Source organism: Gopherus evgoodei, chromosome 7, assembly GCF_007399415.2.
Source record: "Gopherus evgoodei ecotype Sinaloan lineage chromosome 7, rGopEvg1_v1.p, whole genome shotgun sequence".
NCBI classification, from domain to species: Eukaryota; Metazoa; Chordata; order Testudines; family Testudinidae; genus Gopherus; species Gopherus evgoodei.
The window spans coordinates 20,137,205-20,281,383 of record NC_044328.1 but is presented as its reverse complement, the minus strand read 5'-3'; the positions used below and the strand labels follow the sequence as shown (position 1 = coordinate 20,281,383).

Sequence of the window (144,179 nt, the reverse complement as noted above, 5' to 3'; positions counted from 1 at the left end):
CTGATGATGCACAAGGAGGCGGAGAGTATAATTCTTTTTGTTGGGTATGCAGGGCTAACAGGAATAAAAAGTGGCTAAAACCTTACTTTTGTCAGTAAAGTCAGAAGATCTGACTCTAAATACACAGAATACATATGCAAAACAGGCCTCTCATGGGCACCTTTATTTTTCAGAGTAGAACCACACTTTCAAGGAGTGTTTATCTGCAGAGTTTTGGTTTTGCAAAGAGGATTTTATAATGGAAATGTTCACACAACCTTAATTCTAACACTGCTAGATATACTCCAACAACAAAAGCAATTTTTGTTATATAATGTTATATCACAACTTTGTAGTAGTAGCTGAAAAATAAACCCATGATCTTTCAGCTAGTATAAGCACAGAATTACTATTAGATTCAACAGGAGTTCTAGCTAATGAGCAGCTGCAAGACTGGACACTTAACGTATGAAAACTATTCAGAAAATGACAAGTGTTCTGCTCCATCCTGCCTCCAATGATCCACTCAACTCTCAAAAGTTTATCAAGGGAAAAAGTTCACATTTTAACTATTTTTTTAGAAAAAAATGTATTATGCAAATGTAGTGCGTGTGAAAGTGCAGGACTGACAGCTTTGGAGATTCAAGTCCTTCTTCAATGTTTTAATCTGCATAACATGCACAGCAACGGCACCACCAGCAAAACAGGCTTCCCCACATTGTTCTGCCAGTGTGCCTCAACCCTGACCTGAAGGAACCACTACTAATGGTAAAATGATGATTGCCTGCAAGGGTGGAATTTGTACCAACAATGGATTTGTGATCTGACAGACCACCATGGGCATAAAACTGCCATCAGATGTAACAGTTTATGGTCAATACTAACCTGGGCTGGATATGAACAACTGATCTAGTAATTAAAGGCTCTCTGGCTTCTAATCTCCAACCTAATTTGCCATCTAGTCCTCCCAAGTATGATCTAAATGACAATTAACGGAAAGTCATTATCCCTGCAGCACTGGTTAATTTAAGTAATGTAATCAGTTCACATATTCAAACCAACTTCCTTGATTATTCATAGGGATCTGCAACACTACCTGTCCTAGAGAATTATCTCAAAATTCAACCTTAGGTTAACCAGGAGTAGACCTATTGCACAACCATCTATTACAAGAAAAGTAGTTCGGAATGGATTACTTTCTAAGGTCCAGATCATGCAAGGGGCAGAATGCTTTTTGTGAGGGAGCTGCTGGCAGGCAACCTCCATTCCCATTCACTTAAACAATTAATTTCAGTTGGAGTTGAAGGGACTCAGAACCTTGATGATCAGACTGTGAGAGTACTGAACAGACTTTCAGATTCATTATTCCAAATCATCATTTGAAGTAAACAAAAAAATGCAAAGGATCTACACCCTTTTTGGTACAGGTTACAAATAATTGCATGGCTATCGTGGAAAAAAGGTGTGATAAATGAGACAATATTTGCAATAATCTGAGTAATGATTTAGAAAACTGACTAAAGATATTAGACCTAAAGCAACGGTCTTGAATTTGAGAAAATTACTTACCCTTAATGATCTTACAAATTTTCCTAAAAATCACCATTTACCTCCAGGCATGCCACAGACAACCTGGAAACAAAGATTTAGAAATTTAGGAAACAAAATTAAAGACTGACATTTTCCTCTTTTGTTTCTACTCACTTCCCAGCTATCACCACTGACGATGCAATATGTAATTTAATTTGTGTGATAATCTATTTTCTTCACAAGGAAAATTTAGAATTTGGTTTAATATAGACAAAGATCTTCCCACATTCCCTTATTAATGTGGGGGTTGGTATTTTTAAATGACCTCTAGTTTTTGGAGGTTAAGAAGTATATCTGTTTGCTCATGGGCTTGAATTCTGCTAGAAGTGCAAAATCCTAGCCACTTCTGGGGTAATGAAAGAAGCCAGTCAAGATATTCTATACTGTCTTGCATTAAGAAAAACTCTGAGGTTTAAGGCTATCTGTATTTAAATCCAAGGAGAGATAAGACATTTAAAATTTAGTAGCACTCAGTTATATACCTGACATAGAAAAATGGCTGCAATCCTTTTTATAAGGTTGGAAGATAGGCATTAAGTGACAAAATATTAGTCAGCCCATAGATCCACGAAACCAATAAGTTCTGAAGTAGCTTCATTAAATCTATTTTTTTTTTATTTGGTGGCAGAGAAGCCAGTATTTGAGGCATAGGGCTTTTTTAGAGGATCATTGCCAGATACTTCATCTATCTGTCTATTTTCATATTTATTGTTTTACCAATCACTTTATTCATCCATCTGTTCATCTGTGTAAACCCATTTTTTTATTTTAATTTTTATTTATAGACTGACCTTAATAAACTCTCTTCAAGTACTGTGTGTTTATCACTGTCATGGATGAAAACGTTATTAATGACAGGAGGATTTAACACTAAAGATGACTGCCCTTTAAATTCCTTTTCAGCTGACTGGGCCGCAGCAACTCAGCTGGGTGGAGGTGGCTCTGATCAATAAGGTCAGAGTTCAGTCACTGTTCCCATCACTTCTATCATTCCCATCATTGCCAGCTAACGATGCCTGCAGGTGGAGTGTTGTAGTTTTCTACATTTATGAATTGCCTTGCTCCATATCAAAGGTTCTTCAGCCCTGTAGGAAAATCTGTGGACAGCTATGGATATTTATTTTGAAATATATACAAGAGAAGACAGGGTGGTCCATAAAAGAAAAGAATAAAATGTGTTGTTGTAAATATTTTTCGCTTGTAATGCAGCACTAACAATTTTGGACAAATATGTTAACTTAGTTTACAGCTGTTACTCTGAAATTCTGATTAAACATAAACAAAAGATACTCACACGCGTGACAAACTTCATACATTTTCATTCCATTTATGACAAAGGAAAGAGAACCAAAATAGCTTTTAGTACATGATCACTCATATTGTACTTTCAATCTGATCATTTAAAATAAAAGAGCTCTTTCTTAACTGCCAGAAATCCAGAATTTTAATGTCCAGAAGACTTGCTCATATACTCAGTAGGCAACAACCAATTATTAGGCTTCTGTGTCAGTTTTGGAGTACAATGGATTTCCACCCCCCACCCTCCACAGATAGGTAATTCATAATTCAAGTCTGGAAGTGACATTTATTACCTTTATTCCTGGTAATGATACTCCTGTTTAATCACCAACAAAAATATATGTGATTGTTATGCTGAAAAAAATATTGGGGGAGGTAATGTAGTAAGAGTCATTTATATTAACCTAAAAATCATACATTTATAGATTAAATCCAGGGCCACCCAGAGGGGGGAGGCAAGTGGGGCAATTTGCCCCAGGCCTCGCAGGGGCCCCCACAAGAGTTTTTTGGGGGCCCTGGAGTGGGGTCCGGGCCCCCGGAACTTATTCCGCTCCATGTCTTCAGTGGTAATTTGGCGGCGGAGGCCCCCCTCTGCCAAAGACCCCAGGTCCCCTGAATCCTCTGGGCGGCCCTGATTAAATGTGTTTCAAATTTATGATCCATAATCATCACAAGGTGGCTATAAATGCTTTATGAGTTCATTCAGTTGACATAAGGTCTAACCTTTCTTGAAAAATACATTTTTATTCTGCTGACTTAAACTAGCTTTGACAAATACTTAGTAAGATAACTCAGCTCTCACTTTTTATCTTTGCCTGGCCTAGATGCCTCTTGTGACAGAGTTTTGTCATTAAAGATGTAGCTGTGAGTATGGGAACATTCCATTCATGACTTCATTTAATCTCCCGGATCATTAGAAACCTTGGATTGCTGCCTTGGATTTTATTTTACCATTTGTGACATAAATCAATCATAAACAGAGGTAATCCAATGTTGTTGAAAATTTGTAATCCTGACAATGAAATAAGCAACAAAAGTGCAAATAATATTTTGTGACATGTAATTTTAAGTTTATTCAGGCTTTTTGTTTTTGAGACATTGTTACCTGCAGGATAGGACAATAAAATAAGGATGTACAAGAATGTGTCAAACGAAGGGCTTCCCTAAATTACACTCTGAGGCACAGATTAATACATTTAATACATTCCAGTCATGAGTGAAGTACTTACAGCAGAACAACTGCTTCTTCAGTGATATCACTCATTGGAATGAACTACAGCTAACAATGACAAGCTGGAAAAATGCCCTCACTTTTCAAACTGTACAAATGGCATTTGGACACAGTAACTCAAAACTGGACACTTCATTTCAAGTTTAAAGCTAGTGGTCCAGTCAAAAGCTATTACTCCATCTTCTTTATTTGTAGTCCATGCTTTTGTGCTCTTTAAGAATCAAATAAATACTGGTGTAATGGTTAGCAACTGCCAGTTCAACGAAAAATACTGCTAAATTCACCAATAACTCTTTTTTCTACACACACAAATTTATGGTATAAGAACTGAACCCATTCCTGTTACGAGGTCTGGATAGTTTTTTAATGTAGAGGGAGACTCACTTTAGTGATAAGAGTTTAAACCTGAACTACTTTTTCCTCGTTTCTGCATCATACATCTACTTTTTGGAAGAGTGTGAAGTAAATGATCAATACATGTAAATACATGAAGGTGCACTGAGCTGGCCCATTCTCAGCTTCACACTTCAGACAAGAGCATCTATGCTACAGCTGGTCAAACTCTTGTAGAAACTATTTTCTTCTTGACCTGCTGCTTACAAACAGGAAAGAATTGGTGGGGGAAGTAGAAATGTGTGGCACCTTAGATTCATAGATTCTAGGACTGGAAGGGACCTAGAGAGGTCATCGAGTCCCATCCCCTGCCCTCATCTAGATGCAATAAATCGATCCATGAATCGATGCCTGTACTCCACCTCGGCAGGAGGAGTAAGCAGCATCAATGGAGGAGCCACAGTAGTCAACTTGCCACCATGTGGACAGTCAGGTAAGTCGAACTAAGAAACTTCGACTTCAGCTACGCGAATAGCGTAGCTGAAGTTGCGTATCGTAGTTCGATCCTCCCCCGCCCCCAGTGTAGACCAGCCCTAAGAATCAGTTGCCACTGAAACATCAACTATGCATCCTGTTAAGGAGAGGGCTCTGCGGAAAACAATCTCTGGACTGATAGCTGCTGTGATTGTCACTCTCTTGCCAGACTTAAATTTGGTCTTTTGGGACATTTCAACAAGTGTTTTGATGCCAGACTTCTGGGCTGAAGACGCTCCCTGCCCCATCAGTGTCAAGTGCACCTCTCACAAATATCTCTATGTATTCTTCAGCTACATCTGCTGTTTTCAGTACAGACTCTTATACTCCTGATGTTACATGCAGTCCAGTGGATATGTTGATAAGCACTTCTCAATGTGATGTAATGCATTAACTCCTGATTCACAGTCAGATGAGTTCTCATATTGTTGATGACATGGCTGGTATGAGCTATAACATGCTCTTCATTCCTCTTCAGTGCAGAAGCAAGGACTTATTTGTGGACTTTGTCTTCACTACTTCTTGTTAGGCCACTTCTTTCTCTCATAGCTTTTCATATTCATTCAGGACGTGTCTTGTGAGGGTCCATCTGACAACAGCTGGCTTCTTTCTTGTCAGTCCTACAATCCCACTGCTGTCATTTGAGTCTTTGATGACAATTTTCTCTGTTTCCATGTAACTCCAAATTCCATTGAAAGAACCAGGAATCTGATACACAGCAATTTTCTCCAATTCCAAGGCATGGTGTGCTACTTCTGAGAGATTTAACATGACAAGAATGTAGATTGGTATTCATCTGGCCTAGTTGGGCCTGTCCACAGTAAAGAAGTATGGAAACATGGCACACTGTGAGTGTGCAAAGTTTCCAATCACCCTCACGCTGCATGGACATTTAGAAGTAGTGTCTGCATAATCTGGAGAAAATGATCCCAGAATTGTAATGTAGGAGTCTGGGTATACCCCCACGTCTGAAATTCGTTCAATTGTAGAAGAATGTGCTGAGCTGCAGAATCCTGAAGATCTTTAGTGACTCGATGTCTTCAGACCCAAACACCTTTTTAAGCATCAGCCAACATATGCTAGGCAAATGCTGGAACTACATGAGTACATCCTGCCTGCTCACACCATTTAACAAATAAAGTTTTAGAGTACTTGGGGCCTCAAATGCTAGTGTCATGCTAAGTAGAGCATGGCTGAATTGCTTACAAGCAAACATTTGATCTGCACTAGAAGCTGAATACACATCAGAATCAACAAGAAGGTCTAGCAATCTTGCATCTCCCCAAAATTTCTCAATACATGCAAGAAAACAGCACAGGGTTTGAAAGCCACCCAGGTAACTCACATTGGTACCATGTTCATTTGGGAGAGTCTGTTTCACTTGCTAAGCAATAGCACACAACTGCTGATCCATGGTCTGAAATGAATGCTGCTGTCCTACAGATACAGACATTTCCTTACTTTCAGCATTGTACTATAGACTGTGGCCAAAATGGAATCACCTGAGTATAAACAATATCAATATCATTTGGTATTAGTAGGACATAATGAGGTAGTAGTCTTAAGAGACACCAGGAGAGATCTTGGACATCCTTCATTTATAGGTGACAAGAATTTTTTCTTCTCAAGTATTTTTTCATGGCCAGTGGGTTCTGGACATGTTCTAAGTTTTTCAAATGCTGCACACTACATAAGAGACTCTCATTGCCTGGGGAGAGTAAATGACTTTTCTTTCCCTTGCTTCAGTGATATTTCTTGTGATGCTGGACTATCTCAGACTGTTCTTGAAATACCACTCTAGCCACTGAATGGAAGGTACTCTATCAATGGCCTCTACGCTGATGTCTATATTATCGTCTCCTTCACTGATAAGATTTCCACCAGCATGAAGTGGTACAATTCCATTTGGAAGGGGCACATCTTCCTGGAATCTGTGCATAGGAGTTACTGAATTAAAAAACTATTTTCTAGAAAATTTCAAAGGCTAGTACTGCATGCATAGAGAAGTATGAATTAAAACCTTCTACCAGACTAGATCTACATTGTATGTACAAAAGCTTACAAATGGAGAACCATTAGCTTAGGCGTTCATGCACATTTATATCTACCAACTGTGCAGTACAAACTCTGGGAGTACAATCTACTGCTACTACTGCACAACCTTCAGTGCGAGACTGTTCTGGTCAGCAAATTTCAGTTGAAAATAAAGAAACCTATTATAACTTGTGAGATACTTTGACAATTAAGAATATGCAATGCAAAAACATTTCCTTTTAGTATATGGCCAAACGTGGATATTCATCATTTTTGCCACATGCTAATCAGCTTAATCGTTTCTGAAAACAAATGCTCGTCCATGCAAAACCAATACAAATCTTTTAATACATTGTTGTTTGCCACATTAAGGTGTTGAGATTAACTTAAACTTAAACAAAAAAACCTCATAGTCATAGTCATGTTGCAGTGTTTCTGGAACGGTGTAAAAATGACGCTTATTTTGGGTACCATTATTTCACCGCGCCTACAGGCTTAGGGCACTACTTGCATTGGGGGTAACTCATGGATCTTGAAACCAGTACAACTAGAATCTACAGACAAGAAAAATGTTGGAGGTTAAGAAAAAGAAAAAGAAAGAAGATTCGCTGAATCTAACTTGCCCTCTCCAGCCTACCCAAAACTCTGTGTCTCCATTACTTCCTCTCATGTCACCTTGTATGCTTAGAAGTTTTCTATTAGTATTTGTCATTCTCTATCTGTAAATCCACCTATTCCATTAAATGTTCTGCTTCATAGGCTGCTCAGCAATTTGTGACTGCCTTTACAATTGTTAACCTGGAGCCAAACCCTGTCCACCTTAACCACATGAATTGTCCATTAACTGTAGTACAGAAAGACTCCTGAATAAGAAAGATGAGTAGGATTTGGCCCTTTATTTGTGTTGTATGAACTCATGACTTTAGCGTGAAAGCTCTTTGGCATAGGACACCATTGTAAATCACAGAGTGCCCAGAAAGCCTCTTCTGTAAGTGGTTCACAAATAGGACACCTAGAATATTTTTTGTTTTTCTGGAAGATTATTAAATTAGGTTGGTCCTTTCTATGCTAGCCAGTCAAACCATTGTTTGATGTTTAGATGGCACAGTATTTAAACCAAATCCAAATTTGTGTTTCAAACATGGAGCCTAAACCTCAAGATTGTATTCACATAAGTTGCTCCATTGACTACTACTTAACATGAGTATGGGCTTGGAGGAACTAGTCTTTTTAAAAAGCTTAGTGTACATACGGTCCAACACTCTGGCTTAGGGTTTGAACACAAATGGCTTCTGGAACTCTGGGAGACTCGTCACTGATTAGATAAGCAAATATGCTTAATGCTTAATCTGTGTTCTACTCTTACCATTAATCTTTCTATTCAAATGCATACATAAATTATACTAGGATAAAGTATCCCTCTACTCATTCTCTCTCCAAACAAGGAAATAGACCATAATGGAGTTAAAATATTCCTAAATGTTTGGAAGTCAGGATATAGTTTATATTATGCAGTCCATGTTACCTAGGTTTCCAGTATACAGATGTGAATATTCTGAGCCAAATTCAAACCTGATATAACAAGATTCATTTCCAGTACCTCAAAACTTAAGTTGTTAAATAAATTCCGAGTAGTGTAATTCAGAACAAGATGTTCTGAGGGAGCTTGTTCCTACATCCAGTTTACTATATGGTAACTGATTTCAGCCCATCAGATTCTTTTGCAACAGGTAAAGGGCTAAAGAGAATGTGGTGTTCTAATGATTTTGAAGCAGTTGTTGATCATAATAATGAAGGTCCTTCAGTGGCTTTCTTGTACTCTGAATTAATCAAAGAGATGGTTGTAAAGAAGCAGGTCAATATTCAACTATAAAAAGCTTACATTGAGGAGAATGGTTTGGAATAAGATGGACAATTAGCTTGAAATCCATTGGCGTGAATGAATTGCTTACATAAGCAGCAATGGAAAGGGCTAAGGAACATAACAAAACTTGTTGACGAGATAAATGCTCATGATTTTTTTTCTTGCTTTTCTCATTTAGTTATCTGTCCCATCAAATACGGTGCATTTCTGTACAGCAATTTCACATCACTAATATACTTACTCTCTTAAGAATTCACTCTGCCAATTTACAGCACAGTGAAGCTTCTGGCCGTTCATTGCTCCCCTGCTTTCCCCAGATGATTCTGAGGGATATGACAAGGTTATTCAGAGAGGGGAGCCAGATCAGACACCTGGCCAATGTAAGGCCAGATGGGTGGATGCCCTGAGACTTTATAAAAAGGGTTGGTTCCAGGAGACAGTCCTTTTCTCTATTTTGCTTCCTCAAGGTGCCAAGTGAAAGAAAGACCTCATGGCTTTCTTATGGCTTACATCTGGAAGGAACCTATGAGATGGCCAAGGATAGATTAGGAGATGGCCAAGGATAGATTAGGAAAGGCCAGGAACCTAATTAAGTGAGGCAATCAGGGAGCGAGGAGAGAGTAAAGAGGATGAAGAATGGAAACAGATAAAGGAGCTGAAGAAAACAATGGGAGACCTAAGGGAAGCTACTGTAAAGTACAGCCAAGAAGCAGCAAAATGGCTGCAAGGGGAGCTGGAGCAAGGGATTCTAGGTACCTGAAGAGACAGCAGTCAGTAGCAGGATCCACTAAAGGAAGCTGACTAGCAAACTAGATACCATAGGAGGAGCTGGAGGTTTGAAAGAACTGACTTGTAATTATGAGGGATACACATGAAAATTCCTGACAAAAGGTGCGTATGCAGGAGTGTTCTAGTGATAGGGAGCCACCTAAGGCACGGATAGGTTAGAATGGTGTGCAACACAATAAACCCAGAGGAAAGGTCTCCTCTACCTCTTAAAGAAGCAGCAGGAAAAAAAAGATTACTTGGCTCTTAAAGAGGCAGAGCTTCCCTTAATAAATTGACTATTTGAAATGTTGCTCAAACCGCCCACCAAACATTGCCAATATTTACAGTCTCCATGTAGCCACCATGCAGTTTTAAAGCAGTAGTAAATTTGTAGTAGTGCAAGCCAGAGATTGTAGTGGTTTTGCCTGTGCACATCAGGTGTGCGTTCTAGGGCAACTACACCAGTGGTTGAAGTCCCCAGCACAGATAAGTCTTTAGAAGCCTACCTTTCATGCATGTATTCAGAACCTGATCCTGGAACGTACTAAGTGCCCTTTAACTCCCAGTGACTACAACCCAGGAAACTACAGACCAGTTAGTTTAACTTCTGTGCCAGGGAAGATAATGGAGCAGGTAATCAAATAAATCATCTGCAAACACTTGGAAGGTGGTAAGGTGATAGGGAATAGCCAGCATGGATTTGTAAAGAACAAATTGTGTCAAACTAATCTGATAGCGTTCTTTGATAGGATAACGAGCCTTGTGGATAAGGGAGAAGCGGTGGATGTGATATACCTAGACTTTAGTAAGGCATTTGATACAGTCTTGCATGATATTCTTATAGATAAACTAGGAAAGTACTATTTAGATGGGGCTACTATAAGGTGGGTGCATAACTGGCTGGATAACCGTACTCAGAGAGTAGTTGTTAATGGTTCCCAATCCTGCTGGAAAAGTATAACAAGTGGGGTTCCGCAGGGGTCTGTTTTGGGACCGGTTCTGTTCAATATCTTCATCAACGATTTAGATGTTGGCATAGAAAGTACGCTTATTAAGTTTGCGGACGATACCAAACTGGGAGGGATTGCAACTGCTTTGGAGGACAGGGTCAAAATTCAAAATGATCTGGACAAATTGGAGAAATGGTCTGAGGTAAACAGGATGAAGTTCAATAAAGACAAATGCAAAGTGCTCCACCTAGGAAGGAACAATCAGTTTCACACATACAGAATGGGAAGAGACTGTCTAGGAAGGAGTATGGCAGAAAGAGATCTAGGGGTCATAGTAGACCACAAGCTTAATATGAGTCAACAGTGTGATACTGTTGCAAAAAAAGCAAACGTGATTCTGGGATGCATTAACAGGTGTGTTGTAAACAAGACACGAGAAGTCATTCTTCCGCTTTACCCTGCGCTGGTTAGGCCTCAACTGGAGTATTGTGTCCAGTTCTGGGCACTGCATTTCAAGAAAGATGTGGAGAAATTGGAGAGGGTCCAGAGAAGAGCAACAAGAATGATTAAAGGTCTTGAGAACATGACCTATGAAGGAAGGCTGAAGGAATTGGGTTTGTTTAGTTTGGAAAAGAGAAGACTGAGAGGGGACCTGATAGCAGTTTTCAGGTATCTAAAAGGGTGTCATCAGGAGGAGGGAGAAAACTTGTTCACCTTAGCCTCCAATGATAGAACAAGAAGCAATGGGCTTAAACTGCAGCAAGGGAGATTTAGGTTGGACATTAGGAAAAAGTTCCTAACTGTCAGGGTAGTTAAACACTGGAATAAATTGCCTAGGGAGGTTGTGGAATCTCCATCTCTGGAGATATTTAAGAGTAGGTTAGATAAATGTCTATTAGGGATGGTCTAGACAGTATTTGGTCCTGCCATGAGGGCAGGGGACTGGACTCGATGACCTCTCGAGGTCCCTTCCAGTCCTAGAGTCTATGAGCTTAATACTTGCAGGATCAGTCCCATAGAGGGAGAATAGTTGTGAATATCCCTTCATTTGGATGCCTACAGAAAGTGCTGTAATGCAGATTGTGAAAAATAAAATTTTTGCTGCAGCCACCTACTGTTGTCATTGTAACTCTTGTGAAAAACCTGAATTTATGAATGGAAAATCTATTACTGTTCATTGTCTGTGATAAAGTTTAGAATATTTTCTCTTGTGCTCCATCTTATCCATAATATTTTGCTAATTTACATTGCATAATATGATCTTCTAGTCTAAGAGACTGATCAGATTTTTCTCAGGTACAAGGCTACAGATGAGTTAGGCTAGGTATTACAGGACAGAGTACAGAGTATTGTTGACATACATCAACAGGGCACTAAAATATACTATCGATCAGAAGGGCAGGATGCTTATGTGCAATGAGTGGGAGTAGATAAAAATTAATTTTTGTGATGGTTTCTCTGCTGTGTCTTAGTGCATTAAAAAAAGTCTAAATGTCATTATGTATAAAACAATCCCATTAAGTTGCATTTTGCTATCTGAGGCCTCTGTATAATTTTTAAAAGTCTAATATCTTTAATAACCTTATTATAGAGCACAGGGTTGACACTTCTTGTTCTACTGCTGGGTGAGTCTCAGCTCCTGAACCACATAAGAGAAGCTCACAGCCGTGTTGTTTTTTTTAATCCTTTAGCCTTGTAACAAATCTATGGCTTTTTGAGAACTTCACAGATGTTACTATGCTGTGCGCCATGGCCACTTAGGACTGTATAGTGACAACGGTGATATAATTCAAATTGTCATCTTCCAAAAGCACAAGCCTTTACCACTTGAACCAAAGAAAAATCGCTTTCAGCTGTTAGCAGTAAAAGGGGGCCTCGTCAGCACACAGCTGAATAGTTCTGATTCTATACCATAGAGGGCAGTGGTAAACATATATAGCCTGTCAGTTCACTGATGACAAGATATGGGGCTGGGCTGGCAAACCAATTCTCAGCCCTCGTCCAGACTAACCCGCGGCATCGGCAGGTTAAAATCGATTGCTCGGGGATCGATATATCGCGTCTAGTCTGGACGCGGTGTATCGATCCCCGAGCGCGCTTACATCGATTCCGGAACTCCATCAACCCGAACGGAGTTCCGGAATCAACATGGAGAGCCGCGGACATCGATGCAGCGCCGTCCAGACTGGTGAGTACCTCGATTTTAGAAATTCGACTTCAGCTACGTTATTCTTGTAGCTGAAGTTGCGTATCTAAAATCGATTTTAATTCCTAGTCTGGACGTGGGGTCAGAAGACTAGTTTTTACTCAGGTGAGTAGTCTTATTGACTGAGGGATCATCACTGGGACTATGCACAGGAGTAAGGATGCACAGGATTGGCTTCGTTATGGAACTTGCTGCTTGGCACTATGAAATTTTTGCTTAATGATTTGACCTGAAAAATATTGGAAAATAAAATTAGTTAGTCTGTCTGTTGTCATATTCACATTGTAAGATCTTTTGGGGGGAGGGACTGTTTTTTGTTTTGTGTTTGTACAGTACCTAGCTCAACAGGGGTGAAAATAGGCTGGTACGGCGTACCGGTAAGAAGTGGCTGCTGGTAGCGGCCCGTACGCAGCCAATGTTGCTGTCCCTTTGCCGCCCCCCCCCATCAGCAGCCCTACTGGTAGGGACCCGGAGCCCCAGGCCCTTTTAAATCATAATTGGAGCCCTGGGCGGTATGGGCCAGGCAGCACGGATGGGCTGGCTGGGGGAGGCTGACTCCCAGCCCCATCCCTTGTGCCCAAGACCCAAGGCCCCACCTCTTCTGGGTGCCCGGAGCCAGGCCCCCATTACAGTAAGTCTTCTATGTTACTTTCATCCTGGTCCTGGTCCATGAATAGGGCTCCTAGGTGGTATGGTTATACAAATGTTATGTTTTAAAGCATCACATTTAATAGTTTAATGAAATAAGTCAGTTAATACACTCAGTATTTTATTAATGAATACATGCTGGTTCCAAAAATTGACTTTACTGGTTTTCAATGTCTGTTTCATGTAGTAAATTCTGATTTTGACTAGTTAGTACCTATTAATGGAATTGTTTTTGTCTGAAATATTTAATTAAATTAATTTTGGAAATTCTCTTCTTTAGAAAAAAAAATAAGAGCATTCTAGAAGCAGTCATAAAAACATGTCATTCCTGAGAAGTCAGAAGAACGTTAGGTTAGGAAGCATGATCATCACACTCAGATATTTATGTAGAGAATATATATTTTAGAATAAACTGGCAAAATAATTGGATTATGCATGCACAATTCAGACTTTCAGATAGCAGTGTGCTTTCTGGCTCCTGATTTCTACAGAAAAGTCAGATTTTTTTGTTCATTATTCCTTAAGAGAGCGTGCTACTTATTTACATATGAAAAGATAAGTTTATAAAAGAGCTTTCCTATTTTACTACATCTAATAGTTAATAATTTAAATCTGTAGCCATTATCATATAGATTGACACAAATGGCATATGGATCATTCAGGAGATGAGGGTTAGTTTCTTTTAAGAGAGAATTGTTTTAGTTTTTGCAGGAAATTAATCAGGGGAATGGGTTTTGTGGAGCATGTAGCAAATCTAATCTGTCCTTTGTTCAAATTTGCCTTGCTCCAATTCCTAGCAATTGTAGACAACATGCTCTTTTGTTCAGGAGCCACTTGTTACATGCATAATTAGAGACTGCAGTAGTGTGTTTAAAGAAAAACTGTTTTCCAATGTAATGTGTGATCTTGATAATAGTATTTTCATCAAAGGTAGCAATTACATTCATTAAGCTGGGACTGGCATGGCAGCAAGGAAATTAAGTGGAAGGTGAATAAAAAGCTCCCCATTTCTTTTAAAAATCTCTCTTTCTAAGTTGAAATGCACCATGTTGAGCTGTAACTGGAAAATACATACTGAATATAAAAAAATAAAGTCCTTCTTAACCTTTCTGAATAATGATCCAGAAGATATTCTAGGGATAGCTACTATAGATGCACTTTTCAAATTAAAAGGCTTTATTCTACATTAATTTCTTATGCAAGTTTTAAACGAGCTCAACATATGATTCAGGGCTTTAAAGGCTTCAGGGCTCTCTAGGATTAATTCATTGTTCTTTTCACACATTAATTAATTGTTTTGTATTCTCAAAAACTGCAAACAGCCATAAATCAACCTGTTTAGAAGAGAGACACAACCAATACCTTATTTTAAAAAAGTTACTCCTTAAGTTATCTACTTATACTTCATTATAATGTAATTTACTTTAAGGCACTGCTATAAAAGTAGACCACATATTTGATTAATTATAAATAATTGAGTATTTAAGTAGACATGAGAAATTTAGTTCTGTGAAAGGTAAGTTCTGGAGCTCTGAAAAATCTCTTTCCCAGAACTCTGCATTAAATTATACCCAGTTAATAGTTAGATTAAATGACAAACATTTTCAAACAAGTTGGTTTGTAAACTATAAAAAATAGCTTTTAAAAAAAGAAATTATTGAAAGAATGTGAATGACAGATGGAAAAATTACAAAAATATTTAGATTTTGTACACTGTTGAATGTGCAGTTAAGTGTAGGTGGATTGTCATTAATGTCTATAATGCTTTAGTTTCTGGATCCAGAGTTTATAAGCCTGATCCTTAAGTGTTACACTTTCAATAATGCTCTTAAGTGTTTTCCACTAGGTGGTAAATTTTGTAGGCTTATAATCTGACAAAATAATGCTGGAAATAGGATTTAAATTGAAATTTAACTTTTAAAAATTGTCAAGATGTAAAAATGTAGTTTTTGGGAACTTACTTAGCTGTTTACAGCAAATCCCTTCCCCTGCCCCACCCGCCACCTTACTCCCAAAGGGGGAAAAAAAAAAGGAAAAGATCTGTGACTGTAGATCCACAATAAAACAGAAAATACATACTGTAGGAACCTTACAATGTTGAAAAGTCACTCTAATCATCTAGATCAATCTAAGCCAAAGAGAAATTATTGTGAAACTTAAATTCCAACTCAGACATGAAATTCATTTGTGTGTATACTGGTAAAAGAAAGATTTCCTGAAATTTTTAAAATTAATATTTGTGTGATTTCTTGTGAGCATGATTTACATTCTAGGCTTGTATGAATGTGTACCTCTGCCCTCTACTGTACCGAATCAGATGTGCTCAGTTTGGGAAGAGCTTTCCCTCTAGTGGCTGGCTTGAAATGGGAATACAAATCTTACTGGAAAGTAGAACTGTGTGAACTATAACTAATTAACTAACGAGATCTGAATGGCTTGACTTTTCAAATTAATTTGCTTTGGCCACATTTATGCCTCTTTTGTATTTGCTTTCCACAAATATTCAAGCTAGTTTTACCAGCAAAAATGTTTATGGGAAGACGTGTGTGTGGCTGTTTGCACAAAGTAAATTTCAAAAGGTAGAATGTGAGTATTCATGCCTGAAGTGCTTAGGTTCATCATACTGAAGAGAGGGAAAAAAATGACATACCTAAGCAATATAGGTTGAATTCAGAACATTGAGGATTGAACATGAGCAGCAAATTATTAAAGGTTCCAAAGGAGAAGGAGGAGAGAAGTATCACAAAAGTCATCTAAATTCACCTGCAAATAAATTTAAGGAAATTGTGAAATTGCCATGGATATTCTATGAAAAGAAAGGATAAATTCATCCAATAAATTGTTCACTGCAAATCATTCGCTCGACTCTGACAACTAACAGAGATTCTGTTAGCTCATTTAGGAGAAGCTTATGATTTTTAAGTCAAAGATTGTGAATTGTTTTCTCAGGATGCATGAATTGTATTTCCATCCCACATGTTTATCTGAGAAGAATATCATCTGTATGTATGTGACTGCATAGTCCGATGGTACCTCAGTTACTGGGCTGAACCCCTTTAAATCCAAGAGCTCAGCCTTAATTTCTGGATGAGGACAGAGAACATTTAAAGCTAACCTGCAGTATGTGTATTACAGCACTTTGGTCTCCAACTATGAGAGAGAGAGCAGTCTTCAACCCATGTACAATGTACACTGTAATAATAATTTGATCTATGAGTGACGAAAGCAAGATGAATAGGAACAAGATCTGTATCTAGAAGGAAAGATCAGTCTCCTTGACAAACAAAGATGGAAAAGAAAAGCTACTCCAGGATACCACCACTACATGGACATTGAGAATCAACCACAGTGCAACAGGAACCTTGACTAAACCTTCATAACAAAAGCAGGTAACTTCCCCTGAGTTGAAGGTGTAGATATCAACTTCGTTCTTTCCAATTAATTTCCCCAATCCACCATCAACCTCTGTTTTATATGGATAGCGCTTCAGCAAGACCCAAACTCTGCCAGAAAGTTACAAACCCGAGCAACCACATGAATCTGTTGTGAAGTAATAGAGGAGCAGTGTAATACATAAGCGAAACGTGGATTAGGCATACTGCAACCAGATGGCATCAATAGCTCCTTTAAGCTTTGTCTACATGAGAAAAATTAGTACCCATTTTTCGCCACTAATGCAGTTGCACTGTTGCTGTCAAAACCAGAAGAAATTTCTTATTATGGCAGCCTCCTTTGTAGCCTCACATACACACTGTAGGAGAAGAGCTGCAATACTCTTTCACTTGGGGCAAAGGAACAGTCACCCACTCTAAACCTCTGGGTCATCTCAGAGAGAACAGAATGGAGCCAATCAAGAGAAATTCCTGCCAAAGTTTGTCCACGTTCACATCTCTCCATCTCACGTCTCTCTCAAAAGCAGTTGACACTTGTTTGGGCAGGTTGTATGTTGACTGATTTTATAACAGAGAAAGTTCCCTCCACTCCATTAATAAATAGGGATGGAAGGGCCTACGGTTCTGATTTGCATGAGTGAACAAAAACAAAAAAACTGATCTAAGATGCCACATTGACTTGGCATCAGTAGCCAGTATGACATTCCAAAGCAATTAATGTGAACAGACCCTCTGTTTTGTAGGGTAGAGAAGCATGGCATTCACTTTTCTATCCATAAATACCGATTTCCTGGGCAGATGGCCCTGCTTATTTGCCAGCATGGATAAGGATTTTTATTGTCATATTGCAGGTTTTCCTGTTGATGAGTTTTATCTTTTTATTGTCTCCTAGCACTAGGGAAAACCAATAATTGTTCTTTCTTCAGTGTGATCCATCAAGCCCCTTTTAGATGTTCTTGGCCTGATGTTCAAGTGCTCAGCGCATAGCAACTCCCCTTCTTTCAGTAGGAGAGTGAACCTTCGTGGTGCTCACTGGGAGCAGCTGGTGCTAAGAACCTGATAATCAAATCCCTATTTAGTTACTGTACTGTACAGTGGCTTTTCCTAAAGGGCTGAAGAGTCTAGGGCTAGCCAACATTGATTATAAAAGAGCAACACCTCGTGGGATCAGGTAGTTCCACTCTAAGAACAACAGGAAGCTGCAGTGAAGAGGGCAGGGCTGTGTTGGGTTGGGTGAGGCGAAGTGAAGTGTGGTGCTGAAACCATCAGAGGCAGAAGGCCTGGCAGTAGGCTGTGGAAAAGTTACCCTGAGGACAGAGCTCAGGACCACCATAGTAATTGCTGTTGTTTTCACTTTTGGCTTGCTGTGCTGGGAAAATGAAAAAGGAATAAAAGCCTGTCCAGAAGAGCCTGTGAGACTGTTAGTTTGGTGTGAATGTAGTAAGGGAGCCCTGAGGAGGGGAGGAATTGTTAGCAGGGCACTGCAGAGGCAACCCTGGCCATGAGGGGGCGCAGATGATCCTACAGGGGGTACTTAAAACATTTTTGAAAAAAAAAAGTCATTGGCTATTGATGATTGATTTATTTTGCACACCTAGCTCAATATTTTCTGGTCACTTTGAGATTAGATACCTGTTTAGCTAGTAGAGCACTCACATGAGGGCCAGTTTCAGAGAGACTCAACAAGTCTCCTACTAATCCATGTAAAGACTTTAAATTCAAAACCTTTATGATTTTATATTTTTTTTTTTTACAAAAGCTTCATTTAATAATGGAATGTTGCACATACGATGTTCTATTAAACTCTTTATTTTTTAACAAAAAAGTTGAGTCATTAGACTGGGTGCACATTCATACATTTTTTATAATATCTGCTATATATTAAGCAGAGCAGATCAAGTAACATGACAGGTTCCCCTACCCCTTAATCTTTTATTCTGAATACTGCCACTGGGTTGCACTGACCTAGTGGCAATTTGGCTGGTATTCGTGACATGCTTGTTACTACAGAGTTAATATATGTGGTCAGAATAGTGTTTAGCTTAGAGAAATGCTGCCTCTCATTGCTAAGACTAATATAATGGCAAGATTTTAGAGCAGCCTAATATTACATCTGTTATCAAATAGCAAAGTCCCGAGTCAGACATACAGTCACATTAAGCATTTTTATACTGTATAATTTTAGAATTGGCACATTTCTATTGAAATAGATATTCCGATTCCTTTTTCCAATCTATGCTAGCCTGAAACTTCATGTTAGCTTGGCACTGAGCTTCAAAATATTGCGTGCAGTGTTGTTTAGCCACATTAGTCCGTGGATATTAGTGAGACAGGGCGGGTGAGGTAATGTCTTTTATTAGGCCAACTTCCACTGGGGAAAGAGAGAAGCTTTCGAGCTACACAGAGGTCTGCTTCAGGTCTGGGAAAGGTACTCAGGGTTGTCTAATGCTGCTACGACGCTGTAGTGCTTAGGGCATGTCTGCACATACAGCAGAGCAGCCAGGGTCAGCCTGAGAAAAAATGCTGCCCTAGGTGAACTTATATTTTGGCGCCCAAGGCCCCTGGTCCATACAGGCTCCCCACCCCCACTTCACCCCAACCCCTGAACTCCCCCCTTTCACCCGTAACCCCTGCATCCCCATCCTGTGCTGTGTGGGGAAACTGATCTGAACTCATGGAGCAGCTGCTCACTCTCCCCCACCCCCACAGAATGCTGCTCCTCCACACACCGCTAGGGGGCTGTGAGAGGGGGAGTGAGAAGCAATGCCAGGGCTTCCTGCAACCAAGTCACTTTCCCCACTTGGTCTGCATAAGGGGAGGGCAGGAGAGCAGTAGCTCTTGATGCTCGCCTAAGCACACATACATAGCACGACATAGCATTGTGCACACAAGCACTTACGTTGGTGTAACTTATGTTCCTGGGGGGGGGAAGGGAGTGGTTTGTTCACACCCCTGAGTGACAAATTATGCCAACACCAGCTGCAGTGTAGACATAACAAACACACTACCTACGCTGACGGGAGGACTTCTCCCATCGGTGTAGGTATTCAACCTCCTCGAGGACACTGTCAATGGGAGACAGTGCTGTTTACACCAGACAGCAGGTCAGTATAACTACATATGGATTTTCCACATCCTTGAGCAACTTAGCTAAACTGACATAAGTTCTGTAGACCAGTCTCACAACTACATGCAAGATGCAACAGATTGTTTAGCATAAATAGTTAATACATATTCTAAGAGGCCATTCCAGGTAAAGTGGCCAATTAGCACCTCTGTAGTCACAGGACAAAAAACAGGGGTTAATGGGTTACAGATTGTTGTAATAAGCCATAAATCCAGTGTCTCTATTCAGTCCATGGTTTTCAAGCAAAGTTATGAATTTAAGCTCCCAGGCTTGTCTTTTGAACTCAGTGTGCAGGCTTCCTTTCAGGATGAGCACTGAAAGGTCAGATATGGAGTGATAATTTTGTAAAAATGGTTCACCCAGGGGTGATATGGTGTTTGTGTCTTATATTTCCATGTGAATGTATCTGAGTGTGCACTGATTGTCTGGTTTTCCTCCCATAGTTGTTACTGGAGCATTTAGTGCAGTGGATGAGGAATGACACATTGGGTGGGGTGTGTAGGACCCTTGGATCTTGAAAGGTGTGTTGGGGGGTAATGATTATCATAGCAGTGAAGATATGTCTACAGCTTTTGCATCTGCTGCTGTGGCAGGGTCTGGTGCTGCTTTGAGTTGGTGTCCTGGTCCGTGGGGAACTTGCTTCTGATAAACTTGGTGAGATTGGGGTGTTGTTTGAAGGGCAGAAGAGAGGATTTGGGAGTTTTCTTTCAGGCTGTGGTCCCCATCAGGTATGGGTTGTAATTGTTTAGTTATATCCCATTTAAGTTCTAGTCACCTACCACCCCACACAACTAGGTGAGTGTGGTCAGAAGGGTGTGGTATTTCTCAGCATATTTGGGTTGCCCTTTTCATGATGTGATCTACTTCTGTGGTGGAGTGTCCGTGTTTGAAGAAGGAAGTTTTAAGTATGTTAAGCTGTGTATCCCTGACACTCTCCTCAGTGCATATTCTATGGTATCCGAAAGCCTGGCTGCAGATGGTGTCTTTGGAGTGGTTACTGGATCAGGGAAGTGCGGTGATCGGGGGTGGGTGTAGGGGTGTTCTTGTATATAGTTGTCTATAGGGTTTTCATTTATGAAGCTGATCATGATATGCCAAGATGTTGATGGGGGTGTGACAGTGTTCTAGAGAAAGTTTAATGGATGGGTAGTGGTTTTTGAAGTTTTGCTGGAAATCTGAGGGAGTTTAGATAGTCCGTCCAAAGGATGAAATATCATTGATGTATCTCAGGTATACCGGGGTGGGAGTGGGGGTGTTGTGATGCATTTGTCCAGAAATTCTTCCTCAAGCTGGCCCATCAAGAGGCTGGCATATTGGGGAGCCATCCTGAGGGATGCTGGTGTGTAGGGAGGAGACATCCATTGTGGCAAAGATGGTGTTCCGAGGGAGGCTGTTAATGCTGTAGAGTTTCTGGAGGAAATCAACTTTGCCCTGGAAGAAGCTGGCCCCTTGTGTGGTGAATAGTTTTAGGATGATTTCTGTGTTTAGATATTCCTTCAGTAAGAATGCCATGGCCAGATATATGTCTGACTGGATTCCCTTGTTTGTGTATCTTGGGAAGCATGCAAAAGGTCCCTGGGGTGGGTTCATGGGGGATAAGGTTGTACAGTTTCTCTTGGAATTGTTTAGGGAAGGATTTGATATCCTTAAATTCCTGAATGTATTATGGTGTGGGGTCATCTTTGAGTTCTTTATAATAGGTGGTGTCAGAGAGTTGTCAGTTGGCCTCGTTGACATAGTCATCATGGTTGAGATCTATGATGGCACTCCCTTTCTTTGCTGTTTTGATCACTATCTGGTGGTTGGATTCCAGGGACCATATAGCTGTCCTCTCAGCAGTGGAGAGGTTGTGGTGGATGATGTTTTTTTGCTTTTTTTTCCTAAAGCAATCATGTAATGATCAAGTGTGTGGTTTCATCCACTGTGTGGTGCCCATTCAGATGGTGCTTTTTTCTTCTGACTGTTGATAGGGGGATGATAATTGTGGGTGGTGTCAATGACAGAATTCTTCTAGTTTTTCCACAATATATCAGGTTCTGTAATTGCGCAGCAATTCAATCCCTTGGAGGCACATGGGGACTACACATGAATATACCAACATGTGGTGTACATCAGCTAGTGGAATAAATGCCCCAATAACCACCACATAGGTGAAACCAGACAATTGCTACACACTCAAACTCATACAGAAAAATAAGACAAAAACACCATATTATCCCTGGGTGAACATTTTTCACAAAACAATCACTCTATATATGACCTCTGAGGCCTCATCCTCAAAGGAAATCTTCACAACACGTTCAAAAAATGAACCTGAGAGCTTAAATTCATACCTTTGCTAAAAATCATGGTCGTAATACAGCCACCATTGTAATATGTCATAAATCTAATCTGTAACTCGCCCCTTCACCTTGACTGGTTAGTTCCTCTCTGCAACAAAAGTAAACAGGACTTAGTTATTTAAATAGAATTAAGAAGTAAGCACCCTGGTGGGCTGGGCCAGTTTGTTTACCTGCTGCGTCCACAGGTTTGGCCGATCGCGGCTCCCACTGGCCGTGGTTCGCCACTCCAGGCCAATGGGGGCTGCAGGAAGCGGCACAGGCCGAGAGATGTGCTGGCCCCACCCCCATTGGCCTGGAGCAGCAAACTGTGGCCACTGGGAGCCGTGATCAGCCAAACTTGTGGACGTGGCTGGTAAAAAAACTGGCTCGGCCCGTCGGGGGACTTACCTTGGCAAGCCGCGTGCCAGAGACTGCCAACCCCTGGATTAAGGCATAAACTTGTGAAAAACTAAACAGTAAATATTCATAAATTTGTATATAATGTTTGAATGAACTATTAGAGTTAGCACTATGTTTGTCTCAATATAATCTGGAGAGTTCATGAATAGGCTTTACAATACTGGAAACAAGGTCTGTGGTTAGTCATTTACCTTTTGTAAATCCTCCACCCCAGCATGCACACACTTGCAAACTAGGCACACAATATTAATATTTCATGACATGTTAGACAAACTCAATATAGTCATAGACCTCTGCCATGCCACATCACCTTACTAAATCCAATATAAGGAATTAATCCTATGAGAGAACTACACAACTCCATCTCTGTAAAATGCTCTGCAGCTACTGTACTTAACCTGATAGATGGGGGAAATGTTACATAATACTTAAGTTATAGAACACTTGAGACTTCTCATAAGCATCTTAAAAAATACACACTTGTCCCCTTCAATTCTTACTCTTACTGACACTTGATGTATGTCTGCTTCAGTTATTCATATCTGACGAATGAAGAAACGGGATCAAAGCTGAGAACTTCTGGGTATTTGTGCTGGTTATTAAATTCAACTTTTTTTCATGAAAAGAATACCAGATTAATATAGCAAATATGCCCTGGATTTGAATAAATACATACAAACTGAAGAAATATTTTAACAGATAAAGTAAAAAAGCCATAGTTAGCTGCTGTAAAACCAGATATTCCACATCTGGAACATTATCATGAGGTGACAGGTTTAATAGCTATGATGTCAGTTGAAGTAGGACTTTAACCAAAGGACTGCAATATGAATATTTTATATGTATTTTACACTGTAACTAGAAAAACTATAACAGTCAATATCCTACCACTGAACAATGAGCTCTTCTGTACGAGCAATTTTCCTAGAAAATACATACATCAGAAAAATAAAAGTTAAGCTTTGCACTTCTACTGTATTGTCCAACTGAGAATATCAAAGCCACACTTTCTCAATGCACAATTGATTACTACAGTACATTCTCAAGCCCCTTATTCATTTAAATGTAATATTATTCAAATAATGGGGCTTCTACTTTAACTAGATTATTCCACAATCTGACAGAATTTACTGGTGTAATTTTTCATCATATCAAACCAATTTTTCCTTTTCTTAATTTCATTTCAATACTCTCTTGCGGCACCTCTTGGACAGAATTAAAAACTATCTAGGTATTTTAAACACATCCAGATCAGGTAGCTGAATGCCAGTTCTTTCTATTTGGTGATCAGACTCTACACATACTTGTAAATTGTTCAGTAATTATTTGGTCACGTTAAAGACACCATCTATATTCAGAGCAAGTTTCTTTTAAAAATTAATTACTTTGTATTTCACATCAGATTCCTTTAAGACAGTGGTTCCATTTGAAATTATTTATTTTTGTCCTTTTTGTGAAGTTCAAAAAGTCATTTTGCAGAAGCAGTACAGAATCTTGACATTTGAAGAAAAATGATTGAAAACAAGAGCACAGAACACATCATATAAAATAAGTATTTGAATATTTTTCCATGTAGATACCATACCCTAAACCTGATATCTGCCTCAGACCTTTAACAAGAATGATAATTAGTGCTAAAATCTGACCAATTTTTCTACTTGCCTCAATAAAAAAAATTACAGGTTTAATACTTCTGAGACCTTATTAAAAACGAGTTTGTAGAGACTCTAGAACAGATACAAAATATAGGTGCTATATTTGAAGAAATACAGGCACTTTTAAAAGACAACCTCCATATTTGTTTTTAATCTACGAAAGCACCGGTGCAACATTCCTGTCATTGAAATGTGATTTCAGTCCAGTTGTTGAGCTGGGTTGACTGAAGACACAAGGGGGAATTCATCAGGAGCACGGAAAGCCATTTTACAACAGCATAACAAAGCTCAAAAAGCAGCTGTAAGTCCCCTCCTCAGGACAGCATACTTCCCTGACAGGTACAAAGACAACTCTGCAACGTATCAAAGAGAGTCCCAGTTCAGGAGACGTGAGGGCCAATCCTATGCCCAGGTTATTTTGCAGTGCTAATAGCAGAGCTAATGCAGAGGCACAACTTGGGAAGTCCTGAGAGGTTTGCCCTAACCTGGACTGGGGGGTCAACTCAGTTCCCCGAAGACCCAGGCAAGAAAGCACAACCACTCAGTTGCTACACCAGAGTCTGCACTGGTGCAGCAGTTGTAATCTAACTGAAGGAAATTAAATAATTTGGCCCAATACCACACAGTCCTGTTCTTGGGAGACTAGTGTTTAGGATGGTACGTAATTTGTTACAGCAGCAAAGCTTGTAATGGCATCTTGCCAGAAACTCAATAGCTACAATTAATTTGCCACACAATTTGTTTAGATCTTTATAGATAAACACTAAATAAAATGTGTATTCTCTTGGAAAGTGCTCTGTACTTGTATAACTGCACACAGCACTTTAGACAAACATGTTTTGTGTCTCAGTGTTAATGGAAAGACTGGCACCGATTCTCTGAAATCACTACCCGATGGCTAGTTGTATTTTCAAGATGACCGCACGGATTACAGAAGGCAGATTTGATGCTGTTAGGCACATTGCAATATTCTGATTTTTCCAATCACTTTAAGCAGATCTTTACCAATATGACATACTTCCAGAGAGGCCATACAAGAGTAGCCCTCTTACACAGCCCTTGATATCTGTCCCAAGCAAGCCTTAATAGAAAATTCATTATTTTTCCTCACAAAATTTGGATCTAGACACTGAGGGCTTGCCTTCACCACCTGGTAGCTTCAGTTACTCCTGTCAACATACAAATCTCTTAGCTCAAATTCAGTGGCGCTTTAAACTTCAACTTGCTGGCCCATCACGGGAGTGTAGGTTGAAGCTGGAACACTGCTGATGCTCAGCTAGTAATACAGTGGGGATGCAGCTATAGGCTGCAGTTCACACAGTTAGCACAACTCATCAGTTGCTAAGCCAATCAATCTGTCTAGCTCAAGTGTTTCACAGTGGGATACTCTCGCTCAACGCTAGACTAACTGGAGTGGGTAAACTTGAGCTAACTGTTTGCGTAAGATAGCCCTAAAATAATACACTTCTGGTGAACTTTACCCTCAGTTTCTTTAGTTGTAGCTGGAAGTACGTCTGCAAACAACGTGAAATTTGTTTCTCTTGAAAGTCACCAAGCCACTGATCAAATGAATCTCGAAACTTCTTATTCCTTTCAGCAAAGGGACAACTGTCACCCTAATTTAAGCCTTTGTTGGAAAAGTCACTCCACTAACACAGTCACATTAAAGCTAAAGCTGCAACCACCATAAGGGAGGAATGGCGCAGGTTGAAGCACACGTCTTGTGATGATGATGCTCCAAATTCTAATCCCTACTGTGGATTCCCTTGGTTGGCCTTGGGCAAGTCACAAAAGTGACCTACAAATAACTATTATGCAAAATGGCACTCTGCTTTTTGCTTCTTTATGATGTAAACAAGCAGACTTCTGCATGATCATCAATATCAAGAATGTTAAGTCCTAGTCTTCTGTAGTGATATATCTCTTAGGACTCTCAGACTATGTATATCATGAACTCTAGTATTTTCATGGAGAAGCAATGGTTCTGAATCTTTAACAAAACATCCTTTTTTCAAAAATATTTTGTAGTTGGTGGATTAAAATAGGTAAAAACCCAAAGAATTAAAAGCAGTGATTAACATTCCTCCCTTTTAGTTGCTAAGCTTTCAGTCACTTGGGTCTTGTAGCTTAGTTTTACTGATTCCTCAGCCGCTAACGAGTCTTTTAGTGCAAGCAGATCTGTGTCTAATGTAAAAGCAGCAGACCAAAAATATATAAATATATATATAGAAGGCTGAAAAGCCTGAATTTATAAAGAAGAGAAAAGACACAAACTTTCTCTTTTGCAGAAGACCTTTAATTTCATTGAATTTCCCCATCTAAGAGCCTAACCCCCTCACAGGGAGGTCGTGAGGATTAATGTTGTCAAATGCTTGAACAGGGAAACTACTATGAGTAATAAGAAAACTATAATGCTTAACAATTAGCTTATGGCATTGTCATTTGCAGAACTACCAAGTTCTCTTAATCTGACCAATATATGGGATGGAAGACAGCTATTAGCCACCTTTCAAGATCCCCAATCCAGGGACTGCCAGGGGTCAAACTGCCAGATATAATTTAGAATAGGCTAAATGGCTCTAAGTTACCTCCACTGTAGCAGCCCCATAGGAATCGCTCACCAGACAAAGGTAGCAAGGACGGCTGAAACTTTCTAAGTCTACCCATTCTCACCACACCAAATGGCATATAGCTGGCTTTACACCAGCCAAAGATACCTCTGCCCTAGGGAATCAGCTTCCTCTTCAGACGGCTTTGTGCCCTTCTGTGCCAGTAGAGCAGGTTGAGAATTCTCTCCTGTTTGTTTACGTTGTCAATCTGTACAGTCTGAAACAACTCAATCACGTTAATCATTGCACTGTTTTAGAAGTGTTTTAGGGATAAAATTCCATGATTAGGGTGTTTTTTTTAAAAAACAAACAACACAGACACACACAATTTGGAATAAATATGTAACCCTTGATTTCACCAATGAGGCATGCTGATTCTAAATTTCAGTGTGAACAGTCACAACGTCCTTGTGGTTTTCAGTATTCTTGACCTATGCATTTTGCAATTGTACTCAGCTGGATATTTGAAGTTCCTTCATATATTGCACCTGCAAACAAACCAAAGGAAATAAAACTGAACTGAGCATATTACAGTATTTTAAATCCTTGTTCTAAAGATCCAATTAGAAGCTCTAAGACAATATAGCAAAAATTCATATTAACAACTAAGAGCAGAGCTGATATTCACATAATATTACAAATTTTTTACGTTGACTTCTTGTTGGTAGATAATATCATAGCTGACTTATTTTGGGGCTAAGAAATTTCCCTGACAGCAATTCCCACATTTCAAGTACAATTTTAAAGTATTTCCAGTTGACATCAGCCATTAACCCAGAAGTCAGTCTAAACTGTCAAAACTATCAAAGTGACTTAGTATGGAGACTTAGACCTGTAAGTGGCAAAGTATCTTTTGAAAGTGAGACGTGTATGCCTAAGTCACTTTGACACCTTCTTAACCCAAACTCTCTCCTCCCACTTGCGGTTTCAATTTTATTTTTAAGTACCTTTGATTCCTTTGCACTGAAATTTGGATGAACAGTAATATCCACACTAAAGCAGTACACACACTTTTTTTTTAAAAAAACACAGAATTAAATATGATAGACTGGCTTATATACCTAGATATGTCTGACCCTTATGAGGGTCATATCTCAGTATTTATTTGCTGAAAGGAAAATCTGACAAATTGGGTATCCAGATAATTGAAACACAAATGTGGAAACAATTCCCAAACCCCAAGTCTATATTAGATATTCATAAGCACATGCGAGCTATACAAATTTTGCAGTCTCTGTAGTATTTTTCAATTGGATAATCTTTTGTGATCCAACTCCACCCATCCCCTCAATACATTTACTAGTTGTCAGTGCTGCAAACCTAAGAAAAATTAGATTCACCAATTACCATCCCAGGACACACCTTTGCCAAGAAGTCAGTCAGTGTCGTTTGTTCCATCTAATTTCAGAAAAAGCAAAGAAATTAAAGCAGCAGTGGAGGGAAAGGAAAGAATGGAAATTTTAGCCACCTATCTTGTGCAAACTATTGTCTGAGTGTGTTTGTGCACCAATATAAGGTTCATTGGCCACTTCATCAACCTGATGACATGAAGAGTCAGAACAGTTTATTTGCATAATCTCTTCCCTCCCAGAAAGAGACTTTGGCCTAGTCTACGCTGTACTGAAAGTCAACATATCTTATTTTGACGTACCTCCCATTCTCATGGTACAGGATCGAAAGCCGCGGCTCCCCCTGTTGACTCCGCTGCCATCCACGCTTGCCCGGTGGTGTTTCCGGATCGACAGGAGCGCATTCAGAGATCGATATATCGCGTTTAGATGAGACACAATATATCGATCCCCGATAAATCGATTGCTACCCCGCCGATCCGGGCGGGTAGTCTGGACATACCCCTAAATATGCTATATTGGCAAGTGAAAAGGAAGGTGATTCTATGCCAGAGACATTTTGTGGATCTTACATGCTGGACTATCATTACGACTGGGAGAGGCATTCTTGACCAGAGATTAATTCCCCCCTACATTACCACAGCAGTAAATCCTGAGCATTTCCTTGTGGTGATTGCTAGTATTTGAAATTTTATTGAGTGAATAAATAATACTACACTCCATTCTTTAATTCTGCTGTTGAGATTTTTTTTGTATTTATTTAAGGGGGTAGTACTGTTTATCCCTGAGTTGTCCTACTTTCATCCCATCTGAAAACTGCATGTTGGAAACAAGAGAAAACTATGCCAATTTACAAAACACTCAAGTTATTAAAAAGCAGATTTAGCAAAAATATGGCTTTAAAACTAAAGCAAGTGAACTAAGCATACCAATAAAGCACATTTTGGTACCTCTGCGCTAATACTTGGCCATGCTTGCCTCTTTTTCTGAATGGCCTTCCTGCTTCTACGAGTCGGGCTGCATTCTAGGTCAGCAACCTTGCCAGCTTCCAGCTGGGTGGCCACTTGAGCTATCTGATGTTGCATTTCCCTATAATAGCAGGCCTGACGTTAGACAGAGTTTACAACACATCTAATATTCTTAAAGCATTATCCACGTGCCTAACTTCAATATGCAGCAAATGGTATTGCTTTTCAAAGATTTAAACCCTACATTCTGAATAAAATAGATTACACATGGATTAGTAAAATGTCGTCCCTTCCCACTCCTTTTGGCACTTTCAGAAGTGGTGAGACTATCTGGCCAGCAGGAGAAAGTAAAAGGTCTGGGCCCTTGAAAAATTGCACCTGCCTTTTTTCTTCCCTTCCTCCTGGATGCTCAGCTTCAGTGGCTGAGGACGGAGAGCTCCTTGGCTGATGGCTGGACAGAAGGTTGCACTATAAGGCTATTGGCTCCTGGATACTCAAGATGGACTGATAAGCTTTTGTTCCCCGCCCAACCTCATTCTGCATCCTGATCAAAACTTCCCTTCCTCACAATCGGAGAAAGAACTGGATTTGGGGTCTTGCTGTGGGCATCCACACTAACGACTTTTGGGGCTGGAAATGAAGACTTCTCTCACTGCCTGATTGATCTGAGCATTCGCTCCTGCCACCGCCTCTCCCTGCCCCACCCCCAGCCAACCTTCCTCACAGCAACACCGGGACCCAATGAGCACATTAAATTGTAAAATTTGTTACAACTTGGTAAGCTGAAGTCTAAATATTAAGTTGAAGTGAACTCAAGTGCCTAGTATTAAATAGGATATTGATACAATAAGCATCACAGAAACTTGGTGGACCAATGATAACCAATGGGACACAGTAATATCAGGATACAACTGAAGAGGAAGAAGAGTAGCTCGTGCTGGTGGGAGAGCGGCACTATATATGCAAGAAAGCATAAAGTCAAATATAAGCAAACGTACTATAGAATCTCTATAGATGGAATTCCATGAATAATAAGAGTATAGCAGTAGGAATATACTACAGACCACCTGATCCAGCTACTGATGGTGACTGTGAAATGCTCAGGGAGATTACAGAGACTACAAAAATAGAAACCCAATAACAATGGAAGATTTCAACTATTGCCCTATTGACAGGGGTACATATTGCCTCAGGACAGCATGCAAAGATAAAATTTCTAGGCACCATTAATGACTACGTGTTGGAGAAGCTAGTCTTGATTAGTCCTAAGTAGAGCAAAGGATCTGGTCCCAAGAGGTGATATGGCTGAACCATTCATGCATCTGACGAAAGTGGGTATTCACCCATGAAAGCTCATGCTCCCAAAACGTCTGTTAGTCTATAAGTGCCACAGGACTCAATGCTGCTTTTTACAGATCCAGGACTAACACGGTTACCCCTCTGATACTTGACATTCGTAATAGTGACTCTAATTCATTCCCCACCTTAAGGGGATGACTTCTTCTAATGTACTTCCAATTCTAGAATAGCAGTGAATCATGCCTCTGCTGAATGAGTACTTGCACTAGACACTTAAGAACATAAGAATGACCACACTGGGTCAGACCAATGGTCCATTTAGTCCAGTATCCTGTCAGGTTTTAACTAACATATAAAATAGATGCACAGACAGATATACCATTAGATCTGCAGATCGTGTATGCCAAATTAAGGCTTATCTGAATCTCTTTTCAATTTGCCATTCACAGACATTGAGAAGGGGAGACATTAAACAACACAAGGGCACTATAGTTATTCAATCAAATGACTCATTCTTGACATTTTCTATTATGATTACTACTCTTTTAAGTAGACAGCTTTTAATATATGTACTGATGAATACCTGAAAATCAAATATGCTTTTCCCAAACTGGAGTCTCTCCTTCACATATGAATAGTGTGGTCAAAACATCCCTGGTGCCAATCCCAACATCTGTGAATGAACAGAGAAAACAAAGATTACACTGAGGTAAACAATTTGTACATTTAATGTACCCAACGGAGGTACTAATTACAGTAATCTCTTTTCTGGGCAGATGGTGTGCCTTTTTAATTTTTCGGCATTCCAAGGAGATGAGCTTAGTTTTTCCTCTGTAAAAAGAAATATGCTGTTGTAGTATCAGGAATAATTAAACCAGAGATGACATAAATACAAAATATAATAAAACAATTCTAACCATAACCTTAATCAAGGTTTTACTACTGTTAGAATTCTTGTCCAGTGAGTCATGATAAGAGTTTGCATGAAGAATAAACCTATTCCATAACCATCCGGAGGTACAATGAAGCCCTGTAAATCAAGGCAAGACATAGCAAAAATAATATAGTAAACTTTTCTGTGAAATTCAGAGAGTCGAAGGATGGCCCCCGTATAGGATTCTGTGAAAAGCCCTAATGCTTTAGACAGGGAAAATCACTGTATACCAAACAGTGAATAAATATAAATATATATACTACCTACAGAAAACTTAATTCCAATCAAATTATTTTGCTGTTAGGAAGGTGCCAGATTGACAGCATAAAAAATTAGAGTACTTCATCTACAGAACTGGTACAGAGGAGGTGGCAGTAGCACAAGCTTCCTCACAATGTTCTGGAGCGACCACCTTTAGAGGACAGTTTTAGGAGACCTGATGTCTATTCAACCTTTAGCAGCTCACTGAAGCTACCAAAAGGGCAGCCAATTGTGATGTGGATGCCTGCTTACTAGCAACTGGAATAATAGTAACAATTAACTTCATGTAGGCTGCCCAAGAGCTATCAGACAGCAAAACTCTGAATCATCAACAATCTAGCTAGGTTGGATGAAAATTAGTGACTTAGAAACTGAAAGTATTGCAGTACAAATCTCCTGAGCCTTTGATTCCCTGAACATGCTGTCTCAAATATCTAACATGTTAGATGAACCCATTTAAATGCTTACTCCTACCTAATGATTCAAAACTGAATGTCATAGGATACAGGTACAAGTTTTTCTTTAACACCAGCTTGGACCACAAATTAAATATGAGCCAAGAATGTGATGAAGTTGCAAAAAAAGGCAAAAAAAAAAGAAGCTATTATTATGGGGTGTACTGACAGGCATGTTTTACATAAGATGTGGAAGGTAATTTTTCTGCTCTACTTGGCACTGGTGAGGCTTCAGCTGGATTATTGTGTCCAGTTTGGGCACCACATTTCAAGAAGGATAGGGATAAAGTCCAAAGGAGAGAATAAAAATTATAAAAGATTAGAAAACCTGACCTATGAGCAAAGGTTAAAAAATGGCCATTAGTCTAGAGAGAAAAAAAAAAAAAAAGACAACTGAGGAGGAACCTGAGAAGTCTTCAAATATGTCAACGGCTTTTATAAACATGATGGTGATTAGTTATTCTCCATGTCCACTGAAGCTTAATCTGCAGCAAGGGATATATGTTAGACATTAGGAAAAAAGACAGTTAAGTATTGGAATAAGTTACCAAGAGAGGTTGTGGAATCAGTCATTGGAGATTTTAAGAACTGGTTAGACAACACCTGTCAAGGATGGTCTAGGTATACTTCTGTCATGCTCAGCATGGAGGGAATGGAACTCTTTAGGTTCCTCCAGCCCTACATTTCTGTGATTTCACTGCCTTCTACTAATGCTAACAGGAGTTAAACAAGCATCAAAACAGAATATTGTAATTGGCGAAGGGATATATATATCTAAGGCCAGCTGTATCTGGCTACCACACGGCTGCCACATATCATGGTCCCCATTTACTATTTGGGGGAGAAACTGAAATCTCCTATAAAAACACACTTTAAAAACAGCATTTATGCCTGTCCCAGCTTCTGACCAGACTGGTCTGAGCAAGGATGATCAAGCAAAGAATTTCAGGTCTGGATAGAAGATTAATACTCATGAAGAAAATTTATTGCAAAGAAGATCATGAATAAAAGATCCCACAAGCCCTCATAGCTCTTCTTACAAGAGAGGGAATATTATGGAATCCATTAACAACAGTGAGACAATAGGGTGAAATAATATCTTTCAGTGGACCAACTTCTGTTGGTGGGAGAAACAAGCTTTTGAGCTACACAAAGCTCTGCTTCTGGTATGGGAAAGGTACTCAGAGCATCACAGTTAAATAAAAGGTCGAACAGTTAGTTTAGCATAAGTAGTTAGCACATATTCTAAGGGGACATTCAAGGGTGAAGTGGCCCATTAACATCCCTGTAGTCACAGGACAAAAAGGGGAGTTAGTGAGTTATAGATTGTTGTAATAAGCCATAATTCGGTGTCTTTATTAAGGTCATGATTTTTAAAGTCTTGTGAAGTTATTAATTTACTAATAAGAGTCAGATGCACAATTAAACCAATTATAATCTTAGCTGGTTTAATTCTGTATCCAGCTACAAATATAGAAGTCTCCTTTCTGCTGCTCCTAATAAGAGCAAAGAAAAAGACAGAAAATGAAACAAACAAGCAGGGCTTTGGAGTGGAGCCCAGAGCTGGAGTGCGGAGAAGTTCCGGAGCAATGGAGCGGCAGGTTTTTGCCTGGAGCTGGAGCGGAGCCGGAGCACAGCTCCAAAGCCCTGCAAACAAGAGGCACATACAACAAAAAATAGAGACTGAAAAGGAGACAGACAGAGACATGAACAGATGGTAAGAAAGCAGAATGAACAGTGATGATCCTGAAACGGAATTTCGCAAAAATACAACCCCCACACAAAAAAGACAACCAAACAAAAACACCACTTTTTCCACAGAGAATTATCTGGGCTACTAGAGTATAAAAGTGGGCTACCAGAATTGGGTAGCCAACTATTTGATCAGTTTAACTATGTTACTTTACTTTTATATGGTGCCCCAAAAGTGTGTTATTATACAGATCCTTAGAAGACAGGTCCTTGATTTAAAGCCAAGTGCCTTTCCAGTAATAAAATGGGTGGGGGAGAGTATTTTTAGAACATGAATACAAGGGGGCGGGGAAAGACTGTATACATAGGCCAGAGCTATATAGGACAGATTATAAGGGTTATGTTATTCCAGATTCCATAGATGCTTCCTCCAGAGCCACTGGAACTCAAACAACCATTTATCCTCTACTCCAGAGGTCGGCAACCTTTCAGAAGCAGTGTGCCGAGTCTTCATTTATTCACTCTAATTTAAGGTTTTGCGTGCCGGTAATACATTTTAACGTTTTTTAGACGGTCTCTCTTTGTAAGTCTATATATTATATAACTAAACTAGTGTTGTATTGTAAAATAAACAGAGTTTTCAAAATGTTTAAGAAGCTTCATTTAAAATGAAATTAAAATGCTGATCTTACGCTGCCGGCCCGCTCAGCCCGCTGCTGGTCTGGGGTTCTGTTCACCTAGGCTGTCAGCGGGCTGAGTGGGGCCTGTGGCTGGGACCCCAGCTGGCAAGGGTCCGTCAGCCAGAACCCTAGACCAGCAGTGGGCTGTGCAGGGCTGGCAGCCAGGACCCAGAGGGCTAGGGGCAGAGGGCTGGAGTCAGGGCTGGGTATGTGAGGGGGTGTAGGTGTCAGGGCAGAGGGGGTGCTGGGTATCGGTGGGGGTGCCAGAGTCAGGGCTAGGGTTGCGGGTGGGGGGGGGAATGAAGGAGTCAAGTAGAGGGCTGGGTATGTATGAGGGAGGTACAGGGCTCAGGGCAGAGGGCGTGGTGTGTGTGTGTGGGGGGGGCGGGAGGAGTTGGGGCTGGGTGACTGTCTCCCTAAAAACCCTCAACCCCGCTGCTCCTTGTCCCCTGACTACCCCCTCCTGGGACTCCTGCCCCCAACTGCCCCCCAGGACCCCACCACCTATCTAAGCCTCCCTGTTCCTTGTCCCCAGACTGGACTCTACCTCCTACCTGTCCCCCTGACTGCCCCAACCCTCATCCACACCCCCATCCCCAACCAGATCCCCGGGACTCCCATGACTATCCAACCACTCCCTGTCTCCTGACAGGACCCCCAGAACTCCCGACCCATCCAACCTCCCCCCACTCCCTGCCTGCCCCAACCCCTTTCCACACCCCTGCCTCCTGACAGGACCCTCAGAACTCCCAACTCATCCAACCTCCCCCCACTCCCTGCCTGCCCCAACCCCTTTCCACACCCCTGCCTCCTGACAGGACCCTCAGAACTCCCAACTCATCCAACCCCCCCAGCTCCTTGTCCCCTGACCAGCCCCTTCAGAGACCCCCCCCACCCTAACTTCCCCCCCCCAGGACCCTCCTTGCTCCCGGTCCCCTGACTGCCCTGACCCTATTCACCCCCTGCCCCCTCACAAACCCCGGGACTCCCATGCCCTAACCACCCCCCCGGGATCCCACTCCCCCATCCAACCCACCCTGCTCCCTGTCCCCTAACTGCCCCCACCCCTGGGCACCTTACCATGAGGCTCCACACAGTGCTAGATATGCTGCTCCGTGGGAGCACACAGCCCTGCCCCTCCGGTTGAGTGGGAGCATGTCTGCCTCCCCGCGGGAGCGTGCAGCCCCAACCCCCAGAGCGCTGCATGTGGCGGCAGGGCTCCAGGGGAAGGGATAAGGTGGGGGAGGGGCCGGCAGCTTGCTGCGCTCGGCCCCGCGTTCCGGCTAGGGAGCGCGGACCCCGCGGATTGCCGTGCCGGGAGAGTGGGGCCATTTGCTCACCCCATGCGCACGGCTATGCTTCTGCTCCCTGCCCCCGCGGGGGAAGTGGAGGGCAGAGGACAGTGCGCAGGGCTGGGCAGGATTTTTAGTGGCATGCTGGAGTCCCAGCAGGCTCCAGCGTGCCATTAAAAATTGGCTCGTGTGCCATCTTTGGCATGCTTGCCATAGGTTGCCAACCCCTGCTCTACTCACTCTTAAAATTCTGGAGGAACGCAGTACAAAATAAAATAAAAATAGAGAAAGAGTAGAAGAAAATATAGTTGTTGTATATTTTTAATTAGCTTCAGTACATGCTACTAGATTCCACTGCACTGTTGTATATCTGAAGACAAACAAATTATCACATGTAACATCACATATAACTATTTCACATTAAAATTATTTGAAACTGTTTTTATAGCAACAACCAGTATTATAAGACATTCATTACCTTCTAAACTATTACTGCTGCAAAATTAAACTCAATTCTACAGGGTTTTTAGAATTGCTGTTCTTTATTCAGCACATTTTCTTCATTTGAAGGTGCCAAAAACCAAGTATTAGCTTAGAAATAACAAATACCTATCATAACTTTTAATTAGGTTACAACAGTAACTTGCAGTAATTAGATTAAGACCTTGACAGTATACTGTACTGCCAGAAGAGCCTATGTTATTTATATCTATGAGAACAATAGGAGCCAGTGCTCTAGATTTTTTTAAGGACATACCTGATAAAGTTTTATCACAGATAATCTTTAAAAATGACGGAAAAGCCAACCCTATTTAGTATCATGCTACATTACCATGTGGAAAGCATGCATTTAGGCATGACCTATTACTCCTGGTCTGTCTGCCAGCAGTTGGAAAAGGAATAAGGAAGAATGACAGCCTCTAAAATGATAGCGACAGACGCATCACCTCTACTTGCATAATAAAAATAATGTTTTTGCATTAATTAGATTTCCCTTTAAAAACATAGGTTGAATGATAAAAAACAGCCACAAAACCAAATCAACTTTTATAGGGCTGGACTCTGTTCCCAATTAAATCAATTAGAATTTCAGGATCTGAACCAAGGCTCATAACAAAACAACACATACTTTAAATAATCCAGAAATTCTATTGACATTTTGGTCTAAATGCCCTAACGTACATTTTTTAAGTACATCACAACAAACTTAGCAGACTTCCATTAGAACATACTAATTTTTTCCGGGGCCTTTTTCATGATTAAGATAAAAAGCTAATATCAAATGTCATTTGCTAAGTATGCAATCAATATTGTAAGCACTAAATATTACTCTTTATTCTTACACTATTAATATGATATGCAGTATTTTTCAAATAGCTGAATTTGATTTTTGAAAAATTAATGCACATGATGGTAGATATGCACTGTTGTTGTAGCCATGTTGGTCCCAGGATATTAGAGAGACAAGGTGGGTGAGGTAATATCTTTTATTGGACCAACTTCTGTTGGTGAGAGAGAGTTAGGTCAATGCCAGGCAGCTGATGTCAATCTAACTATGCAAGTGTTCCCACTAAAAGTTTGCTCCCACCAATGTAATTGCCCTGCTGTGCCAGCTTAATAACTTCACTTCCATGAGAGGCATAGAGTTAATGTTAATGTAGTTAGGTCAACACAGTGTCAGTGTAGATGCTACATTGCTTAGAGTGATTGCTACTGGCTTTCAGAAGCTGTTCCATGATGTACCCACTGACACAAGCTTTCCTGGTGAGAACGCTCACTGTCGACACAAGGAGCATAGTGTGGACACACCAAAGTGATTTAATTACTGCGGCAGCTGTATGCCGATATAACTTAGATCAACATAATTCTGTAGTGTACACATGCCCAGAGAGACAAGTTTTTGAGCTACACAGAACTCTTCTGGTCTGGGAATGGAACTCAATGTCATAGCTAAATACAATATGGAACAGACAGTTAAATAGTTAGCACATATTCTAATAGGTTATTCAAGGTAACGCGGCCAATTAATGCCCTTGTAGTCATAGGACAAAAAGGAGGGGCAGTGGGTTACGGATTGTTGTAATAAGCGATAAATCCAGTGTCTTCATTAAGACTGCAATTTTTAGTGTCTAGCAAAGTTATTAATTTAAGTTCTTAGGCTTGTCTTTTGAATGTGTTGTGCAGGTTTCCTTTAAGGATAAGGACTGAACAGCCAGTTATAGAGTGATTGTTTTGTGAAAAGTTTTTGCCCACAGATGATATGGCGTTTTTGCCTCTTATTTTCCTGTGTGAGTTCATTCGAGAGCATAGTGATTGTCTGGTTTCAAAGCTGATATTGGGTCATTGAGTGCACTGAATGACGTACACCGCATGTTGGGATAGGCATGTATAGGACCAATGGATCTAGAAAGGTACATTAATCATTATAGCAGTGGAGATATGTCTGCAGGTTTTGCATCTGTTGTTCTGGCAGGGTCTGATGCTGCTTTGATTTGGTGTGTCCTGATCTGTGAGGAGCGTGTCTCTGATGATGCACATGAAGAGGTTGTCGGGAGGTGGGGTGGGGGTGGTGTTGTTTGAAGGTTGGAAGAAGGGACTCAGGAAAGATATCTTTCAGGATGAAATGGTACGTTAGAATATAGAATCACAGGACTGGAAGGAACCTCGAGAGGTCATCTCATGGCAGGACCAAGTATTATTTAGACCATTCCTCACAGATGTTTGTCTAATCTGCTCTTAAAAATCTCCAGTGATGGAGATTCCACAACCTCCCTGGGCAACTTATTCCAGTGCTTAACCACCTGACAGTTAGGAAGTTTTTCCTAACGTCCAACCTAAAGCTCCCTTGCTGAAATGTCCTATCCTCAGAGGTTAAGAACAACAATTCTCTTCCCTCCTCCTTGTAACAACCTTTTATGTACTTGAAAACTGCTTGATATCCTGTCAAAGAAAGCTATCAGGTTGGTTTGACAGGATTTGTTCTTGACAAATCCATGCTGTTACTTATCTTATTATTTTCTAGATGTTTAAAAATTGAGTGCATAATTATTTGCTCCATTATCTTTCCGGGTACAGAAGTTAAGGTGACTGGTCTGTAATTCCCCAGGTTGTCCTTATTCACCTTTTTACAGCTGGAAAAATATAGTGCCATTTTCCAGTCTTCTGGAATCTCTCTCGTTTTCCATGACTTTTCAAAGAAAATTGCTAATGGCTCAGATATCTCCTCAATCAGCTCCTTGAGTATTCTAGGATGCACTTCATCAGGCCCTAGTGACTTGAAGACATCTAATTTGTCTAAGTAACTTGTTCTTTTCCTATTTAGTCTCTGATCCTACCTCATATTCACTGACATTCACTATGTTAGATGTTCAATCACCACCAACCTTCTTGATGAAAACCAAAACAAAGAAGTCATGAAACACCTCTGCCATTACCACATTTTCTGTTATTATTTCCTCCCGCCCCCCACACCGAGTAACGGGCTGACTCTGTTCTTGGTCTTCCTCTTGCTTCTAATGTATTTGTAGAATATTCTCTTGTTACCCTTTATGTCTCTAGCTAGTTTGATCTCTTTTTGTGCCTTGGCCTTTCTAATTTTGTCCCTACATACTTGTTTATATTCATCCTTTGCAATTCGGCCTAATTTCCACTTTTTGTAGGACTTTTTAAGCCAGGGTGGTCTCTTGCCATACTTCCTATCTTTCCTATGCAGTGGGATAGTTCGCTCTTGTACCTCTTTGAAAAACTGCCACCCGTCTTCAGTTGTTTTTCCCCTTAGACTTACTTCCCATGGGATCTTACCTACCAATTCCCTGAGTTAGCTAAAGTCTGCCTCTTGAAATCTATTGTTTTTATTTTGCTGTTCTCCCTCCTACCATCCCTTAGAATCACGAACTCCATCATTTCATGATCACTTTCACCCAAGCTGCCTTCCTCTTTCAAATTTTCAACCAGTTCCTCCCTATTTGTCAAAATCATATCTAGAGCAGTCCTTCGTCCAGGAACAGCATCCCGTGGTCAAGGAAGCTGAGGCCCTCCTGATGACACCATCTTTGCAGCCAGGTGTTCACCACTAGGATGCATCTGTCTTTGCCTGGGCCTCTACCCTTGACCAGAAGGATCGAAGAGACCACCACCTGCGTTCCCAATTCCTTCACCTTTACTCCCAGAGCCCTGTAGTCACTTCTGATCTGCTGAGGGTCATACCTCACAGTATCATTAGTGCCCACATGGACGAATAGCATGGGGTAGTAGTCAGAGGGCCGGATGATCCTCGACAATCCCTCCATAATGTCTCAGATACGAGCCCCTGGCAGGTAGCATACCTCCTGGAACACTATGTCAGGGCGACAGATGAGTGCCTCAGAAGAGGGTCCCCAATCACCACTACCCTATGTTTCCTCCTGGGAGCGGTGGCTGCGATCCTCCCAGCCTTGGGGTACATGGCTGCTCCTCCTCCCTCTTTGGGGGTAATTCATCACTCATTGCCAGGGCAGCATACTGGTTCTCCATCATCACGGTGGGTGGATTGGGAGCAGGGGTGGAGCACAGCCTGCTGCCAGAAGCAACCAGTGGGTGGGTTGGGAGCAGAGGTGGAGCACAGCCTGCTGCCAGAAGCAACCAGCAGCCACTGTCCTCCCTGTGACAGAGCCATATTCTCCCCCGTGGTGGTGTGACAGCAGTCCTCTGTAGCTGGATAGATTCCTCATCCTTGGATGTCTCCATATGAATACTTTCAAAGAATTCCTCATGGGCATGGATGCTCCTCAGCCTAGCCACCTCCTCCTGTAGCTCTCCCACCTGCTTCCTGAGAGATTCCACCAGCAGGCATCTTTCACACTGGATGCGCTAACTACTTATGGTCAATTACCTGTTTGATCTTGTATTTAGCTGTGACACTCTGAGTACCTTTCCCAGACCTGAAGATGATCTCTATGTAGCTTGAAAGCTTGTCTCTCACCTACAGAAGTTGGTCCTATAAAAGGTATTATCTCACCCACTTTGTCTCTCTAATGATGATGACATTTTAGATATATTTGAAAATTAATAAATTAATCATTGGAGATTAACTACTGTTTGATGTTCTCAAAATAGACTATTACAATGAAAACAGTATTGCTTTTAATAATACAAAATTCTATGTATAATCAGTATAATGTATACTCCTACACCAAACATTATTTCATCTTACATAAAAGAAGAGTGACATCTAGTGGCAACACAGATTCTCTTCATAAGGTATTTTTTTAATTTTCTGTTACCAGACTCTTTCTTATAACATCTTAAAGGTTTCAATCCAAATTCAGACTACAGAATTATCACATTAAATATTAAACAATGCTACTCACCTGTGCAGCAATTCCTATTCTGCCCACATTTAGTATTCCAATTGCGTACTTATAGCCTTCTCCAAGCTGTCCCAGGATATTGGTCTTAGGAACCTAAAGAATAAAACCACTCAATTATTCTTCTTTTCTGTTCTGTAACTGCTAGTACCGCTCACAGCTGAATCAGTATACATGTTTTATTTAACATGTCTCATAACTGAAGGCAGCAATATAAAAAGGGCACCTGATTCCCATAATACTTTTGGAGAAACCTCCCCAACACACACAGGACTATAAGGACAACAGACAAAATTATTCAGACCATTAATGAAAATTTGTATCATTGAGATGCCAAGTGAGTAATCCAAGTCCCTTAAGTCCTGATTTTCAGGTATGCTGGGCAGCCATAGCTACCCCCAAAAATTCAGCATCTGTGAAAATCAAGTCCTTAACAAGTCTTCTTTCCTAATCCTGTATCATACTCAAGATGTGTGCAAGTTACACTTAACAAGGCTACTAAATTTCTGCTGAAACCTGTAGGACACTTACTGTACCTTAACATTTTCAAATGTTACTGGGCACGTAGAAGTCGCTCTGATTCCCAGTTTATCTTCCTTTTTCCCTACATGTAGGCCTTCTGTGCCACGATCTACTATGAAGCATGTTATTCCCTTGTATCCCTAAGCAATGGATAAAAAACAAAGAACTGACTTTTAAGATAAAACCAAATGGGCTTTGAATATTTGATTTCTATATTACAACGTAAACCTGTTAAATACTATATTAATATACAAAATGTAGAACCATCATCTATTTTATTTTCCCCAGCTATATCTTTTGGAATTGCAATAATTTAACAAAGGTCAAGTCATCCCTTTCTGTAGAAAAAATAACAGAGAGAAAACCACATTTAGAACAGTCTGAGTGGCTCTCTTAGCCATATCAACCATATGGTGAGGAGGAGAGCTTCAAATAAAGGGGGAAGGATAGGGTCTGTAATACCTATATAGAATGCAAAGCAGTTAGACCTCATGCAACTGAAGTTCCTCCTCTGTGCTCCTTTGAGCTCACTTTACCCGACAGCAAATCCCGTTTTTGCGCTGTGCTCCCACTGGCTCTCCTACTGAAGCCGTTAACTTCTACTCTGTGAGGTGGAAGAATTAGCATTGCTCTCTGAAGCATCACACCATCTTATTATGTAAATCTGTGGCCTTTCCCATGAAATCATGCTATTCAGAGTGGCTGTTTCCTGTGCTTCACCCCATGAAGTACCATCAATTTCCATTGATATCAGAGGGACCAGGGCAGTTTAGCACCTTCACAAGCATTAACAGTACGGCATTCATGTGGTGAGGCTGCAGACAATCATTATGTATATGACAGATGGGGATGTACATGGCGTTAGGTACCATTCTCTTGCCCATTTCCACAGACAATTTTCTCCTTCGATGCTGTAAAATAGAGTCTTACTCCTGGGGAAACTCTGTGCCACTGCGTATATGCAGAATTCATGTCCAGTGCAGAAATTTTTTTTTCTGTACAGAAAATACGTTCTGCCCAAGAAGTCCTGCAGTTCCACCTTCTGCCCAGCAGAAGCCACTGTGATGCCAGAACATACAGCAGCGGCTTACCAGCAGTAACACCCTGCAGCCTGCTGCGTTCATCACAGCACCCTGCCTGCGGAGCCAGGTTCGGAGGCATGGGCGGAGGACAGACAGAGTGGGGCACAGAGGGAGCCTGCTCTGGGGTCATGGACTGGGGTTTAGAAGGGCTAGTGGGGGGGAGGCAGACTAGGGCGGGGGCTCAGGAGCTAGTGGGGTGACAGCATTGAGCTGGGGCTGAATGGGAAGAGGTGCAGGGCTACAAGGGCATGGGGGTAAAGTGCCTGACTGAATGGGAGAGGCTGGGGTAAGCCAGGGCCTGCAGGCTAGAGGCTCCCCAACTCCCTATTCGTCCCCTGAAAAACTGTTCCATACTTCTGCCACTCACACCCAACAATCCTCCAGGTTCACTCTCAGGCTCCTTCCCTCTCCCTCAGCTCCTCCATTAGCCCTAACTCCCCCAAGACTTTCCACTACTTCCGAGGGATGCAGGAAATATGTTTCTGTATTATAGTTTAAATGAATTACTCAAAGTTCTGTATTAATTTGCCTAGTAAGGAATCTATCTGTCAAAAAAAATAATTCTGAATTTTTTTTGTCTATATTATTACAGATGTATTTGCTGACAGTTATTTTGAAATAAATTACCAAAATAATTGAAAGTGGTGTGATTATATTGTGTTATTTTGACATATAAAATATGCAGAATTTTAAAATATCATGCACAGAATGTTTAATTTTTTGGTGCAGAGTTCCCCGAAGACTAAATAGCGGGGAGCATCTAGTCGAATATTAACTTGAAGTCTAAGTTAATAAATATATTCTTCCATAATGGTTTAATGTTTACTTGTTTATGTTAATTTAAAAATGTAAATAATTTAAAGGTTTCTTTCACAGAAACGTGATTAAGAATAGCTGTTGTCTACTGTCACATAGTGCTTATTTAATATTAATCAATGATCAAAAATTAATATTCAAGACTGTAAAAGAGAAAAAATGTGTAACGAGGTTCTTGAGTCTTTTCAGTGTTCATTTGTAAATGGCATTCCTGCAACATCATTGAAAGATATTTCCCAGTTTCTATAGTTATTTTCTATTTCATACTATGCAACACCGCTTAATTTGTGTCATTCTCCAATCCCCGAGTTTCATTTACATGTTTTTCATACTGATAAAATCCACTACAAGAAGTCTGAAGTATTGAATTTGATAATTTATCAATTTATTATTATTGATGGCTCTTACTAGGACGTCTGCTATTTTATGTAATTTCTAAATCTGGTTAAACATGTATTTCCTACCACAGAAGTTACCTTAAATACTTGAACCCAACATAATCAGAGTTACCTAGAAAACAAAAAAAGTTAATATGCCTTTTTTAGTATAACACCTAAAGCATCGAGGTGAGTCACAAGACTTATTATACGTGAAGATGACAGTAGTGCTAATAATTAAGGTTTTCAGACACATCCCATTAGAAGACCATCTTTTCAATTGCTTATAACAGCTTTGCCAAACTTTAACTGTTCAGGCTAAAATTTTCCATGCTGGCTGTTAAGCTCATGGGGGAGGAGAGAGCAGTGGAATTTCAGAAAACATGTTTCAGCAATTTTCAAGATTAGGAAAAATATATTTCCCCCCTTCATTGAGAATCTCTGAAGCCTCCAGGCTCTTGTGCAGGGATTTCAAATTTAGCATGGCAGCAGCTTTTCTTGTCCCCATGAAAATCTGCCCCAATTAAAAGCTTTTGAAAGATCTCAGTTCACACATGATCAGTACAGATGTGTTAGTTTGGAACCTAAATTCTTTAAAGATTCCACCCCCACTGAGGATGCTTCATTCCCAGATTGTACTTGCTCCTCCCATCTGCCAGATGCTGCTGTGACAGTGGACACAGAGAAGGAGAGCAGGAAAAACATCTCTTTTGTGCTCTCAGTGCTTGTCCTGCTGCGGCCCAGGCAGTGTGGAGATGGAGAAATCAGCCTGGCTGGAATGCAGTAGAATGAGAAATCAGGCTCGAAGTGGGGGTGAAGGGGAAGACTGGGAGTGAAAAATAATGGGACTGTCTAGCAAAGAGAGTGGGATCAGTGGGAAACAGACTGAGATTGCACTAAGAGCCTGGGGAAACTGGAGCAGAGAGGTATTGTGGAGACTGAGACGGTAAGGAGCCTAGGAGAGAGTGATGGGAGAGACTGGAAGGTGGAGGGAAGACTCGGACTCAGACAAGGAGACCAGAGGGAAAAGATTTAGATTTCATTTCTTTCTTTATCCCACACACATCCTCAGGTACACAGATCATCCACCCAGTTTCCACCATTTATTTAGATCTTGTGCTGCTCTGTTCAGGCTTCTGAGTCACGTTGATGGATTTAGCTTCTTTCTCTACTGCTCTGCATCATGTTTCTCTAGGTCACCCTTTTTTCCCATCTTCCCAGGTGGTGTCCACGTTATTGTTTGACGTGGAAGTCATGGTGGTGGTATCATTAATAGTGTGTCCTAAATATGTCCATCACTGTCTTCTTACCATGTTTATGCTTTAGGTTGGTTTGCTCTATATAGAATTTCTGATGTTGCAAGCAACTTTTTTCAATGGACTTTGAAGATCTTCCACAGGCATTTACTTTGGAATGAGCTGATCTTACAATTTCTGTTATAGATTTCCATGACTCTGGTCCATAAAGGAGGACAGACATGATGCCAGTGTTAAAAATTCATATTTTTGTATGAGTGCCAATCATACTACTTTTTCAAATCTTTTCAAGTTTGTGCAGCTGTTTTTGATATTTGTTGCTTGACATGTAGCATGGTGTCACTATCACTGCACATCTGACTCCTTAAACAAGTAAAATTACTTCTTCCTAGTGTTTCTAAGTCTACTCTAAAGGTTGCTTTTGCATCACCAGTAGCCATATATGTTGTCCTCCCCTTGTTTATCAACAAACCAACGTGTTTTGCTGTGTCTGCCAAAAGCTAGATTTTTTTTTCTATTAAATGAGGTGTCAAACTAAGCAGGACAATGCCATCAGCAAAAACAAGCTCACCCAACTGTGCTTTATCCACTTGATTGGCTAGGCAAAAAGACTGGAATTGGATTAGGAACTTGGGGAGCGGCGTGGAGACTGGGATTGATTAGGCAAGGAAACAGATTGGGACAAGGAGCCTGCGGAAAGGCCGAGACTGGTATATGGAGTTGGAAGCGGGAAGAGACAGGACTATCAGAGAGACAGTCTATCTGGAGGGGACAAAGGCAGAATGGATCAGGTCTTGTGGATACAGAAAGAGGGACAGAACAGTTTGATCACTTAGAGCATACACCCAAAATAACCTAGAAATGAACTTAAAATTCCTCTGCTGTCAGCAACTATTTGTGAAACACAATGGCAAAGTGTTTCTCTCATCCACCTCTAATGGCTAGTCCCCATAAAGGTGGACAAGCTCTGACTGCTATCAGTTACCAGTTAGCTCAAGCAGGTCTATGGAGAGGATCTAAAGGTTCTAACCCTGTGGATGACGCACACAGAGGTCAGTATAATTCCATATGAGGGAATTTCTATTTTTCAGCAACCTTGATATATTTTTTGTATATAATTTCCTAGTTTTTTTTTAACAAGCAATCAAAAGTTAGGATAAACCCAAATTAAGATTGCCTGTTAATACTATTTTTTCTACAGCACACATCTAACTTTTTCAGTATGCAGAATGGACGTGACATGGGATAAATCAGGACTGTGCAGTGGAAGAGAGTGGTCTGTAGGATACCTGCTTCATTTGTTGCAGAAGCTGGAAGGTGTGTAGTGAATGCAGGGGGTTGCAAGAAGAGAAAGTGTGGTCTCACAGTTAAGGCAGTTGACCACTATTCTGGAGAACTGATTTCTAACCCTAATCACAGAGTTTCTATGTGATGCAAGGAAAATCACAACCTAAACTTTTCACAAATGTCCACTAAGTTGTGTGTTCCTCATTTTATGAATGTCAAAATAACACCTCCAGAGATGAGCACTCACAGCTGCTACTGATATTACTGGAAACTGTGTTTTGAACATTTAAAGGGCTATATAAAATACCAAGTAATCTGAAAAAATCAGGTCCTATGTGACTCAAATTGGGGCACCCAAAATTAGTGGACACGTTTGACCATAATCACTCTGGGCTTCAGTTCCCCCATCTATAAAATGGGTGTAATACTACTACCTCACAGCACAGTGGAATTTGGAGAATAAATTAGTTAACAGTAGTGAAGCACTCAGTTGCTACAGTATCATAGAAATGTCCAAGAGAAAATTAATTTTGTATTCAGATCAGAGTTTTAAAAGTATGCAGTAAATAAGGCATGTGGTAATATACATGGATTGCATGAGCAACCTTAATCCTGGAATTTGCTAAATTTTTGGCTACCTCACTTTGCAACCTTAATATTCTCTTAACATAATTTCTGGTTGCAATATTTATAAGCTTTGTGTAAAATACAGGCTATTTACATGATACATACAGGCTATATACATGATATTTCAGTGTATAATTCTTTATTGGACTATTCTCACATAGCACATATGTAATTCCCATTTACAGGAATGGCAGGAGGATGAATAGATTCCACGTTTAGCTGAAATTATATTTAGTGTTCATGCGAGACTCATCCCACTCATTAACTATTGCACTTCACTTTATAGTTTGAAATTGTCTGTTTGTTGACACAGAAATAGATTGTTTCCTGAATTAATAACTTGCCTCTAAATTTCAGTGTTCATGAGGGAGATTAATAATAGACTTAGCTGAACTTCAGTGTATCTAATATTATGGAACTTTTTCTTAATTTAAGTTGTCTAAGAAAGAAAGAAAGAAAAAGAAAGAAAGATCGATAGATCGATCTGGACTGGAAATGACATGATTTTCAACTGAAAAGTCAGCTCTTCACTGATGGAACTAAAAAACTCTTTTGATCAGTTGAAACTTAAATTTAAATAATAATGTCTTATAAATATTTTCAAATTAGGCTTTTTTTTTTTTAAAATGGGACACCACAAAACAATTCTAATAAATAAACAAAACACCAATGCTAATTATTAAGTTCTGCAGCTGCTCAGTTTTCACCTTTCAGTTGCACCATCTTTTTTAATTAACTGGTGGAAAAGTTTTTACATTTTTAACTATGCAGTTTAGGATATTTTGTCTTTACCTTACTTATACCTAAACTAATAAATGAAAAAACATGGCATGTCTCTTTTCAAATGTGCTTTGGCATATGGGCGTGTTTTAATATTGTACTAACTTTTCCTTTCCATTGCATATAGGCCTAGTTCTATTGCACTTTTAATCACAGTATCCTGCCAATACCAAAACATTAAAAGATACAACAGAAGTGCCATTAAGATTCAGAATGTCTATTCTTTGATGACACAAGATATGTCAATATTTCCTGGGTCCCTCATTTGGGCACTTGTTTTCCCAGGTGTGTGAAGAAATTTCTTAATACACTCACCAGGTTCTCCATTTTTGTCATACAGATGATTCAGGGAAAATATGACTAATTTTTAAAAATCAATTTTTAGTGGGAGCAAGATGCAAAGAATTTACACCACATTACATCAGTATTATCATATTATCAAGAGCCACAGGAAATAGCCATAACTGTTCCTTAGCAACTTACCAAAGAAGGATTTGCATTTGCCATCACGAAAAACACTCCTGCCTGTTCTGCAAAGCTTATCCACATCTTTGAGCCATTGATAACATAATAGTCTTCCTTCTTATCAGCACGAGTCTTCAAAGCAAATGCATCACTGCCAGATCCAGCCTCTGAAAGGCAGAAACTGCCCGTCTATCAATTGAAGGGAAAACTACATGAAAGGTTTTATTTAAAATATATGCACTGCATACAACATTAATATAAGACTTGAAAGGAAAATAAGTATAAAGTTGTTAAATATTTCAACCATTCTTAACCTATATATTGTGGGTAGTATCAGTTAGATTTATAAGTGTGAAGATAGGGTTGTCTAGAGGTTAGAGCTAGGGAGAACGAAGTCATGACTTCTTCAACATCTTCCCTGCTCTCTCAAACTTAATCATGGTGTAACCACTCTGTGCCTCAGTTAGCCAACCAGCAGTCTGGGCCCAATACTTCATATACTTCCTTCTTATCTCATAAGGTTTTGTGAGGATTAATATTGGTATAGTACTGATCCTTGGATAAAAGCATGTCCTCTGGAATGGTGGCCGAAGCATGAAGGGGCATATGAATGTTCAGCATATCTGGCACGTAAATACCTTGCAACACCGGCTACAAAAGTGCCATGCGAACGCCTGTTTTCACTTTCAGGTGACATTGTAACTAAGAAGCAGTCAGCAGTATCTCCCGGAAATGTAAACAAACCTGTCTGTCTTAGCAAGTGGCTGAACAAGAAGTAGGACTGAGTAGACTTGTAGGCTCTAAAGTTTTACAATGTTTTGTTTTTGAGTGCAGTTATATAACAACAATAAAATAGACATTTGTAAGTTACACTTTCACAATAAAGAGATTGCACTACAGCTCTTGTATGAAGTGAATTGAAAAATACTATTTCTTTTGTTTATCATTTTTACTTTGCAAATATTTGTAATAAAAATACTATAAAGTGAGAACTGTACATTTTGTATTCTGTGTTATAAATGAAATCAATATATTTGAAAATGTAGAAAAACATCCAAAATATGTAATAAATTTCAATTGGTATTCTATTGTTTAACAGTGCTGTTAACCAGGATTAATTTTTTTAATCGCCGTTAATTTTTTTTAGTTAATCGGTGAGTTAACTGCGATTAATCAACAGCCCTAGTACTAAGTAACTGTATTTCAGGGTATGACCTACCAAGCTGTTTTAGTGGTTCTGCAGGAATGCTGTGTTCTGCCAAAAAGAAAAAAAGCCCAGTGTGGGGCAACTGTTCTGGGACATCAGTTAAGGAGACAGGACAGATTACAGACTGATACCAGTTTCTGTAACTCACGCTGAGTAGTTCCTTACAATTTGTCCTGCTGAAATCTACGGCTAACAGAGTAAGATACTAAATGCAAGTGCAGATTATAGAATCTAGGTCCTAAGCACTAGAACATTTATGAAATACTTGTGAAAGACTTACATATACCTGAAAAAGTCTAATATTTTAAATACTTTTTTCTAACAAACAAGTGGAAAAATCTCAAATTTCTGCCTGACGTCTTGATGTTAGAAAACTGTCAAACTGACCTCAATGTGTTGCCACAACCCAATCTTACATGAGCTGTGCTTAGATTTAATTTTGATACTCCTGACTTGCAGCAACAACATGGGTATGCACCACAACTCACTACATTCGCAAAGACACTTATCTGGGCTCCTACTATTCTATAGAACTACAGTATTGCTTTCTGCATATTTCAGTGTATTACTGAGTGATTACAGGGATACATATCTCATAAGTACACTGCTTTTAAGTTCTTCTGCACAGCAAGTCAAGATTCTTATCAAACTCTGTTTAGGAGTCCTAATAAAAAATATATTTAGGAGTATTCATGAGGATTCCATATAAAACAACCTTTTTTGCTCTGCTGATGCTAATGTATCCATAATAATCATTCCTTTCCACCAGTGGCAAACACTGTGCCTCTTTTTTTTTTTTTTTTTTAAACTTGTTTATTGTTAAGTTCACATTAAGGAAGAGTACAAATTGCTGAAAGACAGGTGGCAGCCTAATGAATACGGTGAAAAGCTCCTGGAAAAGTTTGGTGTAGGAGAAACTACTAAACATGCAATCCTCTATTTTTTTTTTTACATATCTGTAACCCAAATTGAAGCCCATGGGACTAGTGTTCATAGGCACTTCAGAATCAGCCCCAAATTACTGAAAAACGTGCAACAGACTTCTCATTTTTCCCCTTCACCCCCCAGATGAAGGGGATATATCTGTGTACATGGAATGACAGATTTCAGTTCTTAAATAGCATTCCAATGTTTGCATCTGAAGACATTGCCTTAGAATGCAATGCATAATTTAAATTCCCTAAAGGGACACTAACATTATGAAATCATATAAAATTTTATGTAATTTAGTAAAGGACATACTTAACTCACCAAATCTTTAGCCAGTCTGGGCAAATAAGTTCTCTTTTGTTCTTCTGTTCCATATGTAATAAACAATTTATTAGTAATAGTGTTCTGGAGTTCACACAGAAGAGCTACAGCTGGGTCAACCTTGGCTAATTCCTCTACCACCAGTATGGTAGAAAAAAATGAAGATCCAGTTCCTCCATACTCTGGTCCAAGCTCAATACTCAATAGCTAAAAGGAAGAGAATGTAAATACAACTGTTCTGGAGAGATTATAACAGACAGTAATTTAGGATGACAAGATTTTCGAATATTTTCACTACTGGAAAAAAAATTACTTTCAGGAAATAAGCAATTAAAATACTTTTGTGCAAATCAGAGAATGTAAAATCTCTTCAGATGTCTCTGCAATGTCTACAATAAATTAACAAGCTGATAATCACTGCATAGGCGTCAAGATAGGGTTATTGACTCATACAAAAAAACAAAATACAGAGCTATCAACACATATGCGATTCATCACCATGACCACTCTGATCTTGTTTTGTTAAAATTTAAATGTCAGAATGAAACACAACATTTAAACTTTTCTAACTGTAATTTCTCACTAAACATCAATTTAGGGTTGAAAACAGAAGACTAACATCCATTCAAACTACTTAATCTAAAAGAAAAAAAGTTGCACAACTGGCAGTAACATTTAATAATAATGTAACTCTTGAATTAAAATAATAAAATATGCAGACCCCTTGTTCAAATAGTCCTTGCAGTACAGATGCATCCATTTCCGCATTTGCATCCATTGTTTTTACCAAAGGTGCAATTCGGTCTTGAGCAAATTTTTTCACTATAATGAAGAAAAAGAAAGGACGTAAGTATTCTAGATAATTTTTTAAATAATATCTGAGTCGGCGATTTAGTATTTATAGCAAGGTATATGTAACCCAGTGCAGGGAGATCCCACAGATATGCAACACCCTAACCCAGTGGTGTCCCAGGAAGGAAGATCAAATGTTCCAGAGAGCAATATGGGTGTTTGGGATTAATTCCCAGCAAGAGGTTTAATAGTTTTAGCTAGATGCAAGCCCCTGTGCTGACATAAGTGGGCACTACCTTTTTATTGCTCAGACCCTTTTTAAATTTCTGCGAGTTCTTATGCGAGAGCACTTTGCTGACCAGAAGTCAGGTCAGAAACCCCTGGAGACATAAGAGCTCTCCTGTTTAGTTTGTCTGCTATTCATATTAGGGTTTATTTTGTTTTGTTTGTTTTTAAAAAGAGTTTACAGATTTAAAAATGATTTCAGTGAATGTGGCCAGATACCTTCCTGGTGTGTATCATTTTGGTTGAACAATAATCCTGTAAATGATAAACTGGAAGAAGTTTTTTTGCTTAATCTAGTTCTTCTCATAGACTCTAGGACTGGAAGGGACCTCGAGAGGTCATCGAGTCCAGTCCCCTGCCCTCATGGCAGGACCAAATACTGTCTAGACCATCCCTGATAGACATTTATCTAACCTACTCTTAAATATCTCCAGCGATGGAGATTCCACAACTTCCCTAGGCAATCTATTCCAGTGTTTAACTACCCTGACAGTTAGGAACTTTTTCCTAATGTCCAACCTAAATCTCCCTTGTTGCAGTTTAAGCCCATTGCTTCTTGTTCTATCATTGGAGGCTAAGGTGAACAAGTTTTCTCCCTCCTCCTGATGACACCCTTTTAGATACCTGAAAACTGCTATCAGGTCCCCTCTCAGTCTTCTCTTTTCCAAACTAAACAAACCCAATTCCTTCAGCCTTCCTTCATAGGTCATGTTCTCAAGACCTTTAATCATTCTTGTTGCTCTTCTCTGGACCCTCTCCAATTTCTCCACATCTTTCTTGAAATGCGGTGCCCAGAACTGGACACAATACTCCAGTTGAGGCCTAACCAGCGCAGAGTAAAGCGGAAGAATGACTTCTCGTGTCTTGTTTACAACACACCTGTTAATGCATCCCAGAATCACGTTTGCTTTTTTTGCAACAGTATCACACTGTTGACTCATATTAAGCTTGTGGTCTACTATGACCCCTAGATCTCTTTCTGCCATACTTCTGTTTACTCTCTCTACCTGATCAGGCCATGGCCCAGTTACAACTACTTTGAACCAATTCCTAGTGGATAGTTATCCATATCACAACTTGGGGGCAACTTTTGCTCTGCCCACAAGCCCCAAACAACCATTGCCCCTATTTCTGTCCCCCTTTGAAAACAAGCTCCAATGACTCCATAATGATCCCTGCACTGCTCCCGTATGCTCTGCCTAGTCCTCAATCTGTGGGGCCACTGCTTAGCCCTGCCATTCCATAGGAAGAGGGGCTGTCAAGGGAGAATCAGGTTGTTCTGGACAGAGAGATTGGGGAATAAGATGATCATGGACAGTTAAGGGACTAACATGCATCCAGTGCCCTCTGCGGCCAAGGAGACTATTTCCAAGGAGCCAGTGGCAGCTGAGAGGAAAAACTAGGATTTGGAACAAGAGGGTAATGAGAAATCATTTTAGAACCACCCCAAAAAAGCAAACCAAACAAACAAATCCCAAGGCCCACTGCCCAAAAACCTAATGTAAAGTTCAGATTGCTCAGTGGTGCCTTGTGACTTTCCAGGATGTTGAGTTCACTATGCTCAGTCCTCCGAAAATTATGAAATATAGAGTCAAGGTACAAATAATATCTGCAATGCAACTTTAATGCTGCCCCAACACACTAACACAACATATAATAGTTATCTTGTTCCTTGATAATCATAACAAGCCATGAAGTTTGAGAATGAATTTGGTGACTCAGACTCTTACCCAGGGTGGGCAAACTTTTTGGCCTGAGGGCCACATCGGGTTTCAGAAATTGTAGGGAGGGCCGGTTAGGGGATGGGCCATGACCCAGCCCGCCCGCCCCTGGGATGCCTGCCCCATCCAACAACCCCTGTTCCCTGACAGCCCCCGGAACTCCATCCAACCCCCACACTCATTCTTGACTCCCCCCTCCCCTTCACCTCTCGAGACCCCTGCCCCATCCAACCATCCCTTCTCCCTGTCCCCTGACTACCCCGGAACCCCGGCCCCTGACTGGCCCCCTCACCTCATCCAACCCCCGCTCCTTTCTGACTGCCACCTGGGATCCCTGCCCCCATTCAACCCCCATACTCTGCCCCCTATCCACACCCCCACCCCCTGACCACTCCCCTGCTCTCTATCCAATCTCTTCCTCCCTGCCCCACTTACCACATTGCCTGGAGCATTGGTGGCTGGCAGCACAACAGCTGCGCCGCCCAGCTGGAGCCAGCAACGCCGTCACCACCGCTCAGCACAGAGCATTGCAGCAGCGAAGGAGCGAGCTGAGGCTGTGGGGGAGGGGGAACAGTAGGGGAGGAGACAGGGGTAGCCTCCCACGGCAGGAACTCAAGGGCTGGGCAGGAGGGTACTGCGGGCCGTAGTTTGCCCACCTCTGCTCTTACAGGATCCTTTGTAAGGGCTTGATGCAAGATGTCAAATCTGAAGAGCATCACTTTCCTTACAATATTCAAAAGCACGGTCAGGTGTTAGAGCCTGAACCCCACATAACTTCCAGAGTCGTAGCTTGGTCTCATCTCTATTGATCTTTATTCCTGCAGTGTGCCGTATATACATACTAGTACTCTACCCTTACAGATGTCTACACTACAACTGGGAGGTGTGATTTCCAACATGGGTAGACAGACTCACATTAGCTTTGCTTGAACTAGCATGCTAAAAATAGCAGAGCAGAAACTGTGGCAAAGGCCAGTCATTTGAGTCACTTATGACCTAAACAGAATTTGAAATCAAGTTTTCACATAAACTTGGATCAACACACTGGTCTCAAAATTTAGCTATGAATAAGGAACAAAAAGCAATATTTTACAAATATTTAACACTGAATTTTTCATGACATCTAGTCATAAATGGCTCTATTTTAAGAGTTTCAACAGCAAGTTACCCATTTCTTTCATCATTATTTCTTCTTCTGTAAGTGTGTCAAGGGGAGCACACACTACCCCCTCATTGGATAGGTTTGCCATAGCTTCTGATTTGGATGATTTAAAGACACTAGGAGGAGTCTTCCAAGAAGCCAAGTAGATTGGCATGTTTCTTCTTAGCTGTTGACAAATAATAATAAAGAAAGTTATAAAAACTAATTTTGATGCACAGAAAACATTGTTCAAGTATTTATAAACAGGAATATACATTTTTACCCACTGTTTTTATTCTCTATTCAGTAACTGAAAAGGAAATACAATTACATACAATTCATTATTTTCAATGCTACTAATTTCAAGTTTATGAGCAGTTGGAGCAAAGGAGCTCGACTAATTTAATTTCCTTTCAACCTGTGTCTATCAAGCCTAAAAAATACTTTCTTCCCCTGTCAGTTTTCTATACCTCGCTAAATATACTATTATTTTGATGATTCAAAAATATTAATGTTTTTAAAACGAGAATAGTTTTGAGAATTGCAGCTATCAGATAGAATCCGTTTTCAGTACTTCTAATATTAGAAGCTTCCTGGAATATTCACATTAATAGCTGTACATTTTTATAGATTTTATCTCCATTCAAAACATAATTGTATTAAATTCTAATAAGTTTCTTTACATTAATAGTCCTATTCACTATTTTCATGCGTCTTCGCCTTGAGACCAATCAACTAGTAATGCTAGCAACTACATGGACTGTTGTACAAATACTCTATTTTTATTAAAGCTTGAATATATTTTTATTTTTGTTCTTGTTTCTAAGTGTTCTGCAGTCCCAGCATCCAAATCATTCAGCTACGATGCATATTATATTATTAAACATGTGGCTAAAATAATTTTAGACCTTATGGCACAACTGTGATATCATAGAGAAACTTGTCAAAATAAACTGTAAATATTTTATAAATTTAAGAGTGAGTATGCATTTCAGAGAAGATGCAATGATATAAAAACATGTTTCTATTTAATTATTTTAAATCCCAGAGTTGGTGTAACGAAAATGACAATCAGCAGCAGACTGCCAACTGGTAATAAGCCTTAACTAACTGATTATTTTTAAACATCAAAAAGCAATACAGCACAAAGAGCTGAAATTGGGAAATTCACAGTTAAGGTTCTGCAGACATTCTTATCTTTCAGAGTGGTAGCCATGTTAGCCTGTATCAGCAAAAACACCAAGGAGTCCTTGTGGCACCTTAGAGACTAATAAATGTATTTGGGCATAAGCTTTTGTGGGCTAAAACACACTTCACCAGATGTATGGAGTGGAAAATACAGTAGGCAGGTATAAATACACAGTACATGAAAAGATGGGAGTTGCCTTACCAAGCGGGGGTCAGTGCTAACAAGCCAATTCAATTAAGGTGGAAGTGGGCTATTCTCAACAGTAGAATACCAAGGGAGGAAAAATCACTTTTGTAATGGTAATGAGGCCAATGTAATCAGGGTGGCCCATTTCAAACAGTTGACAAGAAGTTGTGAGTCTCAGCAGGAGGCAGTGGTGATCTAGCTGCTGAAGGGTAGGGGAGGTACACCGAGTTCTTTTTTATACAATGGAGTGGTGCATTTGAAATAATGTCTGTGGAATGTAAGTGGCAAAATTTGACATTAACAGCCAGTTAAATGTTAACAGATAGCTGAAGCAAAGAATGGGTTGCGCATACAGCTTCTATCATGGCTCGGAGGTAGTTTGTAGGTTTACATTTACAGTATAGTAGTCAAAGGATTACAGTCCATGTAGAAAGTGTGCATAAGATATGGTATTTTGACAGCATCATAGATGGATGCAAAGAAATTGTTGGTGGGTAAGTAGAGGACAGGAGATAATTACAGCATAAATTAGTTAAGGCTATTTGGAGAAATAGCATTAGCATTCATAGATTTTTTTTAAAAATAGCTGCAACATTCTAATAATGTTTCTTTTGGAAACAACAGATATTAGGCCATGTCTACATCTAAAATTTTGCAGTGCTGGTTGTTACAGCTGTATTAGTACAGCTGTATAGGGCCAGCGCTGCAGAGTGGCCACACTTACAGCAACCAGCGCTGCAAGTGGTGTTAGATGTGGCCACACTGCAGCGCTGTTGGGCGGCTTCAAGGGGGGTTCGGGGAACGCGAGAGCAAACCAGGAAAGGAGACCAGCTTCGCCGCGGTTTGCTCTCGCGTTCCCCGAACCACCCTGCAAACCGCAGGGAAGGAGACCTGCTTGCTCGGGGTTCGGGGAACGCGAGAGCAAGCCGGGGAAGGAGACCAGCTTGATTACCAGAGGCTTCCTCAGGTATGCTGGGATACCTGCTTATTCCACGGAGGTCAAGAAAAGCGCTGGTAAGTGTCTATACTTGATTACCAGCGCTGGATCACCAGCGCTGGATCCTCTACACCCGAGACAAAACGGGAGTACGGCCAGCGCTGCAAACAGGGAGTTGCAGTGCTGGTGGTGCCCTGCAGATGTGTACACCTCCTAAGTTGCAGCGCTGTAACTCCCTCACCAGCGCTGCAACTTTCTGATGTAGACAAGCCCTTAGTTTCAAATGTTGGAGTTATTAAACTCTGAAGAATGTTTGAGAATGCCTATAACATATAAATATTTCTTTACTTATTAACGTTCCTATGGAATACTAGATTAACGATAGCATGCTACATGTGTTCCAGGCTCGCTTTATCAGCAGGATTGAAAGTTAAACTGTTTAACCATTACTGAAGCTAGGGTGACCAGGTGTCCAGTTTTCGACCAGAACACTGGGTTGAAAAGCGACCCTGGAGGCTCTGGTTAGCACCGCCAACGGGCCATTAAAAGTCCAGTTGGCAGTGCTACAGAGCCAAGGCAGGCTAGTCCTCACCTGTCCTAGGGCACCACACTGCACCCCGGAAGCAGCCAGTAGGTCCGGTTCTTAGATGGTGGGGCCACGGGGCTCTGCGCACTGCCCCCACCCCAAACACCGACTCTGGCTGGGTCCCAGCAAGTGGAAGTGGAAGTGGAAGGGGGTGGTGCCTGCCGACGAGAGCAGCACACATCACAGAGCCTGCTGCCCCAGCCTAGGAGCTGGACCTGCTAGCCACTTCTGGGGCACAACACAGTGCCCCAGGATTATACAGGGCTTTGGAGCGGAGCCCGGAGCAGTGGAGCTGCAGGATTTTGCCTGGAGCTGGAGCGGAGCCGGAGCACAGCTCCAAAGTCCTACCAGGATAGGCAGGCAACCTGCCTTAGCCCCACTGATCAAGAGTCACCTGAGATAAGCCCAACCCCCTTCCCCAGCCCCGAACCCCCTCCTTCACACCAAACCCACCATCCCCAACCCCAGTCCAGAGCCCACACCCCTCCTGCACCCCAGAGCCCCCTCCCACACCTTGAACCCCTCATCCCAGCCCCATCGCAGAGCCCTCACCCCCCCCCCCCGCACCCAAACCCCTCATCCCTGGCCCCAGCCCAGAGCCATCACCCCTCCCACAGCCCAACCCCCGAAAGGTGAGAACCCTACTCCGGGCGCGGACAGGCTCGGGGTAGAGGGGCGTGGCCCCCGCACCCCGAAGCGCCTCCTTGGTGAAGGGGGCTCCCGGCCCCCGAGGAGAGCGGGGCAGAGGCAGCCCGACCCCTTCAGGCTCACGACTCACCTTCGCGCAGCTCCGCCACAGCGCCGCTGCCGCCATGTTCGCTGCCGCTGCGGCTGCCGACTCCCCTTCGCCCGCGGCGAACCCGGCAAGTCTCCCCGCGGCTCAGCCTCGCGGCAGCCACTGTCAAACCGCGCGGACTGCGCCTGCGCGGAGCGTTCACGGCCCGGAGGGCGCGCTAGTCTCGCGAGGTGAGAGGAACGCGGCGGGCGGGGCTACTACTACGGGAGACACTCACAACAAACATGGCGGCTGCGGTGGGTGTTGGGAGCGGTGGGGTGACGGGGAGGTGAGTGATGCTCCCGCCCCGTAGCTCAGGAGCCGGGCTATGGGGGTGGGTGAGAGCCGCCCAGTGCCCTCATCCCCCAGGGGCCGCCGTCGCCTGTGACTAGCCCCCTTGTCTTGTCCACCCAGGGCCGAGGCCCTGTCGTCGGGGAGCAGGAGGCTGCAGTGGGGCTGGGGCCCAGGGCGGAAGCAGTGACACCTCCCCGCCCTGCAGAGGTGGACCCTGGGGGGCAGTGGGTCTTCTCTTCTCCCTCCAGGTGAGTGGGGGACTTCCCTTGCCCTCTGTCCGCCTCCGAGGCGAGTGGGGGGATGTCTGCCTGGCCCCAGGCGGATGAGGGTGCCACTCGCTCCCAGACTTAAGGAGGGATGCCCAGGAGGGTTTCTCCCTTCTCTAGAAGTGGGGTGGCCGTTTCCTTCTCTTGCACCGCTCCACACGGGAGACAGATGGCAAGGGCGGATGGCCGGCAGATGCACCTGGCGCACTTCCAAACGTGGTGTTCTAATTTTTAACAAAACTTAAACAGACACAAACCAGGGGTATTGAATATGGGATGGGTGTGAGAGAACAGTCTTGGGAAAGTGCTTTCTCTGGCATGGAGTTCATAGCACACTCTTGGGAATGGATATACATCTGCTATAAATCCTCTTTTCTTTAAATCAGGGCAGTTTGCTTAACAGAATTCTGCAGTGGTAGTGTTGTTTTCCTCCCATGTTTGGCTCCTACCAGGCAATTGGTGTTGGAAGCAGTGCTCTGAATGGGGGGTGGAGAGTCTGGTTCTTGGCCTTTGTATGAAGACTCATTTGTGTCATAGACTTTGACGAGTACCAGATGGGAGCTCTTTCAAAAGTTGTTAGTAACTTTTTATGAGGAATTAACTCGCTGGTCATGAAACTGTTTAAAACCTTGAGCATTATGGTACCAGGGAATGGAATTAATTTAAACACCATGGTCAGACCACTAAATCATGTCTTCTGTTTTTCCCCAGTTCCACTTTTCAGTATTCATTTATCTGTGAGAGTTTGTCAAACTGAAATGTTATTGTATAAATTACCACATGAATCAATTTTCCCCTTGAAGTAAAGAGTATCGCTACAGACTCTTTGGTGAAAATATAGTTATTGATTCCTGTTGAACCATCCCAAAACTCAATTTTCTAATATTCATTGTTGAATGGTTTAGTTTAGTGGTGCGCAAGCTTTTCCAGTCACAGCCCTGCCTTACCATTCACAGAATTTGTCATCTCCCTCCTCCAATACTTGTGATCTGAAACTATTTTTCATGCCAGAAGGTGGAGGGGAAAAACAAAGATGACTGTTCATTCATTTGGTTTAATGTTATAGCATCTGACTCACTTGAGAGGTCCCAGGCGCTCAATTGTTATTTTATATGTTGCCGGTTTATGTCTTAATATCAATTATTAATCATTAAATGAGTTTTAAAATTAGAGAATCAAAATTAATTTTAAAGGCATCGTAGGCCTACTGTAGTTATGAAACCTAAATTGTTGAAAATAAGCCAGCCTGTGCTTTTATTTTATTTTTTTTTTTAAAGGGTGAAAGGCTGAAGTTTCTTTGCACACACACCCATCTCTTCCCCTCATCCTTCCGAACCTCTAGCACCCCCTAGTTTGTGCGCCATTGATTTAATCCCTGTATTTGACATGCTTTAAAGTTATAACTTGGTGAGATGGCCTCTGGAATCTAAAGCCTCCCGCTCTTCCCCCCCCACCCTTATTTTTAAATGCATGAGCTGGTATCTTTGTCTTACTGCAGGAGTCATCATCAAATGGAACACAAGTTAACTTAAACCTAGAGGAAGCTGATGACATCTGAAAGAGGGTAGGCAAAATTGATGTGTAAAGGTGTGCTCAGAGTTAACTTACTGTGCTTAGAAGAGAGAATAGTGGACCATATTCAGCACTGCCATAAAAGGGCACCATTCCTTGGAAGCCAATAGAATGGCACTGTTGTATTAATTTAGATGGAATAAATGATCTAAAGGTGGTGACATAACCCAGTCATTGTCTAATATTAAACAGAGTTATGCAAGGCCTGGAGCTTGGTAGATTTCAGCCTGCTTAGGACCATGGCAAACACATCATTAAAGATCTTTTTAACCTTTTATTCAAAGATACAGAAAAGAATGAAAAATAATTAAAACCTTTGAAATGCAAAGTATTAAATAAGGCTTTCATTGTAACAGTATTTTTTTGTTCCCTTTCCCTTAAGGAGAGTGTTTTTAAAATCTAGTGTCTTAGATAGTATCAAAAGAGGGTAATAACTGTCCTTTTGGGGAAAAGAGAAGTAGTTAGTTGAGATAGGCAGGAGATGGTGTTGCTGCTGTTTTTTTTTTTTAAGTCCAGTCTTAGAAGGAAAAGCCCTCTTGTTTGACAGTCTCTTACATGGTATCAAATATGGTAATAACTATCATCCCAGGTGATGTTTGCGATTCAGTTGGAGATGGTAGGGGTGGCGATGTCATCTGGGCTCCTCTCTCTGGCCTGTTCTGGTCAAGACACTTCTCAGGATCAGGATGATAAAGGCTGAGGGTCTCAGGAAACTGGGGTTTGGCAACCATGATATTGACACTTGCTCCAGTTGCTTCTATCTCTTCTCTCCATATGTCCTTTTTGTTTTCATACTTTCCCCACAAAATCTTTCTCTTAAGGACCCAAAAAAGGAATGGCCCATCCCCTCGTTATTTTGTCCACCAATACGGCCTAATATTCGACATACCAATCTTGGCTTATTAATGTCTGGCTCCACAGCTTCCGTTTTTAGCAAGTTTAATTTTAACAGTCCTTGAGTCATATCAACTTGGCCTTTTTATTTAGACTAATTCAGTTATTCTGTCTTCCATGTGGACTTTTATCCATCAACCATTGTTGTTACAGATTACCGTAACATTTTATTAATTTATACATACTTGTTAACATTGAGCTCACATTTTGGGTAAATTTGTAGGCCCAGTTGTCACAACAGCACCTACTTACTCCAGGGCTGAATTTCAGCTGCTGTATCAGATTCCAAAAATAGCAAATAAAGCCTATTTAAGAAACCTCAACTGGTTAACCCCATTCCAAGAACTATTTAGACACAATTGATAATAATCAATGCGATGAACAAGGAAATAAATAACCCATTGGGAATGTTGGCTTGTGTGAGCAAGGGAGAAAAGAAAATGGAGAAATCATGTTTAACGAATGAAAAAAGAAAGGAAACCCCTTTGACTTATTTGCAAAGCAGGGGTACCTGGGGATCTGCCTATCAATTTGGTTTTATTGTGGTTTTACCTTCAGGTGGTTTTAGTGTGACAGTTATAATAATAATAATAATTGGAGGTATACCAATCTCCTAGAACTGGAAGGGACCTTGAAAGGTCTTCGAGTCCAGCCCCCTGCCTTCACTAGCGAGACCAATTTTTGCCCCAGATCCCTAAGTGGCCCCCTCAAGGATTGAACTCACAACCCTGGGTTTAGCAGGCCAATGAAAGTATAATTGTTATACAGTTTGGATTACTAGAAATGTCTTGATTTTGTTTCTCACTGTAGACTTGTGGGACTTTACATATTTTATTAAAATTCTCTCTGTATGTATGGGGGATATACTACCAGAGTGGTTTCCTGCCTATGTATTTCAGCAGTTGGGGGTGGAGCCTACTACTGAGTCCTGAACTGGTGGGTTTTGTTCAAACACTTCTGTTCTCTAGGAAGCACTTCCAGAACGGATTTTCAATTTGTATTTTAATAGAAATTTTCTTAGTACAGTTGCCCTCAAGGACCACAGTTTACATACCACTGTATTGGTATAGGAGACACTCCCTATTCTAGGAGCTTAGCGTGTTGACACTGAAAAGTTTCCAGCTGTTAACTAGACGAGTAGCAAGTGACTTTACTGTTGATCCCAGTTTGATACACCAGTTCAGTACCATGTTGCACTCATACTATATTATTTAATACAAAGCATTATTGTGAAAGAGAGGTTCATATAGACATCTCTCTAAAGATAGTCTGCAGAAAACCAGTATTCCTGTAATTAGTGGTATGTGCTGAATTAGGCCTCTTAGGTGACTTTAACAAGTTATTTAACCTGGTGTTAGTGAAGCACATTGAAAATGCAAAGCACTATGTAAGTGACTAGTAGTGATCTGGAGTTTGGTACTGGACACTTGCAGATCATCTAATGAAACTCTGGTCACTCTAAAATGAAAGGATTTGCCAATTGAAAATGTAGATGTTAATGATTTCTGTGATCATTTGCAGCAATTGAAATGTCTGATTGAAAGTGTCCCCTATTCAGACTGAATCTTATCTTCCATCTTAAACTCATTGCAAGTCAAAGTTGTAGGAAAGTCTGGTCATTTACAATGGTGATATTGGAAAAGAGTGACAAATGGTGATTTTTTTTATTATTGAAAGGTAATGCAGTCTAACAAAACCCTATGTCTTATACAAAATATTAAACTCAAATTCTGTGGCTGGGAGCACAGAATTATGCAGCACTGCCCCTGCAAGCCTTCTTCCCATAACTACTAATCAACACTATTACAGAGTGTGTTTTCCAGGTGCCTGTCCTACAGAAAAGTGGTTCTCCAGTTCTGTGGATCACTACTAGTTGTCTGCAGAATGAAATATTTGAGAGCTCCATACAGCTTGATGGATGAGGAGTGGCTGGGGTCCATGAAAGGATCTCCTCCTGGAAATGTAGTTCATGTAATGAAATAATTGAACTACTGCTATGAATTTTATTTGTTGCAGGAGAGCCTCTCTTCTGAAGGTTAAGCAAGAAGCCAAAAAAGATTTGATTAAGAAATCAGAAAACATAAGTTTGACAGACTAATTTTTTTATTTATCTTTTGTTCCAGGGAAAGTGGGGCAGCTGTGCTCCCTTGCTTTCTGTCTGACCTACTGGGAGTACAGGTTGGAGTATGTTTGCTACTTAGCAGGAAACTGAAATTCAGGTACAATTCACGTAGACCTTCAAAAAACAAAAACACAGGGAAAAACTAAAGAACTTAGCTAAAAATAGCTGGAGAAATCTCCTGCTGTGTTCTTGTGTCTGGCTGCAGCTCTGATTTTCCTGTCGTGATATGCATCATTCAGCTCTGTTTCCTACTGGAATAATCAATAAAATGGTAGCCTCATTGCCGAGCTACTCACTTCATAACAGCAAAGATTTTTCCAGTCTTTTCAAGTAGTTTTACATATAGACTTTTAATTTCTAAATATACATTAAATGAACTTTTTAGTCATCTAACGCAGTAGAATAATCAGTTCTCTTTAGTCTCACAAAACCACTAACGTAGGTAGGTTTTTTATGTCCAATTTACAGATGAGTAGATTGGTAGAGTCACTTACTTCAATTCATATTGTTGGTAAGAGGCATGAGCTTTACAATTGGATGTGAACTGGGTTTTTTTACCAAAAAAAAAAGTAAAATGTTTCCAAGTTATTTGAAACTTTGAGAAAGTGATGGTACTATAATCATATCAGTACCACTTTGAAATCTCAGAGATTTTAAGATTAAATGTTGTTTTGTAATTAACTCTTTTTAATGAGTTAGTTCCTGCTATAATTTATACGATTTTATAACACTAACAGAAAATATGCATCAAAAATGCATTGCATTGAACACCGAATTTGACACTTGAAAACTTGGAATTTCTCATTCTCTGAAATCTGTTCCCCTCAGTTGCTGATTTGAAACTTGAATAAATGAAAATATAACTTTCCTTACCAGATAGTAATTAACATTCTTGACAATCTTGAATGTACTGTGATGCATAGGTATGGTTCAGTATTTGATGAACCATAACTGTGCATGTGCCTAACTTTAAGTTTGTGAGCAATATTAGTTCTGAACATAAAATTCTAAGTTACAGAACAATTACAGTATAAAATTGTCTCTTCTTTACAATAAACTTGCTTCCATGCTAAGATTTCAAATCTCAGCATTTAAGAAATAAATCTGGAATTTCAAAAAATGTTCTCGTTGAATCTAAACCTTTCTACAGATTATTTAATAAATATTTCCAAACTGACTGAAGGTTAGATTGAATTTTATTCTCATGTCCGCATAGTCAACTAAACTTTGACTTTTATTAATCCTTTTATTAAAATTTAAGTAGTATTTATAATACTGTTGGTGTGAACCATCTTCCCAACTGTGACTATCTGAAATCTTTAAATAGCATTGAGCTGCTGTAAAGATTTCAACAATATTCTTATGATTGTCTGTTCATGTGTATTTTACTTTTTACCATATGCATTTTATTTAACAAGACTATAGAGATGTAATCCTTGATTTACAGTGGTTTCTGTAAATGTGAATTCTTTTGTTTCAAATTCAGTGAAATGTGCTCTGATTCTGATTGATTTTTCTAGGCACACATTATTGTAAACTCAAAGTGTGAATATGGGTGAAAAGAAACCAGAGCCTCTGGACTTCGTAAAAGATTTTCAAGAATATCTTACTCAACAGACACACCATGTAAATATGATTTCTGGATCTGTTAGTGGGGACAATGAAGCAGATGCCCTTCAGGGAGGTAGGCTCTCTTCAGTGCTGTCAATTATTCTAGTGTTTTGGGGGGATGACTGTGCTGATGTTTGCATTTGAACGTGCTTATTATGAAGGCTACTATACTAGTCGGTAAGCTGTAGAACCTTTGGGGGGAAGTCTTCTAAAAAACATCTTTTTCATCAAAACTTATTTCTCATTAGTTTATTTGTGTGTGGGGGCTAGGGGATTAAGGAGCTAACAAGTTTGGACTAGTGTCACTGTAACAAAGCAACAACCCAGTGATTCTCAGTCAGAATCTCTACTGCATTTACTGTTTATAGCTGGGGCAGATGGTGATCAGAATGGACTAGATCATCCTTCTGTTGAAGTTTCACTGGATGAAAACTCAGGAATGTTAGTGGATGGGTTTGAAAGGACATTTGATGGAAAGCTGAAGTGTCGATATTGCAACTATGCCAGCAAAGGAACAGCACGGCTCATAGAGCATATCAGAATTCACACAGGTATGAAGGATTCTACAGGTACTTTGCTGTGGGGCAGTGTTTCAGTACCTTTGTGTTCTATGCTCAGTGTATATGGAACTAACTCATAAGCTTTGCAGATGTGTGCATGTATCTTCAAGCAGTGTCATAGTGATGACTGCTTACAATTGAGGAAAGTTAAGTCTGTGGGGTTTTTTAAAGATTTTTTTAAGTTTTTAAAAGATGAGGTACTGTATTTTCATAATACTTGTTTAGGCCCCGATCCTATAAGCACTTATGTATATGCTTAGCTTTCCTATCATGAGTTGTTGCATTGATTTCAATGGAACTAGGCCTGATGGTAAAGTTTTAGCACATGCGTAAATGTTGGCAGGATTTTGAATCTTAGAGAATAGCTCTTTTTATTGTGAGGGTCTCAATCACAAACTAACTATAAACCAAGAAACTGAGTAAATATTATGCTTACACTAGCACCTGATATTATATTTTATTACTAGGAAATAAGGTTGAAATATCTGCCTGTAGGCCAATTACACAAGAAAAGCACAGTGGCTAAAATTATAATGAAGGCATTTTTGAACACTAAAGATCAGTTAGTAAACTGAAAAAATCCATTCTCCAAAAAGTACAAGTTATAATAGAGCCCCAACATGCAACATTTCATAGTGGAACCTCCCCTAACTCTTATTTTAAAGCTGTTTAATTACCTTTCAGGGGTGGTATTCCAGTACTCAATGTCCCATCCTGTTTTTATATGATTGTTTGCTTAATCTTGGTATAAATTATATGCTTATTACAGAGATACCAGGTCCCAGTTGGTGGACACGTGCCAACCTCTGAAAAGATAGTACAAAAGTACCTTGCATCAAGGGCTGCCACTGCTTTTTCTTTTGCTTCTCTTCTGGAGCTGGTGGTGTAGGCAGGTCTGGCTAGAAGAAAGAATCACAATTGAGTGTCTCAAGCTATGATACTAAGCAATAAGATGCCTGTCATTGGAAAGTTTCCCAGTTTTTCTATATTAGGATCTACCAGTCCTGCTTGAGCAAATACTGGTTTGAGCTCTGGCAGAAAACTAACTAAATATCCCCTGAGAGAAACATGAACATAAAAAGTCTCATCTTGGAGGGTTTGACAGCTCAGCAGCAGATGCATGCATCCTACAATCTTGTATCAATGCGAGATTAATGGTAGATGCCTGCAGACATGTAACTCCTTTTGGAAGTCAGTTCGTGAACCTGCTATGTGACAGTGGAAACTTCTTTAGAGAGAAAGTTAAGGCTGTTCTCCCCAGTGCCAAGGAGAGAGGTCACACTTGTTACACCGTGAAGTCTGTTATACCCTTTTGTAGAAGAATTAATGGAACCGCATCTGCCTGGAAGCTAGTCTATAATTCTAGTTATGAAGTTAACGATATCAGTACCATCAGCAGGGCATTAAGCCTCTTTACCAGCATAAATCTGGAGTTTTAATTCCTAGAACACAAAGCACTAAAACTTTTGGGCTTTTAAAACGTTCTGGATCAAATGAAAGTTTTCCTCTAAACAATTCTGAAGGACCTCTCTGTCTTAAAGGAAGATCATAGGTACCGACTGTACTGTTATGAATGTGTTTCCTGTAATCATGTTTGAAAAATTGTTGTTCAAACACTTTAAATGCATTAGTGAGGATAGAGCCTAAATGATATCTGGTATTCTTCCACAGCTCAGGTGGCATCATTAAAAAGCCAAAACCTGTATTCAGGAGGCTGAAGATAGAACCTCCCCAGACAGTGTAACCAGTGTAGTTCCACTCCATGATGCTGGGAGCTGGATGTTAGGGGTGTCTTGAGAATTGCATCTCCACGACACAGCACTTAGTTCTACAGGGGCATAGTTTTAGTTTTTTGTTTTTTTTTAATTAACCAGAGGGTCCTAAAAACTTGTCCTTATTTTCTTAAATTTGAAAGCCATCTGTGTGTCTGCAAAAAGGCAGACTGATAACACTGCAAACCTCTGAAGCATAGTTATTCATAAAACAAATAAAGCTATGGCAGGTAACTGAACAAGCTTTGCCATGCTGTCTTGCCTATATACATCAAACCTATTTTGGACAAAGCACCTCTAGAAGTGTGTGAGTATTATTCAGACTACATACCATTCATATCTTGGCACCATTCCAGCAAGGGTCTCAGTGCCAATTGTAGTAATGGTGGCTTTTCTAATGGTCACGCTTGCCTACTGAAAACACTTATGACATCTTGCAACCTTGCATTAGCAATGAGTTGGACTGGATTTAAACTGTTGATTAAAAAGTGAAATGCTCTATTCAATTAGTAGCCCCCACAACCATTCACACTCTTTCACGTTCTGTTAGGCCGCTTTGTGCATATATACATAAATTGTTACACTATAATTTTCTCTTTCAGGTGAAAAGCCACACAGATGCCATCTATGTCCATTTGCATCAGCTTATGAACGTCATCTGGAAGCGCACATGCGATCACATACTGGTGAAAAACCATATAAATGCGAATTGTGTTCCTTCCGCTGCAGTGACAGAAGTAACCTGTCTCATCATCGTAGACGCAAGCATAAAATGGTACCTATAAAAGGTACTAGGTCTTCCCTAAGCAGCAAGAAAATGTGGGGGGTTTTGCAGAAGAAGACCAGCAATCTGGGATACAGCAGAAGATCATTAATTAATCTGAGTCCGCCTTCCATGGTGGTTCAGAAACCAGACTACCTTAATGATTTCACCCATGAAATCCCAAATATTCAAACTGAAGCATATGAAAGCATGACAAAAACAACACAGACCGGTGGCCTGCCGAGAGATCCACAAGACCTTAAGATAGACAATCCATTAAATCAGCTATCAACATTAGCAGGACAGTTGTCTAGCTTGCCACCTGAAAACCAAAACCCAGCGTCTCCTGATGTTGTACCATGCCAAGATGAAAAGCCTTTTATAATTCAGCAGCCTGCTGCACCAGCAGTAGTTTCATCTGTGTCAACAAATATTCCTCAAAGTTCATCTCCTACTAGCCCAGACCCTCGGCCCCCACACAGTCAAAGGAACTACAGTCCAGTGGCAGGTCCAAGCAGTGATCGCAGCGTCCATACTAGTACTCCTAGCATAAGTAACAGTCAGCCAAGTACTCCAGCTCCAACCCTTCCAGTTCAGGATCCTCAGCTTCTGCATCACTGCCAGCACTGTGACATGTATTTTGCAGACAATATCCTTTATACTATTCACATGGGATGTCATGGGTTTGAAAATCCATTTCAGTGCAACATATGTGGGTGCAAATGTAAAAATAAGTATGACTTTGCTTGCCATTTTGCAAGAGGTCAACATAACCAGCATTGACAGAAAACATACTTTCATTTAGTTTTTTTTAACATGTTTCATACTTGCTGAAGGAGACCGTGCTCATCCCCCAACAAGAAGTCCAACAAACAACTTGACAATGGAGGCAAAATTCTTTCCATGTTGTCATATAATATGCCAGGGATGTTTGAGTCATGGAGGTGGTAGTTTTTATGTTACTGTTTAAAATAAAGTTATGAGGATTGGCATGCAGTAACATGTTTTATGTTTCTTACATTTAAGTTATTTGCACATAAGATCCAGAAAAACATTCTACAAATGCCAATCCAGATTGTGTCCTTAAACATAGGTTGCAATTCATCAGACTAGGTATTAAACAAGATAAGAGGTCTTGGTACCTAAAATATAGTAAAAGTTGTTAATACAGTAAAATGTGTGGTTCATATGAAAACCATATTTCTGCTTATAAACTAACTGCTTACCAAACTGGATAAAATCTTTGCTGTGAGTTAAAGAATAAACTTTCATGCATACAAACAATTTGAATTTAAAATTTGTCAGTTTCATCTGATCAAGTTATCAAACTTCTAGTGATTTCTGAAGTCTTTTTATGCTAGGCCTTTAATCTTTTTCTTTAAAAAAACTAGACCAGTTTTATAGCGATGAAAAAAACTAGAAGGTACCTTTAAAAATATATATATATAGACACACACTATGAATGAGGCTTTGGTAAAAGATGTTAAATGAGAAATAGAAAATAGACAGCTTTGCATGAGGACAGTTCATTTTAAAAACTGTCAAGACATTCCCACTTAAAGGTTATTAAATACATAAATTGAAAACTAGAGGCCATATTTTAATTATTTTTAAAAATAAGAAAATCAGTGTATTTTAATTGTCTTGCTAGGTTGCCTATATGTTTGAAAGTTACACATTCTAGTCTATATAAACTGCAGCTAACGTGGAATTCTCTTTGTTCCTGGTCTACCAGAGCCTGGGTTTTTTAACCTTCTGGACCTGTTTGAAAGGTCATCTTTTTTTTCCCTCCACTGTTTGTGGGGAAAGATAGGCAGAGGAATATTGGTGGCTACAATGTAGAGCTGTGATTAATACTGTGACTGGCAAATACTGTCTGAAGATGTGCATGCTGGCCACTGTATGGGTTAACTATTTTTTTATATTTTAAATCTTGATCATTGTAAAAGCACCTAGGCTAATGGATGGGCACTTTAATAAAAACCTGAATAAAACATCCTAGCAATGTTCCATGAAAGCGCTCGGTATTACAACACCTGAATTTGTCATCTTTCAGAAAAGTGAATAACTTAACTTTCTCTGTATTTTGCAATTCACCTTGACTTTATTTCATTTTGTACTTGTTGCAAGATGAGGGTTGTTTTTTTTAAACTACACAAGCAAACATGGACATACAAGATAAGAGTGAATGTTTTGTGGGCAATAGGTACAAGATTTACTTCCTTAACATGTTGGGGGATTCATCTGAATGTCAGATGTAGGGGTCTATCCAAAAACTTCTGTTGTCCTGGAGCAAGATCCAAAAATCTATTGAAGTAAACTGAAAGACTCTTGGTTACTTCAGTGGCCTTTGGATCAGGCCCTTGGAGAAAGAAGAGTTGTAGTATTGGGAGTTTTTCTTTCACTCCATTATTGAATCAGAAATTTAGAACTTGAGTGCATGGCTCTACAAAGACTATTTTTCATCATTATCTACACAATTCATTGGCTGTTGTATGTAACTTGTGGTGTCTGAGTGTAGTATTTATGATTGCAGAAGTTAGAGATAGAAAAAGTCTATTAGGCCATATAATTTACCCCCTGCCACTAGTTAATATCAGAGATGAAACTTCATGGCTATGGGCTTGATCCAAATCCATTGACTTCAGTGGGCTTTTATATAAGGCCCTTAATAACTTTCTGCATAAATAAACTCAAGAATATTTGGAGAATGTATTTGTTTAGCTACTGCACATTTTAATGTAATAAAAATTAACTAGTCTTATTAGAATTCCTTTTTTTAAACTTACACTTTGCAAACAGAACAATTCTACACTTACACCATACGTGTGCATAAACTGAGACCTAGACATCTGAAATCATACACTTCAATATTTTCATTTTGAGGATTGCACTACAGTTCATTCAGCATTTAATCTAGTTGATTGTTGCTCTTGTACAGGTTGTGTAAACTGAGTTTTGTACAAACAATGTATAGAAGAAATACATTCTGAATAGGTCATTTTATTGGTCAGATATCTGCATACTTTATGGTTCAGTCTCACATCAATTGAAGCATGAGTATTGTATTTATACCAAAATGCAATTGGTACTGTTAAAGACTTTTAGAAAAGCTAGTAGTTGTTTGACTAGCCACAAAGGAAAACATTTGATACTATGCTATACCAAATAACCTAAACTAGTGGTTTTTCTTGAGGCTTTCAGAACTTTGGGGAAGCCATTGAATCTGTTTAGTTTTTAACTAGATATTCTCAGTTGGAATTGTACTAGCATTTATCATCCATTAGGCTGAATATTGGGTAGTAGAAGTTGCACATCCCAACCGCCTGCTGATTGAAAATATACAAACAATTGGTGTGTGCGCCCACTCCCTTTGAAGTCAGTGGCAAAACTATCACTCCAAATCCTACAGAATTTTTAGAGGTTTTTTAACCTTCCCTTCATTATTCTTGTTCTGATGCTTAGGCCTAGAGTTTGCATTAGTAGTCCCTGTAACCATTCAGTACTTCAGTCAACACGTATATAGAAAACATGCCTTGGAATTCTAGCAAAATGGTTCCCAACCTGGTCCATGGGCCACAATGAGGGAGAGCCAGGACACCCATAGAAGTAGCTAAAAATAAGAGGAAGTCTGCTTAGCCCAATTGCAAAGAGGGCCTTCATTGGAAGATGGCCCATATGACAATAAATAGTGGGGGATTAATAAAAAGTAGTACGAAGTTTTGAAGACTTATGGACCCTGCATACCATATTTTGATGCTATTGGATAATGGTAAATTGTTTACTCTTCAGCAATGTACCCAAGGAAATTAAAAAGAAGAGAATTCAAGCTTTAACTCTTAAAAATGTGTAACAGTTATAGCCAGATACTGCTTGTCTCATGCAAGTAGCCCCACTGACTGCAATGGAAATACTCAGCAGGATTTGGCATTCAAGCCCTGCTCCTACAACTGGGTCTGTGGGGTAGATCCCATTAACTTCACTGGTGCTCCAGGCAGACACAATTTCAGGATTGGGACCTTAGGTTGCTTAAAAATAAAAAGCATATTACTGTGTTTTCTGTTGTGCCAAATAGTTATTTGATTACACTTCCTTCCTTCCGACTACTAAGTATGTTTGGAAGGTGCATTTTCAGTTTTATTATTAAAATTGTAGTTTTTCATAATTTTGTACTAAAATTGTATATATTGTAATATTTACTAGAATTTAAAATAAAGAGCACAATTAGTATTGCAGAGCTGTTTATGGTTGTGATCCTGCAAACTTTTATTCTCACAAGTAGACCTTGTTCTTACAAAGTCAATAGGAAATACTTGTCAGTAAGGATTTGTAGGATCAGGCCCTAGATTAGTAAAATTATTTCATAGTGAGTTCTAAATGTGCTAATCTGCACTAATTTTAAAAACATCCTTCTAACATTTTATAAGGAGCTGTTTAGCTTTTAATTTGTATTAACAAGGACAGTTCAGGATATGAGTTGAAACTTTTCCACAGCTTAAGTTCTGTATTTGGAAACCATTAGCTTTGTGTTACTTTGTTTTTATTGGTATAGAATATTTTATAGATCTGTTGAACAATTTTTAACAAGCACTATTTATCGTACTCTTAATACAGACGTCCGATTCTGAGGATTTTCTGTTCAGCAGTCAGTCAAATATTGGATTGAATATGTTGGCAGGAGATTAATGATCTCAGTTAATATTTAAAATAAACTGTGAAGCAACTAATGGAATAAGTTGATTTTTGCAAATGCAATGTTTTGCTTCAGATGACTTTTGCATAACATTTTATTTGTATTTTAACATACAGCTCTCCGTTCTGGAAAATACATGTTCTGACATTGTTTCATAGCAGAATTTGAGCTACGCTGGACATGCTTTTGTTATGGATTTTTTTTCCTTGATAAAGGGAATGTCACTGGCAAGCTTCCCATCAGTTTTAAGTTTCTGTGAAAATACATAGCCAACAGATGTTCTGTTGCAGAAAAAACAATTCCCTCCTGAGGCATTTTTCACCAAGGAATCTTAGCATATGTGCTTCTAGTTCCTGCTTTGTTAATAATGTGTATTTCAATGTAAAGAGCATATTTTGTATGCAAAAGATGAGACTTGAGTTAGTTGTAAAACAAGTTTTATCGTGTAGTGATGCTGTTTTTGGAAAACAAAGTTTTAATTCTGAAATAACTTGAATATATCTAGTGTAGTTCATGTTGTGGAGTTTTGTTTTGTAAAATATGAATAAAACACTTTCTAATGATGTTTAATTTATTAATCCTTTTTGAAAACGATGTAGGTCTTAACTGCTACTCAGATGCATAGTCTTTACTCATGCAAGCAATTCCATCAACTTAAGTGAGGACTAGTTGCCACAGTGTGCAGGATTAGGCCCTGCAAAGCTCATTGAACTTATTAGAAAGACTCCAATGGGCTTTAGATCCCATCCAAACTGGAAGCTTTGTGTTTACTATAGCTACTATCAAATAAGTACTGAATTAATTAACGTAATACCAAAGTCTGCCCTAAGAAATTAAATGAATACACCCAGCTAAACATTGTTTTAGGATTGAAAGGAGGAGATTTAATGAAGCTGAGTGATTCTTGCAACTTGAGTTGCAAGAGCGTGTAAGGCAGAGCGGGACTATCATAGCCAATCTCCAGCTGCAGTATTCAGCAGAACTAATTCAATAGCAGAAAAATGTTGGCAAACTAGTGAAAATTGAAGTAAAACACAAATGATTAAAGGGATGGAAGAAGTGATAGACTGACGTAATAAATGTAAAAGAACGGAGGTCTAGCGTAGCCATATTACTAAATGGAATGAAGGGAGAAACAGCTGTATACAAGTATCTGAAGAGGGCAAAGACGTACTTAGAAGTAATAAGGAACAGTACTGGGTGAACACACATGATGCAGCCCCAGCAAAGGAAGTGAAGGAGTACTTGTTGCTTAGACCATTTAAAAAAAACTGCATAAAACAGAAAAATGTCCTGTATCGTCAGGGTTAAGGTAATTCTTTTCATTTGTGTCCATCGCTAATGTTAATGAGCTACTCATTCAGTTCTTGAACAAAAACGATTATAGCATGACGAGTGAATTAGACCAGGATTGGTAACAGGAAAGGAGGGAAGAACCCCCTCTCATTGCTAAGAATGAGCGGTGCGTGCTGACTCCTGTAATATTAAGTTTCAGAGGGAGCAGTGTTCAGTCTAAGTCAGTATTCCTGAGGTGGTCTGGGCGTAAAGAACAAAAAGAGGAAGCTTCCAGGTGGGGCACAAACCACACACTGTAAAAGTGCATTGCCCTTGTGACAGGCATGATAAACGACTTTTCAAGGAGTTAACGCACTTGGAACTTGTTTCTATTATTCTTTAACTCAAAAGATCACCTACTTCAGTATGTGGCAAGTGGGTGGGGAAAAATGAGTTTGATAAGATAGGCCAATGTTTGGATGACTTGCCTACAATAAGATGATGCTATTCAATTTAAGGGTCCAAATATTAAGAGTCTTGACCAGTTCACTTACATTTTTAATTATAAAGCCTTATTAAAGCAAAATAAATGCAATGTTAATGCAAATATAAACAAGTCAGGAAATGCAAAAAAGTTAATACCACTGAGAATCTTAACTCGGGCCAAGTCTACACTATAAACTTACATTGGTATAACTACATCACTCGGGTGTGAAAAATCCATACCCCTGAGAGATGCAGTTATACTGATCTAACCCCCGGTGTAGACAGCACTATGTGGCCACTACACTATGTGGCCACTGATCTAACCCCCGGTGTAGACAGCACTATATGGCCACTGGCCAAGGACAAGCTTTATTAAAGTGCTGCAGTGGTGCAGGTTTTTAAGGGTAGACCTGCCCTCAGAGAGAGAAGGTCTCAACAGACTTGCTGCTTTTATGCCTCATTCCAACAATTTGTAACCTACTAACCCTTCTTCGTCCTCTGATACAGAAGTGTTAATTTTAAGTGGTTTCTTGCAACGTGTTAACCCCTTATGCTTAATCTGTCCCACTTTGTATTTAGTTGTGACACTCTGGTTACCTTTTCCAAATCTGAAGAAGAGATCTGATCTACTAACAGAAGTTGGTCCAATAAAAGATATTACCTCACTCACCTTGTCTCTCATATCCTGGGCCCAATACAACACTGCAAACAATCAACTTTCACAACACAGCATATTCAGATTAATGTTTAACAGTCTGACTAGTAAGCAAAAATGTTACTAAACACTGCCTTAACATTTGCATTACGTGGCTTCCTTAAAATTGTATGTTGTAGTTTAATTTGTTTTGCATTTTGCTTTTTAGTTTATAGAATTTAGTTTTTGATAGATTTGGGCAATTGTTTGCCCAAATCTAGTTTCTTTGCAATCACTCGCTAATTACACATTTATTTGGCAGTAACCGTGGCTCTATGGAGTTGCATAACTTCAGAAGGAAATTTATGGTGTCTTCACTAAACTGTTGCTGCAGCTATATGGCTGTAGTGCTTCAGTGTAGACATTACCTATGCTGACAGGAAGGGTTTTCCCATGGCATAGGTCATCCACCTCTCCGAGAGATGGTAGCTAGTTTGGTGGAAGAAGTCTTCCATTGACCTAGCATTGTCTTCACCAGGGGTTAGGTTGACATAGCTATGTCTTGTGGGGTGTGTGTGTGAATTTTTCACACCCCTGGTAGACGCAGCTATGGCAATGTAAGTTCCCAGCGCTTAGTAACTCTGTGTGCATATTATCTGCCCAAATCCCTTTTTTAATGGCTCATAAGTAGGGCTATAATTTTGACATGGACATTTTTAATAGCCATTTTCCCTGCTGTGAAATCTTTGTCAGGGAAAGCGGAGGAGGGGGGTATAGAATCATAGGACTGGAATGGACCTTGAGAGGTCATCTAGTCCAGTCCCCTGCACTCATCTCAGGACTAAGTATTATCTAGACCATCCCTGACAGGCGTTTGTCCAGCCTACTCTTAAAAATCTTCAATGATGGAGATTCCGCAGTCTCCCTAGGCAATTTATTCCAATGCTCAACCACTCTGACAGGAAGTTTTTCCTGATGTCCATCCTAAACCTCCTTTGCTGCAGTTTAAGCCCATTGCTTCTTGTCCTATCCTCAGAGGTTAAGAAGAATAATTTTTCTCCCTCCTCCTTTTAACAATCTTTTATGTACTTGAAAACGTATGTGCCCTTTGTCTTCTCTTCTCCAGACCAAACAAATCCAATTTTTTTCAATCTTCCCTCATAGGTCATGTTTTCTACATCTTTAATCATTTAAGTTGCTGCTCTCTGGACTTTCACCAATTTGTCCAGATCTTTTTTGAAATGTGGTGCCCAGAACTGGACACAATATTCCAGCTGAGGTCTAATCAGCGCGGAGCAGAGCAGAAGAATTACTTCTCATGTCTTGCTTATAACATTCCTACTAATACATCCCAGAATGATGGTAGCTTTTTTTGCAATAGTGTTACACTGTTGACTCATATTTATCTTGTGGTCCACTATGACCCCCAGATCCCCTTCTGTAGTACTCCTTCCTAAGCAGTGATTTCCCATTTTGTGTGTGTGCAACTGATTGTTCCTTCCTAAAAGGAGTACTTTGCATTTGTCCTTATTGAATTTCATTCTATTTACTTCTTACCATTTCTCCAGTTTGTCCAGATCGTTTTGAATTATAATCTTATCTCCAAAATACTTGCAACCCTTCCAGATTGGTATTGTCTGCAAACTTTATAAGTATGCTCTCTATGACATTATCTACATCATTAATGAAGATATTGAACAGAACCGGACCCAGAACTGATCTCTGCAGGACCCCACTCTTTATGCCCTTCCAGCATGACTGTGAAACACTGATAATCATAGGGGTATGCAGTGTTTGAGAACGAGCTCACCTGGCAGTACTGTTTCTTGTCCCCTGAGGTTGGCCCTGGCTCCCTGCTCTGGGCATTATGACCTAGCACATGAGGTCACAGCACCACTCAGGTTAGCCTGTATGCTCCTCCTGTGGTGGAAATGGAGGGGGCTGAGGACCAATTTGGATTTGCATTGCAACATGGCACAGAAGATTGCAACACTACAAATTTGTCTCCCGCTTCTCAATCTCCATCTACAGAGGGGTGGGCATAGCAAACCTGAATGGTGGTGTGGCATTAGGCACAACCCTACTGGGTTTGGGAGTATTTTACTGACTTTATTAAAATTCACAGTTTTTGTGACCACCTTGATGTCTGCAACAAAATTGTAGCTTTACTCAGATCTTCATATTTAAGAGATTTACATGATTATTCCTATTATCTAGATTATTCCTAAAACCTAGCCATATTTAATGATTTAGCATTTGGACTAATGCATGTGAAAAACCCTCAATTTTTTATAAAAGCATGAGTAGTATATAAATTACTCACTTAGGTAACTAAAAAGCTGCTGAATGACTTTACTTCATCCTTTCTGAGGATCTTTTGTACTCAAACAGAGCATGGAATGTTTCAACTGCAAAGCAAACTAAATGAGAACATTGCAGGCAGATGAAAACAGGACATTATAATGGAAGTCAGTATACAGCCTTAACTATGGCATTTACAATGGTGCCTACCTTAATAACTGCCTAGAACTAAGCTACTCTGCCCTAGTTCTGTTTGAGTGATTTTTATATAGGAAAATAGTTGCCCAGAAATGAATCCTTCCAAAGCTTTTAAGCCCTTAATATTCAATTTATATATTCTTTTGTTAGAATAGGCAATATACTTTTACTGGGGAAAAGGCCACTTCTTTCGTAACACTTAACACCAGCAATGCTATATGTTCAAGTCTATGATGGCAATCCAATTGACTGCTTCAGGACTTATCAGGACATGATTACTTGGAATACTGTTTGATTTACAAGATGTTCCATAGTTTCAAATCTGTTTCCGCAGTCACAAATTGGATTGTCTCTCAGAACCCTTTATGGAGGAGGTATGTGCATCTGCCCTATGATGTGCAGATATGGTTTAAAGTGGACCATAGTTTCCATGGGAGGGAAAAGCCACTAGGTTCCTTGGTTGGGTCCTTGAGGAGTTGTTTGTTCAGGAAGTTGCCTTCCCTCCACCTTGTTCACTATTGAAAACTCCAAGTGTTCAAGCTCTTGTACTGCAAGTCCAAAAGGTTTAATAGGTTTGACTGGCAATTTAGGTCTTCATGTCTTGGGAGATCCTTTTTCCTTTGAATATGAAGGGACTTGAAGAATTTTCATGCTGCAACAACAAATTTAGGGTGGATCGATGTGTGCTAGTATGAGAAGCCAGAGTCATTTTTGATTTTACTGTGTCCAGGACTAGCCACATAGCAGTGTTAAGTTGAGAATCAGTGAGTGATGTGTGGGAGAGGTGTGTCCAGACAGGTGAGTCCAGACAGGTGAGCAGTATTTTGTGATAAACAAGGGCCAGTGAAGAGGACCATAAAGTTTTTGCATCTGTTGTCCAGGTCATTCCTGCCAGGTTCTGGATGAGGTTTACACACATCTTTATTTTGTTGTGGATATTTTTCATGTGTGAGGCTTTCGTCTAATGTCACCCCAAGATATTTCAGGGTGGGATTGTGTCTTACCTGCTGACTACAGAAGTCCATGTACAGTTTCACCCTAGCTTTTTGATTGTTTAAATTAAATGCTGACAACAGTCTTGGTGGGGTTTGGTTTTAGCTGCTAGTGTAAGAAATATGGTTTTAAAGTCCATGGTTAGGATTTGTTCTATGGTAAGTAAATCCTGTGCTAGGCAAATTTCCATTAAGATGGTCAAAGGAAGTCACTGGTATAGATTTTAAACAGGATCAATGTTAGGCCACTTTGTAATTATATGGAACTCATACTTAAATACTAGCACCATGCTTTTATTGTGGGGTGAAAAGGATTTAGGATACAGGTGGTTTCCTCAGCACATGCCAGTAAGAATCAATATTGCCTTTTGTACATGCTAACCACTATTGAAAGATCCAGAATAGTTCTATTAATATGCTTGTTCACTTTCTTTTACTTCTTACCAATAAAAGGAGGAATGAACTAGTAGTGAACCTCAAGCTGAGACTTAACTGTACTAAACATCTATATTGTTATGCTGAGGGTTATGCTGTTGGGTGTAACAGCCACTCTTCATTCAGGATAAATGTAAAAAGCAATGAAGTTCCTTTATGGAACAGACTAGGACCCACTGCCCAAAACACAGGCCACCTGCAAGGTTGGAGCAGGAATTGAGTCATGTGGTCTCGGGGGGGTTGTCCTTTGGGGTCTGAATGTAAATGCAGGGAACCGAATATTATTTGCTGCAGCTGTGTGAGAGAGAGAGAGAAGGCAGCCCAGAAAAGCACTTGTAGCATGACCCTGAGAAAAAGCTGAGAGCTTCTGAGTAGAGTGCTGGCTGGAAAGTGGCTTGGCACTGTGAGCAAAGAAAATGTCTCCAGCTGATGGATTCCTACTATGTTCAGGGAAACAGGATTTCATGTATATTTGTAAATAAATGGGATTGGCATCAAACAGGTGGCCCCATTGTCAATTTCTCCTCCTAACAGAAACAACCCACAAGACCCCAAATAGTGGCTAACTAGTCAGGTCAATAGGGGTTCATGGGTGTCAGGTGGGATATGTTTATCATGTACCAATGGAAGGTGATTCAGAAAGTAAGTACTAATATGGCAGAGTGTGTGTAAAACTAGTGACAAACTATCTTGAGCAGGTTGAGAGTCACAAGAGTTAAACATTCAAAAGCACATACATCTAAGATTCTAAGTCCCATTGACTTTCACTGGGATTTACGCTTCTAAATAATGGGTGCTTTTGAAATTTGTATCCAATGTCAAAGTCAGTGCTTCCCACACTCAAACACAAATCAATTGTTGCCTTTACTGAATGTTTTTAAGAAGAAAAGCTAATGAAGTATCTTCCTGAAAAAGAAAATAGAATTACATACTATTAGGGACATCTAGTCATGGCTACTAAAAGATTGTAGAATATACTACAAGTAATAATGTTTTCTAATGTCTAGTTCTGTTCTGAATGTCTAAAGCAGTGGTCCTCAACACAGTGCCCGCAGGCACCATGGTGCCTGCCGGGGCATTTATGTGCACCCGCCTAGTGCCCAGCAGGGGAGAGAAGCCACAGCCCCACGCCTGCCGGGGACAGAGAACTCTGGGGCTGCGGGTGCTGGTGTTCTCTGTCCTCGCAGCTTCTCTCTGGATTCATATATTATGTAATATTAAATACAATGTTTTTTTGTATTATTTAATGTACAAATAGAAAATAAGCCTTGAAAAGTTGTTGGCGCCCGCCACACACTTCTGAAAACATGAATGGGCTACTGGCCACAGAAAGGCTGGGGACCACTGGTCTAAAGAGATGGTATTTCCAGCATTTCCTTGATCAGTCCATTTCACCATTAGTGAATGTTCTCTGTTGTTCTACCTACATTTTCCTTTCTTTAATTTCATCCCCCGTCTCCTAAACATTGTTTTTCTTCGTTTATATTCACACTTTTTCAGTAGACTAGCTGTTGATGAGTAAGTCATAGCTGCCCACTGGTTAGCCTTTCCTCTAGCTCCCTCTTCTATACCTCTAGCTCTCTCTTTCTGTCTTGTTCCATGCTGCACCTTATGCATAGCCCAGCCACTTGGCTACTGTGCGACAGACCAGACCTTTCCTTAAAACTCACTACTTCCAAAGTTTATCACCACTCATCCGCCACCAAAAGATATTTCGTTCATTTACAAAGATGGTTAGGGAAATTTAACACCAAAATAATCAGAGAAGCCATCTTTTAGCTATTGCTTCCTATAGTGAAACTGCCCCAAATCACCTTTTTTAAGCCTTTCTAACTCAATGCACCTTCAAGCATTCATTACAAGTCACTGAGGGACGGCATTAAAAGTTGAAACATTTAGTATTTATTCTCCAAAAACCAGTATCAATTCTTTTGAGTCTTACACTATTTAAAAAGTATTTAATCAGACAACACAGCTATACCCCAAATGATCTGTCTAAGGAATTTTGTAGTGTATTCATCACCGAGATACCATGCCATTCATTGTTCTCTTTTACCCTTTGTGGCATATATGCCATTCGGAATCTGTAGATGGAGTAACTCTTTCTCTAATATTGCAGTCTTATGAGATCAGATGGAATTACATGAACTTGCTTTTTCATAAGTGGATGACATGAAAGGACACATCGAATTTGCTGGTGGTTGAGCCAGACAACATGAGTACCTCATGACTGCCTGAATTAGAATTTATTTAACTTGCTTTTACTGAAATCACACTCTCCTAGCAAAGACAGAATTGAAATAGTGCACTAGATTTGGAACTCTCTTCTTATCACGAACATGCCCTTGCCCCTATTGTATGAGTATGAGATAGCTGTATCAAAGTAAACAGTGCATTATGTCGAGGCACCTCTTCAGCCTATTGCTTATTATGATTTTTATAGTCTTGGCACAAATTGCAGCAACCAGCTCCAAACCTTTTTTTCCCTCCAAATATTATTGGGCTTCAGAAAAAGCACTGCTTAAGATATAAGCCCAAAATTAAGTCAATGGTTCCATAAGGAAACTGTGAGGAGGAAATGCAAGCTGACATTTTCATGTCAGTGTGAAAAAGCATGTTTCATAGTAACATCAATTTTTTCTGCTAATGTGCAATGTACTTAAAGAACTAGCTGAAGCAATCTTGCAACAGTAAGCAATAATCATTGAGAACTCATAGAGGATGGCTGAGGTCATGGAAGATAGGTGAGGTCTCAGAGGATTGCAGATGGGCAAACATAGTAGCTATATTTAAAAAGGGGAACAAAGAGGACCTGGGAAATTATAGATCAGTCAGCCAAAGGCCATGTCTAGACTATCACTTATGCTGGCAAAATGTATGTCGCTTAGGAGAGTGAAAAAAACATCCCCCCGGGGTGATACAAGTTTTGTCGGCATAAGTGGTAGTGTGCACAGGACTATGTCGGCAGGAGAAGCTCTCCTGCTAACTAAGCTACCACCGCTTATGAGGTGGTTTTATTATGTTGATGGGAAAGCTCTCTCCCATTAGCGTACGGCAGTGGTGGGCAACCTGCAGCCCGCACGCAGCCCTTCAGGGTAATCCACTGATGGACACTGACGGCAGTTCACCATTCCCATTAATGACTTGGAGAGTAGCACGGAGAGTATGCCTATAAACTTTATGGATGACACCAAGCTGGAAGGGATTGCAAGTATGTTAGATGAAAGGATTAGAATGGACAACAACCTTTATAAATTGGAGAATTGGTCTGAAATCAACAAGTTGAAATTCAATAAAGACAAGTGCAAAGTACTGCATTCAGAAAGGAAAAATCAAATGCACAGCTACAAAATGGGAGATAACTGGCTAGATGGTGGGACTGCAGAAAAAGATCTGTGGGTTATAATGGATTACAAATTGAATATGAGTCAACAATGTGGAAACAACTGTCAATATCATTCTGGGGTGTATTAACAGGAGTGTTTTAATGCATGGGAGGTAATTGTCCTGCTCTGCTTGACACTGGTGAGGCCTTAGCTGGAGTATCATGTCCAGTTCTGGGCACCAGAGTTTAAGGAAGATATCGATAAATTGGAAAGTTCAGAGGAGACAAAACAAAAATGATAAAAGGTTTAAAAAACCTGACCAGTGAGGAAAGGCTTAAAGAACTGGGTATATTTAGCTTTGAAAAAAGAAGACAGAGAGGGAACATGATAACTAGAGTGACCAGACAGCAAGTGTAAAAAAGTCAGGACAAGGGGGAAGGGGGTAATAGGATCCTACATAAGAAAAAGACCCAAAAATCGGGACTGTCCCTATAAGATCAGGACATCTGGTCACTCTAATTATAAAGGTTTTTATAAAGAAGATGGTGATGAACTGTTCTCCATGGGTATGTCTACACTGCAATGTAAACTCATGGCTTGAGCCGGGGCTCAAATCTACAGCCCGGCACCTATACTGCAATTGCACTAATCCAGGACTCAGGGTCCCAGGACCCTGCAAGGCTCGAGAGTCCAAGCTCAAATTAAGCTGGGACACAAGATCCGAGCCGTATTGCTCTGCAATTTAAACTCAGCCCCTTTTGACTCTGGTCCCAGGAGGCAACCAGAAGAATCCCACAATTCCACTGGATAATTTCCTTAGTCCCCTCTATCCCAACCATCTGCAATCCACTCTTGAAAACAGAAGCCATGTCCGCACCCCTTTGCAAATGGCAGCAGATCAGGTTAGTGTTAACACATTCTCTTTTGATCACTGATCTGCAAGCATCCTATCAGAGAGCCTCCTGGTTTTGCAGTGGGAAGCAAACAGAACATACCTTTTGCAAAGCGAGCTGCTTCCTGGTAACGTACAGGGAAGGCAGTAAAGTTTTCTCACAGTGCACGCTGGTCCTAGGGCTAGAGTGACCACAGTTTGGGGGAAAAAAGGGGGCACTAGGGACTCTGGGCTATGGTTATTTTAAATTTCGGTGTGCACACTGCTGCAGTGTGGATGCCAGAGCGTTAGGTTTGAGCATGGGTTAGAAAAGTCTTAACAGGTATAAAATACAATGTAGAGGCTCAAGCCCAGGGTTCCTTAACATGGGTCAGCTGACTTTAGTCCCACTAACCCCTGCTTACATTGTAAAGGTATCCTAAATCCCCAGAAGGTAGAACAGGAGTAATCAACTTAACCTGCAGCAAGGAAGATTTAGGTTAGACATTAACCTAATGTCTATAAAAATAACTAAGCACTGAAATAGGAGAGGTTGTGGAATCCTTGTGATTGGAGGTTTTTAAGAACAGGCTAGCCAAACACCTGTCAAGGACAGTCTACATTTAGTTGGTTCTAGTCCATTCTCCCCCGCTCTGAGGTAGATGACCTCTCAAGGTCCCTTCTAGCTCTACGTTTCTATGCAACCATAAAAAATGACATGCCAGGGACACTCCTTACACCGGATATAATTTGTTCATACGGCCTGGGAAAGATCTATTTCCCCAAATCTAACCAAACTTCCATGTTGTATCCCTTCATACTGTTACTGATGTAGAGAGATGCCAATTTCCACACCCCTCAGAGTGCTCCCCTCAGACTTTCTGCAGCCTCTTGACCTAGCACAGACTCCCAGCAGCTCTTCCTGCCTTCTTCCCCCTACCCAAAAACAGTCTCCTTGATAACTCTCTTCCAAATGCTAAAACTTGCACTTGGTAGTAATTAAATTCGTCTCACATGTTGGCTGATTTGATTGTCTTTTAAATATTCAAAACACTATTAGGCTGTGGATGCTCACAGACCACTGCTTATCATGTTGACCAATATTGTCTCAGTTTACATGTACTCCCCTCTCTGTCTAGAGCCATCTGTTGTCTCTTGTACTTGGACTTTAAACTGTATACGTCATGGATTGTCTTTTTGTTCTATTCTTGTGCAATGGCATTCTGGTCCATGATTAGGGACCATAGATTAATAAATAATAAGATGCAGATGATATTAACTAGTTCTCATAACATCCCTGTGCAACACGTGTGGGAATATTTTTATTTCCATTTTACAGGGGAAACTGAGGCCATATAGCAAGTCAGAGGTAACAGTCGATCAACACTCAAGAGAACTCAACTCCCAACCTGGTGCTTATTCCTCTAGACCACACTACCATCATATTTCAGGACTAGTGGTACCTTCTTAAAAACAAAAATGCAATGGTAGTAAACTTTAAGCAGAGGAAGCAGCTGTTCCCCCCAAATTATCTAGATCTTTATTACAGAAGCATGATATTATACAAGAAAGAAAAAGAATTATGTCAAACTCACCAGACTCCTGCTCTGAAATGCTTGTGATATCCAGTTCGCATTTGTGTGTTTGATTGCTGGCTTGATGTGCTGTTGCATATCAATACAAACAAGGAATTGGAGCATTTTTGGCTTGCATATTGTTCAAGAAGATTAATCAGAACCAAATCAAAGGCAACACCTGTGTACGGTGTCAAATAGACCAGAATTGTGTGTTTTCCCTAGGGAGCTACCTCCTGTAATTTTAGTTATGCCTTCCGTAGTTAGAATCAAAATGGTTCCCTTAGGGTTACAGCTGTTTGTCTCACCCAGATTTAAAGGACCAGTTACCAGAAGAGAATGCTGGGAAGCCTCTGGAGAGTTCAGCAATGACCAGCCAATCACAGGGGGGCCAGACTCGCCCCAGCCTTTTTGGCCAAATCAGGGCCTCAATCCAATGCCGTAGCTGGAATCAAAGGTCTGATTTCAATTTATGATTACTCCAGTCTGTTCAGTTTCAATTTGTCTGTTGCCAGTTGATCTGGAGGGTGAAATTCGGGCCTCAGTGAAATCAACAGAGTTTTGTAATAAAGCTTTGAGCAAAATTTTGTAACTAACAAACTTAAATTGAATAGAGTGGAGCCAGATGAACATAGGCTGAAATTAGACACTTGACAGCACTGTGTGGCTACACTGCAATGTAAGCCCAGGGTTAGTGGGACCTAAATCAGCTTACCCACGTAAGGGAACCCTGGGCTTAAGCATCTACATTGTTTTTTAACCCTACATGAAGACTTTGCTGACCCATGCTTGAACCTGGGGTTCTGTCATCCACCCTGCAGCATGCAGACTCTAGTCAGACTAACCATATCCCCAAATCCTTAGCACCATGCCACGCCCCAAAATATGGCCATTCTAGCCCTAGGAGCATGGTGCACCGCAGGAAAACTTTACTGCCCACCTTGCATTTGACAGGAAGTTTGAACAGCTCACCAACACAGCCTGCCAAGCAGTCATTTTGGTCTGTGCGTTCCCAGCTCCTGGGGCCAGCAATGTGAAATAAGCATCTTTTGATGAACTACTCTTGTTTGTGCTTCCACTCCTGTGTCAGGAAACTGGCAAAGCATCCACAAGGCGCTGGTGGACATTTTGGCAGCAATTTCTGTAAAGTCTCTGATGGATTTCCTAATGGAGCTGCAGGAGGAGGAGGAGGAGGCAGAAGAGAGAGGAGTACTCTGCTATTGCAGACTCACAGTGGCAGATGCTGCTCAATATAATTGGCAAAGCGACTGATCCTCCTACGTAGACTGCCACATCTGGTGCAGGGCCATAAGCAGACTGGTGGGACCAGATTGTCATGCAGACCTGGGATGACCAGCAGAGTCCAGAACTTTTGCATAAAGCAAGCCACATTTCTGGAGCTTTGTGAGAAGCTTACCCCCACCTTCTAGCATAAAACGACACCCTTGCGATAACTGTCTGGAAGCTGGTTTCCCCCAGACTGCTACAGGTCTGTTGCCAACCAGTTTTGGGTAGGAAAGTTGACTGTGTGTAAATTGGTGGTAGCAATCAGGCATGTGGTTAACCTCAGGGTGGCAGACATTACAGATATTCCGGAGGTAAATGCTGGCTTCGAGAGAATGGGGTTTCCTAACTGGGCTGGGCCCGCTGATGGGATTCATAGTTTGCCTTCCTCAAGAGCACGAGTGCATAAACCACCAAGGGTACTACTTCATTGTTATGCAGGTACTTGTGGACTACAATATGAATGTCAACGTGGGCTGTACTGGAAAAGTCCTTGATGCCCGAGTTTTTTGCTGCTCGGGAATCTACATTCAGCATCAATAGGCTGGGACACTATTCCCATCCAATGACATTGACATAAATGGTGTTACTGTCCCCACTGTTATTCTGGGGGACCCTGCATCCCCTCTTTTGCTTTGGCAAGGGAAGGTTTAACTACACTCAACAGGTGTAGAATGTGGCTGAATGTGCTTTTGGCAGACAAAATCATGTTAGACGTGTCTACAGACCCATTTGGATGCCAGTGTCATCAATGCGCTCTGCATTACTGTGGCTTGCTGCACTCTTCATAACCTTTGTGAAGCCAGAGGTGAGCCATTCCCCCTGCATGGACCTCTGAGAATAGCCTTGTTAATCGCAGTTACAGACGTGCAAAGACAATGGTAAGTTTAAAATTATAACCTTTTTTCTATTTTATAATAACTTCATAAGTAATTGCCATATGGGGGGAGGTGGAGAATGGGTGTGTTTAGCATCCTTGCTGCAAAAGGCTTTTTCTGTCATTTCAGGCCTTTCACATTTTGGAAGACAACTGTTCTTGGCAAAGGAAGATTTTATTCCAGGCTGCTGGAGGAAAGCCTGCAGTGTATACAGCTGAAGTATTCAAACATACAGTAACTGAACAGCACATTTGTGAGTGGAATGGACTAGTCAGCTACACAGGGGGGCTTGGAAAATATGCTCTTCCCTACAATGTGACTATCTGGAGTTCCTGCTTCAGGAAAAGTTTGCAGCTGTGAGTTACCAGGATTGGGTCAGAATCCCTGAGGGAATTAACATGATGCTGCATCAGCTCACACATGGCTTATCTTGTTTTGCTGCATCAAACACGCTAACATCTATGGCTTTCCTCCACCCGCACCCAGCTTAGTTCAGGGAAAAAACTGACACCCCATTCATACTTTGGGGACATAATTCAGACTGCATGGAGTACCGTTAATTGAAATGGACTAGATTTGGAGATAGAATACTGTTTCCCAAACACATGCACACTCAGTCCACTGTTTACAAGACACTCCATAGACCCAGGAGAAGTGATCACAGAGTGGCAAATTTATTATTATTGAAAGGAAAACAAGAATGACCCTAGCAAACTGTGACTTTACAGTTAAAATAATCTTTACAGCTGTCTATGAATGTCTGAAATTCCAAGTCACCATTTTGAACTCAGTGTTGAAGGGGAGGGGTAGGAAAAGGGGGAACGCCAAGGGGCTGGGATACAATCCATCATTAGAGGTCACATGCTGGTAGCTGGGGCTTATAATTTTTGCATTGCTATTCAGAGCAGAAATCCCTCCCACGACTTTAATAATAAACTGTAAATTTGAGTCAGACACTTACCAGGCTCTGGGGCAGCCTCGGTCTCCACTGGCTTTGCTGAAGACTCGGCAGCAGGCTGTTCCAGGGGTGGGGAAATCAAACAGCTCTTCTGAATAGGGACCAAGAATTTGCTGTTGATCGTGATCCACAGCCTGCTCTGACTGGTTTCAATAAAAGTCACCTTATGCTTCTCACTGGGATCCTGCTGCTGGTTCCCATCAGTCCTCATGTCAACAGGGCACCATTCCAGCTGACCAGGTGGTCATGAAGCACAGTTGGCTCCATGCTGGGCGCAGTGCCTAGTATCCAGTAAAAGTCATCATAAAATGAGCTTGCTGTTGGCCCACTGGTGAGTTGCCCAAGGTGCGGTTCTTAACCCTGGTCTTCCGGTACGTTCTCTTCAGCCTCTTAATACACTGCCCTGCACTGATCACTGTCTTGTAAAGCTGCCAGCTTTTTAGCTATTTGCTGGTACAGGTGGTCATTTCTGACACTTTTGCTGAAGTCACCTCCCAGGAGAGTGCTCTAACCACTCGGGTGGGTCAATCTCTCCTGTTGAAGATCTTCCATTTTGTATAGATAATTATTTGGGGAACCAGAAAAAGACACAGACTCTGTAGCCTGGTAGTAGGCTGACCAGATACCAAGTGTGAAAAATTGGGACGGGGGTGGGGGGTAATAGGAGCCCATATAAAAAAAAGCCCCAAATATCGGGACTGTCCCTATAAAATTGGGACATCTGATCACCCTACCTGGTAGTTAGGGCATTTACCTGGGATGTAGAAAAATCAGGTTCAAATTCCTGCTCCAAAAGCATAAGGATTAGAACTAAAAGTCTCCCAGCTGCCAGTTGTGTGCTCTAACTGCAGCCGAAGTTTTTTTTTCCTATTACTGTTCTAATACAAGTGGATAAGCAGCATAGTGCTAGAGAAAACTTATACTAGCATAAGCAGCAGGAAAACTTTTAGTTACAGAACCTGAATCTTGCTGGGCTTAGTATTAAACATTTTATTGCCTTTATTATCAGTTACCTAAAGTAGCCCAATACTGTCTGTTTTTCAGGGAGCGAGAGAATACCATTTTTGTCTCCACACAGTGCAAATGTCAAGTCTAGAAGATGCATTGCTGCAGGTTTGATTTGATCTCTGTTGCCAAATATTGCAGAGTAGATCATGCAAATGTGATACACATTAACTGTGTGTTGCTTAGAAAGAAACAACCAGCAGGTGCAATCAGTTCTCCACATTACTATACAAACAGCAGCTGTGGAAGAGAAAAGTCAAAGGATACAACAAAGATACCCTAATACAATCTCTTTATTAATATTACCTAGCACTTTACATATTAAATAGCCTCACGCAGACATTAACCAGTTAATGTAATACTGTTTGTACTGACTAATAAATAAGACAATTTATAATTTCTTACAGATTCTATGATTCACTCTATTGTTATGCAGGATGACAACATGTGATTCCCTGACTGTCCCAATAGGAATGATGACTTTATTAATGTAGGAGGAGGTTAATTACTGAGAGCAAACAACATTTGAGACCAGAGCTTTTCTACTTATGTACATCATTGTTGCCTAGCTATAAATACTTTGGAAGAACAAAGGATTGGGAGGAAGATTTGAGAATTCTTTGCTTCTATTATTTGTTCTATGGGAAAAGGGAAAATGACATTGGAAAAAAAAAGGAAAACTGGGGAATCTGAGATCGGAAAGGAACAGAGAGATGGATACATGGGAAATCTAAGAAATACAGAAGCAAGGACGAAGAACATTATGGATGGAGGAGCCAGAGAAGGAGTTCAAAGATTTGCACCAAAGATGTTTTACGAGACACCGATTAGGGTGACTACAGCTCCAAAATCTCTTTAATCTTCAAACCTCATTTCTTCCTATTGTCGGCCTGGTCTTAAAAATGAAACACCTGAGTTGTTTTTTTTTGTTTGTCTGTTTGATAGCATTGTGACAGAAATGAAATTATAAATTAACATTAACCTCCATACATGGCAGCTGTGGCTTCCTCAGATATCTTTAGCCATCCTGCTGAATAAGTTATCACATTTTTGGCATTCCTTGCACTCAAAACACAGTGTGCTCATTTAAAAAAAAACAACCTTCTTCACTACATTGTCTGTTGCTTGTTGGAATGAAGTAATGACATTTGTAATAAATTCACTGCTTGGCAGACAAAACTGATTTTTTTGATGATTCTCTTGTCGTAAATCTTCCAAGAACTCTGCTTTAAGCTTATTAAGTTCTTCTGCCAGAATCTTCATCTCATTTGGAAGTACATTTTTATCTAAAAGAAAAGAAAACTATAGTTTTATCTTCAGATGTCTGCTAAATTTCAAAGACCTAGGGCCAGATCCTGCAAACACTTAACTTCAGTGCGATCCCTCATGAGAGTAAAGTTTCACATGAGTTTTACTTGCAGGATCCTAGGGTCTAATCTTATACAATTTCAGTGTACGAGTATTTCACAGTTTCAGCCTTATGTTAGTCACCAGTTGAGCTATATACTCCTGGAGAATAACTATTAGAATGTGACATTCATACCTCTCACATCCTTCATTGTTTGAGAGACAATTCGTCTGAAAGCCTGATCAGCTTGGTGGAGAATACTAGCTGCACAAATGGCTCTGTCTGTTTCCTATCCAAGACCAAAAGAAAGTTCTATTTAAGAGTAGAAATGCATTCAAAAATGTAAGTATAACGATTTTGAAGTATTCATTATTCAGAGGCAGACTACAGCATTTAGCCACAGCTTTGTGTTGGGAGCAGCATGGAGTTGCCCCATGGCATTACCTCATGGAGTGTCTCCGTTGTATGGGGGAAAGCAATCTGTACCACCCCTTTTTTGGGTGGCAGCAGACAATTTCCCTCCCAATGCAGTCAGTCAGTTCTGGGAGGCATTATCTTAATTACTGTGAACATATTCAAAGCTTGCTAGAATACACTCCAGATGACTTAATTAAGAATTTGTAGCACAGTCACTATTTTTCATAAAAAAAAGAACTCATTACGTACATAGTCTTTTTTCCTCTGGGCTTTTGCAAGCAAGAACCGTGGAAGGAATTTCTCATTTTCAGACATTAAGGTGAACAGAGCACAACTAGAAAGGCACAATTAATTATTTCAATATAGTCTACAGAAGGGCATTTGTTTAAAGACAATTAGTACTACCTTTTGTTCGGTATTTTCCTCAGTTTGTTTCACTGGATTTTCCAAAGCAGTAACCAACAAATTAATCACCTGAAAACTAAAAAACAATGTTACTCTTATTTTGTAAAATCAACATACAATATAATGGTACAAACCTCTCCCCCCCCAAACAGCTGATTCTCAGTTAAGGTTGCAAAGTAAATAATAGAAACCTTATGCAAGGTAAGAGGACAAGAAGAACATTACAACAACAAATACACAATACACATTATGGAAACTATCACAACTATCACTTAAAGTAAATTACATAAATATACTATTACTCTCACAGTTCCAAAATTCAGTTAATGACAGTACTGACAACTGAAAACTCACCATACTCATTCCTAACAACAGTCTTAACTCTGGTCAAAAATACTCAAACTTTTTCAAAATACACACAATGAATTAAATCATTTGCAAGGGTAAAGACGTTTTCACATATTAAACTGTATAAATCAGGTTTTGATATTTAAAGTTGTATGTCAGCTTTTGACATTTTATTTGATAAGTTTTCTGAAATAAATAATTTATGATTAGTTGAGATATCTTTGTTCTTTACATCTATGTAAATGATCCTATACAAGAGATCATATTTAAACCTATATGTATTTAAAGTTTCAAGTGTTTAACTTTATTTGACTTCAGTGAAACTTCTCACATGGATAAATTTATTCACATGCATAAGTGTTGGCAAGGTCAGCCACAAATCTGTACCATAATTAGGGTCCTACCAAATTCACGGCCATGAAAAATGCGTCACGGACCATGAAATCTGGTCTCCCCACCATGAAATCTGGTCTTTTGTGTGCTTTTATCCTACACGATACAGATTTCACAGGGGAGACCTGCATTTCTCAAATTGGACGTCCTGACCCAATAGGGAGTTGCAGGGAGGTCACAGGGCCGCAGTATTGCCACCCTTACTTCTGCACTGCCTTGAGCTGGGCAGCTGGAGAGTGGCAGCTGTTGGCTGGGTGCCCAGCTCTGAAGGCAGTGCCCCGCCAGCAGCAGCACAGAAGTAAGGGTGGCCATGGGCAGCCGGTCACCCAGCCATTGGGGGTGGCTAGCCCTCAGCCCCTCCCCTTGTGCCTGAGCCTCCTGTCCTCCCCCTTCTTACCGGTCCCCTCCCGAGCAGGTGCCCAGAACACCCCCACCATGGCCCCCGGCATCCGTGCCCCGGATGGCGCAGCTGCAGTGCCCCCAGCTCCAGGCACCTAGGTGGGTAGGGTGGCCCCAGCGCCAGCTGCCCCGAGTCCCTGCGGGAAGTAGGCAGGCCAGCCCCAGCAAGCCAAGGCCAAGGCAGAGTGCAGGGAGGAAATCTGGAGGCAGAGCAACACCAGGCTGTTTTGGGAGGTACAGCCTCCCCCTGCCTATGATACCCGCCGCCCATGTGGGTGGCAATACCCTACCATGCCACGCTTACTTCTGTGCTGGAAGTAGCTTTTCCTTCAGAGTTGGGGTCCCAGCCAGCAACTGCCACTCCCCAGCTGCCCGTCTCTGAAGGCAGCCCCTCCAGCAGCAGCAGTGCAGAAGTAAAGGTAGCAGTACCGCAATCCCCCCTTCTATAACATTGCGACCCTCTCGAAACTCCTTTTTGGGTCAGGATCCCTACAATTACAACACCATGACATTTCAGATTTAAATAGCTGAAATCATGAAATTTATGATTTTTTAAATCCTAAGACCGTGAAATTGACCAAAATGGACTGTGAAGTTGGTAGGGCTCTAACCATAATAAGAAGTTATGTAATTTTGGTTATGATGATCATTGCTTCTCATCCCCAATAAAGAGACTCAAACCCTGTTTAAACTGAAAATCTCAACCTGACCTCAACTATGGAGTCATCAATGTCTTCCCAGATCATTGTGGAAAAAAAATATCTTAAAGAATTGTGATTTGGGAAAATTAATAAGAATCAATGAACATAAATAATTTTGTAAGGATACCTTCTTATTCCTTTCACTTTTGTTTGTAACACTATCCTCACTGTAGAACTCTGCAGAGAACTACAATTGTTTTTAAAATATTAACATCTAGCTGTGCTCTTAATAAAGGTGTGTTAACATCTTCATTAGAAAGCTGTTTTCCCAAGAATACAAACAAAAACTTGGTTTAAGAAGACTGTGCAGAAGCATTTTTTGCATACATGTGCAGAACCTTATTAAAAATAGGCTCTAGCATCCTCCTAAGTCTGCTGCAGAAATTGGCTCAGGCTCTCAAGTTTTAAAATATTTTCTGTGTTCAATATGCATTTATATCAATTCCCTGGTTTCCAGAAATAGCTCTAGAGTGTGTACAACATACTGCACATATTCCGTCTCCATGAAAGCAAAGTATATAAAGGAGAACTTTAATATAACAACATACTTATCTTCTGAAGTGCATTCAACACTTTTCAGAATTAGGCTATTTTGTTCCCATGTGTTTTTCTCAGGATTTGGTACTTCTGTTTTTCTTGCCATTAGACATATGGTCTCATCAGGTAACGGCTGACTTCTCAGACAATTCCTCTGTAAGCAGGACTCAAGTGGACAGTCTAAAAATAACTGGCAGAAGCCCAATGAATCTAAAAGAATTTCACAAAATGTTTGCTTTGAAGAAAATAGTAATTTTAAACTGCTAAACTAATACTTTCTGAAAACTATGTGTGTGAGAAATAGAGAAATTTTACATAAACTAGACTCACTCACTCACAAGTTGCCTGTAATGCAGTCAGAGAAGCTATCATATATACTCATTCATAAACCGAATAGTTTTGGTAAAAAAGTGACTGGAGGTCAGCTTATAAACGGATCTACACCAAAATTTGATGATTTTAAACTCTATGGAATCATTGAATTGAATATCTAATACATTGTTGTTTTGTTAACAGCAAATGTCAGGGCTAGCAAAACTAATGCTGTTTAAACCTATTGATTTAAAACAAAAAAAGTAGTAAAATAAAAAATACAAATTAATGTTTTATAAAACCGGGGGGAAAGAATTTTCAGCACAGTACAGAAATTTAAAGCATTCCTTTCCTGTACCTGGAGCATCTGCAGGCATGGAATCCCTCAGCTCCCTGTGGCCAGGGTTCGCCATTCCCAGCCAATGGGAGCTGCAGGAATGGCAAGCCACTTCCTGCAGCTCCCATTGGCTGGGAACAGCAAACCGCAGACACTGGGAACTGAGGAGCTCTCTGCCTGTGAACGTTCCAGGTAAACAAAACATCTAAGCCCACTAAAGGCTTACCCTAACGGACGAGGAGTCAAAGTTTGCCAACTCCTAAAATATAGGGTTGGCTTATGAAAGGATCATACAGTTTTTGCTATTTTTACCTAACCATCTTGGGGTGGGGGGTTGGCTTATAAACGAATGGGCTAATGAACGAGTATATACAGTAGTTAGAGCCTGGGCTTTATTTTTAAATATTTTAGCCATTTAGAATGTATTTAACAATTAAAGAACTTCCAAAACAGACTAAGCAGCTAAAGTTAACTGAATCTGCAGAATAATTATTTTGCTATAAAACATGAAATTGATGCATGTAAAGGGAAAAAAATTACATTTGCGAGCTAGCTGGTATACTTCATATCTCATGCTTTGATAATAAAAGTTGTCATCCAAAACAAAATACAATGGTCTGGAAGTGATTGTATTTATTAAGTAATGACAAGATTTGGCATCATGTATTTCTGAAGAGATTAATCCTTGTTCTTTGAAACAGGAAACAAAACTTTTCCATGTTGCTTCAGTTCTGTTTGTTGGAGCACACAAATGATCTCCATTAATAAGAGCCTGTAAGAAGTGTTCAAGGTACACTAACAGTTCATGTCGGTACAATTTCCAGCGAGACAGCTATGAAAAAAAAACAAAATATTTCACATTTAATATTAATGTTTAATTTAACAAATACTAACTCCCTCCCCCTATGCTTCCCATGTTCCTTCCTGTTCTTCCTTATGACTGTTCTTGTGACTCCTTTTTTCTTCAGCTTTCCACTTTCTTTCATGCTGCCTACGACCCACACCATAGCCTTCCAATTCCATATAAGCCTAGCTAACTTTCCTCCCTCATGCCCACCTTTGTGGCAAAGGCCCTGATTCAGCACAGCACTTGAGCACGTGTTTAGCATCAGGCATATGCTAACGTGTGTTTTCTTAATAATGATTTAAGCATGTGCTTAACTGTTCTGCTAAATCAGTGCCCAAAGGTTGATCACCTCACACATTTTCATGTCTTTGTGCTTGAACTGTATGCAGTGTCAGGTATTATGTCTATTTCAGTTTGGATACAAGCTCTTCAGCCAGGTAACTTGGGACCATATCTACTTGTATGGCAACATTCTCATGTACTTAAAGGAAGGAGACCTCTTGTTGCTGTCTTTAATTCACTCATATTTAGATATGGCAGTAGATTTAACACTGGCTCATACCTCAATATTTAGACCCGGGAGTGAAGTTAGGCTAGAATTTTGACACTACCTCTGTCTTTGCTCTTGTGTTTAGGAAATAAACATTTGGCTAAAATGAGAGCTGCTGGGCAGGGACAATTGTGGTACCTCTGTGACTAAAGTATTTGATTATTGCTCCCTCCCATAGCAGTTGGGGTACGGACGTACTCTGCAGAGAAATGCAGAAAGAGAGGCAAAACAGAATGGAAATGCAAGAAATGGGTCAGAAGGGAAGAGCTGAAGGAGGAGACGGTAACAGGCTGTTGCCTGTCCTGAGTGCTCACAATGTCCTTTGATTTTAATATAAATTGCATATGCTTAGCCTCTTTCAAGATTTGGCCTTGCTGGGGGAGAGTAGCACCACTTTTTAAAGCTCTGCCCTTGGGTCACATTCCCCCTCAGCTGTGAGAGGGCTCTGTGGTCAGCACAGGACGGGAACAGAAACAATGGCCTGGTGTGTGTGTTACCCATGTTGAGCTATCAGAGATACCAGAGGTATCAGGAAGAGCACGTGGCCCTCTGAGGAAGAAGAAGGGAAGTGCCCACAATGTGACACTTGTAGGTTGAAAATAAAACTGCCTTAAGCACTACAGAAGCAGTGCCTGGGATACAGTCTGCATTGGCTGAGAGGGAGGCAGCCTTGCCTTCAGCACTGGGGAGGGGCAGTGACAGGGATACAGCTGCCAAGGGAGGGAGGAGAGGGGACAGCCCTGCCCTCAGCACTGGGGAGGGGCAGTGACAGGGATACAGCTGCCATGGGGGGAGGAGATAGCCCTGCCCTCAGCACTGGGGAGAGGTACTGACAGGGATACAGCTGCCATGGGGGGAAGGGGATAGCCCTGCTCTCAGCACTGAGAAGGGGCAGTGACAGGGATACAGCTGCCAAGGGAGGGAGAGGGGAGGGGACAGCCCTGCCTTCAGCACTGGGGAGGGGCAGTGACAGGGATACAGCTGCCATGGGGGGGGGGGGACAGCCCTGCCGTCAGCACTGGGGAGGGGCGGTGACAGGGATACAGCTGCCATGGAGGGAAGGGACAGGCCTGCCCTCAGCACTGGGGAGGGGCAGTGCCCGGGATACAGCTGCCATGGAGGGAGGGGACAGCCCTGCCCTCAGCACTGGGGAGGGGCAGTGCCCAGGATACAGCTGCCATAGGGGGAGGGGACAGCCCTGCCCTCAGCATGGGGTAGGGCCAGGGCCGGTGCAAGGATGTTTTGAGCCCTAGGCGAAACTTCCACCTTGCACCCCCCACGCACCTGCCCTGAGGCGCCCCCCCCGCCACAGCAATTCCCCCTCCCACCCTGAGGCACCCCCCTCCCTGCCCCAGCTCACCCCTGCCCTGACTCCTCCCCGAGCACGCTGTGGCCGCTTCCCTTCTCTCACCTCCCAAGCTTGCAGCAGGGGTGATCTGGGGTGGGGAGTTCCCCTGCGTGCCCCCCCCTAACTTGCTGCAGGCGGCCCTCCCCACGCTCCCCTGCCCCAAATCCCTCCTTAAATGCTGGCAGCGACTGGGGCGGGCAAGGATCTGGCCGTCGAGGTTGCTGCAGAAGAAAATGGCACCCCCCCCCCCCCGAAATGGCAGTGCCCTGGGCGATCGCCTAGGTCGCCTAAAGAGTTGCACCGGCGCTGGGTGGGGAGCTGTGACAGGGATACAGCTGCCACGGGCGGAGCAAAGGGAGCGCACACCCAGCCCGAAGAGCGGGGGGCGGTCAGTTTCCCGCTGTCGGTGCAGCTGGCCAATAAAGCGGCGGGTGTCTATCTATGCTAACCAATAGGAAGCGGAAAATCTGTACTGACCAATGGCTGTTGTGCTACGAGCCCCGCTTCTGTCCCTGGTTGGCTGAAGGCCTCCTGCGGAATGAGGTCATCGTAGGTCAGTAGGGCACAGTCCCAGCCAAGGCCCTCGCGCCGCCGTAGGATGTGGTGCAGTGCGCGCGCCAGCGTGGATTTACCTGCCGCCGGCAGCCCGCACATGACGCACACGCCCAGCCGCCGGAACCCGGCAGTTTCCATCGTGTCGGGAGGCGAAGACTCGGAGGAGCGCGGCTCCGGGCACCCGCGTACAGCAGACATGGCGCCCCTTGCGCGTGCCGTTGTCAGCGCCTGGCGCTCCGCCTTTTGAAAAACACGCATGTGCGCTCGCAACCCTCTTGCCTAGATGCGCGTGCGCAGTGTTGTCAGTTTCGTGTCCCGTGTGCGGAGGCCGGGCCCATCGTTATTCCCGTGTAGACGCTCCGGAGGCTGCTGCGCCCTGTGCGCGGGCAGGCGCTGGGACTGTGCGGGGTTCTCCGACTGGGCCCCGTTCATAGCCGCGAGGGAAGAACGGCGGTGAAACGCCCCCGCCTGAGGGGGAGCCCGGGGGTATCGTTCCCTTCTGCCCGGCGCGGGAGGGGTGGGCCAGCCTCGCATTGTGGGTTGCCCCGTCTCCCAGCACTGGCTGCTGTTGGATTTTTCATCCGTATGATGCCCTACTTTCACAGCTCACAGTGCTTTGGGGCTTGGCTACACTTGTCTGTTGGCACACGTTAAAGCAGCCCTGGGTGCCCTAGGTCACTATCCATCCACACTGGCAAGGCACACAGAGCACGCTGATTCCAGGGTTAAACCGCTCCTGGCACTCCACTTCAGTAAGAAGATTAATGCTTGGTGCACATTGGCTGAAACGCCCAGGTGTCAGTGTGAATTAAGGGGTTGCATTACTCTGATCAGCCTCCAGAAATGTCCCATAATCCCCTTAAATCAAGAGGCCACTCTCATCATTGTTTTGGAATCTCTGCAGGCATGCTGATATGCCCTTTGAAAGCTATGTTTTTGACAGCTGGCTGCTTATATGCTCTGAGACAAAGCAACCATTACAGTGGAATGCTGTGTGAGAGAGAGGTGGGGGGACTAGGGGGTTTGTTGCTGTCTGAACTTACAAGACAGAATGCTGACATGCTCTCAGCCCCCCAAAAAGCCCACTCTCTCTCCCCCCACATACAACACACTCCCTGTCATGCTCCACCCCACTCCCCTCATTTGAAAAGCACGTTGCAGCCACTTGCATGCTAGGATAGCTACCACAATGCACTGCTCTCTGTGGCTGTTCCAAGAGCTGCTAATGTGGCCGTGCCAGTGCTCTTGCAGCTATCAGCGTGCACAGATTGCAGCGCTTTCCCTACTGCGCTCTACGAATGCTGGTTTAACTCAAAGCGCTCTACATCTGCAAGTGTAGCCATGCCCTTAGAAATACTAATTCTCAGAACACCCTGGTGAAACTGTTATGATAAGCCAAAGGGGGTTGAAACCAAGTACTGAGAGAGCCACATTGCAGATTAACCTTTGTAGTCTCCCTGAAGTGACTGAGGCTACTTATTGGACTGAGAGCGGGTTTTGCCTTACCTGACATGGATCCCGACCTGCAAGCTTAGCTGTGTTGATGGAGAGCTGCACAGATATGGAGTGCCACCTGTGTAGGTGAAACTGTGTGGAGATAGGGGACTGTGTTAGTCAGGTCAGCTTGCAGGATCTGGGCCCTTGGTTAAGACCCCAAAATGTCTGCAGAGCCAAAATTAAAACTGACCAGACCTGATTCGCCCTCCTGTGCTTAGTCCAATTGACTCACTATGCAGCCTCTACAGATGCATATAATGTTACTATGTCTACAAAATACCAAGCACAATATTTTCACTGATGGTATTTTTGTAAGCAGTGAAATGATTGTCCATATGTTTTTAAAACTTGAGATCTAGTCAGTCTCCAAAAAAATGAGTTAAATGTCTTCAGGTGTTCTCTAGTTTACATTATAACTTGACTGAGGTTAACATAAGAATGGCCATATTGGGTCGGACCAAAGATTCATTCAGCCCAGCATCCTGTCTTCTGACAATGGCCAATGCCAGGTGCCCCAGAGGGAATGAACAGAACAGGTAATCATCAAGAGATCCATTCCCAGTTTCTGGCAAACAGAGCTAGGGATACCATCCCTGCCCATCCTGGCCAATAGCCATTGATGGATCGATCCTCCACGAATTTATCTACTTCTTTTTTGAACCCTGTTATAACCATGGCCTTCACAACATCTTCTGGCAAGGAGTTCCACAGGTTGACTTTGTTGTATGAAGAAATACTTCCTTTTGTTTTAAACCTGCTGCCTATTAATTTCATTTGGTGACCCTTAGTTTGTGTGTTATGAGAAAGAGTAAATAACACTTCCTTATTTACTTTCTCCACACCAGTCATAATTTTATAGACCTTTATCATATCCCCCTTTAGTCTCTTTTCCAAGCTGAAAAGTCCCAGTCTTATTAATCTCTCCTCAAATGGGAGCCATTCCATACCCCTAATCATTTTTGTTGCCCTTTTGTGAACCTTTTTCAATTCCAATATATCTTTTTTGAGATGGGGCACGCAGTATTCAAGAAGTGGGCATACCATGGATTTATATAGAGGCAATATGATATTTTCTATCTTATTACCTATCCCTTAACGATTCCAAACATTCTGTTTGCCTTTTTGACTGCTGCAGCACATTGAGTGGATGTTTTCAGAGAACTATTCACAATGACTCCTAAGATCTTTCTTGAGTGGTAACAGCTACTTTAGACCCCATCATTTTATATGTATAGTTGGGATTATGTTTTCCAATGTGCATTACTTTGCATTTATCAGCACTGAATTTCATCTGCCATTTTGTAGCCCTGTCACCCAGTTTTGGGAGATCCTTTTATAGTTCTTTGCAGTCTGCCTGGGACTTAACTATCTCGAGTAGTTTCCGTCCTTTCCTTATTAGGACATAGGGAATCTCCTAAATTGAGTGGGTTAAGACCAAAGTCATTTATTGCATTTGTTAATTACTGCAGGTAGATGGCAGTAGTGGTCACCTTACTGCACCTTTTTCTTAACCACTTCAGTAAAAAAATAATTTTTGTGAAATATTATTATACATCTTGGAGACATATTTTCAAACAAATGCTCTCTTAAATAAATTATCTTCCCATTAATTCATTTTCCAGAAGCTGTTGCAATCAGAATATATTTGCCCATTTAAAAAAACATACCTACATATACTCAGAAAATGATAGATATGTAAATATTTTTCCTTTTTAATGTTACATGTTTCACAAGTATTGATTTACAATAATCAAGCACTTAAAATAAGATGATGTAGAGAAAAATTCTTCTGTCGGTACTACAGACAGTATCTTGAACAATACATTTGTAGTCTTTGGGTAAAGGATTTTGGTTTGAGCCCATATATAGTGATTTTATACATGCAAAATGTGCATCCTTACGTACTTTGACAGAAAAACTACACTTTCACAGAACTTTAATACTTTTAAAACAAAACCAGGAACAAACATTTCCTTCTGTGATTTTAAAAGTGTACTTCTATTTTACTTCATACACTATTTTATTAAAGTACATGGATAATAGGATACATTTTTATTTATGTTTAATATGGGAGTGACTGAAATTCTAAGAGATACATTCTGACTCTATGCAGAGGGAATTGCTTGAGTCAATTCCCTTAACAAGGTGAGAATAACAAAATGCTTCTTGAAACACTGGATAGTATTTCCTTAATAAATTAGATGTGTGAATGCTATTACAACCAATATAGGTATAAACGATGATTTTTTATCCAGACTTAGTTTGAAATAAATTTCAATGCTAGTTTTCAGTAAACATTTTTTTCCCTCTCAGAAGTACCAGTGCAAATGATTTACTGATTCCTGATGTATATGCTACTAGAGTACAAAATTGACATCAACTTTTATATTTCTTACATTCAAAAAATAAAGGTACTATTAAATATGCTAACATTAACAACTTGTGCTAAGATGTTGCCAGCATGTAGTACTATTATTATTAAAACAATAAACAATAGGTTAACAAAGGGCACATATTTAATATAACTAAAAATAATACTTGCCTTCCACAGACTAAGAAATTACAAATGGAAGAGACTTATTAGGTCATCTAATCCATCTCCTTGTCAGTGCTGAGTTTTGTTTTTCTACTGTATATTTTCTGTTTCATTGTCTGGTTCAATTGTAAAATGGCAATAGAGGGGTTTCCACTGTTCCTTTGGGACTATTCCATAATGTAATAGATTTTAGGATGTTAGTTTATGCCCCCAGGATTCACACATGAAGCTGGCCCACCAATCATAGATCTCACCATTCTGTGTGAAAGGGTGTCTTTGCTATAGTGCTCACTTCTCTAGGGAGGGGTGAGTGAGCACAGAAAGCAGATCAGGTAGCCATGAGACCCATGTTGGGAGGGGGAAGGGATCAGAGAAATGTACATTGTTTCCCCACCAGCCTTATTGGAAATTCCTCTGAGAAGAACAGAACAAACAGTTCTTACCGAGTTTTCCTTCACCTCAGGTGTCTCACACAGACTCAGGAGGGAGGGATATGGCCCACAACTGAGAAATCTTCCTGATATTCAGCCTGAAGTGTCCTTTGGTTAATTTTATTTTATCATTCCTATCACTTTGAATCACCTTAAACATTTTCTCTTTTTCAACTGTGTGTTCACCCTGGATATATGTAATAGATTCCCCATGCCCTCATTCATTAGTTGTCCGTTTTGCCAAACTCTGAAATTTTAAAGTTGTTTTCTTTTAAATGAATACTCCTTGCTGATAGTATCACATTTAGAATTACAAGACCATAATCTTTTCATTTCAGAGCTGAAAGTATTCCTAGAAATCTCATATTGTAATTACCAGTAAACATTTAATATGTAGTTAAGCAGCTAGTCATTTCCCTGATATGTATTGTAAATAAGGTAGTACTCAAGGCTATGTATAATAAAGTAAAAATTTTTGCTGAGGCTACATTCATTATTTATACTCAGATTAATTTTTAAAGAGATTCCTTCATTATATTCTCTTCATCAGAATTCTTTTATTTGTAATAGTTGAGTTTAAATGTAATATTGCTAATAAGTTGTCACCACTGCTCCAGCAGTGTAAAAGGGCTGAAGTGGCATAAAACAGCCCTAAAAGCCTTGGTTCTGGAGGCACTCAGAAGACAGCCGTAATGCTGCCTCCCAAGGATCTCTTCACACACTCTAGCATAAGAGAGTGATGAGGTAGGGCTCCAGCACAGTGGTCCTGCAGAGATGCCAGGCAGTGCTGCTTCCCACCAGACAGCCCAGTGAGGTTGTCATAATTTAGGCCTCCAAAGCTGCCTGAGTTACATAAGAGCCTCAGAGAAACCTAGGATTAGGAAGGTGAGTGAAATTCATCTTAAACTCCCCTCTCCCTGGCTGCTAGTTTTGTGCTGTGCCTCAAAAAAGTCTAGGTTGTGGAAGAAATGATTATTTGTATATATTGTAGGTTGCAGGCCAACAAGAGTTGGGCTCTTATGTCTTCTAATAAAAAAGGCCTGGGAGGAGCTGAGTACCTGTAACTTCCACTGAAGTTGAATGGTAGGTGTTCATCACCCCTCAGTATCATGCCTTTTCCGATGAAACAGTCTATTATGTTTCAAAGGTAGTTCTGACTCTTAGGACTGCAAGATTGACACTTTCATATAATAAAGAAAAAATTAACAATTCTAAAATACTTCATTAATTTACCTTTTCCACATTTTTTTCCAGTTTACTCAAGGAATTTGTGAAGACTCCTAAAAATGGCTTTCAGACAACAGGTCTAGGTGGGACAGGTGGTCGTTGACGAGATCTTGAAGGAGCTGCAGGAAAGTGACTTTGTACTGGCTGCCTAAAGAGTGAAAAATACTTTTAGTGCATGTTGATACCATATTTCAGGAGCTGACAAAGATCATTAGTATCAGGAAATCTACCTAGCCACGTTATTTCTCAAGTGCCTGTTACAAAAGTGTTCAATCTCTCGTTTTAAAATATTTTGAATGTTAGTAATTATTTACTATTAATATTATAGTAGCACTTACAGGCTTTGTGTGATCGCAGCCCCATTGTGCTAGACACTGCACACACACATAATAAGAGACAGCCTATGTCCCAAAAAGCCTACCATCTAAATAGAAAAGACCAACAAAATATAAGAGTGGCTATATAGGCACACAGAAATACTTCAGATCTAAGGTCTTTGATTGCATCTTGGTTTCTGAAGTACTAAGTCCACTTTGTCTGCTATAAGTGATAATCCATCCAAAAGGTTGGAGTATCTTGAGCTTAGATATGGAACCAATCCTTTTAACTTCAGTGGAAGCAGGCCCCACATTCTAGTTATTAACATTTGCTTTTCTGGAATTGTGTGTCCTTTCAGGACCAACTTTCTACTGGAAATTTCAGAAAATGTGATGGTACATTTTTCTCCACAATGATGCCGCCATGTACAGTCTCATTCCGAAGAGGTTGTCAATGGCAGCATTTGTGACTGATAGAAGGCTGAACATGCAACAATATTTCATAATTCTCTACTGCAGAAACCAGTAAAAAGCAATTAGCACCAATGAAGGTATTAATATACTGATACAGTAAAGATGGAAGAGGAACAGTTTTTTGAGAGGTTTTTAAACAGTACTGCTTCAGCATTCCCACCCCAATCAGTATTACCTCAAATACTTTTTAAAAAGCAGTTGCTCCTTTTTTTTCTCAAGAACTCTATTTATTTTTGCACGACTAGTCTGAATGCTGAGGTAGCTGCATATGATTTCATCTTTCATAAGGCTAATATCACCTACCACAATTATCAGTCTGCAGCATTTAGTTTGGTTTGTAAGGCATTTAAACAAATTACAACTTGCAAGGGAATTTGTACATCCACATGCACTTAGTGTTGAGCAAACAATTCCCACAATTACAGAAAACTCTGGTTGACAATTCTTTGATGACATCCTCAAGGACTGCTATAACACAATAAGGTATTAAGAAATAAGTATCAGTAACAGAAATGTTCTGTAACTACCCAAACTGCTAAAGAATGCGTTGATGTGATGAGTCAGTCATTTAAGACCACTCAGAGAAGGAGGCTGATGGAAATACCAGCAGGATGGCCCAGGTAGCTGGGCTGGGCACATACCAGATGCACTTCCCACTTTCATTCCCACTTTCATTCCAGGGCACAGAAAAGTTCAGCTGGCACAACCTCTGCAGCATGCACTTACGTGTCCCCTTTCCCCTGTGAGGATCCTTGAGTCAGGGGATCTTCTGAACACTCCAGTCTGTATTTTGCTATGCAGGAAGTGTCATGTTCCTGTACTAGATATGGACTGACTACAGAGCTTGCTAATACATACCAGATACATTCATCACGAGATCCTTTAATGCTCTGACAAGTATTTAAATAAGATCTTTTATGAACAGTGCCGCCTAGCAGTGGAACAGTATAATACGGTTTAGTGTTCCATTATAGGAAGATCACAGGGAGCTGCATGTGGCACAGTCCAGGAGATGCACATTCCTTATATGGTCCCATGTCATCAGCCCCCCACCTTGCATAACAGAAACATTGATGCTGTTATCTATGCATCCTTGGCAGCAGGCTGGATTTGCTTCTTAATGAAGAAAAATGTCTCACTAATATCAGGACCATCTTAATAGTATTGTGTGACTTCAGAATGATGACAAGAAAAGATTTTTGAAAACTTCTCTGCAAATATATAAACACTGTAAATATTGCCTATTTTACAATGTACAAAACACTGTACAAAAGACACTAGAGAAAAGAGCTAAGAGTGTGCCGGATTTACTAGCCACTTTATGCCCTTTGTTTGCGATGATAATGCAATGAACACATTTTTTTTAAATACAGTAAAATATTTTAAAATTACAAACCTTGGAGCAGGAAAATGCGATATTGTAAAAATTCCAGAATTTGTTGCTGCAGGCTGAAAAAGAGAGCAACAAGAATGAAATAAAAATAAGTTACAAAAAGCCCCATTAACCCTAGACATATCTTTGAAAAAAAAGATGTGGCTAATTATTAATAAATACATAAAATTATAAATATACTATTGTAGATCTTTAACTGAGAACACTATACACATTTGTCAAAAATAGCAGAATACTTGTCAATACCATTTTTTGACAAAATGCCTCAAAAATTATGCCAAATCCTTTTCAGATTTAAGAGTTTAGGATTTAATAATACTTTGAATTTATGTAGAAGTATCTAAGGATATCAAAGCAGTTTGCAAATAATTTATCAAACCTCACTGGTGAGGTAGGAAAGCATTATCATCACTATTATACAGATGAGACAACTGAGGCCCAGGCTCTCACACAAAGATTGTGGCACTGCTGGGAATAGGAGCCAGATCTACTGTGCTTCAGCTCCAAAACTTTATTTCTCCTCTACAAACTATTCTTTTATGACTGAGTGTGTAGCAATTGCCATTAGAAAATAGCAGTCTGCAATTTTCATGCTAATCTACAGGGAAAATATGTCGGGGCCAGGTTATCTGCTCATCCCCAAGGCACTTTGAAAAAATTATAATTTCAGAAAGGGCAGTGGAAGAATGTATGGGAAATGAAAAGCCTTTGTGTGAGAAGTATGAGGAGTAGGGCCTGTGCATGACCACAGGACTGGGAGCCAGGAAATCTGCGTTTTATTCTGACATCAACCCCAGATTTCTTGAGTGATGCTGGGCAAATTACTTAACCCGCTCCATGGCTCAGTTTCTCTATTTGTAAAATGGGACTACATTTACTTAAATAGTGCACTGGAGCGTAATGAGAAGTAATAAGTTAACATTTGCAAAGCTCTATAAACAATTTACTATTAAATGGTGAGAGAACTAAACATGGAAAAAGGGAAGAGAAATTAGAATGAGAGAAAAGAGAAAAAGCAAGAATAAAGAAAAAAATAGAAAGGGATGTGGGGAAAACGCTGAAGACAGCAGACACAAAACTTAAAGGCATTAGGGGCAAGTCCTCAACATCACAACTGTAAAACAACACAAACATTTCAAAATGACACCAGCTGATTTTTTTTTAAATGGATAGTGTGCCAGGGAGATGGGAAGGAGAAAACAAAACCGTATGTTCCAAACATGCTTTCCTATTAATTTAGTTTATTTTTAAAGAGGATTCTTTAGCAAGGTCACACTTCTACTATTTTGCTTTATTCCCTAATTTTAAAATCCATCAAAAAGTTTCAGAGTTTTTTTTTTCCATTTTCTCTGCAAATTCTTCATATTCTCTTAGAATTTCTTATTTATTTTTGCCATAAATGGACCTATGGGCTGGCTTGGCAATTGCTGTATGTGGCTCACAGTTTAGGTCCAACATTATTTGGGCTAGCAAAGAACTCTTCAGACTGATGTTCAGTTCCTGTGGGAAGGAAGCACCTCTAGTCAGTACTAAGAGCACTGCTGAGTGTTTCCCAGCTTCCCTTTGCTGAAAGGAGGATGATGAGGCCAGTGAGTGGTAGAATCTCTCACCCTAACCCAAACAAAAATAAAATAGGCCTAAATCCTCTCTAAAATAGTATAAATCCCTTCAAATGCCATGTGATATTCGCACGTCTCAAATCTATTATATCATAAAGTTATACCATACAGAAGTCTAAAAATGCATCATGATTTCTAAAGTATTGTAACTTAGTAATCAGTGAAATTTATTCAACAGGAGACAGTATGATCTAACATTGTCTTACCTGATTATTTATAGCGTTATTCTGGTTTGGTCCGTTATTTTGCTTTGGTTGCTGTGTATTGTTGTCCCTAGAATAAAATTCACATAATCAGAAAAATTACTATAAATCTAGCTTAATTACATTTAAGCAGCAGTGTGGCCCACTGGCTAGGGCACTGGTCAGGGGTTTGCAGACCAGGGTTCTTTGTCTGGTTCTATCACTGTATGGCTTTGGACAAGTCATTTACTTCTCTGTGTCTCTATTTCCCCTACCCCCCTTTATCTGAATTGTCTATTTTGACTGTAAAATCTTCAGGGCAGGGATTATCTCCTGGTATATGTTTATACAAAGCTTAATACCACAGGCGCCTCCAGGTGCTACTTAATACAAATATGACAATAAATGAATACAATATATATTAGAAAAGAATACTGAGAAGTGAGTAGAGGAAAGGAACTGGACAGTTTAATTAAAACAAAAAGGTTCCTGTATAGCCATAAACTTTGCTGCCTGAGAGAAACACAAATGCATCAGGAGGCAAAATGTGTGGAACTACATGAGCATAATTTAGGGCAACTTCTGGCCCAGTGTTTTTCTTTTCTTTTTAATCTTTATTTTGGAGATACAGAATTTATAAGTGTGGATTTTCATATATCTATCACAATTTTAGGGTTTTAGGGTTTTCTGCATAATTTGTTTCCCACAGAAAAGGATTAATTTAAAAAAAAGAACGTTCCAATACTGCACCTGATAATGTGTCTGCCTGCACAGTGATTTAAATGGTGCCCTGCACATGCACAGGATGTGGTTAGACTGTGTATTCTGACAACTATTTCCTACTGTTGATAATACCAGGGTAATTCCACTGGTGGTAAAAGTGGTGGGAGCCCTAGTACAGACAAAGCCTCCAGAGGGGTCGGCTTTATAATACTTGGTGACATTAAGACCTGCTCTGAGTAGCATTAGAACATGATATATCAAGTGATGAAATACCCTATTGTGACAAGAATGACATTGGTTGTGAAGAAAATAAATTTTTGATACCTGTATCGTCTTCTACTTTTCCGGCAAAACCTTCTCTTTATTGCATCTCTCTTGATAACTGCTATCACGATTGCAATCAACACTGGAAGCACAAGCAGGAAAAACACAAGCAAGCCATCTCTAAGTGATGTATCTAGGGAAAAGAAATGCAAACAGCATGAGCTAATCATCTTATTTTACTTTATTAGGCAAACATTTTGCTGCTATATGAACCTCCTTGCTGCGAATGCTAAAACCTTTAAGTAATCACAGATAAAATTCTGATCAGTGTACACACATTAGTAGCTCCAATGAAGTCAAGGTAACTAATAGTATAAATCAGACAAGCAGGATTTGGCCCCAAGATCAGAGGTTGCTTGTTTTTTTTTTTTTAAGAGATGAAAGTAACAAGCTAACTTTTAAAAAAAGAACAGGAGTACTTGTGGCACCTTAGAGACTAACAAATTTATTTGAGCGTAAGTTTTCGTGGACTACAGCCCACTTCATCAGATGCATAACTTTTCTGTCTTTTTCCATAATGTCTATTTTTTCAAGATCCCTGAAACTGACAAACACACTTTCACTTAAAAAAAAAATTATTTGCCTGCACATCCCTAATTTTCATTATTTCTGTGATTCAACATATTTTCTTCAACACACTGACAAATCAATAGTAGGTTGTTTTTCTTTTCAAAATAAGAATTCAATAACAGATAAAAGGTTTTTTTTATAAAGTTATGGATCAATTAGTTTTTTATAAAATAATGTGTAACATGTTCTATGGTATGTATAAAAAGAAAGCAGGATTTGGCCTATTCTGCTTATCAGGATTTCCTAAATTTACATAGATGGGTGGATCAAATCCTGAACACTTTATTCACAAGCATGAGCCTACCAATTCTTTAAGTGAATAAGGAGCACAGGGTTCAGCCCACAGCTGTAATCAACCTGAACTTTTGTGATGTAAACAGATTTGTATTTATTTTTGTTATAATACATTTATTTTTGTGCTTTTATAAAAATAATGATTTCTAAATAATTATAATTTTTTAAGAAAAAAATATCAGATTTGTTTTGTAGTACAAGCTTACACAATATAAATGTTGGGCCAGATAGTGGGCAGGACTAAATCCCACCATGTCTCTTTAATATCCTGGCACTGGCACAGCTATAACGACACTGTATATAACTCTCTTTAAGTCAGTGGAGTTAAGCCAGCAGAGGATTTTGTCCATCCTCTGGGGTCCTGGTTCATGGCTGGGGCTCTTATGTGCTACCATAATATAAATAAAAATGAGATAAAAGTAAGTAGTAGTTTATTTTATCAGACATTACAGTCAAACTGAAAGAGCTTCAGCATCCTACCTATATGAGTTGGACCACTGTCAATACTGCCACCATAACCTGATTTATCACAAAAAGGAGGAGCCCATCCAGGATTGCAGTGACAATTCCCGTTGTTGTTACACACCTGTAGCCACACAAGATACCACAATTAAATAACTGTTTGTAGCACTGAAATGTAGTTTTTGCATTTATATTACTTAATTCTCCATATTCCATCTGAGAGATGGGAAAAAAAAAGGGTTCCATTCAGAATTGTTAACCAAGGGCCTTATCCAAAGTGCACTGCAGTCAATAAAAGGACTCCCATTGACTTCAACTGGCTTTGGAACAGGGCCCAAATCCCATGCTTGAAGGGACATCAAATTCCAATTCAAAATGAATTTCTTTACAATTGTCACTGATAACACCATATATTATTTAAATGAAAGACTTATAAAATTGAATAAGATCTTGTGTCTATGGTAGTTGCACTCTTCTTTAAAGACTCCTTTTTTATCAGACATATGAAGTGTTTTATTAGGAAGCCACCTCAGGCTACAGCCTTCAAACCTTTCTGAGTTAGTGGTATGTAAATAGTACTAGCATGTACCCAGAAAAGTTTGGAACATTACATTTATGGTCAACCCCAGAGTGAGGCTTGGTTGTAGTATAAGAAGCTGAACCTCCTCAGGGTTATTCCTTGAGAGTACAATGATTCTCACAGATAATCCAACTGAAGTCAATGAGACTCCAAGTTGTTGCAAGGGACTGTGCTAATAGATCGCTTTATAGAATTGCAGCCTAAACGTGTACATCCATTTAGAACAAATCAGATTTGCCAAATGAACAAATCATATTTAGAGTTGTACATGAAGAATTGTGTGTGAACACAGAGAGTGGTGGATAGCTGAAGGAGGGATCTTGGCACAACCATTTTTCCCCTCCACTGGCATTCCCATACATTGTGAGTGATATTGTTGGCTCCTGTGGCAGCAAACCTCTACAGCAATTAGCCCCTTTTCTCATTTGTCTTGCACAGAACATTGTTTTGAAGGAGAGCTTCTGGGTTTTACTATATTTGGATCCTGGTCTGATTTTTCACACAGGAATATTACATAATTCATTATATTTTCCTCTGCAGAGGATACATTGCTTTCAAAATTGGACAGCTCATCTAGTAATGTAATGGGATCTACTTTGCCTATTTCATATTAAATGTACTATCCACATTAGTGATGAATGGTTTACAGTGCATTGGTAACATGAACTATAGATAAAAAAATGAATTTGACTTTTAGTACAGATTTAGAAAAAACAAAGCATATGTTTCATTATTTATTTAGATCTACTGAACCTATCAATAATCTCTAGAAGCCTAATGTAATAAATATAATATACTTACAGCATGATCATTACACTTCTGCATTACATCGCAGTTGTAACCAAGCTCACTTGCATTAACACATTTAAAGTCTACACAGGCCTGAAAAATATTAAATATCTATTTTAAAAGAGTACTTCAACTACCCTAATATTTTTATAAACATAAAATAATATATATAAAAACAGTAATACTGCAAAATGTAAGTGGTGAGAAACAGGACTGTCTAAAAACACTAGATTCTTCAGAACTCTGGTTTAATTTATCACACTTTTTCATGCACTAGGATATACTTTGATGCAAATGAAATCAGAATATGAATAACTATTTCTTTTAAAGCTTTGTTAAACCAAACAGCAGGCTTTATGGAATAGAGCTAATAAATACTACTTCTCTGTGTGCATGTATCTATAAATTAACATTGAGTATTATTTATTGTATCAATATATAGACACACACATGCACACACATATATACAAAACACACAAAAACTATGTAGAACATTACTTGAGCTGCAAAATTAAGCACTCAAAAAATTAGGAAATGCCAGGTTTATAGTTGCTCACACAGCCCTATTTCTGCTCCTTTTGTCCCTCCAGGGAACTGACTGAGATCAGTTTGCTGTGAAAAAAATAGTATGTGATCACGTCATTAAAGTTTGTATCATATATGCACAAGGGGACTGAATTAAGGTTGTGTGAAGAACCATAGATCTGGAGTCTCCTAACTTTTGAGTGTTTGACTTGGCAATCTTACCAATGTTCCTTTAATGCAGATTTTGTATATAATTTTGTATGTAATTTCCTTTTTTAAAGAACAAGATCAAATAAATTCTACATCGTTCAACGACAGCAAACTCCCATCAACAGGGTGAACCTTGAATGTTAAGTGCCACAACTTGTATCAACAGCATATGCTGGCAACAGCAGAAGGCTGTTTTCCTGGAAAGGACATGGGTTGCTGGGTCTAGGGGTGATGAGGAAGTGAGCTGGCTCTCTAATAGAAAAAGCTGTTCCAACAGTAACTCTGTCTTCCCAATGCAATATGTGTTCCTGCTGCTTTGGTGGTGGCCTGAGCCCTAGGGGAGGGATAGTTCAGTGGTTTGAGCATTGGCCTGCTAAACCGAGGGTTGTGAGTTCAATCCTTGAGGGGGCCACTTAGGGATCTGGGGCAAAACTGGTCCTGCTAGTGAAGGCAGGGGGCTGGACTTGATGACCTTTCAAGGTCCCTTCCAGTTCTAGGAGATTGGTATATCTCCAATTATTACCTTACATCTGAAGTTTTACTGATTTTGTCATGCTGCCAAAATTTTCTTGCGGAGCACAAGTGAGAGAAGGGAAATGGCAGTTTTTAACAATTTACATGTCAGTTAAATCTGAATGGAATTTCATGAGACAAAGAAAAGGCACTTCCTGTAAGTCTGAGGGGATTCTCCCTGATGAATATCTAAGGTTATACACACAGACACTCTTTATGAGACAAGTATTTTGAGTGTCAGGAGCCCAAGTCGTTATGAGGAAAATTAAAATGTGGCTTAATGCTTTTGAAAGCTAAGGGTCTTATAGTAAGATGTATTAAAAAGAGAACTTTTCATTAAGTGTCATGCATTCTGCAATAACTGCTGTGATCTACCTTACCTTTCCTTTTCCACAAGCAGTTCCCTTTTGAACTTGAGCAGGATCAGGGATATCTGACCCTAGGTCAAAGTCAGAAGTCACACATGAAACACCATCTTGATTGCTGACAACACTAGAAGCAGGAAGATTTTCAAGACTGACAGATATACACTGAAGTTTGCCACACAGACTATGTCTGTAATAAATGAATAAAATACAAATATAAGATAACAGGGAGAAAACAGACTCAATATAAAATTATTATTTATTAATAAATTCACACAGTTTACACTATGAGCCAATAATTTTCTCTTGATGGAAATCTCATATTCTAAGAAAGCTTTCCCTTCTCTTTCTCTGTGTATGCGTGTGTGTATCATTTTATATATATTGAAGACTGCCTAGTCTATGCTTTTGGCACAGTGTAATTTTGTGTGTGTGTATACAAGGTATTTCCACATTTGAGGGAAAAGAGGAAACATTTCTCTTGCAGGTTGTTTAAAAAGAAATGGCATCTGACAGAAGCTGCTCAAAATCCTGGGATATGAGAAGTAATCCCAATGTTGATGGATTAGTGGAGAGAGTCCTGTTGATCAAGAGGATTAATGGTGCCTGATAAATGTATTCAGCATATGGCTCTGCAATTTATCAGATGGATATCACTATAATACAGCGGGCGCCAGACGAAGGACCGTGGCGGCAGTCGAGCATCCGCCAAAATGCCGCCGAATTTCAGTGGCGACACCTCTCGATGAGGCCGCTTGTTGGCGGCAAGCGGCATCATCGAGAGGCGTCGCCACCGAAATGCTGCCGAATTTCAGTGGCATTTTGACAGATGCTTGACTGCCGGCCAGGACGCAGGAGCATAGTGCCCGTGGGCACTGCGTTGGGGACTGCTGCCATAATATATGTGTTTGTCTATGGGTATATAAACACACATGCCCCTGCTAGAGGTGAGGCCGGTAGCACTGCCTATTAAGATTGCCTGACACTTCTCATTATAAGACCTGTTTTCAGGTGCTTATAACTTTGCCAAACTTTAACCATTTGGGCTGAAATTTTGCATGCTGGATGTTGCCTCAGTTGAAATTTTTGGAAAAATTCTTACAAAAGGGTTAAGCCATTTCCAAGAATGAGGTTAGGGGGAAATATATTGTTTTGTCTGTGTTAAAAAAACTGTGTCAAGCTTTTATTTGAACACTTTTAGCAGCCCCATGCTTTGTAGCAGGAACTTGAAATTTGGCAGGGGAATGGCCTTTCTGACAGGGATGTGCCTTTTGCCTTCCGTGTGAAAATCTGCCCAAATTTGGCCAAGTTATAAGCCTTTGAAAAACAAATTACAATTCCCATATTCTCAGTTCTATAGTGATGAGAGACCCAGAAAAGCTCTTGGGGAGATTAATATGTTTGTTTTCAGAACGGGGTCATACCACAGGTTATAAACTATATAATGCAGTGTAGTGCATAACTTTGGCCTTCCTATGAGGTTTTTTATTTTTTTACAAGGAATGGTCTGATGCAGGTCATCTATTTTAAAAATACCTGTGATGATGGGCCAGACTCTCTCTTGTGCCAAGATAGGCTGTTTATGGCTACCTGATTCTGTGGCCTGAACTGCCCCATATTCCATCTAAGTTAGAGGACCATAGGCTGATCTAGGGACCACATTCCATCTGAGAATTAGTGACGCACAGCCTGATACATCCCCTCCCTCCCTCTATGCTGTGCTGGGAGTGTGGCTGATGCAGGAACTAGGTGGATCAGTTTTCTGCCATTTGAAAGCTCCTTTCCATTAAGAGACCTATCAGCTGGCCAAGTACTGACCGATTATAGCTCCTTTCCACGGCCTAAGCAGCACAAAACGGCTGATTCAGAGGTGAGAATCTGGTTCAGTTTCTTAAAAAGAACATTTAAAGAAAGTTGAGTTTTACACATATTGTTTAAATTGGTTTTTAGAAATTGTTTTAATAAACAACTTAAAACAGACGAATAAAAAATGAAGATTAATGTAGGTAAACTCAGGTAGGCCAAAGAAATGAAGCATGTAAGCATTATCTGTATAATATATACTCTACATTATGGTACTGTTTATATGAATAAATGATAGAAGGAAAGATTAGATTCAATTTATACCTGCTTGTCACTTACTCAATGGGACATTTATTGTACGTTCCACCTGCCATTCCACAGTTTCCAAATCTATCTCCCTTTATGTTGGCTGCTTCAAAACAAATATCAGGTGCTTTTCTTGCTCCTAAAAGAACAATATCAATTTTTTAACAACTAATATATCTAATAAAAACAAATAATCCACAATGGCTATTTAAATCCTAGTTACAGGACAGAGCATATGAGTGAATTTTTCCTATTAATTAGAATTCTGTTACACAAATACCTTTTCCGTAGATGGATTCACACTGTGAATCGAAATTCTGGCAAACCCCACTATAGCAATATTCTTTCATGTTGTTGCATGGGTAGCCATTCATGATATATACATCATCTGGGCAGTATGGGTATGTCCCATTGCAGTATTCAGGTAGATCACAGAAATTCATTTTTGGTCTACATTCTACTCCTGCCACTTTAAACTATAAATGGAACAGAAAGTTACTCGGTTTTAGTTTGCAATAGTAGAAATTCTAACACAAAGATATACAATGATTATATAGTAGGTTCAGAAAGAAAATATGCTTGTAAATTTGAGAAAGATAAACATAGTTCTTCAGATCAATAGACAGAGCACGTATGCCACTCCTGTGAGCTTTTTGTGGCATGTTGATACAGTTGATGAACTTGATCCTGCACAGCACTGGTTCACAGTATGGCATTTATACACATCAGATAAAAAGTCCTGAGCAGAGAGGAGATGCATGGAAACTCGATCCTGCAGTAAAGAGAGCACTACTACATGACATCTAATTACTTCTGCCTAAAAAGTAGAAGTCAGGTCAGAGCTAACACTTCATTTGTAAGCTGAAGATCACACATAAGGCCATGAATCCTCAGACCAAGATTCTTTGTTCACTCACTGACCCTACTTTAATTTACACTCCTGAGTATGGTTTTAATAATGTATGTACAGGTGTCTAAAGATGCTGTGATAGATCCATTTCTAGAAATTAAAAAAAAATATCCACTACTAATTAGTACCAATTGTTTTAAGTTAAGAACATAAAATAACAAAAAGGGCTCCTCCAGCCTACCTTGCAATTTTCACAGCACAGCCCTTCAGCACACTGTGATCCAGACTTAAGTTTGCAGGTTGCAGCATCACAGCAAGGATTAGCACACTCCTGTAGCAAAGGTATGAATTAGGGACACAGGGTTTTTACTTTTCTCTATAGTCAGGGGTTTCTGAAGTACACAATCAGATTAAAATTGCCCAGAAGCCAAATGTATTGAGTCTCTTTCAGTATCTGAAGTTTAGAGTTCTCTGTCCTACTGGAAGGCAGCACGCAGTTTGGCTATGTATCAGAAACTAGAGAGAAACTTTATTTTTGATTGACTATTTGCATAGGGATAAGAGCAGGTAAAGCAACAACTGCTTTTCTAAATAGAACAGGGTCCTAAAGAAGCAGAACTCCACAGGTTTCTATTAACAGTTCGGAGCACTCAATATATTTTATTTCAAAGTTAAGAGTACAATATAGAAATGATTTGTTTTTAGGCTCTTTTTTTTTTTGGTGTCAGAAAAAACCTTCAATTGAACATGGGTTTTCCTCACCACTGGTATTTGCTAGCATATATTCTAAGTAGTACCAATCACAGGCACCGACCTCATTTCCCTGGGGGTGCTCAACCTCCGCTCCACCTCGGGTCCTGCCCTCACTCCACCCCTTCCCCCAAAGAACTTCTTTGTACAAAATAGGTTGAGATTGAAGCCTGGATGCCCCAATTAATTGAAATACTATACCTGGGGTTTGCCACAATCACATTCTTCATTCTTATCCATCATGTTATTGCCACAGACAGGTTCTGTGAAAATATCACTTGGTTTTGGAGCATTTTTAAGACAGTTTCCTCCACCATTCAAAATGAGATTCTCAAAATCATTGGCACTACAAGTGCTGAAATTCTTGGATGCACTAGAAAGCATAATATTGCATTTGTTTGGCATACACATTTTTCCTAGTAAAGATCAATTTATTTCAAGCCATTTAATAACAAAGTTCTATACACTGCTTGTGTAATAGTAGAAGATCATTTTTTAGATCTATATATTGCATTTAAGGAAAGATATTTCTAGGATTTAAAAGATACTGCCAGAGTTTTAGTCTTTCATATATTCATAGATTTTAAGACCAGAAGGAATTATTAGATCATATATTCTGACCTCCTGTATAACACAGGCCATTGACTTTCATCCATTTACCCCTGTATTTAACCCAAAGTGTTTGACTACAGCAGAGGTGGGCAAACCTTTTGGCCCAAGGTATGGAAATTGTATGGCGGGCCAGGAATGCTCATGAAATTGGGGTTGGGATGCAGGAGGGGATGAGGGCTTTGGCTGGGGGTGCGGGCTCTGAGGTGGGACCAGAAATGAGGAGTTGAGGGTGCAGGAGAGGGCTCCAGTCTGAGGCAGGGAGTCGGGGTACTGGGTTGAATGAGGTCCCTGGCTGAAGGTGTGGGCTCTGGCGTGGGGCTGGGGATGAGGGATTTTGGGTTGTCGGAGGGTGCTCCTGGCTTTGACCAAGAAGTTCAGAGGGTGGGAGGAGGATCAGCGCTGGGGCAGGGAATTGGGGCACAGGGGAGGGAGATGAGGGCTCTGGCTGGGGGTGTGGGCTCTGGGGTGGGGCCAGAAATGAGGAGTTCAGGGTGCAGGAGGGGGTTCTGGGCTGGGGTTGGGGTACAGGAGGGTTGGGGAGCTCCAGCTGCGGGTGCAGGCTCTGGGGTGAGGCTGAGGATGAGGGGTTTGGGGTGCAGGAGGGTGCTCCGGGCTGGGATTTAGTGGTTCAGAGGGCTGGAGGGGAATCAGGGCTGGGGCAGGAGGTTGGGGCATGGGAGGGGCTCAGGGATGCAGGCACTGGGCAGCACTTACCTCAAGCAGCTCCCAGAAGCAATGGCATATCCCCGCTATGCAGGGGTGAAAGTAAAATACAGCTCTTACCAGTACGGGTCCCACCCTGCCCCTGCCCCTGCCCCTCCCCCCGCTCCGCCCCGGAAGGCTGGGCCTCAGACGGAAGGGGGGAGGCAGGGTGGAAGTAAGTTACATTTCTTACCCGTACAGTCCAAACACAAGCAACTCACCTCTCCTACATACTTCATGGATCCCTCCTGTTGCATGACTTAGATATAGAAATTAAAGCTACTATTACCAGTACTGTCTGTAATAAAACTTTACTATTGGAATAAGCCTGAAAAACTGGGGGAAGAATTTTATGTCTCCTGCTCTGTTTTACCTGCATTCTGCCATATATTTCATATTATAGGAGTTTTGGATGATGACCCAGCACGTTGTTCATTTTAAGAACACTTTCACTGCAAATTTGACAAAATGCAAAGAAGGTACCAACGTGAGATTTCTAAAGATAGCCAGGGCCGGCGCTTCCATTTAGGCGACTTAGGCGGTCACCAAGGGCGCCAGGATTTGGGGGGGCGGTATTTTGCCGCTCTTGGTGGCAATTCGGCAGCAGGTGGTCCTTACGTGCTCCAGGTCTTCGGTGGCAATTCTGAGGTGGGTCCTTCACTCGCTCCGGGACCCACCGCTGAAGTGCCCCGAAGACCGGGAGCGCGGAAGGACCCCCACCTAGGGCGCCAAAAACCTTGGCGCCGCTCCTGAAGATAGCTACAGCACTCGACCCAAGATTTAAGAATCTGAAGTGCCTTCCAAAATCTGAGAGGGATGAAGTGTGGAGCATGCTTTCAGAAGTCTTAAAAGAGCAAAATTCTTATATGGAAACTACAGAACCCAAACCACCAAAAAAGAAAATCAGTCTTCTGCTGGTGGCAGCTGACTTAGATGATAAAAATGAACATGTGTTGGTCTGCACTGCTTTAGATCGTTATCGAGCAGAACCCATCATCAGCATGAATGTCTGTCCTCTGAAATGGTGGCTGAAGCATCAAGGTACATATGAATCTTTAGTGCATCTGGCATGTAAATATCTTGCAACATGGGCTCCAACAGTGCCACAGGCACTGCCTGTTCTCACTTTCAGGTGACATTGTAAACAAAAAACAGGCAGCATTATCATCGGCAAATGTAAACAAACTTATTTGTCTGAGCAATTGGCTGAACAAGAAGTAGGACTGAGTGGACTTTTAGGCTCTAAAGTTTTACATTGTTTTATTTTTGAATACAGGTTTTTTTTGTACATAATTCTACATTTGTAAGTTCAACTTTCATGATAAAGAGATTGCACTACAGTACTTTTATTAGGTGAATTGAAAAGTACTATTTGTTTTGTTTTTTACAGTGCAAATATTTGTAATAAAAATAAATATAAAGTGAGCACTGTATACTTTGTATTTTGTGTTGTAATTGAAATCAATATATTTCAAAATGTAGAAAATATTCAAAAATATCTAAATAAATAGTATTCTATTATTAACAGAGTGATTAATTGCATGATTGTGATTAATTTTTGTAATTGCATAATTAATTGTGATTAATTTTTTTAAGCGCTTGACAGTCCTAAATATAAATGATGTTTAGTTTAGAGGAAGTTCTTTTCCATGTAAATTCTATGATTTCCATCTCTAATTTCTTATTTCGAGTGGGGTTTTTTGAGGGTTTATTGCTGGCCCAAAACATTTATTCCAGGCTGAAACTCTGCATTCAAAGTTTAACTGTGGCACTATATATAAATTATTTCTAACTATAACAGTGATGGGTTCCTTGATCCTGCATAGAGGTTTTCTGCAGAGATACTATGATGTCACAGACTGAACCCTGAATAAACAAGCATTTATTTTTGCTAAGTCACTCTGATGTCAGATCAGGCGAGTCCTATTAGCCCCAAACCTAATCCTCAGAACTGCCAACTTGGTAATACAATGTAGGTAGAGATGTACATTTTATTTAAATTAACTGTAAATGTAAGTCTTAGGAAAAGGAAGTCTGGACCAGATCCAGTGTGTGAATACTATTGATAGGGGCTGGGTGGAAACAGCACAGTAACATCAATCAGCTAAGTCCCATTAACTTTTTAACCCTCTAGGCTTAAGTTCTCCATACAAAGCCCATTTACTAAGGTTCTCTGAGGTTAATAGGAATTTTACACTGCTGAATAAATCTAATACACATATGTAATATTAAAAATAAAGTAATAATATTTAGGCTCTTACTTATTTATACTGTACATAATGTAGGATGTGGGGCACCTTCCATCATCATGTTTCATACCAAGATTATGCCCCAGCTCATGTGCAACTACTGTGGCATGACGTAGCACATTACCATTAAGCTAGTAAAGAGAAGCAATGTTGAAATTAATATGAAAATAAAACCTGAAAATCACAAGAAGACAAGGCAATGATCCTACCTACTGATTTATTTAAGCTATATATCTCTAATGTGTGATGATAGTGTCTAGTATCACAAGGAGAAAGCATTAATAGCAAATCAGTATTATTCTTTATCTATATATCAGTTTAGGACCAGATTTTGCCATTCTTCCTCATGCTGAATAGTATTTTATTCCATCGGTAGTTCCACTGATTTCAATGGGGTTCCTCACAAAGTAAAGTACTATTAATTATAAGTAAGGCTAGCAGAATCTGGCCCTTATACTGTGTCTGCTGCTGTGGTATCTAATATTATAAGGACAAACCTCCACATCCTAAGTAAGGTGATATTAGGCCTCCCATAGGATTAAGGGAAGGCAAAGGCAGCTTAACGCGAATTTTTACCCCACTCTCTCCAAAGTGAACTGAGTGGAATTCTTGTGCATCTAAGAATCAGGGCTACAGTGTACTGTGCAACTGAGTATGAAGAGTCAAACCCACATGTGGGTCCCGTGCTAATATTCCCATCAAGAACATACAAAAAGCTGTCCATTTTGAGTTTATTAACTTACAGTTATGGGGATGTGCTTTTCTAGCCAACTTTGGGCTAAATAAATTTAAAAATATGGCCAAAATATAGCTTGAGACTTATCCGAATGAGGTGGACTGATAAATGAAGGAGAGGGACGTGGCAAAAGGAATTATAATGTCATCCTCAAAAACTTTTTGTCTTTTCCTAGGAAGCCTAACAGAACAACCCACACCAAACCAAACCTCTTAGCCCTTGATGACTTGGCTGAATAAGTCAGGGAGGTGTCTAGGTTTTTTTATTGACTAGATTTGTACATTAATAATTGAGATGAAGTACTGTACTTACAGTGCTAATGGACCCTCCATGGACTTGAGAACAGACTGTACTTACAAAAGCCATTCCGACTGTCCCACCATATGCATTTCTCCCTCTGCAACATAACAACAGAACATGCGCACTGTTTTGAGAATGGGGCTGAAAGTCCATTGTTTTCTAGTGAAAAAATATTGATGGCTCTGCCCCGAAGAAATACTATAATGAGTCAAATCTTGGCCTCACTGATATCAGTGGGAAATTTCTCACTTTCCCAAAGGATTGGATATGGCTCTTTGATCAGTGTGACTACACCAGCTGTATGACATAACTCTTGAAAGGTATACATATGCTGTGTTACTGTTTTTGAGTGAAGAATAAGATTAAGAATAAAGATTTAATTACACAAATAATTTCTTCTTGGGCTACAATTATAGTCAAAGCTTTAAATTAGCAGTAGTTCAGTTTCTATTATTTATTTCATTTGCATACATAAGCAATATTACAATCTGATTTATAGTATGAGGCAAGTTTTTCTAATGGACCAAAACTTACATTATGAGGTGGCTAACATCATTTCTTGATCGCTTAAGAAGATATTTTTCTCTCCAAGAAACAAATCTATTTAGTACATCTCCAGCTGAACCATCCATTACATTTATGTGATTTTTATCTGACCAGATTTCTAGCCCAGTCAAAACAATCTGGATGTTCAATGCACCATACATCTGAAAATACACACTGGTGATTACTTTACATATATGTAAATCAAATTTAATTGAATTCTGAAAAAATTACATCATCATTACCAGTTCAGTATTATGTTGACTGGAACAATGCAAGTGTAAGAAAGTTTATTTCATTTAAATAATTAGTTCACATTACAAACTCGGCCAGATCCTCCCGCTTTTATTCAGTCAAAACCTACACTATCATTTATGCGGGGGGGAGGGATGTTACTGAATAAAGATTACAAGCCTGAAGATCTTCTATGTCTATTAGGATTCCTAGCCATATTCTTTAGGTGCAAGAGCCCTATGAGTAAGGCATCAGAGGGCCAACACTCAGGGGGAGGGGCACCATTTCATTCATTATCTTGGCTGGTTATCCTGAGGACAGCCTAGGAATGATTTCATCTCTCTAGTGGACTGTCGGGGACTTATGGAAATTGCTTAAGGCGGTGGAATGGGAAACTCCACAGGCAGCAAAGAGGCTAGATCTTCTGACAGCAACTGGGGATTTTGAGGGTAAACTTTGGCTAGTACAGAGTGGACTATATGCAATGGAAAGATCCCCATTGTCTTCAGTGGGAGCTGGATCAAGCCTTTAGTTAGATATCAATACTTCTTGCCTACATTGATTATTCCTGTGTAGAACAAAGGAGCAGTATGTACCTCCATATACCATGTTGGAGAGGAGGACTAGCCTTCCTAATGCCGATGAAATATTTGATATTTTTCTTAAAAACATGTACAGGAATGTTCAATCTTTCAGAAATACAGTAGTGTACAAACATTTTGAGGTAAAGTTTTTTAAAAAAACACTAGTAAAAGTCTTGTGCTCTTATCCATGATTTTAGCCCTGTTTTTCATCAGTTATTGCATGAGTCTAATGACAATGATTCACACGTATTCAGAAACCCTATGTTATTTTGCTAAATTTTCAAAGGTACCTCAACTTGGTGTCTGAAATTACATGTATACTTTTGCAAACACATTCTTGGGCTCATGTTTTTGTGTGTACAAAGCTTGGATGTGTAAAACTTCACATTAAAAACTCATGCAAAAATGCACAGTATAATTTTAGAGGTGGGTTTTGAAAATCTACAGCATTACGGGTATGATCCTCACCCCTGTTTCGTCCCCTTTATGCCATGGAAAAGGTCCAGAGCACCATAATGTGGCTATAAAAGCCTTATATCCAGCTGAGGAAAAACTGCCCTAAGCCTGCTCTCATACATCCTGGTACAGGAATCTGTCATAGTTGCCAGAGATTCCAGGTATCCCTGCAGCCCACAAGGCAGGACTGGGAGGGCTGTCTAAGTTATGCCCCTGGAGCAGCCTAAGATTGAGAGTGTGCAAAGGTGGCTTAAAACCACCTTATCCCCCATCCCCTGGGCTGTGAGTTCTGTGGTGCGCTTATCAGAGTCTTGTCTAGATATCAGTTATATGTCTGTATATTCATTATATTTTTCAATTAGAATACAAACACAGACTACACTAGTTGTACATTACTATTTGTATTTCTTCTGTGAAATAAGATAAAGAGGAGACTACTGAATATCCATATGACTGAAATGACCTACCCCATCAACATAATTAGTCAGCTCAATTGTTTCCTTTTGCACAGCTGCAGGATCAGAATTCTTCTGCAAATACTGTAAAATTCAATATAAGGATGTCAGAGAAAAATTAAATAATTTAATAAAATGTGTTTAATACTAGAGAAACACATTACCCTGTTGTTATCAACAACCATAAATAGCTCCACATAGCTTGTCTGTGGCAGCACAGCTCGTTTTTTCTGCAAGTTAGAAAATGCAAGAAGTTAATATTTTAATTATCGTTAAGTCAAGATTTATATTACTATTTGTTACCATGTTATTGTATATATTTACAAGGCATGGTATGTTGGTTTGGCCTCAAGTTTGTTTCCTTTTTGAACTTTACATGGCAGCTTAAAGATCTACAGCTCAATACTTCAGTGGCAGACAGGCTCTCAGAAGTGGGGGCTTTATGGCATCTTTACATCCACTACCCCTCCAATCCTGTTGCTTTGCCCTCTCAAACAGCTTAGAACAGTTTCTGGGCTGCTTTAAGTTGCACTTGACTGCAACAGTCTCCATGTTGCCATTTCTCTATATGAGGATTTCCAAAGCCCAGTAGTGTTCCAGCCGTTCTCAGGGCCCTGAAATGGGGTAAACAAAGAGCTGGCTAGATACACCACCTGGAATGCTCCTACACCAGGGTAAACCCAAGAAGTAAGTTAAGATGGTTTTATGGCCCCTTCTGGCCACTGAAGCAGCCTCAAAAGAGTTGTATTGGATCCAAGGATCTAAACATTTCTGAAGAGAAAAACACAAATATATTTACCCTAAAAAGCTTTTCCCTGCTGAAAGTACTGTGTAAAACATTTGTATATCTGAGAGAATTCTTCACACTCTTCTCCTGGTGCAGATTATCATTCAGCACACCACACAGAAAAGGATCTTGCTGAACATGTTCTAACGGATAAAATAGGTGCTCAAAGGTAGCTGATATGTTAACTGGCTCCATTCCATACTGTTTGCCACCAATGTGAAGGATTCCTCTACAACAATAAAGGTATGAGAAATTATCTAGTAGAATTTCCTCTCACTTGTCAAAGTATAACTTAGATGAGTAAACTACAGCTGACTATTTCACTACTAAGAAATGTACACTGTTACCTTTTTTAAAAAATATATAAACAACTTTCATAACAGGCAAAGGGGAAGTTGCCCCTAAAAGTAAGTGTCAGGAACAGCTGAGAATTCTCAATTAATAAAGCTGCAGGATGACTATGGAGTTGCTCTAAAAAAACTATTCTGGATCTCTGCTAGACAAGTCCTTCATTCCTCTTCTACCCACTTATGCCCTAATTCCTGCAAGTTGTCATACTGGGGTCATGCACAGAGTAAGGGTTTTGTGCAGCACGTACTCATTGCACAATGCATCATGCCCAACCTCTGCCCTGCCCACCCCTATGGAGCTGAACTACTCTAGCTCTGCTGTACAAAGTCCATTTATAGCTGGGAGGAGAAGGAAGTTGTATTTAGTCATGTGTGTTCAGGAAGACAACAGAATTGCCTCCCGACTAATGTTAGCCTACTAATCCCTATGGCAGCTAAATATAGCGACTATATATTTTTTTACATGTTAAGGTTTGTATCCAGGCTGAGACTATAGCCAGTATGTACCCATACACTATAGCAGTACCACTCTGAAAATACTATATTGTTCTCCAGAATCTTAGCTTTCATTTAAAATAAGTCTCTGTCTGTTATGGTTGCAAAGAAAGTGAACTGAGTGTAATTAATGCAGAGATGTGCATGTGAGTCTGCAGACAGCCTGCAACAATCTCTTTGTTGCATTTATTTTAGTGACATGTTAACTCAGATACCCAGCGATAATGTAAATGTCAACATTGTTAGCTATTTCATTCCTCATTTAAGAAAGGAGAGAGGGAAGGTCACAGAACTACACAATTTACTTTGATGTCTTATTTTGGTGCTGCAAGTGGGTAATATTGTGTGATCTCCATCACTTATTCCCCACCACAAAAGAAGCCAAGCCCAAAGACCCTACTAGAGCCTATAGGTATATTCAAGCCAGACCAACAGGGAGCTAAGCTCACGGAAGTCGTGGAACCCAGGGAACACTCATGACCATATTTTGAATATCTGCACACAGACTCTGGCAAGAGGTGTCTCATTTTGTCAATTCACCACCTTTTATTCTCCAATCTGACCTGTCTAACAAACATAAACATTATTTTAATTTACTGTAACAGAGTTACTCTGCGGGTTTTGGAAGCGTGCTTCTAAATGCAAACTTATCAATATCGCTGCTATTATTTGTAGGATGATTATAGTGTGCTACAATCTTATGCTATACGGAAACATTAGATAGTGATGCACAGCAGTTATTTATTTATTTATTGTTTATATTGTGGCAGTGCACAGGGCTCCAAGAAGGGCATCTCTGTGCTTGGTCCCTACCCTATATATTGAAAAACAGTCCCTGCCCCCCAAAAATTACAACCTAAGTAAACTATGCTTTTGTTTTGTGAGAATTTTACCTTTAGTAACATATTAACTTCAGGTTACTCAAACGTTGCCCAGGTGAGGGCTGCACTAGGAATTTGTCTCTCTTTTGTTTGCATGATGGAGCGGGTTGCAGTCAACAAAGAGATGGGGCCCTATGGGGATTACATGTTCCAACATGCTGTGCTCCATCTAGATCCACCAGGCTGCTTAGCACAAGATGCAGTATTGCATATTGGGACATCTAGGTGGAATTTTCAAAAGCACTCAATGTTAACCTAACTCTACTACCATTTACCACTGAATTCAACGGGAAGGAAATTACATCAGTGCTCAGCATTTTGAAAATCTATACCCTTGTCCCTGAAAAGCAGCATTACAAAATTGTATAGGTAGCACTTTGGCCAGTCCTGGATTCATTCATTCTTATGGAAAAAAAATTGAGATTCTGAACACCAATACATTTTCCTGGTATATCAGTCAATGATACATAGAAAAGTGAAAAGTAATACCTAAGGCCATCACATGTACTAAGAGCAAGCACAGAATCAGCAACTCCTTCAACAACTCCACGATAATAACAGTGTGTCTGAAACACAATGAAACCACATAATTACCGGTAATTACATAACATTATTTTTTTTATTCAGGTGAAAGACTCAGACTACTCATTTGCACAATATTTTATTTATTAGGGCCAGATTTTGCCAGCTTTACTCAGAACTCTACAAGTTGTCTCAAATTTTCTTCCACGGGATTACTCTTGGAGTAAAACACTACTCACTATTTGTAAGTGTAAGTCAAAGCAGACTTTGACCCTTCACTGATAAAAAATTGGTAAAATAATTGGTAAAAAAAATTTCCCCTCCTTTACAAGTGAGGGAAAAATTCTAATTTAACCCATTCCCAACCTCTGACAAACCACATGGATCTATTTTGTCCATCCTGTTCTTTGGCAGGTAAACGCTGCTTTTAAAGCCTGAATTGTTCAGGAAGCACATTTAAGTACATGCTTAAGTTCTACTGAAGTCTCATGAATAAAGTTGATTACATACTTAAATGCCTTCCTGAACAGGAATAAATGTTGGTATATGCCTAAGCGTTTTTCTGAATCAGGGCCTCAAAACTGGGTAACTTTGCACCTTGATTCAAAAATCTATGTTACACAATGGCTATATAATCAACTAACCTAATTTCCGTTTTTCGTAAGCTTCCAGAGCATCCTCCTTATACATTCATATATTTCTGAAAACGGGTTATTGCAGACACCATGTCATCATAAATAGCAATAGGTTAAACAAACTCAGAGTTTATAGCACGGCAGCCTTACATTTTATACCCATCGGTAACAATGACATAAAAATACCACACATTAAAGGAGGAGTGCTTAAGAAGGCCTAAAACACAATCCAACGCAACCTTCTATTATTCTCTAGTTGGTCTTTAAGTGCCTTATTTATTGTTGTGAACTAAGCAATTGTTATTCCTATATCAGGGAAGATACAAACACAACCAGAATTAATGTTGTGTATAAGTATTTTTGTTTAAAAACGTATTTATATGTATATGCATCCTTGTGGACAGCCTTTGGTGTCACAAAGCTTGGCTCCCCTGTGCTAAAGAAACAGTCTGACACAAAAATTGAACCTTAATAAGCACAGTACCTTGATTTTTGAATGGGTAGCCTCCAATTTCCCATTTTTGCTGTATGTATATAGTACAAAATCTTCACTAACAAGCTTTCTGAAAACAAAAATAAACTGCTGCTCTTTTAAGAGTCTATGACAAAACATACATCAAGTATCATATTCAGCAATACATTCTGAGTGTAGCACTTTGATGATAAATTTGCTGTTAAATACTGTTGAAGGACATAGAGTGTAAAATAGGATGCTTTTAAAAAAATCAACTGCATCATTTTGAGAATAATTTACTTTTAAAATATTTTTTACCAAAAACATCCATAAATGCATTGTTTTTTAACTTGATGCATTCTTTCAGTTATTGGACAAGTGGCTGGCCTATAAACTTTTGGGGATGGATAACAACAAAATTAGACAAATTTCTCCACAATAATTAACAAAAATAGGTAGCAGAAATCTAATTTTGCACTGATTTATTTTTCAGTGAGAGCTTTTTCTTCTGTAATAAATCTCTATTAACAGCATGCTTTTTGGCATACTGTTTCTTATATACAGTGGTCCGAAGTGAAAATTTCATCAGAATTTTAAAAACATTAACTACAGTAACATTTTCACATTTTATTTTATCCATTTTCAAGCCAGCTCCTTTATACAGTATTTATTGCCACCTCACTTTCATTACATACTAACATTTTAGACTCCTTATTCCAAACAATCTTCAATACAAAAATAGTAGTCTCTGTTAAATAAAATATAAAATTGAAATGTGTCCTAGAATACTGCACAACCTACTTATTTTTCTTTAGCTTTAGGATGTATGTTCCATTTGCAGTTTGAATGGAATAAGAGCGATTATCATCTGAATGGTCCTGAAAATAAAACAAAAAATATCCCTTAGTTAAGCAGTTACCTACCTGATCATAAATTCATATTTTCTCTAATCAAAAAAGGCACTACTACGACTCTTGTTCAACGTTTTAGGTATACAACAAATTTACAAAGAGAGAGATTCTGAAAACCTCATGCTTTGTATATTCCACAGTGATGGTGGCATTCCCTGCATTACTTTTTATTATATGCAGAGGCGTTGTAGTCGTGTTGGTTCCAAGATTTTACAGAGACAAGGTGGATGAAGTAATATATTTTATTGGACCAATTTCTGTTGGTGAGAGAGATAAGCTTACAAAGAGCTGCTCTTCAGGTCAGGGAAATATTAAAGGACACTCTGAGTTGGTCCAATGAAAGATATTACACCCACCTTATCGCTATTTTTTTATTGACATTTTACATTCTATGCAGCTAGGAAAACTTAATGGAAAAGTCACAGCAGAAAATGAACAACCAGTGGAAGGATTAAAATACTCTGCTACTAGAGACTTTTATGGAAATGTGACATTATAAACTTATGCTAATAGGAGAGCAGAAAATAACCATTAGCAGTGGTAAATCCAGACTAGCCGTCTAGGGTTTAATGCTCTCAAAAACAGATGCGCCTTACTAATGTATAAAGGTAAAATAATGGAAAAATTAAAGCTAGGCCAAAGCCCAGCCAAATTCTGTTCTCTGAGCAGTGACGAGCCAGCATAACTGTTGTCTGTCACCTCCTGTGGGATGCAACATTAGTGCAATTACGGAGCTGCACTCCAGCTATTCTTGACAAACCAAGCATATTTACAGCAGCCTCTGGCTGCTCTGACCTGTATCATAAACCAAACTAACTCCTGAATGAGCCCATAATCCAAGGAGTGCAAAGATAGCTCAAAGCCTACACTTTACGCTGAGCAGAGCTTGTCTGGACCCATGAATCAGGGCCTCCGTAATAAAATTATGATGCCAGGCTGGTGATGGGATGCACTGTTGCATCTTTCATTACAACATCTCCTTCCACACACCTAGAAAGAGAATAACTTTCATCTTATTTCAAACACGGGACACTAAGCATACTACTAAAGCTTTTGGCATAAAACTTACAATAAGATTTTTGAAAATGATTTTTATGGGATGATAAATGGAGAATGTGCAGCACTTAAAAGAATGGAGTAGCTTATCATAATGAGCTGATACAGAGTGATTATTTTTGTGATTACCAATTAGAAATTCCAATGCTTAGTCATTAATGGTGGGCTTTTCAAAAGCGCTCAGCATTGGCCTATCTCTACTGTCATGGAAGAAAACTGGAGTGTTCCTGCTGACCTCAATGGGAGCAAATTTAGGCTATCACCCAGCACTTTTGAAAATCCCCATCCAAAAGAGCTGTATTTTAATAGTTATGCTGTAAAAAGTGTAGGAAAGCACCAAGGGGAGGCAAATGTGGAAGATTATATCTTCCTTTGTAAAATCAGCATCTGTATTCTTCTCAGATGACTATCCTTCTTAAAATAAAAAAACCCTTAAAAATAATTCATTAATGTTTAACACTGGGTTATTGCTTGTAGTGTCAATACAGTCCATGTGTACTGATGTTGAAATGTATCTTGCTACCTTAGATGTTTCATTTAAAACTTTCATTACAAAAGAAGGGAGAAAATGTGTAGGGAGATTCATTGTGTAAAGTAAAAACAAAGTCTTTGAAGCCCAACCATAATGTAATGCCTTGTGGCACTCCTTATGCAAATCATCATTGCCCAATAAACAATATTAAAATTCAGATTCTACAGGTCAGTTCCCTGAAAGATGACTAAATCTGACCCATTATACAGTGGCAACCACACTCTAACTTGGAGGCAAATATTATCTCAAATATCCATTAACAGGGAATTTAGTGTCAAATTTATCACCCCTTACTCACTCAATTAGCCCCACAGAATTAAATGGGACTACTTGTGCAATCCAAGCATGATCGGGCTCTTGTTTACAGTGAAAGGCACTAGGATGACTGAAGTCCTCTGTTTAGCTGAAGAACAGGCACAGCATGGACAATGTCAGTTTAAACTTCCCTATACTATCTAATTTGACCTAGAGGAAACATCTGGCAGTTTTCCGTGTTCACTCAGATTTTTGTCTCTGCTAAGATTCCCAGCAAAAGTAGCAATCAGGATGAACTGAACTAGAGATTTGTGTGATGTGGACTGAGAACACCATCTCATGCCTGTTTTGAAGCCAATTCTGAGAGCACAATAATTCACCCACAAACATGAAACCTGCTGAAAGATATCAGAAGAGATTACTTACTATTCTACAAAGTAGGTTGTATTCTTTTATATATACTGTAGTGCAATATTAATAGTAACAAATAATTCAGAAAAAATATCAGATACAGAAACAAACCTCATGTAAATATGTGTGGCGTCTCTCCCTGCCTGTCAAACTTCGAGGGGTAATTATTTCAAATGTTGTAAATCTAGATGTCTGATGAGAGGATGCACCTAAAAATAAGATGTAAAATCTCTAAAGAAATAGAAAGGGTAAATAATACACAAACTCTGTATGTTCATAATGGTCACCACTGAAAATCAGTTTAATCAGAGGCAGCTAAGTGCAGGAAGAGAAAGGATGGTCTCATCTTTAAGTTAGTTGAATGCTATAGTAAAATAGATTCTATCCCTGTCTGAGCCAGAATTCCAATGTTATGCTGGGCAAGTCATGTAAAAATTTTCACAGGTGGCCAATGTGTTCCTCATTTTTTGGGTACCCAGCTTAAGGCTCATAGGGTCTGATTTGCAGAAGTGCTGAGTGCCCAAAACTGCATCTGAAGTCAATAAGGGTATGTCTATACTGAAATTAAAACCCCCCAGCTGGGCCATGTCAGTAGACTTGGGCTTGTGGGGCTAGGGCTAAGGGGCTGTTTAACTGTAATGTAGACATTCAGGCTTAGGTCCCAGAGCCCAGGCGCCAGCCCAAGCCCGAACGTCTACACTGCAATTAAAAAGCCCCCTAGCTAGACCCCTGCAAGCCCGAGTCAGCTGACACAGGCCACCTATAGGTTTTTAATTGCAGTGTAGACATACCCTAAGAGCTCTGCTCTGGATATAATAAAGTGCTATAGCATGCTAAATACTCTGAAAAATTAAGTCCTCAAATTAAGTACCCAAAATTTGTTGACATTTTAGACAATTTTGGCTTTAATCTCTCTGCCACAGTTCCCCCACGTGTAAACTATCCCCTCAGTTCATAGGAGTGGTACAAAAATAAATTCATTAATGTTTGAAAAGATTTAAAATACTACTATGATAAGACCACAGAAGAGCCCATGAGGAAATTCATTATTCTGTACTCAGTACAGGGTTTGGATGGTGTGCAGTAAATAACGTATGGTGCCACAAATTAAATGACCAGGATTAAAAAAACCTAGATAACCACCGATTTGCTGAATAAGGCTGGAATCTTATGGAAAAAATGTGATGATGTAATTAAAAACTGGATCATAACGCCTACAAAAAAGGTAAGGTTGTACAGGTGACATTAATTCTGGCATTTTCTAACTTTTGAGTGCTTGATTTTGCAACCTTAATAATGTTCTTTTAATGTAGCATGGTGTGATTTTTTTTTTGTTTTCCCTTCTGTAACTTCCTATGTTTGCAGGAAACTTAAAAACTAAAAAGAGAAATTTCATCATGTAGAGCTGCACTCACCCCAACATGGGTCATCTGCAGAGTTGGTGTCTTTAGATCCCCAGCAAAGTTATCTACAACTTAAGCTAACAGAGTAATTGGTAGAAGTAGAAGGCAGTTATCTTCTATGTGGACCAACCACGAGGGTGGCTGGAGACACACACTTTGCCTGTTTCACAGTGATTTGCTAGACAGCAAAGAAATGCAGAGACTCAGCAATAATGGAGTCACTTTGAAGTTCACAGGGAAGTGTGTCGGGTAATTACAGATCCCTTTGCCCCATCTCTTCACCTCACCACACCTCCCTGCCCCTTTTTTACTCCTATCCCCAACTCCCCAGCTCCTGTCCTGTCCTCTCCCTTGCTGATATCCCCTTGGCTTCTGTCCATCTTCCTCTTCAACTCCTACCCCGTCTCTATCCACAGTTCCTTCCCATCTGCCCCCACACTTTGTGTCTGCCCCTCTTTCTATATCTCTTCCTGATTTTCAGATCCCCTTTGGTCCTGCTTCTATTCTCCCTCCCTACCAAACGTCCTGCCACATTCCCACTAATGTACATCTTTTCCCCAACCCTGTTCCTTACCTATCTGCATCACACACATGGCTCAGGCATGGCAATAAGGCAACACTGAGAGAACACAAGACACGGTGTCCCTGCTCAGTTCCTGTGCATGGTGACACAACACCCACTGTAGCAAGAAGGGGCAATTTCAGGGGATGGCGCATGGGTAGTCCACTCAGCACATAGGAGCTGTGAAGGGATGGAGCATGCTCAGAGCAGACTGAATCTTCACAGAAGTTATCTGCCCAACTCTAGCATGTGAAAACAGATTTTTCAGAGACTTATAATTTGGCCAAATTTGGGCAGAGTTTCACAAGAATGGCAAGGACACATCCCTGATACCAACGGAACCCCTTGCCAAATTTCAAGTCCCTCCTCCAGTGCATGGAGGCATTAGAGCTTCTCAGAGAAATGGAAGAATTTTGTAATGTTGGAAACACAATCCATTTCAACCTAGCCTCCTTCGCAGAAATGGCATGGAAAATTTCAGTCCAAATGGTTTAAGTTTGGCAAAGTTATATGCAAGTGAAAACAGGGTCTTACAATAGAAACAAACAGCTATTGAAATCACTACTTTGCCACCTATAATAAATGACTTTGCCTTTTTATTTTCATTTGGTACAGTATCAAAACAGAAGATAGTTTATGAAATAGCTCAGGCAGTGGTTCTCAAACTTTTGTATTGGCGATCCCTTTCTCACAACAAACCGCCAAGTGTGACCACGCTTAGAAATTAAAAACCCTTTAAAAATATTTAACACTATTATAAAGGCTGAAGGCAAAGCGGGGCTTGGGGGTGAAGGCTGACAGCTGACAACTCCCATGTAATAACCTCATGACCCCAGTTTGAGAATCCCAATAGCAGGACATGAATGCCAGATGTATCTTTTCTTTTTGCAACTCTATTGACTTTTTCCTTTCAGTCAAGCAATTACAATCACTTTTGCTTTATGTTTCTAAGCTGAATTTGTGTATTCCTTTTTTAGGTATTAACAGGTCTCTGTGATTACTCAAGTGGCCAGCAACTCTGGTCAGGCAGCTAAACCTTACAATACTTCTTAGTTGAGTATGCCTTAACACTTTCATTTGAGGTTTCAACATCTCAATCAGATATCAGGTTTCACTATCTGAATATGAATGCTGATGATATACTTTTTCTTAACAGACTGACCATTTTATTAATCATTTTTCGTATTTCATCTAAAAGTACATTTGGTTGTACACTCACTTAAAGCCTTTTTTATAAAACTTTATTATTTCAAAGTAAATATGTAAGATATACACAGCATTAAAGTGACTTCTTTTTTTCACTATTGGTATCAATGGCTAACTAGCTAGTGGTTTTTAACTTGAGAATCATTTCAGCATATCTATCATGAACTTCTGCTTACATACAAACAATCTGTGTCTACCAGATATTATTTTATTTCTCAGAGCTAGGCAGAAAATTATGCCTGGACATAATATACATACAATTAAATTCATAGATAAAATCCACATTTTATATTACTCTCCTTATGCCTCTGGGGTACACATCATGCTAGGTATTTGCCTGGCTGCCACACTCTATCCAAGAAGGAGTAGCAATACAGTGTTACGGAGTACATACAATTTCTAAAGTTGCTTGGTAAAATCTGGCAGATAGGTGTAAAATACTACTAGTGAAAATATTTTGATAGTGGAAAGATAGGAGAAAATGTGGGAAAGTAGTAAACAATTATTTTTAAATAATGGTTCCCTTTCACCCCGATTTTAGTATCTGGAGTCTAATTGTAACATGGAAGTAGAATAGAAACTCACTCAACTCCAACTGGGAGAACCATTGTGAATTAACAAATTTGGATAATGTGTACACAAAACACAGGATGAGATTAACATATCACAAAATAGATATTGTTTATTTGACAAGTGTAATTCAGTTTTAATATTTTAGTACAATATTCATAGAACCATGTGGAAATATGCAGATGAAGAGCATTATATAAATGCTAAAATTATTATTTTATTTATTCTATAGTATACTGTATTTCATAAACAGTATGATATCAGACTACGGCTCTTTGCTACTAAACCTTTGCTAAGAAAATTTGGTTTGCAAATTATGGGTATGAATTAGCAAAGTGCAAGTTAATAAAGTTGTCCTTTATTTCAGTGACTTCCTAGCTTTTAAACATCCATTGGAAAAAAGGAAAATAAGGAGCATCACGTATCTTTCAATTTAGGGCTCAATCTGGAAAATTTTAGGTATTTTGTTAATTTTATTTTGCATGTAAATTGCAGAGGTGGCTGGGAGCCCTGGGGTTGGAGGGCAATTTAAAGGGGGTGATTTAAAGGGCCCGGGACTCTAGCTGCTGCTACCACAGCAGAGCCTTGGGCCCTTTAAATTGCCGATGGAGCCCCAGGGCTCCAGCAGCAGGGCCTGGGGCTCTGGCTGCCACTACCCTCCAGGGCCCTTTAAATCATCCTGGAGCCCTGCTGCTGGAGTCCTGGGGTAGCGGCGGCAGGGTTTCGATGGCTATTTAAAGGGGCCCGGGTGGTAGAGGCAGCAGGAGCCCCGAACCCTTTAAATTGCCACCTGAGCCCCGCAGCTGCTACCCCAGGGCTCTGGCAGCGGGGCTCTGGCAGCAATTTAAAGGGCTTTGGGCTCCAGCCCTTCAAATTGCTGCCTCAGGAAGCCAGTCCACCCCAGTATGGTGCACCAGCTCTTGCCAGCAAGGGTGGCAGGTTTGTAGAAATTTTGGTGGTGCCCAGAACCTGCCCCTGCCCAAACTCTGCCCCCCTCAAACTCCACCCCCACCTGCCCCAGGCTCTGGGAGGGAGTTTTGGCAGGGAAGGAGGTCTGGGGCGCAGACCCTGGGCTGGAGAAGGGGACTGGGGTGCAGGAGGGGTGCAGGGTGCAGGCTCTGGGAGGGAGTTTGGGGATGGGAGGGTGTGGAGGGAGGGGGGGCAGGTTCTGGGAGGGAGTTTGGGGATAAGAGGGGGTGTGGAGGGAGGGGGTGCAGGGGTGAGGGCTGTGGGGTGAGGCTGGGAGTAGATTTGGGGTGTGGCTTGGGATGAAGGGTTTGGGGTGTGGGAGGGGACTCAGGGCTGAGGCAGAGGGTTAGGGTGCATGGGGATGAGGGCTGGGGCTGGAGATATGGGGTTTTGAGTGTTGGAAAGGCTTAGGGCTAGGACAGAGGTTTGGGGCGGGAGGGATGAAGGCTCTGGCTGGGGGTGTGGGCTCTAGGGCGGGGCAGGGCTGGGGATGAGTTTGAGGTGCAGGCAGGCTGCCCTGGGACTGGAGCCAGAGAGAAGGACTCCCCCAGACCTCTCCTTGCTGGCAGTAGCGAGCTCTGGGGTAGGGATCCCCTTCTTCCCCCCCTCCCCAGCAGCACACTCACCCCTCCCCCACTGTCACTGCACGTGCTCTTAGGGCCCCTCTCAGGTTCAGGAATCCCCCTCTCCTCCCCTGTGGTGGGTGCCGTTCTGTGGGGGGGGCTGCCATCACATGTGCGCCTCCTCCCCTGCTGCTGCCCCTCACTGTAGCCTCACTGGGTTGTCCCTTGTGGGGCAAGAGCAGTGACTGCAGGCAGGGGGGCAGCTGTACTGGTGGAGGGTCCCACTGGAAAATGAAACGGTCCGAGGGGGAAGGGCAGCCTGCCCTAGCAGTAATGGAGGGGGACACTAGGACCTGTGGTGGCAGTTAATGCAGTCAGGGAGCATGGAGCTGCAGGGGACGGGGAGAGAAATGCTGTGTTCCAGGATCCAGGAAGGTGCATGGAGGCAGGGGCACACTCAGAGGAGGCGCGGAGAGGCCAGCAGGTGGGGCTGGGGGGAGACCCGGCCCCAAAAAATTTGTGAAGCCAGGCCTCCAGACCCTCAATATTGCTGGAGCCAGGAGGAGGAGTCAGAGAGGGAGAGAATGCTCCATTTTCTTGCTGGTAGCTACTGCACCTTTTCTTACCGGTCCTCGGTACTGGCTTACTTTCAACTCTGATTTTTATCCACTTTTAACAGATGAGAGACCTGAGGCACAGATGAACTAAGTGTCTTTCCGGAACCCACAGAGGACATTGAGTCAGGGTCAGAATATGGTTTAGAACTCCAGAGATCGAAGGTCATAATTTTATGCTAATACCATACCTGTAAAAATACTGAATACTGAAATGTCCAGTAACAAAGCTAATTTTCTACGTATTGAATAAAATCCTGCCCTCACCTAACCCATAAGCATCCCCATTAAGTGTCAATAAAATAGAATTTTCTTATAGTCTGTTTATGTGAAAGTATGGCACTAGAGTGGAAACACATCTCATTTATCCAATTAGCTTTACAATGCTGTACAATAAGAGATATAATACATCACCAAATTAATTTTTAAAACAAAGTTCTACTAATTTATACCTTGATACTAGAAGGGGAGGGAAGTACAAAAAATTACTGTAATTGAATCACAAATATACAGCTGGATAAGTAATGGTCCATACACACTATTATTTTGTTGAATCCTAAATGAAAATGAAAAAGACATTAAAAAATGAGAAGTACAACAAAAATACACAACGGTTTTCAGGGAGAATCCCCTCATATCACAGAAGATCTGAAATTTTTTATCCATTGTTCATCACAGACGATGGCTACAGTTATTCCAACTGTCACAACAAATACTTTCTACAGAGCCTAGCACGATGAGGCCCTGGCTTCTAAGCACTACCATAATACAATATCATACTACAAGTGAAATCAAGTAACGTAAACCTGGCTATTGGAATTAATTGCATTATTAAGCTGACTAGGATCATTACAGTCAAAATTCCAGTCTGTTCAGGTAGTAAAATAGAAAAGACTGCTTGTTATATATGCTGGCCAATGAAGCAGAAATAGAACACACCATACTTACACACTTGTCACACTGAAAAAAAGATACATCTACAGACCTCATCCTGCAGTCAATATTTCTCTGGGACTTGTATAAGAATTTTGCTCGAATAAAGAGTTCTGAATCATGACTTATGTGCACAAGCATAACTTGCAGCAACTTTCTCACTGAATATTAAAACTGAAACTTACCTGCTGTAGGAACTGGCTTTCCAATAAATATTAGTCCAAAACCAAACAAAAGTAAGCTGCATTTTAACATGATTATTTTTCTCTGAGCAAACAGTTCACCTGCTAAGATGTTCAGAAACACTGCTGTACTTTAGATGGTGCTCTTATCAGCAGTTTCCCTTAAGTGAAAGAACTAGAAAAACTAGAATCTTTTGTTGTCAAGGCAAACAATAGATAGCGTCGAAAAAATATTTCAGGTATGTTAGCAAACACTCCCAAGGAAGAAGGAAGTAAAATTTCTCACATTGTGCTTTTTCAAAAACTGGCTAGACAACTTACAACAAACCCAGTATAACATGATCGTAAATGCTGACTGCAGAAAGCCAGCTGACTGACCCCATCGTAAGGATGACAAGACAAAACTGATTTATTCTAAAACCCTTTGAGATCAAAGATCAGCAACCATATACTCTCAAATGCTAGACGGGAAAACAAAGCATCATATAAGCTAGGTTACTGAGTTCATATGAACCTGCTCAACAAAAATGCAGCTTAAAATGCACCAGAATTACTCAGGTTCAGTTGTAATTGTTCTTTGTTTTGCACTTTAGGAGCTTTTATTTCAGAAAAATGTTTGAAAATATTGTCCCTATGAACACACAGAAAAAGACGGTTACTCACCTTTGTAACTGGTGTTCTTCGAGATGTGTTGGTTATATCCATTCCAGGTAGGTGTGCGCGCCGCGCGTGCACGTTTGCTGGAAACTTTTTTACCCTAGCAACTCCAGTGGGCCAGCAGGTCGCCCCCTAGAGTGGCGCCACTATGGCACTTGATATATACCCCTGCCGGCCCGCCCGCTCCTCGGTTCCTTCTTGCCGGCTACTCCGACAGTGGGGAAGGAGGGTGGGTGTGGAATGGATATGAGCAACACATCTCGAAGAACACCAGTTACAAAGGTGAGTAACAGTCTTTTCTTCTTCGAGTGATTGTTCATATCCATTCCAGGTAGGTGAATCCCAAGCCTTACCTAGGTGGTGGGGTCGGAGTGAGAAGTCGCGGCATGGAGCACTGCAGAGCCAAAGGCCGCATCATCTCTGGACTGCTGGACCAGGGCGTAATTGGAAGCGAATGTGTGGACCGATGACCAAGTTACCGCCCTACAAATGTCTTGGATCGGCATGCAGGCAAGGAAAGCCAGCGATGACGCCTGTGCCCTGGTGGAGTGTGCAGTCACACGGCCCGCAGGAACGTGGGCCAGATCATAACAGGTCCTGATACAGGAGGTAACCCAGGAAGATATCCTCTGCGAGGAAATCGGTAGTCCCTTGACCCGGTCCGCTACCGCCACGAATAGCTGGGGGGACTTGCGGAACAGTTTGGTCCTGTCCACATAAAACGCTAGCGCCCGACGGACATCTAGCGAGCGGAGTTGTTGCTCCCTGCGGGACGAATGGGGCTTTGGGAAAAAGACGGGGAGGAAGATCTCCTGGTTAATGTGAAAAGCTGAGACCACCTTGGGTAGAAAGGCAGGGTGTGGTGTGACCTGCACCTTGTCTTTATGGAAGACTGTATACGAGGGATCTACTGTGAGGGCCCGTAGTTCCGACACCCGTCTAGCTGAGGTGATGGCCACTAGGAAGGCGGTCTTCCATGAGAGGTAGAGCAGGGAGCAAGTCGCTAACGGCTCAAATGCAGGGCCCATGAGCCGAGTTAGGACCAGGTTGAGATCCCATGAAGGGGCAGGAGGACGGATCTGTGGATAGAGACGTTCCAGCCCCTTCAGAAATCTCGCCACCATAGGGTGGGAGAAGACGGAACGTCCGTCCCCTCTGGGATGAAACGTGGAGATAGCCGCTAAGTGAACATGAAGGGACGATAACGCCAGACCCTGGGCCTTGAGGGACCAGATGTAGTCCAGAATAGTGGTGATGGAAACCTCCGTAGGGAGAAAACCTTTCTCCAAACACCAACAGGAGAAACGCTTCCACTTAGCCGAGTAAGTAGGCCTGGTGGAAGGCTTCCTACTGCCCAGGAGAACCTCCCGAACTGGGGTAGAACAGTGTAACTCGGGGCCGGTCAACCATGCAGGAGCCATGCCGTAAGGTGCAGAGACCGAAGGTCCGGGTGACAGAGCCTGCCGTGGTCCTGGGTGATCAGGTCCAGATGAAGGGGCAGGGCAACTGGGTTGGCTACTGAGAGGTCCAGCAACATGGGGTACCAATGTTGCCTGGCCCACGCTGGAGCTATCAGAATCACGCAAACTCTGTCCCTGCGCACCTTGAGGAGGACCTGTGTACCAGCGGAAAGGGAGGGAACGCGTAAAACAGATGGGTCGTCCATGGGATAAGGAAGGCATCCGCTATTGACCCGGGCTCCCGACCCTGAAAGGAGCAGAATGTCTGACATTTCCTGTTCTCCTTGGATGCGAAGAGATCCATCCGGGGACGACCCCACCTCTGGAAGAGAGGGCGACGTCCGGGTGGAGGGACCACTCGTGTGAGCAGAAGGACCTGCTCAGTCGATCTGCTAGAGTGTTTCGTACTCCCGGGAGATAGGAGGCGGAAAGGTGAATGGCATGGGCTATACAAAATTCCCAGAGTCGCATTGCCTTGTGACATAGGGGAGAGGACCTGGTGCCGCCCTGCTTGTTGATGTAGAACATGGTCGTCGTGTCGTCGGTGAACACCGCGACACAACGACCTTGAAGGTGATGGACGAATGCTTGACAAGCAAGACGGACCGCTCTCAACTCCCATATGTTGATGTGGAGGTCCAGCTCCTGAGGGGTCCACAGGCCCTGAGTTCTCCGAGCACTGCTGTGCGCCTCCCAGCCCAGATCTGAGGCGTCCGTCATCAGGGATGCCGAGGGTTGGGGCGGATGGAACGGGAACCCTGCACAGACTACGGACTGATCCAGCCACCACCGAAGGGAGTCCAGTACCCCTTGGGGGACGGTGACAACTGTGTCCAATGAATGTCTGGCCAGCCGGTACTGCGCGATGAGCCAAGATTGAAGAGGCCTCATGCGGAGTCGGACATACACTGTCACGAACGTACAGGCCACCATATGTCCCAGGAGGGCCAGACATGTTCTTACAGAGGTCAGCGGGGCTGCCTGCAAGCGCAGAATGGATGGCCGATAGCAACTGGAACCTGGGCAAGGGTAGCAAGGCCCTGGCCAGGGTAGAGTCCAGAACGGCCCCGATGAACTCTATCCTCTGCATGGGGAGCAGAGTAGACTTGTCCATGTTGATCACAAGGCCTAGGGCAGCAAAGAGGCTGCTGATCCTGCGGACGTGGTCGCAGACCTGCAGCTCCGATGTGCCCCGGACCAGCCAGTCGTCGAGGTAGGGGAACATGTGAATGCGGCCGCGCCGAAGATATGTGATGACGACTGCCATGCATTTCGTGAACACCCTCGGGGCCGTAGAGAGGCCAAACAGGAGCACCGCAAATTGATAATGTTGGCGGTCGACCACAAAGCGAAGGAAACGCCTGTGCTGGGGAGATATGGCGATATGGAAGTAAGCGTCCTGCATGTCGAGGGCAGCGTACCAGTCTCCAGGATCCAGGGATGGGATGATGGTCCCAAGGAATACCATACGGAACTTCAACTTCACCATATGCTTGTTGAGTTCCCGCAGGTCAAGGATAGGCCTGAGGCCCCCCTTGGACTTGGGGATTAGAAAGCAGCAGGAATAAAACCCCTTGCCCTTCTCGCTCTCTGGAACTTCCTCTATGGCTCCCTTGTCGAGGAGCGTCTGCACCTCCTGACGGAGGAATTGCTCGTGAGAGGGGTCCCTGAAGAGGGACGAGGGTGGAGGGTGTGTGTGGGGGGGAATGAAAACTGCAGGCGATAACCGGCCTGTACAGTGCGCAAGACTCAACGGTCCGATGTTATTTGGGTCCACGCCTGGAGGAAAAACGAAAGACGGTTGGAAAACTGCGGGGAAGGATCCGAAGAGGAAACTGGTACTGCGCCCTCGGGCGCATCTTCAAAATGAAGGCTTGGGGCCGGGTGGGGCCTTGGCGGAGCCTTGGTTTTGCCCCATTTGGCCATCCGACTGTCTGCGCCTACTGTTCCTGCCGCGGCGCCTATTAAGGTCCTGCCGCGGGCGGAACTGAGGATACGGCCGACGCTGCTGCTGTTGGTTCTGCTGTTGGAAGGGCCTGCGCTGTGTCGCAGGCGTATGCATCCCCAAAGACCGTATGATGACCCTATTGTCCTTAAGGTCCTTTAGTCTGGGGTCTGTCTTATCAGAAAACAGGCCCTGGCCTTCAAAGGGGAGGTCCTGGATAGTATGCTGGAGCTCCGGCAGAAGGCCAGAGACCTGGAGCCAGGAAATGCGGCACATCATAAGCCCTGAGGCAAGGGTCCGAGCAGCTGAGCCCGCAGCATCTAAGGAGGCTTGCAGCGAGGTCCTCGCTACCTTTTTGCCCTCATCAAGAATGGTGGTAAATTCCTGAGGCGCGTCCTGCGGTAACAGCTCTGTAAATTTGCCCGCCGCTACCCAGGAGTTAAAAGAGTAGCGGCTAAGGAGGGCCTGCTGGTTCGAGACCCTGAGCTGTAGCGCCCCCACTGAATAGACTTTATGGCCCAGGAGGTCCATCCGCCTCGCCTCCTTAGACTTGGGCGCCGGGGCCTCTTGACCATGGCGCTCCCTGTCGTTCACCGACTGGACCACAAGGGAGCAGGGTGTCGGGTGAACGTGTAAGTATTCATAGCCCTTAGAGGGGGCCATGTACTTTCTTTCCACTCCTCGAGCGGTTGGAGGGATGGAGGCTGGTGACTGCCAGATAGTGGTGGCGTTGGCCTGAATAGTCTTGATGAAGGACAGGGCCACTCTGGTGGGCGCATCGGCGGAGAGGATGCTCACCACCTGGTCCTCGTTTTCAGAGACCTCCTCTGCTTGAATGTCCAGATTCTGCGCCACGCGCCTGAGGAGGTCCTGATGTGCCCTACGATCTAGAGGGGGAGGGCTGGAGGACGAGGTACCTGCCACCGCCTCATCAGGGGAAGACGACGAGGAGACCCCTGGCAGCAGAGCGTCCACGGGGGGTTCTGTCTGGGGCTGCACCTCCGTCTGGAGGGAGCTCTGGGTCCTGGTGGCTGGACCTGTCCTCGGCTTCTGGGGAGGGAGGGGGTCGAGACACCGTTGCCTCTGGTGGCCTGCATTCCGCCGCAGGGCGGGGGTGATATGTTGTGGACCCTGGGCTTGGCGGTACGCCCAGGGGGTCCAAAACCCCCACTGCTGAGGCCCTCGTTCTTGAGGCGGAGGGTCCTGAAACAGGGCCGCGTGTCTGTCCCGCCCCAGCGTATAGGCGCTCTCCGCCTGAGAGGACACGGTGAGAGGACACGGATGGTTCCCTTGAAGGCCATGGAGGCGCCGAGCCAGTTTGATAGACCTCTCTATACGCTGACGCCGACGATCTCCTCGGTGCCGAGGATCGGTACTGTGAGTCGTACTGGTGCCGAGATCGGGACCGGGAACGGTGTGGTAGTCGGTGCCGGGATCCGGATCGGGATCTGCCTCGAGGTCGGTGCCGAGAGCGGGACCACGATCTGCGTTCAGCGCAGTGCCGGGATGGCACTGGGGACTGGGACCTGCCACCGATGCGGTGCCGGGAGGTCGACCGGGACCAGGACCTACCACCGGCTCGGTGCCGGGAGGTCGACCGAGGAGCTGAACGCCGAGGTGAATGGCTCCTAGAGTCTCGGTGCCGGTGGTAAGAGGAGCCAGACCGGGACCGTGCAGATGCTGACCGGTGCCGCGAGTGCGACCGGGACTGCCGAGGAGAACGGTGCCGGGACTGCGAGCGGTGCCAAGAGCGCGAGTGTTCACGTCTCCGGGGCGATCGGTGCCTGGACTCCGGAGACAGCGCTCTCAGCATTGGCTTGCCTCTGGAGGTTACCCGCCCCGGGGGTACCGTGGTTTGAGGCTGCGATGGCTCAGTGAGTGCTATCAAGTCCCGTGCCGAGGCGAAGGTCTCTGGCGTAGATGGGACTAACAGCTCGACCCCCGATCTCAAGGGGGAGCTAGGAGGGGCCGGACTCGACGGACCTTCCGGGCCCGGAGTTGACAGCAGCCCTGCAGGTGGTGCCGTGGCCAAGGTAGGTGCCGGGCGTTCCACTCGAGCCTGCCTAGATGGTGTTGCAGACGTCGAGGGTCTTGGATCGGTTTCCGGTGCCGGGGATGGACGGTGCCGGGGAGTCTTGCCGGTGCCGGCGCCGTCTGGTGCCGGAGTGGAGGTGGCCGGTTGTGCTGCCGGTACCGGAGTCAGTGCCGCTTCCATTAGGAGAGCGCGGAGTCTTTGATCCCTCTCCTTCTTTGTGCGAGGCTTAAAGGCCTTGCAGATACGACATTTCTCAGTGATGTGCGATTCCCCCAGGCACTTGAGGCACACGTCGTGGGGATCGCTAGTCGGCATCGGCTTCTTGCATACCGAGCACTGCTTGAAGCCCGGCGAACCAGGCATGAGCCCGGTGCCGGGCGCCGGGAAGGGCAACGGCCCACC

General features: G+C 41.1%; 4 protein-coding genes across 9 annotated transcripts; 1 reads left to right on the top strand and 3 right to left on the bottom strand.

Annotated features, from left to right (window-relative positions):
• Positions 1–24,379: 24,379 nt before the first annotated feature.
• Positions 24,380–58,653, bottom strand: ACADSB (acyl-CoA dehydrogenase short/branched chain). The gene is given in 13 exon segments (XM_030569079.1): positions 24,380–27,448; positions 28,181–28,228; positions 28,231–28,280; positions 29,260–29,351; positions 29,353–29,412; positions 31,160–31,249; positions 41,239–41,331; positions 41,772–41,897; positions 48,466–48,636; positions 50,906–51,112; positions 51,627–51,727; positions 54,872–55,031; positions 58,521–58,653. Coding segments are annotated over 13 exon segments (1,305 nt in total). The 5' UTR covers positions 58,557–58,653; the 3' UTR covers positions 24,380–27,377.
• Positions 58,654–58,731: 78 nt separating this feature from the next.
• IKZF5 (IKAROS family zinc finger 5) lies at positions 58,732–73,629 on the top strand. Of its 6 annotated transcripts, none has more exons than XM_030569035.1 (7): positions 58,732–58,806; positions 60,576–60,641; positions 63,667–63,762; positions 65,186–65,349; positions 65,645–65,827; positions 68,211–69,020; positions 69,199–73,629. In XM_030569035.1, exons 4-7 carry the CDS (start codon positions 65,217–65,219, stop codon positions 69,339–69,341), a joined length of 1,269 nt encoding a protein of 422 aa, XP_030424895.1. In that variant the 5' UTR covers positions 58,732–58,806; positions 60,576–60,641; positions 63,667–63,762; positions 65,186–65,216; the 3' UTR covers positions 69,342–73,629. The 6 variants fall into 6 exon arrangements, with proteins under 6 accessions (XP_030424895.1, XP_030424897.1, XP_030424894.1 ...); XM_030569034.1 differs by lacking the exon at positions 58,732–58,806 and adding an exon at positions 58,813–59,059; XM_030569037.1 differs by lacking the exon at positions 60,576–60,641 and having other exon boundaries at positions 58,747–58,806.
• Positions 73,630–88,961: 15,332 nt separating this feature from the next.
• On the bottom strand, positions 88,962–98,617 carry PSTK (phosphoseryl-tRNA kinase). Its single transcript, XM_030570413.1, is given in 7 exon segments — positions 88,962–90,377; positions 90,380–90,567; positions 90,825–90,918; positions 91,452–91,527; positions 93,841–94,039; positions 95,019–95,310; positions 97,701–98,617. Coding segments are annotated over 7 exon segments (1,215 nt in total). The 5' UTR covers positions 98,037–98,617; the 3' UTR covers positions 88,962–90,347.
• Positions 98,618–100,973: 2,356 nt separating this feature from the next.
• On the bottom strand, positions 100,974–138,052 carry LOC115655349 (disintegrin and metalloproteinase domain-containing protein 9-like). The gene is made up of 22 exons (XM_030570709.1): positions 137,684–138,052; positions 130,790–130,887; positions 128,315–128,391; positions 127,544–127,622; positions 126,392–126,468; positions 124,189–124,405; positions 123,554–123,619; positions 123,402–123,473; positions 121,652–121,824; positions 121,130–121,214; positions 120,094–120,212; positions 116,720–116,891; positions 116,010–116,099; positions 115,199–115,394; positions 114,952–115,057; positions 112,825–112,999; positions 111,209–111,289; positions 109,846–109,951; positions 108,502–108,634; positions 107,479–107,545; positions 105,657–105,709; positions 100,974–103,617 (listed from the first exon to the last, which is right to left on the bottom strand). The coding sequence occupies exons 1-22, from the start codon at positions 137,751–137,753 to the stop codon at positions 103,536–103,538; spliced, it is 2,394 nt and encodes a 797-aa protein (XP_030426569.1). The 5' UTR covers positions 137,754–138,052; the 3' UTR covers positions 100,974–103,535.
• Positions 138,053–144,179: the final 6,127 nt, after the last annotated feature.

Excerpts from the sequence above, each read along its gene's own strand:
- IKZF5 (XM_030569035.1), top strand. The coding sequence starts at position 65,217 with ATGGGTGAAAAGAAACCAGAGCCTCTGGACTTCGTAAAAGATTTTCAA. Across the intron at positions 65,350-65,644 it reads AGCAGATGCCCTTCAGGGAG|CTGGGGCAGATGGTGATCAG; the intron begins GTAGGCTCTCTT and ends TACTGTTTATAG. Across the intron at positions 65,828-68,210 it reads GCATATCAGAATTCACACAG|GTGAAAAGCCACACAGATGC; the intron begins GTATGAAGGATT and ends TTTCTCTTTCAG.
- LOC115655349 (XM_030570709.1), bottom strand. The coding sequence starts at position 137,753 with ATGTTAAAATGCAGCTTACTTTTGTTTGGTTTTGGACTAATATTTATT. Across the intron at positions 127,623-128,314 it reads CTAAAGCTAAAGAAAAATAA|AAAGCTTGTTAGTGAAGATT; the intron begins GTAGGTTGTGCA and ends TTTTGTTTTCAG. Across the intron at positions 115,058-115,198 it reads TGAATCCATCTACGGAAAAG|GAGCAAGAAAAGCACCTGAT; the intron begins GTATTTGTGTAA and ends TTGTTCTTTTAG.